Here is a 114782-nt window from a genome sequence, read left to right on the forward strand (position 1 = left end):
TTCTTTGATGAGTTGGTTTTGATATAGGTGATTGTGTGTTGATAAATCTTGACTCCGACTCTCATTAATTATTTCCAGATTCCTCAAGCAATGAATAAATTTGGAAAGATATCGACCATTTCCGCATTAGTTCATTGTGGAAAAGGTAATGAACATTATTCATATTATGATTTAAACTGACCTACATGATCAATCATCGTTTAGCGTTATATTGATTTCTGTTTGTACAGCATTATCGGTATGCCAGAACAGAAATTCACCGTGATCTATCATAGTGGTCTAACATACCTTTCTTGCAGTCTACATTATTCAATTGTTTTCTGTGTAAAATGAATCGGTCAAGATGTCATTGAGATGTTGAGGGAAATAGTGCAAAATGAAATCAGCATATATTTTCTAAACTCTCTGTCAAAACGTCTTTGTTTATTGTAAATGAAACGTCAATTACTTGTTTGCACATCTTGAACGGAAAGTGAAGTATCATATGTGATAACGCTTTACAGTGAGAGCACATCCGGATATTGTCCTGCTTTTCTGACTACGTCTTTTGAACTGTGAGCCATCGAAATTACCTGAAATTATTTGTTAGGATGTTGTGAGATCGCAAATCTATCTGTAATCAGAAACGAAACAATTACATATTTCAACTGCTCTTTAAACGAGAAAACATTTTGTTTCAGTGAAATTATCAATCAAAATTCTAACGTCCTCCTTCTGTAAAATTCATCGCATTAGGTGACATATTGATCAGTTCAGCTGTTTCTCTAAAATGGATCACAACTGGAACGTTGGTGGAATATGAAGTTGCCGGGGGTATGTTAAACCTTATTTTATTTCAGTTGACTGTTTGCACACCTGAATTTATCAATTTTGTTCCGGAACTCAGGAAACCTAATTTCCATTTTACGTCAGTTCTTAAATCCCAACCGTTGTAGCTACTCTGACGTGGTTGTCGTGCTTGCCTATTCGCTGAAATAATTTTTATTCAGAATCGATGAATTTTGATGATCCAACAAAATGATCTGCTAGCTGACATTAAACAGACTAGTATAAGACCGTAGAATGTGAAACTATACATCACAAGTGGTCTACTAAAATCTCTCCATGAAAAGCATCAACTGTGATTTGAAAATAAATTTCACTTTCCATTTCTCGTTCGATTGAACTCGAAAATGTATTTTCTATCTGAGAACAATTGACTTTCTTGAAACACTCTGCAAATAGTCAACGTGAGTTCGCAATGTAATTCTCTGCCTTGCATATTTTGAAGCGGTAAACAAGACGTATTCTAACCATGAATGTCTTATACGGGAACAAAATGCGACTTTTGATACGCTTCGCTAAACTTAGTTGCAGGAGAGTGTGTGCATTTCTGGATGTAAACAGTCAATGAAGTTCACTGAATTTTCCTGGAAATACTCATCGTTCTACATTCAACGTTGTCTCATTCAGTTCCAACATGTTGTGAAATGCGAATGACGTTGAAAGTGGACTGAATTTCGCACTGCTCACTGTGATGAGAAAACTTCGGTGAATGAAATGGCCAATTTACTGAGACATAAACATGTTGTAATTGAGTTATGGTTGCGTGTTTTGTAATTCACTTATCTTTTGTCTCATATCTTGCAATGCAATCACCTCATTCATTTCAATCTAGATTGTCCCAAATACAAGTCGCATAAAGAATGTGAAGATGCATCAACAAAAGATAGTGTGTGTCTGTGGTGTGATAAAGTGAGCATGTGCATTAGCAGCGATGATGAGGATACTCATGACTTCAAAGTAAAGGGTTGCCGGAATGAAGTAAGTCATTAGTAGACTTCACAGGTTGTTTTCAATATCATCATATTGCACATTGTAAATGTGATTATATGGAAGAACTTTTTATTGTAACAAGTAAATACTGAGTTGTATTCTCCCCTCAGTGCATTATTCAAAACATTGTCAATGATGAAAATACTTATTCAGATATGAGCACAATGCTTTAGTTCTATGTAAACATTCGACGGGGAATAGAAGCTCTGTTTCACTCTCATACTTTGAAACATGTTGCTTTTCAGCTCACACGATTTGTAGTGAGTAACGATGTTCAACATAGAACCAGATATCTTCGTGAACTGTCGAGTAATACCGATGAAACAAGTTTGAGTGATGAAGCGTAATCTGTTGAAAATTTGCTAGTGTGTCTGGACAATTATTACAAGTTTTATTTTCCCATTGATGAAGACCGAAACACCTACTTCTGATTCTTTGTTGAGAAATATGTATCCTGTGTGTGCTTCAATAATAAAGCTGTCAGTTGTGAGTTTGTTGATCATAATCCAGACTACGATAAGGTGTGACATTCACGAAACAAAAATTATCACACATATATATTTCGTCAGTTTGTTGTAGGAGAATGTGTACTTATCACATTTCTGTCGATTTGGAAGCAGATATTCTACATCGTTATTCATTATTCACACTGTGCAAATGTAAACTGCGAAACTATTTCTGACATTATGTATAATGAATGATGAATTATTTGATACCGAGTAACATTGCCACTGTTTTTTCTTTCACAGGGTAGCTTGAATGTCAGCGATCCAAGTGAACCCACACCTAACAAGCAAGAAGAAACCAATGAAGAAGACATTGAAGCTGAATCGGAAAACGATTTGAAGAAAACTACTGAAAAACATGAACCACATGTGGTAGATACTTCATATTCATTATCATTGCCGTTGTTCTGTTCTTCAGACGGTCTAAATTGTCAGTGTTTCGAGTGAACCAACACTTAACAAACAAAGAGAAACAAATCAATTATTCAAAGGAGGTGATTTGGGAAAGGTATCAAAGACAATTACTAAAACAATTCAATCTCATTCTGTAAATATTTCATATTTTGTAATGATTTTACTGTTTTGATTTCTTTTCAGAATGGAACTGCAGAAACGACAGAAGACAAACAAGGAAGAAAGTCCCGCAATCTCTTGTATTTTATAATACCTATAGCTGTCTCTTTTGTTGTTGTATGCATTGGTTGTGTCATAGGCATATGGTTACACAGAAGACAGAAAAACAATCCATGATTCCCATAAACATCGTGTCAATTTTTTTCCCTATGCCGTCTTCATTGTTTTCATTTTGGCTTTCTACTAAACACACTTGCTATTTTGTTAATCACTTGAATAAATAAGAATGTTTTTCACGGAAATGCATATCATTCTCTTCAATGTTTACGTAATTACTGGTATCATTTTCTTGGTAGATTAAAAATATGGTTTTTGATATTCATGTGATTGTTCTCATTCAGTTACATCTGATTACTTTAACAACAGTTGACAACATTGACCTTGTGAATTACCAGTATCAAGTATATGTGATTATGTGTCAGTTGAAATGAACAATAGTTTTGTTGTGAATGTCCATTTTGTGGACATCTGAATAATGGAAAATATCATTCAAAACTGACGACGTTCTTCGTTTAAGCCGAACTGTCGGAATATCACATCAAAAGGTAGTAAGACTACTCAATCCTTAGTCACTGAATTATTTATTGTTTAATGAAAGCTGGATGACAGGCTGTTGGTAAATAGGTGTTATGACTTTTCAATATGAATTAATACCACAGTACCGTTGATATTGAAGTAGGAATGAAGAAAGATGTAGATTGAATGAACTAATTACAGTTCTGTAGAAGCGTTCGTTAACAAGATAACATATTTGAAACACATACACAGTGAAGTTTTCGCCTTATTGTACTATGACCAAACCGTCATATGCGAACTGGTAAGTGAATGGTTTTCACAGAACGGGAATACATCTAATGCCTCAGATTTTGACATAAAATGCATAAGCAAAAGCTATATTAGCACCATAAACTTTGACATCAGGAGTATATATACCGCCATCAAAACCCTTAAGCCGAATGCGAGCTCTGGTGTTGATGATATACCATCAATTCTATATAAAATGTCGGGGCCGGATATACATACGTTATTGCTCAAAATATACACACTATCATTAGAGGTGGGTACATATCCTGAAGCCTGGAAGGTAACGTATGTTCTTCCCAAACACAAATCAGGACCGAGAAACCTGGTCGGAAACTACAGACCTATAAATATCACGCCAGTTATTTCGCGCATAATGGAAAAAGTGATACAAAGTCAACTATCAGATCACCTACTTAAGGAAGAACTAATAGACCCAACACAACATGGTTTCATTAGAACAAGATCATGTAGTACGTGTCTGATAGACTTCTTTAACGAGGTTACTCGCATACGTGACCAGAAAAAGCTAGTGATTATTCTTTATTTCGATATAAAGAAAGCCGTTGACAAAGTACCCCATAATCTTCTAATCAACAGACTCCAGTCAGTTGGAACAATAAACCCCTATTGCAATGGATTAAGTCTTTCCTCACAAACAGATACCAAGTAACCAAGCTTAACTCTACAACAACTACACCTTGATCAGTAACCAGTGGTGTTGTGCAGGATAGTGTCTTGGGTCCATTGCTGTTTATAATCTATATCAACAATATATGTAAGTGCTTTACCACAGGTAAGACCTACCTTTACGCTCGTGACTTAAAAGTCACCTATAAAACTGACATTGGTGATGTACGTAGTACTATGCAAACGATCCAAAATGAACTCAACAAAGTAGACGACTGGGGCAAACGCTGGGGGCTAGAGCTCAACACAGAGAAATGCGGTTGGCTATGTATTGGAAACACGTCACTTAAACTAAAACTAGCACTTAACAAAAGCCCACTGCTCAGACTGACATTAGTAACTGACCTTGGGGTACATTACTCCGACAGTCTGAACTTCTCTGAACATATCTCAACTAAAGCATTTCAAATGCGGAGATTGCTTGGCTTCATCCTTCGTAATTTCTTTCAAAACGAAACTAAAATCATCCTGTATAAAGCCTGCGTAAGACCCATCGTCGAATACTGCTCGTTCTTATTTTCCAACCTACGCCTATCTGATATACTTAAAGTAGAAGAAATACAGCGAGACTTCACTCGCAAAAAAATACTTAAGAACGACCAACTCACTGACTACAAATTCAAATGGCATATCTTAGGACTAGAACCCCTCTGAAAAAGAATGCTTAGATCTAACTTAATTCTTTATTTCAAACTCCTTAAAAACCTTACTTATTCCACATGTAATATAGTTCTATACCAAGACTCACATGGATACAACCTTCGAGACAAAGTATCCACAGTCAAAAATGAAAAACACAGATCAAAAACACGTGAAAACTTCTTCTTTATCAAGTACGCATTGATGTGGAACAGTCTGCCTTCTGAAGTACGCATGGCAGACAAATTACATACGTTTACAAGACTCATTGATCAAGCCCTCACCTGCATAGATCTGGTGCAAACGAACACATCCACGTCCCACACAGACATCATAGGCTCTCTACATATATATATACTGAATCGCATTATTTCCCTACCTTGTAGTTGTATTAGATACTTTCCCCTCCCTAATTCTTTCCAATTGAAGTAGACAGGCAACTCACTGGACCTATCAATACTCGGTCGCTAAACGACGCTTATAAATACCCTAAAACATCAGAAGAAACGCACAATCGACTGCCTACTGCCAGTGGTCGTACAACCACAGGACCTGTCACCCGTCAACCGGTTAGCATAGAACAAAATAACCTCAGCGCGAATTTAGTGTGAGTTACTTCTTGTCTATTCTTTATCAGCTTTTTACTCATCTGTACACTATTTTGCCATGCCATTAATATTATTTCACCACTCATTATCTTACCTTATCTGTAACTAATATAAATCTCCACTTTTCCGCCTTCTATGGTAAAGAAATATCCTACACTATACCCTTCCTATTGCCTTTACTCTGACTCGTAACCTACACTTTACTATATAGTCAATAAAAACATTACATCGAAGCCTTACCCACAGTCCATAATTTGTAACTGTCTGATAAGCTTGTAACATGGTACTTATAGAAATTGTGTTTTCCAACAGGATGTGAAACACAGAGCATTGTGTGAGGTATGATATATATCCAGAGAATAAGCGTAAATGAGCCGAACATCACAAAAGGAGGGAGGGTGGAGTTACTAACCAGCAAGCACTGATGGTGTGGGCGATGATTTCAATCCACCCGTGTTTGTGGGGCAGAACATTTTGTTTGTATCAGGCTCTTTATGGATGAGAACAAGTCAATAGATCTGTGATATTGAGATCGTTCTCCTACACTCACCTTTCAGACTCATGTTTCTAATTTTTGTGTTTCTAATTTTTCTACTAACACAACCTCTAACATGCTACCTCGGACGTTTACATGAAAACTGTGTGGCAGGCATCGGATGATGAAAAACAACAGACTGTAAAGGATATGGTTGCTATTTTACTCGACACTCTACTCTCTATAGGAACTCTCTGTTCTTCCTCATACCAACCTTGACTTCCCTCCTTCATTGGAACCTACTCCACCTTGATAAATATCACAACTCATTGTTCTTTATTACTGCCTTCTCTCCTCTGGAGCCATTTCACATTTCACTCTTGCAACATGAACTAGTATCAATTTAATCTAATAATTCATCATACCTCCATCTGCACCACTAATAAATGTTAAGCATTGGTTATCGTTCATATCCAAATGCCTTGCTGCTCCTCGGTTTCTTTTCCTTTTTTTCTCTTCAGAATCTTGCTCTGAGGGTGAAGCTATGTAACTTCTGACATCTGGAACAAGCTCGACGAACGCGCTTTCCCAAGGTCATAGTTCGAACCAGGCGCTCCACAAGCCTACTTTATAACAACTATAAAATTAAAAGGCTGCATTACATAAATACTTAGCACGACCGAAACCCCAATACACTTTTTGTCCAGATTGGATCTGGTATGTAACGTGGACGCCATGTCCCTTTGGAAACTATTCTTATGAAAACACATTATATCTGAACGAATGAACTGCTATCAACTTTTATAGATTATAATTACTAAACAAGCTTGCTTGGGATGCATACTGTGAACCAGTATATGTTGTAAATTGTAGATCATGCCTGTAAAAATGACGTTTACCTGCTATTGCAGAAATACATTATTATTATTATTAATATTATTATTATTATTATTGATATTTTTATATCTAAGTAGGGATGATTTGAAAAAAAATCGCTGAAAAAGTCTTTAAACATTGTGAGTGCTTACTGTCTATAAAAGAATATGATTTTATCTATTTACTCATTTAATTCTGACATCCATCAGATTCATCAAGTGAACGATAACGTGTCATCACCGGACTATCTTAACTTGAACAGATTTTCCACTAACCACTAGATGACTGCTATTTAAGGTTTTTCCCGTAGTTGATATCTTCTAACATTCCGTCACTCAACTTCATTACATTTTTACAATTCTGGTGAATTATCTAGCATTTCTCAATCTTTAGAAGCAAAGATGGATAGCACCTAGCAGTGCAATCGAGGACACTAGTGTCCTCCTACTTGAGACTCGTGTATGCATGAGAAACAAAAGTGGGCCTGATACACTTCCCTGGATGACGACACTAGTTATTGATCTAGGTAATGAGAGACAGTCGTTGTATTTTACCATTTGTTTACGTCCCTATAAGAATGAAACAAACCATGAATAGATTGGGTTGTTGATTCCGAAGGACCGTAGTTTGGCTAGTAGCCGTTTCTGTGCAACCTTATCAAAGCTTTCTTAAAGTCTAAAAATATGACTGATACAAGGAGTCCATTGTCTCTTTTCAGAGTTTTTTCATTCATGTAGTCCACTAGGCATGTATCACATGATCTGGACCTAAGAAATCCATGTTGGGAGACCGAGATGAGATTATTAGTAATTACATGTGGGACTAACGCCGCCTTCACTACTTTCTCCATCACTCTAGACACCACTGAAGTTATGTTTATGGGTCGGTAATTTTCAACATTTGCTTCAGGTCTCTCTCTCTCTTCCTTCCTATACTATATCCTTATATACAACCTTTCTTTATATACTACCACCACTAAATTAATTACTTCTATGAATCCGGTGTTTTTTTCGCTTGAAAAAGCAACACTCACCTAACAATTTTCGGAATCATTTATCATCGAAATCGTGATTACATATGAGAACCATACATTATTGACTTCATTTGCGATATTCGACATTTTGTATGATAACACTAGTTCACGTAATATTTCTATTTACCCGTTTTTGCTGTTCAACTTGATCTTCACAGCATTCTGCCGATAGGTTTTCTACTTTCCACTGATGCTATATACTACTTATATGGACAGGCAAAAGTAGTATACAACATAGCAGTATGCTTTTGCGTGCCTTGTTTCTCATGTTTTCCGTTACTAACTTAGGTTAATTAGAAAGATAGATATTCTGCTCCAACATGGAAGTTATTGAAAACCCTTCTATACATGATATTGAACATGCAATCTCTGAGGCTTAAGTTGTAAACTATGAAAATAAACCAGTATATCATAATTCATTGTTTCGTGTCTTCAAATATCAGTCTGCATGATGATGTTATACACATAGTTATCTTGGTGGTTCATGAAATGGAAGAACACTTTTACGTTTATGCTTTATAAAAATGAAATCTACACTGACTAAACAATATAATATTTTCTTATTCATTCATTGATTGGTTTGATATCATCAACAAAATGTTGACTAGTAGTTCGGATCATTGAAAATTGTTTCATTGAAAAAAAGATATTGGTTGATATTCTGTTAATTATTTCCTTTTAAAAATCCTAAACCTAAATTGATCTGGTTCAAACTGCTTGTAGACTTCAATATAATGGAGTTTTACAAATCGATGTGGAAGAGAACATAAAAGGGTTTAAGGCGGCATATCTGATTAGCGTACTTTTGAAAACAGGCGATTCGATCTGCCATGAAGAAACGCAGTTTATTACAGAGTAATAATAAAATTGAAGTTTAGTTTAAGCCACCTCTGGTAGACATTGACTACAATCATTCATCTGTATGCTACGGTATGAACGACTAAGATGTAAGATTATCGAAGATAATTAGCAGGAAGATCGAAAAATAATTTTGCTCTAGCTCACATTTGCTGATCGGAATTATATGAAGCATAGATAGTGGAGATAATTTATACATCACTCGAACAAATGTCCCCTAGCCTTTTGGTCGAATGCGTCGACAACTTCACTTGGAAGTCTGATCAGCCCTAATGGTTTCGTGTCTGACGATATCTCAGCACGTCACCTATGGCGAAAACGAGATATCCGTCTATCAATTAAAGGACGAGTATACTGTGCAGCAGTTCGCTCTGTTCTACTTTACAGCTCTGAAACATGGCCATTAAGAGTAGAAGATACTCGTAGGTTACTAGTATTTGACCACAGATGCCTTAGAAATATTGCCCGCATCTGCTGGGATAACCGGGTAAGTAATAGTGAAGTTAGACGCAGAGTATATGGGAATGATGGTAAATTAGTTGATGAGGTAATGAATCTTTATCGACTGAGATGGTTGGGCCACTTGTTACGTAAGCCTGAACAATGATTACCACGACCCGCTATGCTGACTAGTATTAGGGATGGTTGGAAGAGAGTTATGGGCTGCCAAATCAAAACTTAGCATCAGTGTTTGAAGTCACTAACTTCTAGTCTGAGCCATGTTGGCAGATGCAGACTACCTGGTTGGGGTCCGCGTGACTATCGTAACCAATGGTTGGAGACTCTAGGTGACATGGCTAAGAATCGATCACAATGGCGTAGGTGTATACACTCTTTATCTTCCCTGAAAATAATAGATTAAAATTGCTTCATATCTTTCTTCCTTCCTATACTATATCCTTATATACAACCTTTCTTTATATACTACCACCACTAAATTAATTACTTCTATCAATCCGGTGTTCATCTTGTTGTGCTAACGAGGTATGGCAACTTGGACCGATGCATATACGTGCCTGGTCCTACGTTGTAGCTGACTGACTGAGTGATTGGCATGCCGTCATCTTCGTAGATTGTTTCACTCACATCAGACTTCTTGCTGCCAGTGGCTCGGATGAGTTGGAAGAGCTTCCGGCAGTTACCAGTTGCAGCTGCTGCTTCCATCTCATTAGCACGCTCCGACCACCAGGCTTCTCGGTCCTTACGCAAGCTTTGCCCAATTTCATTACGTAACAGCCTTCGTTTGTGGTCAAACTCACGGTCACCCGGAGTAGACCGACGGGCTTCCATCAGTTGTAAGGAGCCAGAGGAAACCCAGTGCTTGTAAGCGGGACATTTCGCGAAGCCGCAAGCGGCTTTACTCGCCATTTTCATGGCGTCGTGAAGATGCAACCAATGCTCATCTATACTTTTCGGTGGGATGGTAACTAGCCTAGAAGCTAGCTCCGCTCGATACTTACTTGGACCGATGCATATATGTGCCTGGTCCTACGTTGTCGCTGACTGACTGACTGAGTTTTTTGGTCAAAAGCGTTACAAATCAGCTACAGAAACCTCAAATAACCTCCTTTAAGAAAAGCACCGATATCAAACAAAATAATGATAAAATTTATGGTAGTTGACATAAATTCTTATTCAATAAAATATATTCTGAAAATACTAATATTTACAGAATTCACATCCGTTTACAGGCATGATCAAATTGATAAACATAACAATACTTTATGTAGAGATTAAACATGAAATATGAGAAAGTTTTATGTTTGCTACTTCAGTAATTGATAAGTAGTTTATATATGGCATATATCACGGAAAGCCAATGCAACTCCAGAAAACATTTTATTATTTTTCTTAAGTGGATAGCCTGTTGATTTATGAACTCGTTTCTTTAAAGTTATTTCCAGTGCCAGAGCAAGCTATTGATAAATATCTACAACTAGAGAAACTGAGATTAAAGCAGAGAGCACGGGACAACAAAACAACAAGCAGTGATCAGTGGAGTTCAAAACCAAGTCTGTTGTGAGATAGGAACTCACTGAAGACAATTGGTGAACGGATGCTCAACTTCATGGATCAGTTGAAGTTAGACATTAACACCGTTGGATGCCAGCTCAGTGGTCTATCGGTTAAAGGATTCGGCTCGAGACTAGTAGGTCCTGGGTTCAAATCTCGCGAGAGCGGGTTCGTGGATGCGCACTGCTGAGGAGTCCTATAATAAGAAGAAACGGCCGTCCAGTGTTTCCAGGTTTTCCATGGTGGTCTAGCTTCCATTGACTCACGCTTTCAACTATGAAAAATAATGATTGCCAAAATATGCCGGTCAGGTTCAACACTATTCATGTTAGATATTATTCAAACGTGTTAGAGTTGCTAGTGACATTGTTAATGTAAAATGATAGCAAGTAAGTGGTTAAACATTTATGGCTCCTATAATCTCACTTGTGGAGTGAGATACACTTACAGGCGCTAGAACATTGACTGCGTTTTGAAAGCAGCAGTATGAATCAACGCAGCGAAAAAATTATGGAACAGATTTCATCGTATGGATAGATTGCGGATAGATTATTCCAGAGTGTAGAAAATTTACAGGTAGAGTAATTGATATAGAGAGAAGATATAGAATATGTTGGTTTCGCTAAAGACAAGCAATTACGAATGTAGTAATGTGAAGTTTCTGCATATTCAATCGCCTCGTTGGATATAAAGGACAGTTTGTTAAATATTTCGAAGAAGAAGATAAGATGTAGTTTGAGTCATATCTACCATAAAAAGTCGAGTTCAAGATTATTACACCTAGAATTCTAAGTCAAGGTACAATCAGTTCCAAGAGAATGAAATGTTAATCGTCTCTGTACATTCCAGTCCTAATTTATCCTCAATGCGCGCTACAAAGAATTGAAGGAGTATTGAAGGAGTGGTTGAATAAAAACTTTGCACATTAAAATACGTGATTCGTTGTTATAAAGGTTCCGAAATATGCAGCTTTTAAGGCGTTGAGACTTGAAAGTCTGTTCCATTATCTGTTCATTGAACGACAAGTCACAGGAGTATTTCAGTATCAAGTCTACCTGCATGTGTAACCTATATAACAATTCACCATTTTTGGTAACATGGATGTTGAATGATGTATGACAGAAGCTCATCCATCCACATTTAGCTGTATTAGGCTACAACTGCCATTTTGAGCACCACTGCGCTACCTTTTTAGGCTTCTTGCTGATGCAATTTTGAATATTGCTCAGCTCATCTGGAGAAAAGAAATACCCTACATTAAGATCATTTGCTTACAAAAGAGGCTTAAACACACACAAACACTCACAAATCTCACTGCTAAAAAGTAAAAGGAGCATAGAGCCTAAGACACTGCTACACATTACACCACTTTGACAGGGACAGCGTTCGACAATGAAAAGTGAATTTTCGAAATTTGATGTCGGTTGCTGAGAAAGTAATCAAACAAACCAAACAAAGGCTTAAGGTCCCATAAGATGCGAGTCTACCTAAGAGAAGTTGGTTTTTGACCATGTCAAAGGCTTTAGAAATGTCTACGTATAACACTAATAATAGATATACTTGTCTACGGAAAGAATAGACTAAATGTAAGGAGTCAAACTTATATGTTATATGAGATCGACTTTTGAGAAATTTATGTTGCGTATCACTGATAAATTTTTCAGTAAGTAAATAGTTGGTTAGTCACTGATAATGTTTTCCATAATCCTAGAGATAACTGCAGTATTATTCATCGATATATAGTTGTTCATGACAGCCTTATCTCCAGAATTGTTACGTACGTGGTATTCCAATGGTAAGGATAAGAGCATGATTCCGTAGAGAGAGTAAACAGCTTAAAGAGAAGAAAGTGGAATATCTGGACCACCATATTTGTAGAGAAATGATGAAATCCTGTCTGCTCCGTGACCTTTCGAAATCTTGAGGTTATTTAAGGCCTTACTAATTTTCAGACATATGAAGGAGATAGATTTATTTGAGTTACCAGTCATGCATATAACTTTAGAAACAGAGCCATTTATGGATTCTTTGTCTTTAATACTGACAATGTCTGCTATAGTTTTAGGGTCATATATAAAACTATTATTATGCAGGATGCTGGTATATATAATCCGTAAGGTTTACTAATCCTTTAGCCCACAAGTGACTCCAATTAAGAGCGAATATAGCTTAATTGCTTATGGATAGTGTCTTATTCACTTCTAATATTATCGAAACTTTTTGATTCTGAGTTAGAACTGAGTGTAAAGTCAGAAACTGAGTCAGGTGTGCTATACGTCCACTCCCACCATTATCTGATTCAAAAGGATTTGCAGAACATGGGGTAAAGGGTATAGCAGAATGGTTATTATATGAAGAAAAAGGACTTTTCCTAGCTCGGTTATTTCTCAGTCGACTTTTTTTTCTCTAAGGGTTAATTTATAGTTATCTAAGTAGGTATAAATATTTTTTGATATAATCTCAATTGTTTCATATGTTTTTTTATGGCATTTATGGACGTTGTTATTGTTATTACTCATTTCTTCGCTATTAATAAAATTATCAGTAGCTTGAAACAATAAAGCAAAACATCACATATAAATACATGGTCCAATGTTATAAGAATGTTCATATTAACTCAGATGTACTATCAAGATGTCATGTTGAACTTCAGATGAAAAATGATTTTAAGGGGAATCATTACAATCACATTCATCACAGTGAATTAAGTATTGAGGCAAAGCTGGCGGCAATTCCTTTATTATCATACACCGAATCAGGATCAGTTTGGCCAGCTATCAATCCATATTTCCTACCTGATAAGTTGAAAATTATTGTTAAATGTACGAAAAATAGCTATTGTTATGATAAAGATACATTGAGACAAACGTCTAATTGAAGGTCTACACTGGTTGCATCCGAGGAGAAAGGATAGTCATTACAAATGACTCTACTTTCTCATTACACAATACACTTTTACTTCGTGTATTGGTTCCTATGGGTATTTATTCTACTCTCTCTCTCTTTTTCATTGTTAATATTCATTTCGAGTTGTTTTTGAATGCAGTTTTCAATGCAAGACATACTTTTTAGAGTTGATATTGAAGTAAACAAATTCCAAGTTGAACCCAAACTAAACCGTATATTGACAAATGGTGATTTTTAAGTTGAAATTTAAATGTGCCATCCATTATTCTAATTACTTTAAAATCATTCCTCCAGCCAATTGTTTTGCAAAGATCATATTGCAAATCATTGGATAAGATGACATTCAATATTAAAAATTGCGAATACATATTGCGATCGTGGAGATAAGATCTGTTGGTCATAAGGTTGTTGTTGATGAAATTTTATTCTCTGAGACGATTTCTTGATAAGTTTCTTCCTCAAGATGGTTTCTTCTATTATCTGCGCGACGAGGGCTCAACTTACCGATTGTAGTTCAGGTAATGTACTCCACCTAAGTCATCATACCTCCTGATTCAATGTTCATCTGTGTTGCTCAGTACGATCGTTCCACAGTTAATACATTTATTCACATTGCTACATCAAACTATGATATTTCCATACATATTCCGGTGAATTTATCCTATCACTAAGTATCTATGGATATAATTATAATGCTTATAAAGCTTCATCAGGTATGTGGGAAACCCGACTTTTTCAATAAAGCTGTAAGGAGGAGACGTTTGACTTGAACAGTCGTCCCTCATTAGAATGGTCAGAGTGTTTTCCTAGGTAATTCGATATTATCGATCGCGGCCTCTCGTAAAACTGATCTTTGTCGTCGATGCTATCATTCACGGGTGTGTACTTTCGGTTGATTTGTTAAGACCACATATTTTATTCTAGCTTCAGAACATGTCAGTTTACCTATTCATCTTGAGTCACGTTTTGACCATGTTAATTTTTCACTTATGAACTCGGACTGTTTTAATATGAGCGTATAACACATGATTGAAGTGATTTGGCTCACCTGCCATCTCCAATGTGCGTCATTTTTTGTGCCTTCTTCATTTCTCTTCATCCCTCTGATTTCCTGTCGAGATCACTAACTGTACAAAATATATATGCTCAAAAATCCATTCACGCATTTGACTTAATTAATTCCCTTATTAACCAACGCGGATTAAGTCATGTATTACATGCGATGATAGACAGGATGTATGTTTTGACAACAATCATTCATGTGACCTAATTGGAATCGGATCATGGCCCCATAGGTGCATAGCATCGTATAATATTCATTGTGATTTGCTTGAAATTTGTTTTGATAGATGAGTCAATTATTCAGGCTCCATAAGATTCTCATCCCATAAGTGCTATGCGTGCTTCTGTCGACAGCATTAGAGAAACTTTATGAGTTTGTAGAACGTTTTCTTCATTAAGACCATAGTACACTAGAATCTATCCCGAAACAAACCTATTCTAATCGAACTGTTTTCAATGAGCTTTTCTAATATCGAGCAACACCAAGTTGTGTTTTCTGAATTCCATAATTGTTGACCCATCTCCAACACTGTCCGGGGATTATATGTACCAACATTGATTATTTGTTGCTCTGATCGTTAGGAGAGGAATCAGTCATGTGACTTTCGAAGCATCTCAACTTTCACCAATAAGCATCAGGTTTCATGTGAAGGAATAACATTCAAATTTCAGGTCGGAGATGGAATGGTATAATTCGTTTAATCTGATTATCAACTTTAGGTAGGTTCTTTTCTACATAGTTGGATTTCTGGCTTATGTCATACTCCCCACTTTCACCCTGCTATTTTGTTGGAAACCAAACAATTTATAAAGAGCTTAAGTAAAATATGGTCAACATAGCTTCGTGTAACCTTAATCTTCTGCAATATGAATGCAACTTCACGAAGAAATCGATTTCAATTATGTTGAAAAAGGAAAACAATTTTCAATATCAATTATGTTGAAATTCATTAAACGTCAATTAATTTTGATTGCTCTCATTCAACGATGATGTTCAACTTTATTCAATAATAAATGGAAAGAAGAATTTGGTCAATAGTCAAATGTGTACATCCAGAATATTAGGTGAGGATGAGTTTATTCGTCACAGCAATGGACATTAAATAATACACAGATAGTGATGTGGCTTATATTATCAGGATTCTTCACCACAGTCTCATGGACCGATATAAACAAAATGTAAAAATTAATCAAGTCTCAAGGAATCGTGTATAATAATGAAAGTTACATAGGTTGATTAACTGAGGACGCAAAAACTGAAGTATGGTATACAAAAACTATCGTTAAACTCATTTCAAATTAGATGGTAAGTATGAATAGGGTTTATTCTTAGCTGAAGAAATGTATTCAGTGAATTGAAAGGCAAAAGATTTGTTTTGACTTCACTTGTGGTGTGGTCTACTTATATCTATATAAGTAGTATATGGTGCGGGTCAGACATAGAATGTATTTTGGCAGAAGACCGATGAGGAAAGAACTGGAATGAAGCGCAATCGTCTGGAAAATGCATGAACAATGGAATAAGAGAAGAAACAGTGAAGATTGAAACAATTGGTTGTTAATTTGCAAATTGACTGTTCATTGTTTGGTTATCAGAATTTACCGAGATAGTCTGTAATGTTTGTTAAAATACATTCGATTGTCCCCAACAAGTGTTCTGTTCACTACAACTTCATTTTAAGAAATGTACTCATCTTTTGTAAAAAAAGAATTTCACCAATGTTTGTTTCGCGCGTGTGTGTGTGTGTAGGTGGTTATCAGTCGTATGAATAGCTTACTAGAAGATAGTGAAATTTTTGTATTCCAAGATTCATATTATGCTAACTATGCCACGAAGAAAACAGAAAGTACCCGGTTTTTGAATAATGAGATGAAATGACGTGACAGCCGAAAACACAGTATAATGATTGCTACTTCAGTAAACAATTGAGGTCAACAGAAATATGTTTGCTGATTAGACTCTCTGTCAATTTTTAATTAGAATATAAAAAAAATAACAAAATTTCTATTTTATAAAATTTAAAAAAATAATGTAACGTAAATGATAGAACTTGGTGTTCTGTTGTATTGAATTCAATCTGGTTAAAACTTGGATAGAAATCACAATACTTTGAAATGTATTCCTGAATGCATACAACATATAGGTCTGTGATGTTTTGATGAAGGGATGACTCGTTTGTACTTGATGACTGCCTGTTTTTCGAATTCCGATTATAATAAGTTTGTTCGTGCTCACCTAGTTGTATTCTGTCTGATTTGCGTTATTTCAAGGATTCCTAGCCTGAACAGTAATTCAACAACCTCTATTTATCCCATGATCTTTGAATCGTTAGGAGAATTGTAGAAAATCGTTCAAATGGAATAAATCTTCTCGTTGAAAAATGTCATTTCCAAGCGTATACAACCTGTTTCATAGTTGAACTGCTCGAGACAGTTTCTCATAATGCCGATTTATGCAAAATAATCATCCACTTGATTAGTATTGAGAATTTGGAGGAGAAAATAGTGAGTAGCATTTACACACTGTCAAATGAAATGTTTTATTATATCCATGGTGAAATGAATGGTTTTATCGGTCGTCTGTAGATGGTTAGTGCGAATGTCAACTGTCAACCTAGCTTGTCTTTTTTATTGAGTTGAATTCCATCACAATCACTTTCAGTTATTTCAGTTTCGAAAGCAGAGACCAACCTTCAATTCAGCAATTGATAATTCCGTCAATGTGAATGTATTAATTTTACGAATTTAAAGTGGATCAGTTAATATTATGAAATGAATGCACACCTCGGTTTCATTGACAATCGTAAAAACGAATTCCATAAAACACTGATCTACAAAATAGATTCTACATGACAAAAGGAGGCTAAGATTTTACGATGTGCTAAATGGTTATATGAACTGGTTCATCATCTAATGATAAGCTATTTATAATTTCTACTGCTGAATTTTTGAAAGTAACTCAATGCTGAAGATCACTTTGTATCAATCTTTCTTACTCGATTCGGCTTGAGAAAAAGAGTAACTATAATGATTTACATATAAGATTTATGACCTCATCAATTGATTTACCATTACTACCTAATACCCTGTGTCTAATCTCACTATTACTTACCCGATGATTTTAGCAGATGCGAGCAATATTTTTCTAAGAAATTTGTGGTCATATACTAGTGACTTGCGAGTATCTTCTACTCTTAATGCCCATGATACGTACATAGTGAATTTGTTAAGTCAGTGTTTATAATAATAACAGTGTAGTATAAAAACGAATTTGCATAAAGAAAAAAAAAACAAATATCATAGCAGAATAATACGAATTCATTCATGATGCAGGTTCCTCTTGGCTACCAACAAATGAAGGTCAGTAGTATTATTTATTATTAGGAGAAAACAAGTCTGCAAGCTTTTAATTAGAAATGTTACAATGTATTGAGATTAGTTGGATGAAAGATATAAGACTTTTCACAATTGACTTTACGAGGCAACTTCAAATAGAAAAGCAATAGATACCTGTAAAAATTGGAATAACCATCTGGTCTTAGTAAACAGGCCTTCGACGGAACACATCTATCACGTAATAACTAGACGATTCTCAATGAATCTAAATTGCATAAATTAATAAACTAAAGACATGAAAACTTGATGATTGTATATGGAAACGACTACTACACTTAATTGAAATCAGAAAGTGAATACTTACAGGGTTTATTCAAAGATGATGCAAGAAATCCTATGAGTTGACAGTTAGAAAATTTGTTTTTCATTTCATTTTGTTTTTTTAGAAATGTAGTGATCTTTTGTAAAAAATAAGAATGTCACTCTTCTTTGTTCTGTGTGTGCACAAATGATTGTCAATCAAATAAGTAACTTATTATTTCATTCTAATTAAAAATGCATATTATGCCACTTATTCAGTTTAAAGAATAATGAATATTATAATATTCAATGAATCAGGTTGGTATGAGATGATAGACGTCAACAAAGTACAATCGTTGATAGACGATTAAGTTCTATTTGCAAATATGTTTGTTAAGTCAAATACAGTCAAATACATTACTGTTTGTTTGTGAAATTTTTTTCATCAATTTAGTATCAGTAATATCAATCAACGTTAAATGACATTCAATCTGTATACCTTTCATAGCTAAAAAGAATTTTGCATTATGCTAATTAGTTACCATTGTTTGTATGATCTTATTAATTTAAATAACTATTATGACCATATGGAATCTTTCAATGAGATACGATCAACTATCCGAAAAAAAGTCTATATAAACAAGATCATTGCTAATGATACTTAATATTACGTATTGACTAAGAATATGAGGTAAATAACATTGATTGTACAGTAAACATTATTGAATAGGTTATTATGAATGTTAAATTTCATTTCAATGAGTTAACATTGATTCATTCTTATAAACCATTTTAGATCTACATTTGCATTAGCACAGTTATTATGGCCCTTATCGACCATCATCTTATTTTCAACATTTTCTGACTGTAATAACATTTCTAAAAAACTTGATTCATCGATTTATGAAAAAGTAATTTTTGAAAGTGATACTTATGAATATGTAAGTAATTGATCAGGTTCCATTACATAGATTTAGTCATATTATAGTTCTTATTACCGGATGATTCGTTTAAATCAAACGTTTCCAAATGTTTCTCGGATGTTTGAAAAATTATCTTCAAATAACGTGAGTTAATTACACTTTGCTAAGAACGTACTTATCTTTATGTTTAACATATTTCTAGTCAATTATTCCAAAATTGAAGTTCAAATTTCATGGCACTGAAATTAGTAAATTTGATATATTCCCTGAAGGTAAGAGAATCATATTTGCTATTGAGTTTTGTTTATTCACACATCATTCCAGTAAATTAAAGTTGTTGTCATATCATCAGTAAATTAGTTTAATGCTTCTTTCAACATTCAGAACAGCTCGATCGAAAGCATTCGATCAGCACTAAGAAGGACCTGACATGCATGAGATTGATCACCATCCAGTGATCGATCAATTGTAATTACATCTCAGTCCTACAGGAGGTTGGTCGCTGCCCGAATAGCTCAAACGTAACGTCTCTGACTGTGAAGCTGAGTGACGCGGGATCGAATCCGCCAGGGAGCATCAGTTCCCTCAGGATTACAGGTACACCCCGCTGACGAGTGCCAAGTAGCACGAAACCCGGGTCCAGGGTTTCCTGTTGACCACCTCCAACCACCATCTTACCTTAGTTGTAAACATTTCAGCAAACGAATGGCAGTTCATGTAATTTTATTTATAGTCTCTAGTTAATTTCAATGCGTTTCATTCATTTACTGCAGATTATCAATCATATTGCATAATTTAGGTTATATTGATTTATACGGAAAAAAGCATATAGGAAAAATTGGATTTTACGTAGATAGAAGTAAGAAGATTAAATGTGAATTTTCCAATAAGAGTGAGTTCTTCTTCTTCTATTATTCAATGATATTTCATCTAGTGTTTTTATTTTTCACATTTATTTTTCATGAATGATTCTTTATTTAACCTGATTATTACATGAGAGCCGATCAGTACACAATGAATATTGTGTTTGTGTTAGTTGTTTAAATTTGATGCGTTCACAACACTTATTCATTAGTGTCATGTGAGAATTTTAAAATGAAAAACAGCAATTCACTTCAAAATAAACATCAATTGATTGAGTAGAAATAATTAGTCGAATGATATAACTGGTAAAGAATAGATTGCCTACCCTACACTCCATTTCAACTAAAATGAAACAGATATCTCATCAATACGACACATCGTGGTAGATTTAGAAATCGAAATGATCATAGGCACAACAATAAACGATGCTGTTCAAGAAATCAGTTTGGATTATTGAAGAATATGAATTATGAAATCCGAATTTCTTCTGTCACTTACTTCCTTCTTAAAAGTTTAATGTCTCTTGGTTACTGTGTGTCTATCATTTGATGTTTACCCTTTTCCTGATTATCACATTCATATGATCATGGAGTTGAGACTCATGCCTCACCACAAACATCCAATCGACGAACGACTATGAACACTCCGCTGATACAACATGATTGATTTAAATAGAACACCTTGAACATGAAAACGAAGTTGCTTCTTTTTCTTCAGTTAATTTAGGAGCATTTAGTTCAATTGAGAGAACACTGTTGCATTTTAATAACAGAATTTCAGAAAACTATTTTATATGCGTATTATGCGATAGATATTAACGGTCTCTTGATTAACTAAAAGCTTTGAAAAACCAATGTTTCTAAAATAAAATATTCTACTCAGTTGAATGAATTGAAACGCTTGTCATATCACTGAAATAATAATAAGAATTCTTGATACCACCGTTCATCTAAATCTCGAAAAGAAGATGGTTAGTTGTGTTCAAACTCATTTTGCGTTATCATGAATGTTCATCGCAGACACGGATATACATTATGCGGATACATCAACACATCTTTTTACTTTCATTATTTTAGAGAAACAATTCGCTATCAGATGGTCATTTTTCGTAGAAGTTGAAGGTTCACGTAAGCGAACAGTAAAATGATTGTTCGTTCACACATGAATAATCACCATTCACACTATCATTCGTTGTAACTATCCACACATTATCCATTCATTTCGCGTAATTCAATTCTTCTCAAAAACTGACAAAAGTCGGATAAAGATGGTGGAACTATACATACACAGCACTGATTATTTGAACACATTGATTGTGACTTGGAGAAAAGATTATATAAACTAGGAAAGAGTAGATTTGACGAGTAATAAACTTATAATCATGGATAAATGGAGTCATATTCTCATTTCACTTATGGATAAACGAATGCAGATATTCATCTACGTCGACATGCCTGGAAGAAACATGATGAGAAGTCTGGTGTAAAATTATTACATTTGTGTCTATCAAAATCTATTTGTGGATGCATCACATTCGTCCTATCATTCACTCATCACACAGTTATTCCTGCATATCAAACTTTCTGAGATATCGTGAAGACAAAATGTATTAAACTATTTCTTTCCCATGATTAACAAACATTTTGGTTAGAGTCATTTGATCAACTTACATACCAATATGTTACATAACCAAATAACTCCTAGAATTCTATTTGTAAACAAACATTCCACAGCTCATGTCGCTTGATTCTAGAGTTGGCTGTATAAGGTATAAAAATAAAATATTGCGCCAATGTAAATACCTCTTCAACTATCAGATCCAATTATAAGCTTTATGAATTATTGTTTCAATGTGAAAATGAAGGTGTAATTCAGCCTCAGAAACTAATCATTTGATATTCATTGTGAACAATGCATACTTGCTTCATTTACACGACGTTCATTGGATTATAGCTGTTAGTAATTGAACCAATGAAAACATTTGAAATGACAGGTAGATATCTTCGGAAATCTCATAACATTGAGGGTAGGCACATACATTATCACATCTCACAATTACATACTTATCATAAATACTTAAAAAAAAATTCTAAAATTCCATAATTATCTATTCACAGTTGTTGAAGCCAAGGCAACTTTTCTGATAAAAAAGAATGGGAAAATATCATTTTATTATGACGACGTAAGTATCCCATGGCAATGAAAATATTGTCTTGTGTCAAATAATCCAGATTATTCCATCATTTTGTGCCTATTGATATTGTCAAATGCATCAAGAAACATTGAACAAGATAGAAAAAAATCAACGTCTTCTAATATGTAAACAGATTATGTGACGCTATTATTATACCTTTCACGGAGGACAACTCACCGACTCGTTTGAAGTAAAGACCGGTGTTAGGCAAATTTGCTTACTCTCAACGTTTCTCTTTCTCTTGGTGATCGACTGGATCATGAAGACGTCAACAACTGGAGGGAAGCACGGGATACAGTGGATAGGTAGGATGCAGCTTAACGATCTAGACTTCGCAGACGATCTGGCTCTTCTATCACAAACGCAACAACAAATGCAGGAGAAAACGACCAGTGTAGCAGCAGCTTCAGCAGCAGTAGGTCTCAATATAAACAAAGGGAAAAGCAAGACTCTCCGATACAATACAATATGCACCAATCCAATTACACTTGACGGAGAAGCTTTGGAGGATGTGGAAACCTTTACATATCTGGGCAGCATCATTGATGAACACGGTGGATCAGATGCAGATGTGAGGGCGCGGATCGGCAAAGCAAGAGCAGCATTCTTACAACTGAAAAACATCTGGAGCTCAAAACAATTGTCAACCAGCACCAAGGTTAGAATTTTCAATACAAATGTCAAGACAGTTCTACTGTATGGGGCGGAGACGTGGAGAACTACGAAAGCCATTATCCAGAAGATACAGGTGTTTATTAACATTTGTCTACGCAAGATACTTCGGATCTGTTGACCAGACACTATTAGCAACAAGTTACTGTGTGGGACAACAAACCAGATTCCAGCGGAGGAAGAAATCAGGAAGAAGCGCTGGAAGTGGATTGGGCACACTTTGAGGAAATCACCCAATTGTGTCACAAGACAAGCCCTCACATGGAATCCTGAAGGTCAAAGGAGAAGAGGAAGACCAAAGAACACATTACGACGAGAAATAGAGACAGACCTGAGAAGAATGAACAAGAACTGGAAAGAACTAGAAAAGAAGGCACAGGACAGAGTGGGTTGGAGAAAGCTGGTCGGCGGCCTATGCTCCATTGGGAGTAACAGGCGAAAGTAAGTATTATTATACCTTTATTGACACACTTTATTTTAGCACACTTGTTAATCAGGGAATAGAAGTGATATGACATCAAAGGAAATTCCGATGTCTTCACACCGACTAAGAGCTACCAGTACACGTCAGAGAACTGTACGAGAACAGTCATATCCTATCAAGCCTTATTACATCTTCTAATGATCAAATGTTTCTAAAATACACTGTTAAGTATAATTTAAGTGATTCTACTGTGAAATCCTGATGGTATACACGATAGAAAGAGATCACCGGTTTGCAATATGCAAAACAATTATATGAATATCTTCACCATCTGAAAATGCACTTTCAGAAATTCTACTGCAGAATTTTCGAAGGTTACTCGATGATGAAAATATTAATCACTTCACAATGTGTAGTTATTCGATTATCAATCTTTGTATTTTCACTGATTTGTAATAAAATGGTTGTTGATTAGCTAGGAAGAGATTAACGAGATGAACGATTTCTTTTTATTTTTGGACTGAATCGGTTTCGATTGTTTCGAGGTAATCGGGACATAATTTGGAATAAATTCCTTCAACAATTGAATAGTTCTGGATGGAAGTGAGCGCATTAACACAATTCCACCATATGACAACAAATTCACGCGCAACAACATTGCAGTTAACTACAGTCACATTACTATCAACAGATGTAAATATTCATCTCACAATGTATCACCTCATTTTATGTTACATAAATATTTTGTTCATTTAACTTCAATGTGGTTGACAGGTGTAGTGAGTCAGAACACCTTTGAAGACTAGATAGAGCATATTTCCAAGTGTGATCCACTGTCATCGTGTAAGATAATCTGGGATAGAACACATTAATTCCGTGGTTAGTTGGTTTTGATGTAGATGATTGTATGTTAATGGATCCTGACTGCGATTTCCATTTCTTTTTTCCAGATTCCCCATGCAATTAATAAATATAAAAAGAGCTCGACATTCTCCGGAAAGATTCAGTGTGGAGGAGGTAACGAACATTATTCATATTATGATTTACACTGACCTACATGATCGATCAACTTTTCGCCTTATATTGCTTTCTATTTGTACACGATCATCACTACGTCAACACAGAAATTTACTGTGATCTATCATAGTGACCTAACATGCTTTTCTTGCAGTCCACATTTTTATCGATTGTTTCGTGTGTAAAATAAATTAGTCGAGATGTCATTGAAGTGTTGAGGGAAATTGTGCGAAATGAAATCCACCCACATTTCGTAAACTCACTGTGCGAACGTTGCTGTTTATTGAGAGTTTAACATCGCTTATTTGTTTACACATCTTGAAGAGAAACCGGACTATCACATAAGATAAAAATTTACAAAGAAAACTCATCATGATAATGTTCAGTGTTTCTGACTGAGTCTTTTGAGCTGTGGACCACTGAAATTACTTGAAATTATTTTGTGAGAATTTTCTTTGATCGCCTTTGTATCTGTAATCAGAAACGAAACAGTTTCTTATTTCAATCGCTTCTTGAACGAGCAAACGATATGTCTCACTAAAAAAAATATCAATCTAAATTTGAAGTGTCTACCTTTTACAATTCATCACATTAGATGAAAAATTGATCAATGCAGATGTTCCTGAGAAATGGATCAAAACTGGAACGTTGGTGGAGTATGAAATTTCTGGAGGTATGTTAAATCGTATTTTATCCGAGTTGACCGTTTTCACATCTAAAAATTCATCAATTTTGTCTCGTAACATTGGAAAGCACACATATAATTTCAATGAGTCCTTGAATGATTTCTAGAAATCGGTCTCAACTGATGTCACAATAAACGTTGATTAGCCGTTGATTTATAAAATAATGAAGAAAACACTTGTAACTACTTAAGGTGTCTTCATCTTAAACAAAATTTCACGAAACGATGGTTATCATAATTTCAGTCAATAATTCGATTGTGCATTGACGTGGAAGTCTGCATTGCTTGCTAACTTGTTATATATATATATATATATGATACTGAATCGCTCTGAGTTATTGAAATCGAAATAACACTCCTGAAAATTGTTATTACCTTGAAAACATTAGCTTTACTTCTGCAACCTCAAATTCATCCTGCTCATCCATCAAAATGAAAGTGTAGACAAGTCACATGTTTCTTATTTGGATTTATCATAGGCAGCAGATATTTGTGAATTATCAAGAATTCTAACGATTTTTTATGGTATGATAGCTTTCTTTCCTCGAATAAGTACATTTTGAATAAACACAAACACTTTTCAATTCATCATGTGTATAACCATTGAAATAGCATTTCGACAGCTGAGATAATCATTTCATAATCTGAAGTTCAGATCGACCCCGATTCTTTTCGAAATAAATATCATTTATTATCGATGAATTTTCGTTATCCAACGAAAATGATTTACTAACTGACAACACACAAACAAGAATATGGTCACAAAGTGTTGAAACCTCTCATCACAAGTGGTCTACTGAAATCTCTCTATGAAAAGCATCAACGGTGACTTGAAAATGAATGTTCCTTTTCCTTTGTTGTTCCATTGAATTAACGTTTCTGAAACTGTAATTCCTATTTGAGAACAGCCGACTTTCTTTAACCAATTTGTAAATACACAGAAATAGTTTGCAATGTAATTCTCGAGCTTGCATATTTGGCAGCGGTAAACAAGACAAATTTTAACCATCAATCTCTTATCATGAAACGAAATGTGACTTCTATCTACCACCTTGCAAACATTGACTGAAGTTCACCGAATTCGCCCGCCAAGACTCATCGTTCTACATTCAACGATGTTTTATTAAATTTCATTCATGTTGTCGTGAAATGTGAATGACATTGAAAATGGACTGAATTTCGCACTGCTGAATGTGATGACAAATTTCTGGTTAATGGAATGATCACTTTACTCCGAAATCACCATGATGTCATTGAGTTTTAGCTGCGCGTCTTGTAATTTACTTATTTTTTGTTTAATAACTTAAAACGCAATCAACTCATTGCTTTCACTGTAGATTGTACCAGACCCAAGTCGTTTGCAGTATGTGAAGGAGCAATGACACCGGATACATCGTGTTTTTGGTGTGACAAAGCGAAGATGTGGATTAACGGTAATGATGACGATACTTCTGAGTTAAAATACAATGGTTGCCTGATTGAAGTAAGTAATCGGTGAACTTCACAGGTTGTTTCCAATATTAACACATTGTAAAACTGTTCACTCGGAAGAGAAGAATAATTTAATGTTACGAATAAGTGGTGTTTGTATTGTTTCTTCAGTACATAAATCAGAGCATTGTTTATGTTTAAGATGTTTTATCAGATATGAGTACAATACTTTATTTACATGTGTATATTCTACACGGAATAGAAGCGTTGTTAAACTCCAATGCCTAGAAACATGTTATTTTCCAGCTCAAAGAATTCCTAGTGATCTACAATGTCCAAAATGAAACCATATATGAACGTGAACCTTTATGAAATATCGACGATACCAGTTTGAATAATGAGGCGTTATTCGTTGAAAATTGTGTAGCAAACGCTCGTAGTCTCCTATTGTTGAAGTTCAGAACAAATATCTTTGATTGCTTGTTGCAAAATATGTATCCTGTGTGAGCTACATTGTTAGAGCTGTCAGCTTTGAATCAGTCGATTATTACTTATATTGTGATAAGATAAGATATGCTGGAAACAAATTTCATCACACAAATATAGGTCGTCAGTGAGATGCAGAATGATGTGTACTTATCACATCGACTGTCGACTTGGTAGTAAATATTGTAACTTGTTATTCATTGATGACAATGAAAGTCATGTTACATGTTTGTTGAATTGAATTGTGTCATCAATCCTGACAACCGTCTATTGTGAATGATGAAATATTTGGATTATTATTTGATATTGAGTAAAATTGCCACTGTTTTCGTTCCTATTCAGTATAGCTTGAATGTCGACGATTCAAGTGAACTAACACTTACCAAACAAAAAGAAACTGATTTAGAAAAGAAATTGAGAAAAACTACTGAAAACAATGAATCTCATTCGGTAAATATTTCATATTGAGTAATAATTGTACTGTTTTGATTTCTTTTCAGAATCAAACTGCAGAAACGAAAGGAAAGCCCCGCAATCTGTTGTATATTATCATACCTATAGCTATCTCTTTTGTTGTTTTATCCATTGGTTGTGTCATAGGCATGTGGTTGTATAGAAAACATAAAATCAATCCATGATACTCACAAACATCTTATTACATATTTTCATTATGTTGATTCTGTTATTTTCATTTTAGCTTAGTAATAAACACAATTTCTATTTAGCTGATCATTTCCACAAATTGGAGGTTGTTTCATGGAACTGCTAACCACTTTCATGATTGTTCACATAGTGATTGATGCAATTTTGTTAATAAAACATAAAAATGTGATTTTCCCATTTCATTTGATTGTTTTCATTCAATAAAATCTGATGGGTTTTACAACAAGTAACAACATTGAACTTGTGAATTAACAGCATCGTGTACATGTGTCTACGTGACAATTATTATGAACAATGCGTTCATTGTGAATGTTCATTTTGTTGAAGACTTACTACTGTAACATATAATTTGAAATTGACTGAGTCCATTGTTTTAAACTGAACCGTTGAAATACCACCAAGACAATCCATCACAAGACAAGCCCTCACATGGAATCCTAAAATTCAAAGGAGAATAGGAAGACCAAAAAACACATTACGTCAAGAAATAGAGACAGACATGAGTAGAATGAACAAAAAGTGGATAGAACTAGAAAAGAAGGCCAAGAACAGAGTGAGTTGGAGAAAGCTGTTCGGCGGGCTATGCTCATTGGGAGTTACAGGCGTATGTAAGTTGAAATAGTAAATCACTCGTTAATAAGACAACTCAATGCTTCGTTGTTTGATTATTCACTGTTCAATGAAAGATAAATGATATACTCTTGTTAACTAGGTGTGATGTCAGTTGAATATGAAATAATATTACAGTTCCGTTGATATACAAGTCGGAATAAAAGAAAGGTGTAGATTGAATGACTTAGTAACCATTCTACAGTGACGTTGCTAAACAAGATGACAGATTTTAAAAAAACAAACAAACCAACGTTTTGCCTCATTGGTTGATCACCTTTTTGTACAATACTTGACATATCTAACTATTCCGGCGTTAATAATTTATATATCACTCGGACAAATGTTCTCTAGTTTTATGATCGAAAAAGCGTTACTATTCAGTTACAGAGTTAATGAATAACTTCTTTTCAGATTAGCACCAATATGTTCAGATTAACTCAGATGTACTATCGAAATGTTTTGTTCATATTCAGATGCGAAATAATCTCAATTAAAATCATCGCAGTTTAATTAATTATAGAACAAAATATGTAAGCGAACAGTATTGTTTTCAATTAGATCGTCATTAGGCTTTACTCTAATATACATGAATATTTATATGAAAATCCTTTAGACCAATCACAAGGCTATTTGAGTCAATAATAATCACAATGAAATAGAATACGTTACCAAGCATAATAATAGTTAAAAGTACAAGTTGATAGTGGGAAGACAAGTGTACTGATAGTAGTAAGAATAGTAAATTACGATAACAAAAGTCATAGCAATAATTAAACATTGAGAATTAAGAGGTCAAACGTGGGTAAATAGACTTACCATGGTGATCACAAAACATTAAAATCATTACGTAATAAGAAGTATGTAAGTAAATAGATAGTGAAGAATACAAACGGAAAGAGGTAGAAAATTACAAACAAACAAAAAATGATAAACAAAATAAAATTTTTACAAATAATAATAATGTCATTTATTAAGTTATGTCCGGCCATGGAAGGGATAGGGGGGTTACGAATTTCTTCTGTACACATAAATTGGGATGGAATGTACGAATTCCTATGGCTTCTGCTATATGAAGTAGACGGGAGCGAACTCCGTTGGGAAACGATGGAGGTATACGATAGATCACTTGAAATGATTTCAATTTATCAACAATATGACCACTATCAATTAGATGTGCCAAGAGAGAACTGAGTATTGTTTTTATTTGGCCCTGTCCAAACCATGCTGGTAGATGTTCACTCATTCGTTGGTTAAGTTGCCTAGTAGTACGCCCGATATAGCTATCTCCACAGGAGAAGCTGAACTTATAAATGCACATGGAGGAGGCCAACTCAGGTAATTTATCCTTCGTTTGAGTAGACATCACTGGTCGACTCGAGAAAGTCAATGCGAGATAGGCTGCGTAGAAAGTTCTACCAATTACTTTTGTTAACCTATCTTTCAGAGTTTCACTAGCTGAATCCCCGTTGAATGGTAATTTCATGTATAGAGGCTTCTTACGAACAGTTGAAATCTCCGATTTCTTCCTTGTATCATACATGTACTTTTTGATGAACGCAGCAGGGTAGCCTATCTCAGTCAGTGAGTTATAGATAAATTGCAGTTCCTGACTTAAGGTATCAACAGAACAGATCTTATTTGCTCTACTAGTGAAGCATCTAACCAAGTTTCTCTTATATTGGATAGGTGTAAAGCTATAGAGGTGAGTGTATTGGCAGGCAGATGGTCTTTTTCTATGCACACTTCTACTTAACGAGCCATCACTTCTCCTGCTTAGTGTAACGTCAAGGAAATTCAGCTTCATGTCACACTCGCCTTCATCAGTGAAGCTAATCGCTGGATGTACATTGTTGAACTGTTCTAGTAGTTCATCCTTACTGGTGTTCTGATCCACGACAATGAATGTATCGTCGATGTAGCGGCAGTATAGATCGAGCTTCTTAATAGCCTCCTTAATTCATAATAGTAAATTGAAGATTCAGGCATAGTTGTCAGAAGTTCCTTTATCAGTATACACCATACCAATATCTGTTTGGCAAGTTATCGTTCCATATTTCTTGCCTGATAAGTTGAAAATCATTGTCAAATGGATCGAAGATATCTTAAGTTATAATCTAGATACATGTACATTGTAAATTTACTGAACTAAATATGTTTGAAAAGAAATGTTAAGATGGCTTAGATTTCAAAATGTCGGATAATAAGTCACTATCTTTCAGATAACTTCAATGATTAAGTGTCTTTGGATAGACAATAGTGGAGCATTGAAATTCCCAGGGGATTATCAAAATGACAAATTAAAATCAATACTACTTTCGTGTAAACTTATTTATAAACTTTCGACGCATCCATATGCGTCCTTACAACGTAAAACATACACCTGACGCTAATTTATTTCAAACGGCGACTAAATAAATAAATGATGATGATCAAAGGGATAATTTTACTGACAATTGAATACGTCTCAAGAAGCACTAAATCGTTAGATACATAACAGTGCACATATTTTTTTCTTCAACAAGACACACCTTTAATGATGATTAGTTATCTAAAAACAGATTTAAGTCATGTTATTCTCCATGTTGAAAATTCAAACTCAAAAAATTGTAGGCTGACATTTAAGAATCAAAGAGAAGCAAATTATAAATAAATAAAATGGACTTCGCAAAAAAAATGAAAAGAAAATCAAATTATATTGCAACCAAATCAATATTATTTTGTCGGCTAAAAGTATACTACTTATATCATGATTAAGTAGTCCAAAATTGTATCCGAAAAAAGAAAGAAATTAAGCATTCCCAAGTGCGGAAAAAGAACGTAGGAATGTGTTAAACTTGCCTGTCAACATTTAAATAAGCTAAAAAACTGACAATGATAAACTGTCACTACTAACAACAACATCAACAACAGTATCATGGAAAAACGCTGACAAATATCAGAATAAATGAGAAGAAACAAGGCAAAAATAACCAAAGAAATCAAATTAAAACAAAACATAAAAGCATCAAGAAAAATGGTTCTTCTAGTTTCAATATTTAAATAAACATAATCACTAAACGTAACACATTCAAAGAAATGCTCATTGGGAGATTAATTATTTATCAGGAGAAACATCATGGATAAATAAAAGTCAGCGAAATCGTCTCTTTTCTACTTCAGAAGAGTTTGATCTTGTTGGAATAGAAAAACCGAAGACTGAAAAACCAACGAAGATAAGCAGTGTAAACGCGTTTAACAAAAAGAAAAAATGGGGTTTTGGTGGAATGGGATAATGATGAGTGATTTCATATCTATGAGGTTTACAGTAAGGATAGAAAGAAAGGTTGTTGCAAAATGCCAATTAAAAAAAATATATTCCATTCACTGTAATGTATTCTATGATGAAATCTTTGAAGACTGTTCATTATCAGAAGTTATTGAATTCGTTGAAGATACTCTACTGCTACCGCTGTTACAACTGTTTGCTGACTCTTGACGTTTAACAGCTAATTGACGTTCTATTTCAGCTAAAGCAGGTGGAAGAAGATTGACAGCATTTATACCATGACAAAATACACGAGCTGGTCGAACTAATAAACCATGACCAGGACGACATGTGAAATAACGTCGCCCAGCAACACATCCATCATGACGTCCACGTGGTTTACGTAATTCAATACCAAGCCAAATACCTTCAGCAAATGTAATTGGACCAATATACCGAACAATACCTATAAATGAAAGAGAATAAAAAGTTAAACTTAATTTAGAAGTCGCGGAAAAAAACTCTTGATGAGGTCAAATGAGTGGAAGAGGAATCTGGCAGAACAGAAATTAAAGCATAAACATGTTCAAATAAGCATACGCTTACATTATGATCATTATTATTGCTATTAGTTTTAACAAACAATCATTAGTAAAATGGGGTACCAAAATATGAATGCGCTACAGAAGGTTTGTGTAAGGGGCTGAGACATTGCCCGAGTGCCAAAACCAAAGCAGGTGATTGTCTTAAGGAACCCTACTACTGCGCACTAAACCTAGGGATATAATGGACGTTGGGAAATGTAGTTTCATGGTATCCGGTGACGAACAATAGGTTCATACACCTTTTCTTCCCTCAGGATCCTGGAGCCCATGTAAAACATTCGTTTGGAATTACCGTTTACCAACTCCTCATGGTAAATCTTTGGAATACACAAACGCGATTTAGACGCCGGATATTCGTTATTACTCCTTTCCATTTCGTAAACAACACACCCGACAGGAGAAAGCAGTGATTAAAACTTACCTGACAGTCGCCATATGAGAGGATTTCAAGAGAGAGAGTGGACGCTCTCCATTTTCATCCTTACCACGGCATTATCCGTGTGATTTAAGGACAGCATGTGATTATATCGCTCTTGTGCTTGGTATATCACTTCATTCAGACACATTTTAGAAATAAATAAGCATTATATCAACTTACCAATTTCTCCAGCACATAAAACTTGCATTCCTTCAGTTAAATAAAACACTGGTTCTTCGAATGACTCAGCTGGTACACGTCCAACAGCTTTCAATGCATTGACTAATTCTGTCGGTAGAGGTGGTCGACCAATTACAGCACGTCCAATCATTGGTGATGTGGTACTAGACCATGGTGTACGACGACAACACCATGATCTACCTGCTACTCCATCAACTTGCTCCGAATGAAATGATGTAGTCATCGTTGTTGAATTATCCGATAGTTTAGTTAAGTTTGGTGTGTTCGGTCGTGCAGGCAATTTCTGTATACGGCTAATGGGTGCAAATATTCCATGACCAACAGCACAATCAAAATAACGTATCCCATTGATAGAACCATTATTCTTGCCAACAGCTTGTTCTAATTCAATACCATACCAGATACCTGGAGCAAATTGAGTTTGTCCAATAAAACGTAAAACACCTCTACGTTGACCAGCTACTAGCACACGATCTCCAATTTGAAAATGATGATTTCGACTGATATCCGGTGAACGAATTCGCAATCCTAAGATAATGATAAGAATTAATGGAAGAATTGAAGCAAATTATCAACCTTAATTAAAACTTGAGAAACTGGGGAAACAAACTGAAACGTTGTATTGTTTCGACTTGTACAGTTGTAGTACGTACCACGATAATAACTGCTTAAATGATGTGTACATCTTTGATAATCCAATAGGAGAACTATCACAACCATCATCGAAAAAGTACAAGTATTTATAAACAACTGTCTACGCAAGACACCGAATGTCCGTTGGCCAGATAACATCAGTAAAAGCCTACTATTGGAGAGAACAAGCCAACTTCGGACAGAGGAGGAAATTCAGAAAAGATGCTGGAAGTGGTTAGGACACAAAACATTGAGGATATCGTCAAGCAACATCACGAGACAAGCGCTAACTTAGAACCCTGAAGATAAACGAAAAAGAGGGAGGTAAAAGAACACACTACGTCGGGAATTGGAAGCAAACAGGAAAAGGATTAATAGCAACTGGAAAGGATTGCACAAGACAGAGTTAGATGGATAATTCTGGTGAGCGGACAATGCTCCTCCATGAAGGGTAGGGTAACATGTGAAAGTAAGTAGGTAAGTAAATGTAACAAAAGTGTTATAATAGAACACATTCACTTCAAGAAACAGATTATACATATCGTGAATTGATTAGAATCGTTCGACTTCAACTCAAGAGGTTTGGGACTTCCCAGGAGACTTGACTGTTCTGGAATTCATCCTCAGTTAATCAGTGACTGTGCGCTGCCGAGGAGTTCGTCACTAAGACGGCCATCCAGTACTTCTAGGTCTACTACTGGACGGTTTATGATTTCAGTATCATCCAAAGCTTTCCACAACCATATATTGATATATTGGAGTTAATCAAGTTTCATGGAATTATCAATAAGATATTTTGTGTAATTTATATGTTTAAAGCAATCCGTTCCTTTGATAAATTTTGATAGTGTAAAAAGAAGACGAAGTGTATATGAACTATGTGATGAGATTCATTTAGTATTGTTTGTTTGAATCTTCTCATCGATGTGTTAGGACTGCAACCGGTCAGTCTCTAATCGGCATATGTGCATAATGTGCGTATTGCCTCGATATAGCCTTAATTCACAAGCATAGTAAGTAGAGATGGGTAGTGGCTAGCAGTGGCACAAGCAAGTGACTATCAGGACTCAGTGGTTGAGTGAATAACGCGATGGCGTTTGAAACGAGGGTACTGAGTTTGAATCCCAGAGTAAACATCAACTCTGAGATGCAGGTACATCCAGCTGACGAGTCCCAAATAGAACGAAACGCGCGTCCTGGATTCCACTGCTAACCACTATCCATCTCTGCTTACTAGAATAACATTAGGGTCATGTCGATTTTTTTGTCCCCCTTAATCAATAAATTTTCATCCCATTTTCCAATTTTTTTTCAATCCGTTTCGTCCAATGAAATCCCTAGTTCTAAATGCGTTATAATTAGTTATGTAATTCTTGAAATTCGTATAAAAGCTCTGTACTTATCGATATAGATAATTTTCTTCACAATATGGACGTCAGTAACGTGCAGATTAGAGGCTCTGTTGTTCCTCACGTCACAGAAACGGATAATGTATTTTTGAATACATTGTATCTGGTAGCGTTTCCATCACTGGAAGCGTTAAAAAGCGCCATTAGAACTTATGAAATAGCAACGTACTGCCATTATGCGGTGAGAGATTCTCATTTCCATGGAGATCGGAAGCCGTATATTAAATTTGTATGTTGGAGAAAGAGCTATAAAACACCAAGCGGTCCTTCGCAGCCGATTAGACGAAGGAGGTAATTTGATTAGTGTTATTATATTGTTCATTGAGGACTTCAATGGACACACAATATCTGGCCTTCATCTTTTGTAAGTTTCTTGAAGGTTCTTGGACTGTTGTTCGTGGGAATGTGCATCACAATCACGAGTGCAATTCCCTGAGGCACGACTGTAACACATGGATGCGCCGATTAACAGCGGCGGAATTGGAAACAGTGAAGCCACTGGCATATCAGCATTCAATGTGATACACAACGCGTACCAATCCTATGGGGAACGTCTCACTGCTCAAGATGTTTTCAATATGCGTCACAAAGTGTTCTCACAGGCCAACCTTCCTGGTGCATATTTATACTATTAACTGTAGGTGATTACGGTAAATTGAAAAATCACATCACGTCACTTGGTGGCCGTTGTGATTATCATAGCAGATCATAGTCTGTTGTACTTCTTCTTCGCTACAGCAGACGAGATTAATCTGTGCAATATGTTGTTGGTTTTGATGGGACATACAAAACCAAGAATGAAAACATGTTCCTGTATCACGTTGTGGCTCTGGATATGAATTTTATGGCAATACCTGTTTGTATTGCATTTATAAGTCGCGAAACATCGACATTGCTGTCCAGTTTCCTCTCGTTCTTCCGCCAAATGAGTAACAATAGAGAGGTTATCGGTATTGTTACTGATGATTCACCTGCTATAGCTGCTGCCATAACGCAGGTGTATCCCAATTCACACCACCTTTTGTGCCGCGTGCACCTGCTTCGAAATGTCATCAAGAGGGTAAGCTTTCCTTTCTTTAGAATTAACCCATTCATCGTATTCGTGGAGGCTACGATCTGATCTTCTTCAAATGTTCTACCGTCTTATGCTAACAAGAAATGTGGAAAGGTAAATCGAAATATGCTTTACAATGTATTGTAGCTTCCAACGGTATGTGTCATTTATCGAAGCAGCAGACGGGAATTTCTACCAATATTTGAGAGATCACTTATTGTCGAAAAAGCACAAGTGGTCAAACGCTTTTAGACCAGCTGCGATGCTTCTAGATCAAAGCAATACAAATTTCGTTGAGACGACCCATCGAATTTTAAAGTTGCATAAGCTGAACAGAAAAACACCCGTGTTCAGATCGATATTTAGTGTTCTGCTTCGCACTGGATATTGGATAGAAGCTAGAGTTCAAAAGTACTCATCTTAATGCCGTAGCAGAGCTGTGCTGTGTCGCGAGCCACAACTACGTCGTCTTCAGGAAACACTTACACCTGCTGCATGTCAACTGCACTTGCGTGTTCCTGTTACTGACTTCGTACTGTCGGAGGGGTTCTTCAAGGCCGTTGATACTACAGGAACTTACACAGTCTCCAGAAATCCTATTAGTTGTTCCTGTATCTTTTATGTAAAACACAGAGTCGTATGTCGTCACATCTTGACATACTGTTCGCACGCGAACGTCGAAGTTCACAGAGAAAGCATTGGTGACAGATGGCTGCATTCCAACAGCTACGTAACCAGAGTAACGATTGACAATGAGTTACAGGTACAAGTCGGGCAGACAAACGTCCTAACATCGATTCACTACTTATGTCGGCATATGTTCGCTGAACAGCTTACCGCTCTACTTAACTATGCTCATCAGTTGCTTTACGACGGATTCTCTACTACCATCACAATGCCCATCGTCCGACATACCACAGGCACCAACCGTCAACAGAACGTAGATTTGGATGTTACCTTAAATGATAACGAGATTGAAGTAATATCTATGAACTCAGAAGAGTTTACGGACCGAGACAATGAAGTAGACGAACGTGCGCACAATGACCGACTGTGTGATATTTGCCATCTACGTCAGCCGCCCAGTGAAATAGCTGATGGAAGTGCTTGGATTTTTTGTCCATGCAATGCTATGTTTCATTCGTTCTGTGCCTACGACCCATCAGAATTATCACCTGGGTTCAACTGTCCCATGTGCGGCGCTGTCACGGACTCATAGTGGAGTCATTGATCAGGACCTGTGTAGAGACCGAGTAAAGGCCCTTTTCAGGGCCACCCAAAATTTGATTTAAATTTTGTTTGAATTTCTTGTTTCCATTTTAAGGAGGAGTCATGATACTATCAATAATTCATTTTACATTCACATGATTTGGTTAATAGGTACAGTAGAGAAATGTAGTAAGATCAGTTCACTAGTACAACAAGATAATTTCTATTGCTAAGGTCAAGTGAACAGACACTGATCAGCCATCACAATTCCATAGTAATGAAGCTGTAGATTAATAATGATCATCGCTCACTTTATTACTTTGCCAACAGCGTTTCACATTTTTCAAATTTAAGGTTTCAGTAAACGATTCCGTACAGAAAACGACGTCATATAATGAAGGCTTACATGTTTAAAAAGTCATTAATAATAAAAACAATAATAATAATGGAACATACGAAATGTAATAAGAATGTTTCTTATGAGATTTATCACTGCATTGCAAAAATTCGAATGTAAAAATGTCAATTCTTACACCCAATAAAAGAACTTTATTCTAGTTCGATTTGAACTAATCAAATTACAAAGCTGCACCATTTACAACCAATTAAAAAAAAATTATTACAGGTGACAAAATGTTTGTTCATTCGCACTTGAGCACACACTTTCAAAGACAAATTCACCAATCACCAATTGCTAAATTTTTTTCACATCCTTCATTTTCGAAAAAAAGGGTGGTAGGGAATAATACAAGCCGTGATTCTAATGTCAACCCTGCTTACTATGTGATGAGATATTAGCGATATACATTTGCAACAATCTGATCATACATATACTTGTTAAGAACGTTTATATATAAAAATAAAAGGTCAACTACACTGATGATGGGGGTTAAGAATAGACAAGGATAATAATAATAATAGTGTGAAAACAAGTTGAAACCTAATCACTATGGTTAATAAGCCAATATTACCAGGGTAGGTTTAAGGTGGGAACAAACTGTTTTTGAGTACAAAAAGGGGGTTTGCATCTTCGGTATGGCTAAGGCTTCAATAAACTTTAATATACGCTCTTTTACACTTTCATACAACACTACAAAAGCTGAGTTAAAATCAATCTTATGACCTGTTTCGATTATGTTTGGCAACAGACGATGGTGGCTGTTTATCCTCTACTCTTATCGGGTCATTTGATTCTATTTGTTTCTGTAAATGTTCACACACCCTAATTTTCAGACCACGATTGCTCCTCCCTATGTATGTGTGACCACACACACATTTAAATTGGTAAATACAGTGGGATGTGACACAATCATTTTTATGTCTTTTAGGTTTTGAATGAAGCATGGACCTCGTTCTTTCTTTGATAATGACTTTAACTGCACAATATGTTTTGTTGATGACTGATTTAGGCCTTTGTTTCAATATAAGGCTATTTGAATCACCTCTAAATGGTAAGGTGATGCAGACAGGCTTTTCTTCCATCAAGGCTACAGTAGGTCTCACTGTGCCATGCACTGTCAATTGACTCACTCTTTCAACTATGGAAATTACTAGAATGTGTTCAATAAAATATTCTAATTAGTTTTATTAAATGAATCATTTTCATAAGAAGAACAAGTGAAAAGAAAAGTATTTGGGTGTATATCATACTGATTCACTATTAAATTATTTATGTAGTGACAATGATGATCCCAGAAACACACAAACAGACATAGAAATATACATCAATTGTAAACTATACTAAATGAGGCGGTTATTACCAAAAATCATATAAAATATTTATGACCGAAGCAGGTTGTTTGATTAAGGGGCCATACCCGGAAACATTGGCTTGAAGGTCTAATCCACAAGGCAGTGGAGCAACCAGATACAGTCTCATGGTAGCCAGTGGCCAAAAATAAGTTCACGCGCCATTTAAAATATTTATGACCGAAGCAGGTTGTTTGATTAAGGGGCCACACCCGGAAACATTGGCTTGAAGGTCTAATCCACAAGGCAGTGGAGCAACCAGATACAGTCTCATGGTAGCCAGTGGCCAAAAATAAGTTCACGCGCCATTTGTTCGTTCAAGATTCTGGAACCTATGTGAATGTTGTCAAGTGCTATTCACTCTTTTGATGTCTGTCTCCAATTCTTGGCGTATTATGTACTATGATATTCCTATTTTCGCTTTACCATGTGGATTCCAAGTTGGGGTTTGCTATTACTCACAAGTAGTAGTACAGTAAAAAACATTTTACTGCGATTCGATTAACTCAGATGTAACAACCTTTTAGTAGTATGTATCATGGGTATCTATCAATTTATAGATCCATACTAAATTGAAACAGCTATGAAAGACCTAGTTTGCAATGGTTAATATGAGAATAAAACCAGTATACGTTGTGGACTATCTTCAGAATGAATTCTGTCATCGGAACTTTATTATTCAATCAGCTTCCAGGTCAAAAAGAAATTACGAAAAGACGTTGGAAGTGGTTAGGAAATACACTGTGGAAATCACCAAACTGCATCACGAGGCAGGCGCTAACTTGAAATGGTGAACGGGAAAGGAAAGGGAAAACCAAGGAACACACTAGGCCGGGAATTGAAACAAATGAATGGCAACAGGAAACAACTGCAAAAGATTGCTCAGAACAGATTTCGATGAGAAATTCTAGTGGGCGGCCAACGCTCTTCCATGAGGGGTAACAGGTGAAAATATATTCAACAACTTAATGGTTAAATCTGCAGTATATTCACCTTCGCGATTTTCAATGGTCACACCTTATAATGTCATTATTAGTACAATACACTAGCGACTAGGATCGATATCGAATTTCCAGAATTCTAATAAGGAGCCGTGTTCAATGGAGTTCAATCATGTTTAGTATGAGGAAATTATCACCAGAAGACAATGGAAGAGGGTCATGTATCACTATGAATTGATAGAACGAAAAGTTGTACACCATAGAATATCGGTTTAGTGGTCTATAGGTTAAGCATAGGTATGCCAGACCGAAGATCCTCGGGCCCGACTTCCAGCTGTGGTTGTGGATGCGCATTACTAAGTAGTTTCATATGAGGAAAAATTGCCCAACAAGCTTTCTATGGTTGTCAATAGTTGTTGTGATTTTTAATTATATCTAACTAATGATGCATAAACTTCAATTCTCATTAACTTTTCACTTACCAGTATCAATTTTCGCTGTAACATGTGAAAAACTACTAGGTGATTGTAAAGTTGACGGTGGTGTAGGTGTACGACTTAATTGTGATGATACAGTTGTCGAATGTTTATGCTGATTTCTTAGTGAACTGTCTGTTGACACCGGTATTGATGTTATTGTTGTTGAACTAATTGCATAACTGGATCGTGATGATGGTAAACGTTTTTTAGGTGTGTTGTTACCACTTGTACTACCATTACTAATACTACTACTGCTACTACCAGCATTTTCTTCTTTTAAATTACTCAATTTTTTGGACGTAGTCGATATATTCGATGAATTACTAGAACGTCTATTACTAATAGTGGTATTAGTAGACGAAGTAACTGGATGCCAATTTTGTTTACCATCAATATTTACAGTTTTATAAACTCGTCCAATTGGAGCAAATATACCATGTTGGTTTGCACAAGAGAAATATTGTATCTGTGTATAATGAATTGAAGAAGGAAAAAGAAGTTTAGAATTAAACAAAATACGGAACTACGTAATTTGATTGAAATTATGAACCAATTCTAAATTAGACCACTATTGAAAAACTAGAAGCATTGGTCAGTCAGAAAGCTACAACGTAGGACCAGGCACATTTATGCATCGGTCCAAGTTGTCATACATCGTTTGTGCAACAAGATGAACACCGGATTCATAAAAGTAGTTAATTTAGTGGGTGTAGTATATAAAAGATAGGTTGTATATAAGGATATAGTACAGGAAGAAGTACAGATGGGAAGCAGTTTTATTCTCACAATTTAAGGGAAATCATAGAGTGTATACACCTGATCGATTCTATGCCATGTCATACAGAGTCTCCAACCATTGGTTACGATAATCATGCGGACCCCAACCAAGTGGTCCGCATCTACCAACATCGCTCAGACTAGAATTCAGTGAATTCATGCTCTGATGCCGCCACTAACTCTCTTCCAACCATTGCCAATACTAGTCAGCATTGAACGTCGTGGTAATCGGTGTTCAGACATACGTAACACGTGGCCCAACCATCTCAGTCGATGAAGATTCATCACCACATCAACTGATTTACCATCATTTCCTAATACCCTGAGTCTAACCTCACTATTTCTTACCCGGTGATCCCAATATATGCGAGTGATATTTCTAAGACATCTGTGGTGAAATACTAGTAACTTGTGAGTATCTTCTACTCTTAATGGTCATGTTTCACAGCCGTAAAGTAGAACAGAACGAACTGATGCGCAGTATACTCGTCCCTTAATTGATAGACGGATATCTCGTCTTCGCCATAGGTGACGTAAGTTGGCAAAAGCCAAACGAGCTTTTTGAATCCGTGCTGAGAATTCGCCAGACACCAACCCATTAGGGCTGATCAGACTTCCAAGATAAGTGAAGTTGTCCACGCGTTCGACTACTTCACTTCCTATCCTTAGTTGAGGTGTTGACGCAGGCCAGTCCTGGAGTAACAATTTACATTTTGATGGGGAGAAACGCATCCCAAACATCCTGGCATTATTACTCAGTTCTAACAGAAGACTCTGCATTTTGTCAGCGTCTTCACAAAACAGGACTATGTCATCTATGTCATCGATCCCGTGTCACCCAGCTCCACAGTCAGAGACGTTACCACTGAGCTATCCGGGCTGCGACCAACCTCCTGTAGGACTGAGATGTAATCACAATTGATTGATCACTGGGTGGTGATCAATGTAATGCGTGTCAAGTCCTTCTTCAATCAATCCTTCCTTCAATCAATTGTAAATTCGATTGTCCCCACCTGTGTTTTCGTTCTACCAAATTCTAATCTTCTGAATTCTTCATGTCCGTATCCTTTTTCTCTTTCCAAGTTTATGTCACCGTATTATACTCCTTCAATAACTTCTTCAAACCCTTATCTTTCACATAATACTTATACTCTTACTACTTCTACCAATATGGGATTGTAGTATCAGTTGTTATGTTAAGCCCATATACTTCATTCTAGTTACTGGCCAAGCCAATTCACCTATACATTGAGTCATCTTTTGATCTTGTTAATCGATTCGCTTATTAACCTTGACTACCTTGTTATATGAGCGCATGTGTATGTACCCTTCGTATCCTATTCATCATATGTCTGTCATTCATTTTTATCTGACTATAAATATTGAGTAATGCTTGCTCATAATGAGTTGGCTTCCCAGCCATCTCCAATACGCATCATTTTCGCTTTGCTCTCTAGTTGGCTTCCCAGCCATCTCCACTATGCGTCATCTTTGCTTTGCTCGCTTACACTTGCTCATGTGCCCACAGCTTTCTGGTCTGCATCGATTATCAATAAAAATGTTGTTGCCGCTTCCTTTCGCCTTCTGATTTTATACACCGTTAAGATTGGTATAATAACGGTTATCGAAATGAACTATTATCGAAGCACGGCACTACATAACTGGCGAGCCCGACATACGAACGCGCAGCGAAATCGATAACTTCAACGCCACTACAGGATTTGAATCGACAACTTCATCTCTGTGCTAATGTGGTATGGCAACTCGAACTGATGTACGTATGTACGAAGTTCTATGTTGTAACTGACTGACTGTGTTTTCGTTCACTACAGCAGTATTCAATTTTCAAAAATATTTTGATGGGCTTTTTTTCTATAATAAAAACCAGGTGAACATTCATTTAGTATTGTTTGTTTTGTGGCTATCAGGACTCAGTGGCCGAGTGGATAACGCGATGGCGTTTGAAGCGAAAGCTACTGGGTTCGAGTCCCAGAGTAAACATCAACTCTGAGATGCAGGTACATCCAGCTGACGAGTCCCAAATAGGATGGAAAGCGCGTCCTGGATTCCACTGCTAGCCACTATCAATCTTTGCTTACAGGTGAACATTGTAGTGTTCTGGTTAATTCGATTTCTGTAAGCAATAAGTCAATGAATATCATCTGTAGCTATGGAAAATCATATTGAATAGGCTTGATTGACTATAGCGACAGATAGACGTAACAAAATTAACTTAGCAACAAGAAAATAATAACAACCTAAAGGTCGGACATAACAAAATGGAAACATTTTTTTGTTATTTAATACAAGAAAAGAAGACCAAAATACTCACTCCTGCTACACTACCATTATTTCGCCCAACTGGTTCATCTAACTCTACACCAACCCATATACCAGAACCAAATGAAACTGATCCACAGTAACGTAATTTACCGATTCTACCAGAAACACCTGTTGTCAGCTGTGGCTGATTCTTACCACTGGTCTGCATCGCTGAGGATGATGATGGTACGGAATTGCCAGGTGCAATACAAACACGATCGCCTAAAGCTAAACCCATCGATTGTAGGGTAACTTTTGCAGACACAGTAAATTTCTTTGATTGACTTGTTGTAGGACTTTTCACATCATTATTGATATTATTATTATTTAGTGGTTGTTGAATATTGGTTGGTGAACGTTTAGTACGAGGTGATAAGAAACCAGATTCAGCTGTGTGTGTGTGGATCACAATGAAATATTATAAAAAATAAATAGGTAACATGATATCTTATTTCAAATAAATATTGTCAATCGTTTTACAATGAGAAACAAAATTTACATAAACAGATTACAGAATGACTGGGATATACTAGAGTATTATAGGAGAACAATCCAGTGCAGCCTGGTAGTTCTTTAGTTGTCTTTTCCGAATCTTGAAAACAAAGTAGGACGATAACGATTCCTCAAGCCTCACAGTGAATATGGAAATTTTATATCAGGTGCACAGATAATAATTTCCAGACTGCGTTGTGTACTTCTTAAGCTAGGAGAAATTATAGTTCATTAAATCGTGGTGAGCTGAGGATGTAAGATCCCTAGAGTTCACTTGGTAAAAGCCTAATTTTTCTAATTCTGTTTTAAACATTTGAATCTCTTGCTTTTGCCCTAAAACGCCCTAGTAAGGTGGAGAGTGGGGAGAGTCTGTTCTCCCTCTCGAAACACTCTCATATGGCCACGCGTATATAGCCCCTGCCAGGTAAGTCCTACTCACTGCCTTCTCGTGGCGAAGATGTTGTTTACTAAAGTGAGAGGACAAAAAGAGAAACTCCAGCGCTTTACCCGGGTTGGTGGACGCGGAGGGTCTCACCTGATGGACTTGAAAAACCCTGATTCCAAACCAATGGTGCACATTAGCTCCAATATCCTGAGGGAACAAATGACTTATGAACCAATCATTGGTCATCGGCTACCATAGGACTGCATTTCCTTACGTTTCTCCACTTCCTTGGTGATCAGACCTTTAGTTCAAAGGCTCCGGTTGTGGCCTTAAACTTCTTGAACTGAAAGAATTCTTTCGGGTCGCACTTTTTTGTTTCTCCAATTACCATTGTTTTTTCACTACCATACACTAATTTGTGGTCCTTATTGTTGCTTTTTCCTTTAAACGCATCTTACACGCTATATCTCTTCTCATTCTCATTGTTATTGTGTGGCTCTCTCTAGTTAGCTGGGCTGAGACTCATCGGAATAGTTAGCTGATCTAGCCATCGTGTCAATGAGTCTTCGTTTCGTTCGCAGATTAGGAAACTCATCGCTTCAAACATAACATAGTGTCAAAACAATTTTTAACAGACCGTCCACTCTTAATAACATAAGATAACCTCTCTGAAATACGAGCAGAAGTGTATTTATGTGCCTTTTCAGTTAGTCAAAATCAGGAAAAAGTCGAGTAACGTCCTAGTCAATTCGATTTCTCTATCTGTTCCTTTCTTAGCTTTTCAAACTATCAGATCATAGATTATACGAATATTCATTTTGTGAAGCATGAGATACTTCGGAAATATCCACGTTTGAGTATAACAAGTGATACTACTGTCATCCAAAATGGTAATTAATCATCAAAGATATATAAGCCACATTTTCACAACCAAAATAAAAACAGCGTTCACAAAACAAATCAAGAGCATCTCTTAAAGTTTGTTTTGAGAGTACAAGGAAGTATGTTAACATAAAAGTGAATAGTAAGCCTGTTAGATACACCTTACGACATTATAGTGATTCCCAACAACAGGTGGTGCCTACTAGGATAGTTCACAATGATCCACGAAACTTTCACTCTTTATCTTGCTCCCGATATGTGTTTGTTTTTTTCAACAGTATTCTCTAGGTTTACTCTCACTTTTTATCATCGTTACAACACTTCCAAAATTTCATTCTAATATGTTATAGTAATGTTGGTTTAATACATATGTCATAAGCTTTATATTAATGATCCTCGTTTGTCCGAGATTTCAATAGAACTCACTAAATAGATAATACTTTACGATAATATAATACTATCAAGTCTCCAAGACTGTTGAAGTGGTAGCTTAGAGATTGACACATTGATATTTGAAACAAAAGAAATTGGATTACGAATTGTGTCAACGTCAATACTACGAAGTACGCACGTTTAGATGATAAGTGCCAAGAAAGACAAAAGCAACGTCCTGGCTCCCTACTGAAATCCATAATCTATCTATACTAAGAGAAAACTTATAACAAAATGATTGTATCGAGGTGACGTGAACAAGATACATAAATATATACCAGTGAAAAGAGATTGGAACTCAATCTTGAATTTAAGCCATTACAAATAATTATGTGTACGCAGAAGGTTATGTAAAGATTTCCTATAATTTGACAATAATATCAACAAGAAAACTACCGAAGACTTGTCATAGCTAGACAACTATTGGATTGTAGTTTCATACATAACAGTACAGTGTGTATCCTCACAATCTCCACGCGAAATACAAAATAAGATATTCAGATTACAAAAAGAGAGTTCAAAAGAAACCATATTCAACATTCAACTTAGTATTGTTTGTTTGAATCTTCCCATTGATGTTTAGGATTGCAACTGGTCAGTCTCTTATTGGCATATGTGTATACTGTGCGTATTGCCTCGATATAGCCTTAATTTACAAGCATTATGAGCAAAGATGGATAGTGGCTAGCAGTGGAATCCAGGACGAAACGCGCGTCGTGTACAATTTCCTCTTCGAGGGTGTGAGAGAGAGATGAGATGACAATTGGATTACATTACATTTCCAAATGTTTCTTATTATATTAAGACAAAATACTTACCAACTAACCAATCAACTCCATTGTATGTAGACTGTTGCGAATGAGAATTCTCAGTTGGTAAACTTTGATTATTCACATAATCATTAGTAATATGTTCATTTCGATATTCAGTTGAATAATCATTTGAAGTGGTTTGAATGATTTTCTTTTCAATGTCAATATCATCCTAAAACAATAATAATAGCAAGGAGAATATGAATAATCTTAGATATTGTGTAGCCCACAAATACCCTGGTACAGCCGAGAATGGGGAGAGTCCGTTCCCACTCTCCAAATGCTCTCACATGGCCACGTATATATAGCCTCTGCCAGGGAAGTCCTACTCACTGCTTTGTCGTGGCGGGGGTGTTGTCTACGAAACTGGTAGAACGAAAAGTGAATGTCCGGCGCTTTACCCGTGTTGATGGACACGGAAAGTTCATCTACGGGATTTGGAAAACCCTGATTGCAAACCAATGGTGCACATGAGATCCAGGATCCAGAAGTCATTAATGATGTATGAATCAATCGTTGGTCACCGGCTACAAAGAGAATGCATCTCTTTACGATGCTCCACTGCCTTCTGGATCAGACCTTTAGGTCAAAGGCTCAGGGTGTGGCTCCCTAAGAAAACAACCTGCTTCGGTTTGGGCACTCGGGCAGTATCGTAGCCCTTACACAAATCAAATGAGATTTGCGCGGCGCATATGTATCTGGTGTTTCCTTGTACCAATATTAATGTGTTTAAATAAATAAATAGATATTATATAGACAATAATTGAAATGTTTCATTGTTGAACGTTATTTTATGAATAATACTTCGATGGTTAATGCTCTCTGGTGTTAATGGAGGTGATAACAAAGTCAAATACGGTCAAATCAAGACAAAGAATCAATTCATAACGTTTGAGATTTGAACACATAACAACAATAATATGATACAAAGTCATTTACAATGGTATAATGCTATCCAATTTTCACCTTCCTATTCATCATGAATTTTCATTGGCCTCTATTAGGGATACCAGATCCCCAATAATCAAATGGTAAACCTCTTATTTTTGTTGAGAATTTCTCATTTTCCAGTCAAAACGCACATCTTCACCTTCCGATTGTATTTCCCACTTGAAAGGACCTTAAATGACATTAGTTTTTTTCTCTCTTTTAATACGCTATTTTCTGACGTTTCCCAAGGATATTTTCATACTGTATTTATACGCTTGGAGCATCGTTGATAAACAAGGGGGATCGGATGCAGATGTAAAGGCGAGGATTGGCAAAGCAAGGGCAGCATTTCTACAATTGAAGAACATATGGAACTCAAAACAACTCTCAACCAACTTCAAGGTCAGAATCTTTAATACGAACGTCAAGACAGTCCTACTGTATGGAGCTGAAACGTGGAGAACTACTACGGCCATCATTAGGAAGGTACAAGTATTTATGAACAGTTGTCTACGCAAAATACTCAACATCCACTGGCCGGATACTATCAGCAACAGCGTTTTATGGGAGAGGACAAACTAGCTTCCAGCTGAAGAGGAAATTAGGAAAAGACATTGGAAGTGGATCGGACATACATTGAGGAAATCACCAATGTGCATCACGACTCAATCCCTAACTTGGAATCCGGAAGGGAAGCGGAAAAGAGGAAGGCCAAAGAACACACTACGCTGGGAAATAGAAGCCGATATGAAAAGGATGAATAGCAACTGGAAAGAACTGGAAAGGAAGGCTCAGGACAGAGTTGGATGGAGAATGCTGGTGAGCGGCCTATGCTCCTCCACAAGGGGTAACAAGCGTAAGGAAGTATTTATACGCTTGAGTTGTGTGCTTATTTGTTCGTGTGTCCGGGTCGCTTTTGGAATATACATTTCCCTCGATTGAATCAAGTCTTCACCCTCTAGTTAACAGGGTTGAGGGGTAGTTGAATAATTTGGCTTCTCCTGTTGTTGCGTTGCTGACCTTCGTTCCGTTTGCCAGTTTTAGGTCACATCATAATCTCTTCAAAACGTAGCATCTTCACATACCTACCTTTTCATTTTATCTTTTTGAACAATGTGTGCAATGTTTAATACTTCTCATTATCATTGATAATAAATTATTTCGATCTGTCTTGGAATTCAGTCAGTCAGTCACAACGCAGAACTTCGTACGTTCGTACATCAGTTCAAGTTGTCATACCACATTAGCACAGAGATGTAGTTGTCGATTCAAATCCCATAGTGGTAAAAGTAGTAAGAGTATAAGCATTAATCAGAAAGATTAGGGTTTGAAGATGTTATTGAAGGAGTATATCACAGTGAAATAAATTTTTAAAAAGTATAGGGACATGAAGAATTCAGATTCGAATTTGATAGAATACAAAGAGGGAATGCACCTTCGCCATTGCAAACGATTTTGAGCCATGTCATTCAAGGTCTCTAACCATCGATTGCTATCATCTCGCGAATCCCAACCAGATAATCTACACCTACCAACATGGCTCAGTCCACTTGTCAGTGACTTCATGGATTTGTGCCGGTCTGGCCGCCTCTAGCTTTCTTCCAACCTACTCCTATACCATGAAACATTGCACGTCAGGGCAGTCGGTAGTTGGGCATACGTAACACGTGTCTTGGAATTCAGCTTCTTTTATTCATCTTAATGTCTCAAGTTCACTACAATAAACGTAAGCTAATACGATACATCTTATTTCAAGTTCGAAGTTATTGATTACTGAATGATAAGTGTTCAATCTATCAAATGGTTACCTCACAAGATAACACTTTATATCTTATTTATTTACAATGAGCCAAGTGTATTTTACACCACATTTTTTAATTAGCTCATATAGGTAAAGGACGAACATAATATGACTAGTCTGTATAAGTCAACATTATAATGTACATAAAAGATCATGAGCCTCATATTCTGACTTCAGAAGAAAGAGATAAACTTCAATCTAACAATTCAGTCTTAATTGATTGGTAGGTAGGAAACGTGAACGTGTCATATATATACCGACTTACAGTTTGTTGTGGAGATGTTGGACGAAGTAATTCAGCCAATAAATCTCGTAGTGTACACAAAGGCTCTGGAAGTTGACCTGAAGGCGGTAGACATTCTGAAATAATAATAATTGATATGGTAAGTTTCTAAAATTTCCACATCGCAGATTAAAACAACATACATCAGCAAACAATATTGTTTTATATTAGATCCTCACCAGACTTTAATCAAATATACAGTGGCTCCTTCAGTCAGACGTAGTTAATAAAGCCGGTAGGCCCTTCTGGATAAAAGGCTTACATTGAGAAACGAAACAACTATAAAGGTTCAATAGTTGTTTTTGTAAATTTTTCTTGTCTTTGGTTTTACTACCTGTCTAAAGCATGTTGACCATCGGTTTTAGTGACGAGATTGAACCCAAAAACGGAACTAGTAGGAATACGACAAATCACTTCAATTGACCTATTTCTGTCTATACATGATCGTTATCGATGAAGTGTGATATAAGAGAACTATGCATTGTTTTGACGAAACCTTTTCTCAGCCACGAAGGAAAGTGTTCACTAATTCATTGGCTCAGTTATCTGGTTGAGTGCTGAATATAGCTTTCTTTACAGGAGCAGATGAATTCGTAGATATACATAAGCCACTGGAACATATCAGTTAGATAAGTTATTCACTATCCAATCAATAAAGTTTTCAGTATTACATTTAATGTTTTGATGATTATATCAAGATCTCATCTAGGGCATTATTTCTGACAGTACGGAAAAACATGAGTAATAATTTAAGTTGAACAGTAAAGAGTTCGTATAAAAAGGCAAATTCATCAATGAAGTTGTGCAATCTTAGACATAAGTAGCTGAATTATGTACTTTCCGAAACAATTCAAGCTAATATCATTATTCTTCTATGGTTGACATTACTAACCGTCAGTGGGCACAGTTACAAGAGTTCCAAATTATTATGCAAAACCTGTGTCAAATCACCATGTTTTCCTTCTCAGCTAAGATCAATTCATTGAGATACACCCCTATTTAAAAAGTGAATGTTAGGCAACTGGAAAACATCTAGTCACATGCACCAATTCCTCTCAAGATTGTATCTACACCATACTAGCCAGTAGTAAATAGCGAAAACCATGGATCTAGAGTTCTCTGCCGATTACTTCTAACCAGATAAACATGAAATCACTTAGACTAATAGCTAAATAGCATACTGATAAAACACTAGACAAATATAATATTGACTGTTATTAAGTAATTCATCAATTTCAGTGAGTTATCCTTTAAAAATATCCCATCAAATGATAGTATTAGCAAAGATGAACGAAAGCTAGCAATGGAATTCACGACGTGTTTCGTCCTATTTACGACTCGTCAGCTGTACCTACGTACCAGCGTTGATGTGCACTCAAATAATAATCATAATAATCAAATTTGTACAAATAAAGAAAATCACAATCATCTCACCATATGGTGTACGTCCATAACCATCTTTTGCATCTTTAGCATCATATCGTTGTCCAGTTTTTGTAACAGAAAAATCAGCTGCTTGTATTAATATACGTGCAGTACCTAATGATAATTGACTAGCAGCTAAATGTAACGGTGTTGAATGATCAATTAAACATGTTCTAGCTGATATACATGCACCACGATTAATCAATAAATCAGCTAATAATGGACAATCAAAATAAGCTGCATAATGTAACGGTGTCATATCAGTCCATTTACAACGAGCTTCAAGATTAGCACCTTCATCTAATAAATAATTAGCAATACTTCCAAAAGGAAATAAATAAATAAATAAAATTAGAGGTAAACAAGAGAAAAAAACTACAAAGAAAAAGATAATATGATACTAAGATGGTGGTCGGAGGTGGTCAACAGGAAAACCTAGACCCGAGTTTCATGCTACTTGACACTCGTCAGAAAGGTCTATCTGTAATCTTGAGGGAACTGGTGCTCCCTGACCGATTTGATCCAGTGTCACCCAGCTTCACAGTCAGAGACGTTACCACTGAGCTATTCGGGCCGCGACCGTCAGTCAGTCAGCTACACCGTAGGACCAGGCACATATATGCATCGGTCCAAGTTGCCATACCTCGTTAGCACAACAAGATGAACACTGGATTCATAGAAGCAATTAATTTAGTGGTGGTAATATATAAATGAAAAGTTGTATATAAGGATATAATACAGGAAGAAAAACAGATATGAAGCAAATTTGAATCTTAAGGTTTAAGGGAAGATAAAGAGTGTATACACCTACAACATTGTGATCGATTCTGAGCCATGTCACCTAGAGTCTCCAACCATTGGTTACGATAGTCAAGCGGACTCCAACCAAATAGTCTGCATCTGCCAACATGGCTCTGACTGGAAGTTAGTGACTTCGAGCACTGATGTCACGTTTTGGTTTGACCGCCCCTAACTCTCTTGCAACCATCCCCTACACTAGTCAGCATAGGGGCCACGACCGATCTCCTGTATGAGTGAAATATAATCATAATTGATTGATCATTACCCAGTGATCAACCAATGATATGACACTATCTGAATTACACGAATACATAGCTCCATGGCTCGAATCGAGATACCATCACAAAAACTGGGGGTCTTAGTTTCAATCCCGAGGGTACTCACTGTCAAGAAGTCACACACCAAAACGAAACAGATACCCAGTGTTCCCTACATTTTAATCCAAAGTCCACTAAGACTAATCTGTGACAAATAATATTTATGAATTAAGCTAATCCTCAAAACAACTATTCGATTAGAATATAATATTTGCGGATAATGAATGACATAATCATTCCATTAGTAACATAAACAAGATTTACCTATCTTTTCAATGGCAAACAAAAACTTACCGACACGAAGCTTGTTCATCGCCTAATGCACCGGATTTTGCAGTAAAATGTAATAAAGTCATATCACTTAGACCGTCACGATCATCAACATGAGCACCACGTCTAAATATCTATTGATGGAAATAAACAAAATTGTGTAGAGATATATACGAATGTGAGTGTGTGTGTGTATGGAAGAGAGAAATAATCACCATACCATAACAGCTGACGGTAGGAATGAACAATTAAAAAGACATGAGATGTGACATTGTATCAAATGCTCAAACCTACTATCCAAAGATCAAATTCATAATTCAGTCATTGCATACGTTGCACCTAGTATGTTTCGTTCAAATCATATCATGACTAATATCAAACGACCATTCAACCGAATACATTGTCTCTGAGGTTTATTATCACAGACTAACATACTGATGATAGTCAAGTTAAATTTATTTCCTATATTGGGATTATTCAAAAACAAGTTTGAGATTACTTATTATTTATTTGAACACATAAGTATTGGTACAAGGAAGCACCAGATACATATGTGCCACAAAAAATTGTCATTTTATTTAATTGTGTGAAGGTTATGATACTGCCCGGGTGCCCAAACTGAAGCGCATGGTTTTCTTAAGAGGCCATACCTCAAGCCTTCGACCTAAAGATCTGATCCACAAGGCAGTGGAGCATCGTAAGGAGATGCAGTCCCATGATAGCCAGTGACCAACGATTGGTTCATACGCCATTCGTTCCGTCGGTATATTGTAGTCAATGTGCACCATTGGTTTAGAATTAGGGTTTTGCAACTCTCCTAGATGGATCCTCCATATCCACTAACCTGTTTAAAGAGCCGGACATTCGCTTTTTGTGCTCTCAATTTCGTCAACAACTGCCACGAGAGGGCAGTGAGTAGGACTTCCCTGGTAGATGCTGTATAGGCGTGGTCGTGTGAGAGCATTTCGGGAGAGAGGACGAGCATCCCCACTCTCGGCTGTACCAGGGCATTTGCGGGCTGCAGTTTGAGATTAAATAGTTGGGAATCGAATTGTCTCAACCACCACTTAAACATGACTATACAGTCTGCATTGTAACGTATACTCAACCGACATTGGTCAGCATACCGAGATAAGGATCCCTCCGCTTCTTGTAGTTTATACGGTAAAATAATGATAACAACAATAATTTGTATAAATGGGATAGAAATTATGCCGGGTAGACCTCAGGTTAATTAAGTGGTTCTGTCAAAAGATCAAAAATCTTGTACGTGATAATCACTGCAATAATACTTTTCAAATTCATATTTACTCAATGGTTTTCCTTACTATTTGATTGGTTATTCTCACTCTCAGTTTGCAATTTGCCCAAAGACCAGGTTTGGCTGCTAATACATATAAGAGTTATTCTACTTGAAATTTAATATATAAACAATCACGCTTTTCTGATTACCAGATTACTCTCTTTCATAGTGTTCGTTATTATTGTTATGATGTTATGTCGCAAACTCTTAACCATGTACACAATAATATAAGTGACTTTCAGTCACGGAGTCAGTCATAAGTAATGAGAAATCTGGACATTATGCCAAACTGCTAGTGTGAGAGTCAATGATACTACCCAGCCGCCTGTTTCAAAATAAATGGAGCTAGAGTCCGAAAAAAATAGGGAAATCTGAACATGAGAAGAACCCTTAGTCAGAGAAACTTATATTAACTAAGAAAAATATATATTGAACACGAATTATCTCGCTTATATTTTTGGACCGCCGACTAAGCGATTCCTGCGTTAAAAATAAAGTACTGGGTAAGGATGGGGAACGAACTGATGGGGTGGCAAAATTTCATCACCTAAGGTGGTTAAGACATGTGTCAGGTATGGTCAACCATCCCCTACCTCAACAGGCCATGTTGTGTGGTATAGGAATAGACTAGAAGGAAGCTAGAAACGACGAAAGCAAGACATATATGAAGACACCGACTATCGAAATGAGCTATTTAAGTAGATGGAGACTGCCGAGCTGGGTTCCGCGAGGTTATTGTAACCACTGGTTAGAGGCTTTGAATGACATAGCTCAAAATCATTTGCAATGGTGCAAATGTATTCAATCTATGGCTTCTAAATTCAATTTTTTTATTTCACTAATATTTTGAATCGTATGTTCGAAACCCACCATTTTCTGTAACTACCGATACTGTTCTTACATCCGTTACTCTGGAATTCGGCCTGATAACTTGAAGTGATGTTCGTATGTATAAGGTCTACGTTATAAATGACTGACTGATTGACTGAAAGACAAATTTTATAGTCACCTAAATACAACGAACAAAATTTGTAAATCAAGAAAACAGCAATCAATTTATTAACTTCACGTGTTTCCCCCAACCAATCAACAATATCCATTAGTGAAACATACCTCTTCAACTATTGTAATTAATTGTAACTGTGCATAAGGTGTCCATTGACGTAAAATAGCAAATAATTGTGATATAGTTAAATTAGTTGATGTCACTGATTCTTGACAATCTTCACACCACCATGGACCAACAGGCATTCGCATAACCCATGATCTTGATTCTTCTTCATCATCATGAATCATTTCTTCAGGTAGATGATGATTATCATTATCATTATTTACAGGTGATCCAGTCAATGGATCATATTCTTTTGACATTTCTTCATCCATAACACGACAATTCTACAACAATTAAAGTAAACAAAGATAGGAATAAAAAAATAATATTGAATGAAATCCAATGAGAATTATGAGGAGTTTATGAAGGTTGATGAATCCTACTAGAAACCAGAAACATTGTAAAGCTCTCTTATTCTAAGATGGAAGTCTACATTTATGTAAATTTACAACCACATCAGGAACTGAAACCAACACCAGAAACGAAGGATTACATTTTAGGCCACACAATAAAGCATTTCGTTCCCGACAATAACTCAGAAATGGGATGTCGATGTATGTTATTGTGTTTGTATGTATGACTTTTTTTTCATAGAAATTACAAATAGAACATACTAAAAGACTTTCATGAAAATAAATCGATCTAATAACAGGTCGTGATATGAATAGATCAATGATAACAAACTCTGACTGCGACACTGAAAGATTTGAACACGAAGGAAGGGATCAGCTATTCATCTAAGCTTGTAGATATACCGTGTTGATGAATGCGAACTAACACGAAATCTATGACCATGATTTTTTGTCGACTGGTTTTAATGGCAGGGTAGAACCCTGAAAGTTTCATACAAAGATCAGGCACAAATCACAAAAGACTGATTGATTAGATTTAAACCGATTAATGTTAGTGGACAAACTTAAACGATGATAGATTATTCGGTAAAAGCATACTTAAGGGATGAACCAGTCAGCATCAAGTAAATCACCTTTGGGGTTTTGTGCAAAATGTTTAGAATTAGAGTGAAAAACCATTTTTTGCAACCATAGAGTAAAGATGATAGTGTTAGATGTATCAAATGCTTAATTCTATCCTTTTAGATTATACAGAATAGATGAACCCAAAACTGTCCCTAAGTTCAAAACTTTGATCCTCAAACAAACCTAAACCTGGTGGTACAAGATTTTATGAATAAACTAATCATATGGTCTCCTAAATTCTTCATCTATATACGATTTTTACGTTTTGACTTATGTTAGTTAGTGATGAAAATCCTAACCCTAAATTCGGAACATCAGCCTTAACAAGGAACAATGTGAAGATATTGAAACATTTGTTTGAGAACTTTTAAGAGTTCGAGAATATATGGGCAATCTATATCTATCTTTTACATCTAGAACTTGAACTGTGTACATAGTGAGCACTCGAACGCTTGAAACCTTCAGGCCACAAGTTGGAAGACAGAAAATCACTGAGAAGAAATCTTATTCCAATCAGTCGAATATGGTACAAAACAAAATCATCATTACAATTATGCAATACTTATGCAGTGGTTTTTAGTATTTGTCCGATCGGGAAGAGATGATAGTGGTTAGCAGTGGATTTCAGGATGCAAGTTCCGTCCTATCTAAGACTCATCAGCTGGATGTACCTGCACCCGGGAACTCAAACTCCGCTTCAAACGCCATCGGGTTATTCATTTAGCTACAATGGGATGAGGTTTAATTCACGGGATCGAGGCACATCTAGCTAACGAGTCCTAGATTCCACTGGTAGCCACCATCCATTTCTGCAGATAATAACTATTCGTGAATTATCTTATTCATTCGTTTACACTCAACTAAATACACAATTATAATTCTAACATGACACTGTCAATAGTGCATATACATCACCATCTTGAAACATCGACTTCGGCGCCTTGGATATGTCTAAAAAATGTCAGATGAAAGACTTTTACTTCATGTACGAATTTCTGACGCTAGAACTTGGTGGAAAAAGTGGATAGATGAAAAAAAGTTGTATAAGACTAAAACCGACCAGTCAATCCCAATTCTTTATTTAAGGTGCTAGAAATTATGCGAATTGGTGATTTCATACTTTACCAGAAATAGGAAAGAAAGCAGTCCACTATAGTCTACATAGAAGGTGATGAAGACTCTCTTAACTAATGTACATTCATCATGGTCATATCTCTATATTGAACAGTATGCTTGTTCACATTTTGCAAAAGTAATTCCTATCCTTCCTATACTTCGTTAAAACATTATAGCTTTGTTTGTTTCGTGCAAACTTTCATGGTGCCTGATTATGTGCAATAAACTAATAGTTAAAAAGTAGTCGTACCACAGCAGCTAATTACTGGTGCGCAGTAATGACACGATGGAGCAACGTAAGGAGATGCAGTCCCATGGTAGCCAGTGACAAACGATTGGTTCATACGCCATTCGTTCCTTCAGGATACTGGAACCCATGTGCACCAATGGTTTAGAATGAGGGTTTTCCAACTCCCCCTAGATGAATCCTCTATATCCACTAACCTGATTAAAGAGCCGGACATTCGTTTTTCCTCCTCTCAATTTCATCAACAACATCCTCACCTCGAGAAGGCAGAGAGTAGGACATCCCTGACAGTGATTATATACATGTGCTCATGATAGAGCACTTCGAGAGAGAGAGATGACTCTCTCCACCCTCGGCTGTATCAAGGCATTTAGGGGCTAAGTTAAAGTAAAATATATGCGTCAATTGTTAGTATTTAAGATCAAGTAGATTAAAGTTAATAAATCAAACTTATTTTTCTAAGAAATACAATCAGATTTTCATGACAATTATACTATCTAAAGTTAATATATAAATGACTCTACTGATTGAATATCTGAAATATAAGATCAGTGGCTTAATCGCATTTACCTACAAAATACTCTTCTAAGCTTTTTAATATTATTTCATACTTTTTATTAGGAGGCGAGGTAGTTAAAATGAGATCATGCATAAACTAGGTTTCAGATCAATTAGTACTCATTGGGAAGAATTACCTATAATCGTAAAGGGAATGATATTTCCTATAGGACTCAAACCTGCGTCACCGACATAGTTTAAAATGTTGCCACTATAGTGCCCGGGTTGTGACTAAATTCCTGCAGAATCGGGATATTTACAGTTGATTGACCACCGCATCACCGATATTATTATTATTATTATCATTATTAGTGGCTTTATTCAATATTATATTTTTGATGCGATATAAAATTCGCAGCACAAAGTATTTCACAGAGTTTCTGTTTCTTATTTCTTGATTGACATCAATGGTTAATTTTGAGTGATCACCAGTTAGATATGAGCAGTTCACAAATCGACATTTGAATAATGGATATTCTTTTCGATGCATATTGTCAGCAACCACAATGTTTGTAATTGGGCTCTTTTGTAACTTGTACAGCGAAAGGTCGTAAACTTTTTATAAACTCACCTGAATAAGTTATGCAACTAATAGGATTAATGATATGTTAAAACAAACAAGGAAACAGATAACTTATTAAAATATCCAGACGGCAGGAACAGGTAACCCAGATATTCAAGCAGGCCGCCTGTAAACATGGAGCGGTGTTTTTGAATACTTTTTTCAGGTATATATATATAAACTAACACTCACTTCACAAAATGGTATTTCACTTGCTGGATGTACAACTGGTTGACTACGACGAGGTTTATAAAAGAATCTATTGAATTCTTCATCTGATGAATTGATTCCAGCATTATTATTGAAACCATTCCCATGATACCTATGATATGCATTCTTAACACCTTTTCTTAATAATGACGATGATGATGAACGAGCAACTGTACGTGGTGAAGGAGCACAACTGGTCGATAAGCCAGTAAGACGATTTTGACACTCAAGCTAAAGTGAAAATTACAAACAAAATAGATTACGAGTAATGTTAATGATAAGAATGATAATAACTGTAGGCCGACAATGAAGTAGGCAATCAGATTGAATTATGGTTTGTTGTATTGTGATGGCTGATAGGAAAATGCTCATTAACATATATTAATGGGTTTGCGTCTACAGTTCGGTGACATTTATTTAACTAAATGAACGTTCTAATATAGTCTACAACCCAATGGAAAATGTTACGACAGAGGTAGTGAAGTATGGAGTAATCTTTTGCACAGATGCCAAGATTATTCTACTAACAACGTTTGTGGTGTACCCAAAGAGTTAACAGACTCGACAGTGATATAGTATAAAACATCGGAAGATTCATAAAGGGATAACAGAAAAGATATGGCTTGAAGTTGATAATATTTAAATGGATAAGGAATTAACACTATAAACTCTCAAATGTCCCTTGTTTCTTTAGTAACATTTTATAATAGTCAAGTATTGTATTCATGTCGAGACCATAAAATTTAATTGGGACATGGTGTTTGTAGAGAGTGTTAAAGTCTGAAATGTCTTTACATGATCATTCGCATGATCCATTAAACTGATGAACAAATAAAACGAACTTCGCTAATAGGATTTCAGTAATCACCTCCCAATGGACTCGTGATGTATCCTGATTACGTCGACAGATATAAGTAGTATGTAACACTAATCAGAAATGAAATAACTAGCAGTAGAAGTTTGTGAAGATTGAACTAGAGAGAAGAGAGAAGGAAAATGAAAACAATCAAGTTAACAACAAGAACCAAAGAACAATGAAGACACAATTCAAAGATGTGTAAATGATGTATTGGATGTATGATGTTTACATCCGGTTTGAGCAACTGAATAGTATTACTATCACTCACACGTATATTGTACCTTAAAGACAAAACACGAACATGTACCTAGTGGAATTACTAATACAACTTCACAAATCAAGACATTTCGTTACAGTTTCAAAGAGACTTACTTTGAAACTGGTGTAATAATTCGGCTTTCAATTAATAAGTAGGCTGTAGTTTAAAATACTATTACACTCATTCTCCAAATTGGAAAAACCGAGTAATAAAAATGATAACCTTACTATGTAATAAAAGCACAAAAGTGTGTCGCATACATCCAAAACTTGATCTCAGATGTAATAACACTGAAACTAGTGGGCACTGGACAGCTGTTGTTTCATTACAGTACAAAACATATCAACAGTGTACATATATGACCATAGCTATCGAATCTTGTCGATCCAAATCTGGCGTTGGACACATGCTAATAAAATAACATATACTTATCATGACCACATGTTTACAATCACTGTCAGGGATATCCTACTCTCTGCCTTCTCGAGGCGGGGATGTTGTTCACTAATTTGAGAGGACAAAAAGCGAAGGTCCGCCTCTTTAACCAGTTTGGTGGTTATGAAGGATCCATCTAGGTGACTTAGAAAACCCTGATTCCAAACCAATTATACACATTGGCTCCAGTATCCTGAGGGAACGAATGGCGTATGAACCAATCGTTGGTCACTGGCTACCATAGGACTGCATCTCCTTACATTGCTCCACTGTGGATTAGACCTCTAAATCAAAGGCTTAGAGTGTGGTAGCCTCCTAAGAAAACCACATGCATCGGTTTGAGCACCCGGGTAGTATTCCACAACTCACACAAATAAAATCACGAAGTGTGACGCCATATATATTTAGTGTCTCCTTGTACTAATGTCTATGTGTTGAAATGTAAATTAATAAATTAATAAACATAATAACAAAGCTTGCACACACACACACATATACATTCATACACTACTATGATGAATACTACTAAAAACCATTGAGAACATTAAAGTGATGATTTTCTTTTTCCCAATATACATATATATTATTAAAATGGTATTACAGACAAAATATTCATCATTTAATGATGTAATCAAAATGACACATGTTACATCATAGTAATGTAACAACAATAATAAAGACAAAAGGGTGGGAGTGATGAAATTTTGTATTATCCATAGGAATTGCCTTTACAAAAAAGTAAGATTATGAGACATATTAGATTAGTTTTAGTAAAACCTTTATCTTTTTTGTTTGTTTGTTTGTTTGTTTGCTTCCTTTCTTCCTATCATGTTCATTGATTACTTTTCTTTTAGTGATGCTTTTAGTTTTGGCATTCTGGGTATGTTTTTTTTTCTTTTTTTTGGGAAAAAAATATTTTTTTTTATTCTTGAATTAATTTTAATTTTTCACCAGTACTCAATTGAAGATTGGAACCATGATGTAAAAAAAATTCATATTTTCCATAAGCATTTAATAAATCTGTAATAAGGATAACCTAAAAGGGTTTGAGAAAAGGTAAATGATGGAAAAGTTATTTACAATAGTAAAGAATAAGTTATGGCTAACAGTTTATTTATCTATTTATTTATTTAAACATATAAATATTGGTACAAGGGGGGCACCAGATATGTAAGGGCCACACAAAAAATTGTCATTTCATTAAATTGTGTGAGGGTTATGATACTTACTGCCCAGGTGCCCAGACCAGAGCATGTGGTTTTCTTAGGGGGCCACACCCCGACCTTTCGACCTAAAGATCTGATCTACAAGGCAGAGGAACATTGTGTGGAGATGCAGTCCAATAGTAGCCGGTGATCGACAATTGATTCATACGCCATTCGTCCCCACAGGATGGCGAAGGTGCATCTGCTCATTGTGTTCTACTAAATTCTAATCTCCTGAATTCTTCATGTCCCTGTCATTTTTCTCTTTCCAAATTTATTTCACTGGATTATACTCTTTCAATAACATCTTCAACCCCTAATCTTTCGGATTACTGCTAATACTCTTACTACTTCTACCACTATGGGATTCGAATCAACAACTGCATCTCTATGCTAATGTGGTATGGCAAGTCGAACTCATGTACGTACGTACAAAGTTCTACGTTGTGACTGACTTCCCTCAGGATACTGGAGCTCATGTGCACCATTGGTTTGGAATCAGGGTTTCGGGATATGGATCCTCCATATCCACTAACCTGTATGAAGAGCCAGACATGCATTTTGTCCTCTCAATTTCGTAAACAACATCCTCGCCACGAGAAGGCAGTGAGTAGGACTTAGCTGGCAGAGGCTGTATACGCGTGGCCATGTGAGAGCATTTCCAGAGGGAGGGCGGACTCTCTCCACTCTCGGCCGTACTAAAGTACTTGGGATGCCATGTCTAGCAGTAGAACCTAAGATGTGCGTTTCGGACTGCTTAAGAAATGTCTATACATTTTAGTGCTCATAACTTTATTAGGACTCCAGTCCATTGAGATGGTAGAGAAGATTTGTAGCTCAGGTGGGTGATTTTGATGATGTCGTTCAGAAGGACGATGAAAGCTCCACGACCAAGCCATCCAGCTCAAAGAACAAACCAACATCAAAAACTCCAGTCCATTATCTTCCGGTTTAAATGCTCAACATGTTTCATCTACTTAGCTACTGAAACCACTGAGTGAATAACATATTTAATGAATATGATATTTATATCATAATTAATTAGTGTTTGATTTATCCAGTTATTGGTGTTCTCGAGTGAATTTTGATCAGTCCTTGTGTTTGAATCCCAATTTTGACATTAATACTACGATCCAGATAACTCCATGAAATCGACGAAACAGGGCAATAAGCACGTCTCAGTTTCCACAACTAGCTATAACCTATTGATTACACAAACCAGTTGAATAGGTCACTTTCCGAAAAGTTAACACTTGACTATAAGATCTAACCTAGCCACATTGCATAAGTTCATCGACTTAATATGTGTGCATTTGACATGTCAGATTATGTGTTAGCATTTCTTCACAGATTTTCGTCCCATCTTTTCGTTAATTCTCCATCGCTTTGAATTATGAACAAATTGTTTTATTTCTGGATTCATATCATTTTCACTTTTCTGTTTTATACAGAATTAATTCATGCACATTAGGTGGTAGGGAGTCAGGATGAAGGCCTGAAAGTAGGTAACGGGCTAGTTGACTGTCATCAGAAGAGCTCATCTGTAGACTCGGCAAAACTGATGGCCCCTGTAAGATTCAAACTGGCATCGAACAGCTTTGCAGTATGACACGTTACTACCAAGCTGTTAGGACCCAATTAACTTACCTTAGCATTGAGATATTTACAACGGATCGATTACTAAATAGTGCTCAAAATCATATTTGTATGGTTCATTAGTGTTGACTGAATTTTACAGATCAAGTTGCAATACAGTTACTAGTCAAGCTGACACAATTAGCACAAAATGGCTAGAAAAACATCATATTATCTGATTGCTTTTTTCACTTACCTGTCCAAACGCATGCACCAATGATGCAGCGAAATAGAAATTCGCATTTCCTGTACCCGGTTGCAACCAGATGTAATGAAATAATGGACTAAGAATCAATGCAGTCAACAAACAACACGACGAAATAAATAACATTCGGGTTTCTGTACAAGAAAAAGATATAAACAAAGAGGCAGAAAGTGACGAAAACAGAAAATGATAAATGTGTCTGAAGATAATACAGATTGAGATGTTAGATGGTTGTCAGTGGGAAACTCTATTTTACTTAGGTTATCACTAAGATGTAGCTGAGGGATTCAATTCCTTAACATTGCCTTTCAATGCCGTCTTCAGTCAAATAACTTTGACCCTTCGATCATGGGAAACAGTTTATCTACTCAACCATAACTTTTGACAACAGACGTACAGATGCACCAACATAGCGGAAGAAGATAAGTCACTCGTGTTTAACTTTTGAGGTCACGGCCTGTAAGAGGGATCATGACGCCATAGAAAGTGTTGTTGAATCTATTATACGTACTGAACCCAATCCTTCTACCTTTCATTCCGTTAGAGTCCTGATTGAGGACCTAGAATATACAGAATGACATTTCACGTTAACCACTTTACAAGTGAGTGACAATTGACGAACTAACGTCGTTCCAAATAGCCCAATTGTTTGATTATAACCTTATGGTAATCCACATTAAACTACTTTTTCATAATACAAGAATTCATATTATCACAGCTGGTCACATTTATATTGACAAGTAGCCGGGCTTGCCTATCGTGATGAACCAATCGAGCTATACTGGCTGGAACAATCGTTCCTCAAGGTCCTACCATCAAAGCTTGAAGTCACTAACTTCTAGTCTGAGCCATGTTGGTAGGTGCAGACTACATGGTTGGGGTCTGCGTGATCATCGTAACCAATGGTTGGAGACTCTAGGTGATATGGCTCAGAATCGATCACAATGGCGTAGGTGTATACACTCTTTATCTTCCCTTAAACCATGAGATTAAAATTGCTTCAAAACTTTCTTCCTTCCTATACTATATCCTTAAATGCTACCTTTCTTTTACATATTACCACCACTAAATTCACTACTTCTATGAATCCAGTGTTCATCTTGTTGTGGTAACAATGTATGGCAACTTGGACCGATGCATATGTGTGCCTGGTCCTACGTTGTAGCTGACTGACTGACTACGTAATCTAAAACATAATTGGGTACGCCACACTTAATAAAAATTGAATATGTTTTAGTAAATTTCAGCGTTGAATGAGAAACTCACGTTTTAAAAGATGACTCCACATTGGTAGAATAGATATTAAGAGGCCAAGTTCTCCAATATTATGATATGGTTGTAATACATTGATAATAAATGATATTACAAGGCATATATATAACGGATTACGACTGATTAGCATAAATAGAAATGTAAAGAATAGGAGCATGTGAACAACAATGACGAAAATTGGTTTCAGATAAAATCAAATAGTTTTAATAAATGGTAAGCAAAGATGGATAGTGGCTCGCAGTGGAATCCAGGACGCGCTTTCCGTCCTATTTGGGACTCGTCAGCTGGATGTACCTGCATCTCAGAGTTTATGTTCACTCTGGGACTCGAACCCTTTCGCCTTACTGGGTTCGCGCGTCCTAAATTCCACTGCTAGCCACTATCCATCGTTGCTTACCATGCTTGTGAATAAAGGCTATATCGAGGCAATACGCACAGTATGCACATATGCCAATTAAAGACTGACCAGTTGCAGTCCTAAAACATCAATGGGAAGATTCAAACAAACAATACTAAGTGAGTTTTACTAAATAATAATTCAATTTGACAGTAGTATATTTTGATCATAAGCTGTCAAACGAACTCATGAGCACATAATGTTAAAAACAGAAGAAAAACGGCTTTCCACTATCTCTATTTAGTATTTTAGTGCCCGGAATAGGAGTAAGACGTCAAAAGAAAGAATAACACTCAAGGAACATCTAGAAAAGAGAGACCAGAACAAATTTGATTGAAGAGTTCTAGTCAGTAGCATATGCTCCACGAGGAGTAACAGGTTATATGTAGAGCTTTGATTCATGCTATGCCGCGTACTACTAGACTACTTGAATGATCGAAACCGCAACGTCGCAACAGAGAAGACAGAAGACTAGTAAGTAGGAATGCTATTCTCCAAAACAGTGTCAAATATCGTCCAGAAATCTCATGTTTTTATAGTTTTTTGGCTGAAAGTATATCATCATTTTGGACAGCAAATAGGTACATATAGGGTCATTCTTATTCATCCAATAGGGAGGCTACATGTCGACATCCTAGAATGTCCCCCTAGTGGTGATTGGATGGAATGTCTTCGGCTCTTTCTGGGCTTCCTGGAGTTCGCCAATGAGCCATCCTTACACAGGTCAAACTAAATAGATGAAATGATAAGTCATTTAGCCACTGCTTTCTGTTAAGAGAAAATTTTGAGACTGAACTCCAAATAAATGACGAAATTAAACCTACAGCATTATCTTTTTATCTATCATAATGACTAACTATCGACTATACATGGACCATTCATTATTTTTGTATTCATCAACTTTATTGAAGCAACAAGAAAGTGATCCATTAGCTCATTGATTAAGTTGCCTAAAATGGCTACCACTCTACATGGTTGCGAAACTAGTTACATGATATATTTAGCTCGGACAATCAAGTTTCTATCTATGCTTCCACTTCATTATTATTAGTATTTGATTCCTTCATCAAAATGTCCTGTCAGTGATTTCCAACTTGAAATGATGATGGAATTTCTGATAACTTGTGATAAAACACAACTATTTCACATTTTTCACATTAGATCAGGAAGAGATAGATTTGAAACCTATACAGAGGTGAGCTTCCTTTTTATGCATAACGTAAATTAGTTTGCGACGTCTATACTCAATGATATTCTGGAATGTTAAGTTATGGTTTTTTAAGAACGCTTTTAAAATAGACTAATTTAAAATCAGTTATTGGGCAAGTCAACTGCAGATAAGATGCCCTGTTACACATACAAGGTTACAGGAACTCCGTATGACCTTTAGTATCGGTAACTATGGCAAGCCCATATAACTTATTCTAGCTTCTGGACAGACCAATTTGCCCATTCTTCTCGAGTCACGTTTTGACATTGTTAATTATTCACTTATCAAACTTGACTGTTTTCATATGTGTGTACACATCTCATTCATCATATGTCTGTAGCTTATTTTTGTGTGACTATAAATATCGATTAACGCTTGGTTAAATGGAGTTGCCTCACACGCCTTCTCCACTGCACGTCATTTCGCTCCACTCTCTTCTATTCACTTCGACTCTCTGATTGTCTGTCCAGAACAATGATTGCAGAAAATATACATATTCGGAATCCTTTTCCGTATTTGACTTATTTTTAATTCCGTTATTCACGAGATGTATATTTCGAAAGCGGTCATTCATACAATCTAATTGGAGTAAGATTTCGGGCCACAACCCCTCTCGAAATGCTATCATATGGCCATTAACAAAGAAGTCTTACTTACTTGTTTGAGAAATCTAGAGAACGAAAAGCAGACGTCCAGTGATTCAACCCGGTTCATGGGTACAGGGGATTCATATTCGGGAGTTGGAAAAACCTGATTCAAAACCGATGGTGTACATAGGCTCCTAAATCATGAGGGAACAAAGGGCGCAAGAACCTATTGATGGTCACTGGTTAACGTTGGACCGTATCTCCTGACGTCGCTCTAATGTCTTGTGGATTAAGGGTCTCTAGGTCAAAGGCTTGAAGAATGGCCATTAAAGAGAACCACTCATTGCAGTTTGGACAACCGGATGGTATCACAGGCTGCACACAAAGTGAACGATAACTATTTTATTTAGCGTATATATATTTTGGAGCTCCTTTGTACCGATGTTTATTGTTCGATTGAACAAATAGTAAATAAAAAGACAAACCCTTGGAGGGTAACTCAGTGAAATCAAGGCCAAGTGCACAGGTCAAGACTTCAAGAACTTGGATTCGATCCACCGGGTGTTGTGAACGCCTACTATTGAGGAATCACAAACTGGAAATAACAGCTTTCTAATGCTATACAGTTTCAACAGTTGTCAATATAATTAGAGTTTATCTTTCATAGTTGAAATCATGAGTCAATTGAAGCTAGACCACCATGGAAAAGCTGAAAGCACTGGACGACCATTTTGTCCTATAATAGGACTCCTCAGCAGTGCGTATTTACGATCCCGCCTCGCGAGATTCAAACCCAGGACCTACCAGTTTCATGACTCATGATTTCAATTATGAAAAATACTGAAATCTCCACAAAACCCCTTCTGATTAGAATTTATTTACTAATAAAAAGCAACGATTAGTTAATGGGTCGAAATAGGAAAACTATTTTATAAAATCATAAAAATAAGATATTACAGATTCAATTACTAATATTATTGTTATTTAAAAAACAAAATAAAAATTCACTTACTTAAATTTAATTGTCAAGCCAACTACTATAGTGAAAATAAGTAGTTGAAAAACCCATGTGAAAAATTCACTGAAATGATCAAACATTTCAACAAACATATACCAAAAGATACCCATTTGAGGTGTACAATCAGTTATAGTGATACTGAAAAGAAAATGGATTATATGAGAGAACAATGAATTTTCAATAATAATAATAAATATGACTTAAAAAGTAAATACAAATTCATTATGACGGACGGTGTCCGATAAATATTACTGACGCATAAACATTCTAGATGCAAACCCCTCAAGATTATCTTGAGTGTTGGTTGGAGTTATTAGACCGATTGTCTGATCTTAGTTGCCCGAACCGTTGAACGATATTTCATTGTAAAGAACCTGATAAGGATACATGAAACGCCTTACTACTATCACACCACTATACAGTCAGCAGTACAATTTCAACCTCGAACATTAAGTTGCTGCTTTTTGCCTTACTGTTCTCCAAATGACCTATCTGGAATTGTACAACCTAAAAGAATATGTGTTCTCGGCAATATAATTCAATTGAGTAATCATGAGGGGCAAGCACGACCACCACTTCAAGTTAGCAGCTACAATTGGGATACCTACGGTGCTGTCGAACAAAAATTATGATATGTAAAACAATCTAATTTTGACTTTTCATCTCATCATATCAGTGATACGTATGTCGACAGAAATAAGTAGTATGTAATACCAATCGGATGTGGAATGTCTGTCAAAAGAAGGTTGAGATGATTGAACTGCAGATAACAAGGGAGAGAAACATAAAGAAATCGACAAGTGAAAGAATCATGAAGGGTGTAAAAGACAATTGAAGGAAGATTTGTAAATGAAGTATTTAATGTATGGTTTTCACATTTTACGAAAGAACTCTGTAAATTGGTTATCTCCATTTGAGTTCTTGTTCACTATGGCATTATTAACAATGAATGTAGGATAAAAGATATTCAAAAGCCTGCATTTGTTTACTGAACTACATATAAAGAAGTTAAGAACGAAACACTTAGCTAGTGTATGACATGTCTGGTACTTGAACGCTCACTAATAATTTTCTAACTGATTACCAACCCCGTAGAACTCAGTCAGTCACAACGTAGAACTTCGTACGTACGTACATCAGTTCGAGTTGCCATACCACATTAGCATAGAGATGCAGTTGTTAATTCAAATCCCATAGTGGTAGAAGTAGTAAGAGTATAAGCAGTAATCGGAAAGATTAGGGGTTGAAGATGTTATTGAAGGAGTATAATGCAGTAAAATAAATTTGAAAAGAGAAAAAAGATAGAGACATGAAGAATTCAGATGATTAGAATTCAGTAGAACACAAAAAGTGGATGCACCTTCCCCATTGTAAACGATTTTGACCCAAGTCCCCGTAGAACTATCAGGCCTGAGCCCTAAATTGAAAATAGAGACCGGAAGTATCAAAAGAAGTTTAACTTCAAACGTTAGTTTGGGGTACAGAAAACAAGGATATCCACAAGTTCATATGTCATCTTGATATTGTAGGAGCTTCTAAAGATATATTAAAATTAGTACTAAGATCGTTAATTATTCATTTAGGGTATACAAATCGTTTTCTAAAACTCTCTACGAAGTTTCCATATAATACTGACTACTAGAAATATTTTCACACTTTTCCTGATCTATGAGAGAATTCTCGAGGGCTCCGAACAGTATATATAACAAATATGATAAGAAAAAAGTATCATGAGAATATCTATGATCAGAATGTTGGGGATGTTAAATCCCCAGAACTTACTTGGTAAACGGCCTAATTTTGTAATTCGCGCCAAAAGCGCTCCTTTCATCTTCGATTCGTATTTCTAACTTCGAAATATCTTAAACGTTATTGGTCCGTTGTATCTTTTTAGTGTGCTATTATGTAACGCTTTCCAAGGACAACTTTATACTGTATAAATACGTTTGATTTCTTTTTATTGTGATTGCTTGTACTTTGGCTGCTTACAGAATATATTTTCCCCTACTTTGTCTTGGACTTCTCACTCTAGTTAACGGGGCCTGAGACAACAGATTAGATTATTCTATCGTGTCACTATGTCATAAAACTTCGTTCTTTTACCGAGGAAATCATAATTACCATCAAAAATATCATAGAAGAAATTATATAAAATTCAAAACTCACGTATTCCAATAAACTGATGTTAAAAAACTCCAATCATGATTTTGTATAATATAACTAATCCATAATAAAATTGAAATACTTCCAATGAAAGTAACCAATGGTAAAAGGAGATTAGATAAACGAGAAATTATCCCTTTCGATGGATTAGGATACTGCTGTTAACAATAAAGAATATATACATACATATATGAATACAATGAATAATGTAATGTACAAAAGAGGTTTTCTTTTCCACAAACAATTTACTTAAAGGGAGCACATACAAAAAAATGTGATCATTCAAGATGTACAGAATTTTAAAAGGAAAATAAACAGTAACTTTCTCATACTTACACAAGTATACTGTGTAGAATTGTAATGGTAATGTGATACACTTGACTAAGTAATATATACATGCCCCCAAATGCCTTGGTACGGCCGAGAGAGGGGAGTCTGCTCTCTCTCTCCAAATGCACTCATATGGCCACGCGTATATAGACTCTGCCTGCCAGGGAAGTCCTAGTCACTGCCTTCTCGTGGCATTACTGTTGTTTACGAAAGTGAGAGGACGAAAAGCGAATGTCTGGCGCTTTAACCGGGTTAGTGGGCACGGCGAGTCCACCTAGGAGAGTTGGAAAACCCTGATTCTAAACCAATGGTGCACATGAGCTCCAGTATCCTGAGGGAACAAATGGCGTATGAATCAATTGTTGGTCACCGGCTTCCATGGGATCGAATCTTCTTACGATGCTCCTCTGCCTTGTAGATCAGATCTTAAGGTCAAAGGCTCCGGGTGTGGCCCCCTAAGAAAACAACCTGCTTCGGTTTGGGCACCTGGGCAGTTTCACAACCCTCACACAAATCCACCGATATCCATCTTCGATGGTAATGCTCATTGAAGTGCGGAGCTGACACACTGAACACTTCTCATAGAAGCACCGTGTAGCTAGTCTTCCGTAGTTGTCCCTGGGGCTCTGCAGTCACACTTCCATGTCACCAAGACGACCCACTGACACAATATCCTTAGCAGGTTCCTTAAGTAGAAATATCCCTACTTATTTTATTTTATTTATTTATTATTAGCTTTATCCAATATTATACTTTTGGGGCAATATAAAATTCTCAGCACAAATTATTTCACAGAGTTTCTGTTTCTTATTTCTTGGTCGATATCAACGGTTAATATTGAGTGATCACCAGTTAGATATGAGCAGTTCACAAATCGACATTTGTATAATGGATATTCTTTTCGATGCATATTGCCAGCAACCACGATGTCTGTGATTGGGCTCTTTTGTAACTTGTACAGCGAAAGGTCGTAAACTTTTCATAAACTCAACTGAATAAGTTATGCAAGTAATAGGATTAATGATATGTTAAAACAAACAAGGAAACAGATAACTTGTTGAAATATCCAGACAGCAGGAACAGGTAGCCCAGATTACCAAACAGGCCATCCTTATTTATGCGGGCTACTAAGAAGTGACAATCGGCCTAATACCTCTAACCAACACCCAAGACCGTCTTGTTCACGATTAAATATCTCAGTGGGTTTTACTATTTTCTATTAAACATGCGAACTTGACTACATAAAATGAAATAAGACAACTAATTGTTAGAAACGGAAGAATTCTCTTCACTTCTTTTCTAGATACTCCTACTTATTTCATACGTTTAACAACAAGTAATATGTATGGAAAGAGTAATGATAAGTCTGGTCTAATGCTGAACAAGAATAAACTTGTAAGATAGAAAATTAATACATAAAAAAGTTAACAAAGAATATAATAAGTAATTTCTCAATATCACACTAATTCTCAACAATTAAACTGTAAAGTGTTTAAACGTAAGATAGTTATAGATAATCGACAGGAAGCCAACGTAAGACCAAAGTTTTGTGCTAGTTCATTATTTAGCATACCTGTATTCTTGAGGAAACTAATACCCCCTAGCGGATGCGAAAACCTGGTTGTCAGCTCTTATAATGAAACAAAACCTTTCAGCTTTTCGGTTTGCAACTAACCTGTTTCCTGTTCACTACCTCTGACAAATTAATAATTCAATATACCACTGGGGCGTAACATTTTATCTCCAGAGAAAAAATGTTTACAAATGTAAATCCCTCAAAAAATCTGAGATTTGTAGGTTAGTGGATGACCTATTAGTGTTTGAAAATAAAGATACTGGGTTCGAGCCCCTATTTGAACATTAGCACTGGATGCAGATACACCCGTTTGAAGAGTCCCAAACAGGACGAAGCGCCCGTGTTGAATGACACTGACAGTCTTCATTCATCTATTCTACTCTAAAAACGGGGTGAAATATTATTTCAAGCGAAATTGAAATACATGGGATAAAACTAGGAAACAGGATGAAAACATCGACTAAACTATACAGAAATGTACAAAGTTTCATACTGGTAATAATTGAAATTCGGTTCGTTTTGTGAAGGATTCAATCTGAAACCTTACAGAACTATTATCACAGTCCAAAGTATTCGGAAATTACCATTATTTTAAACAAAAGAATGAGATAAATGAATATCTTACAATGTAAGCGGCAGCTAAAACTGGAAACATTAAATATCCTGGATATATACGAATGTAACATCCAACAGCGCAAAGCGCAGCAGCCAATAACAGATGACCTAAACAAAAATTTAAAAAGAAATATTCGCGGTTAATCATTAACTCGTAATGGTTAAATAAAAACATGGCATCTATCCATGAAGTCACTAATTGCTCATTTAAGCAATATTATCAAGTGTAAACTTGTGTGGGTGATGCTTATGGTTATAGTCATGTTTTATGATTGGGAATATTGGATGACAACTTAAAGCCAGTTGAACAAACCCCAGTTGCAATCACGAAGAGGTAGCTTATTGTTTAAAGAGTTTGATTTTCAGCAACTAAGTCTCATGTTCAAACATGGCTTTGACTAATTCAGTTTGGGCAATCAGGTATTATCACTTGGCCTAACACTAAACATATGTCACTCGAAGCCAAAGCACACGAGTATATGCCTGGAAAATGACAATCACCTTGTCTCTCTTGCTCCGTTTAAATTTGCCAAAGGATCTGATCGTATGATGATGAGGTTTGCAATCATTATTTATAGACCCAAATGTTGAGGTAAGGATAATTCAAGTCATTTCATTTGTTGTTTCTACTTTATTCTCGGACCGATACCTCATCAAAATACCAAAGAACGATCTCAGCAACCGAGAGAACTACAGAGGCAACACACTACCATCAGTACAAGGGAAACTGAACGCCCAATTTCGAGATAAATATGTTGGCTTTCGAAAAGATCGGTCATGTAGCGACAAAACCGCAACACTATAGATCATTGTTGGTATCAATACCAAGCTTGGAGATGATAGTTTCAAATAAATTGAGCAGTGGGTACAGAGTTAATGATAAACATATTTTTGTAGGAAAATTGTATTTGTGACATTTCGTGACTTAATGTAAGCCACTTCTTCAGAGCAAATAAATAACCGACATTAGATTAACATAAGTTTTAAAAAAACAATCAACTGAATCGAACTCATCGCTACATTAATTCCCTTGACTATGAGAAAGCGATGGATAGAATCGATGGTAGAAAATTGTGTAAACTCACACGACATTATGGTGTGTCCAAGATCATCGTCACCATCATACGGAGCTTCCATGGGACTGAGTTGATACACAGTTCACAGATGCATTCTAAGTAAAGAATAGTGTCAGATAATGTTCCCTACTCTCGCCTTTTCTTTCTTCTGATGGTTGACTGGATTATGAACACACCCACATCTCAGGGAATTCATTTTACTCATTTATTTAAACACATAAATATTGGTACAAGGAAGCACCAAATACATATGCGCCACACAAAATTCATTTGATTTGTGTGAGGGCTGTGATACTGCCCAGGTCTCCAAACTGAAGCAGGTGGTTTCCCTAATGGGCCACACCCGCAGCCTTTCACCTAAAGATCTGATTCACAAGGCAGTGGAGCATCGTGAGGAGATGCAGTCCCGTGGTAGCCAGTGACCAACAATTGGTTCATACGCCATTTGTTCCATCAGGATACTGGAGCTCATGTGCACCATTGGTTTAGAATCAGGGTTTTTCAACTCCACTAGGTGGACTCGCCGTATCCACCAGGGAATGCATACAATACAGTGGACAGTTCGGATACAGTCACACAACTTTGACATTGCGGATGACCTAACTATTTTATAGCGTATAGAGCAAAAAATGTAGTCGAGGGCAGTGAGTGCGCGGAAATCCTCAAACTACATCACAAGGCAAACCTTAACTTGAAGTTTTCAAGCAAATAGAAAAACTGTGGAGACTAAAGAACACCAGTGGTTTGAAATCATGGTTCCTCAACTGCCCTGGATGGGTTCTCCATATCCACCAGTTCGATTGAAGCGCCAGATATTCATTTATCGTCCTGTAAATTTCGTGAACAACTCCCTGCCGCGAGAAGGCAGTGGGTAGGACCTCCCTGGAAGTGGTTGTATACAAATGGCCATATGAGGGCATTTTGAGAGGGAGAGTTGACTCTCCCCTATCTCGGCCGTACCAGAACATTTGGGGGCTGAGGTAATAGCAACATACCGACACATCTTTGCCACACTCTACATTGACGATTGCTGTTACTAAAGTACTATGCAAAAAACGTTACGGCTGAACTTGCTCAACTAGAGAGTAATTGAAGTAATAATTCAGACTTCAGTGACTTATGGCTCCTTGATTATTATATAACTATAGTGAAATCGTTCGTTATACATAATAATTTCAACCAAAGCGGATTTTAGTGAACTAACGAAAACATTACAAAGAACTTATTAAAACGACTCCAGTTAATTTGTCACAAATAATCAATGGTTAAACTGATCACTGGTTTGGATGTGAAGTTGCATCTATCAATGCCGTATATCATCAAAGATGCCATTCGGAAAGTTACGAATGTAAGAAACGGATACTAGGCTGAAGAGATTGTTGTTTATTCTACAACAGTTCCTACTAGTAATTCGGTAAGCAAACAATAGTGAGTATCAGTATCAATGAAGTATCACATGAAATTTATGTCCGAATGAATAGGAGCGATTCTATTGTTAGACCCTTACTTATCGAATGACGATGCTTACATTACTCAAACCGATGCCATTAAGTACTAACTACTTAGCGTTTACTTGCTAAATTGGTTCGTTCATTTTCCCAACAAACGACAAGGACATACAAATAGGTAGCTTATTCGACTGAAGACATGAAATTCAACGTTGTCAATCAAAAGGTTTTGTGGTAGTAATTTTGCAAAAGAATTTCTGACCATATTACCCATAGAAATAAAAACTAACAACTGATTCACACAACTACTAAAATATCTAACTATAACTGTAATGTGAACTAATGGTGGGGATTGGTTTCCTCGAAGGATGTTCAATGGATGTATAATAGTTGAGTTTATAACTGACATCACTATCCATTCCTGATAACACGTGGAAAACAAGAAATAGGCACTTTGAGTCACCGTATCCAGATGAAAAATATGGCACTTAATACAAGAAATCATAATAAACCCATCACTACGTGAAAGCACTTTCAACGGAATCAGAAGAAATGACAATGAAACTAACCTCTACAGACAGACAGATTGATCCATAGAAAGACAATATTGTACACAACAGATGTCGACTGAGCAGCTGAAATCAGTATCGAGTACGGATTAAGAGCGTACCTGTGAGTATTAACAAGTTCAACAAAAATCAGATTTACAAACGTTAATAAGGTATTGCCTTTTGGTGAAGCATAAAACAGAATATAAGTGTTTCCTGATCATCCAATAAAGAGAACGCTTGGCGGTATACAATATTTATATTAAATAAACAATTGTATTGCAATTAATTGATTCAAGAAAATAAAATCCACTGGGATTCATTAAAATTACGAGTCAATAAAAAGGACAGCACAGATAACACATATTTCAACCGTCTTAGTTGGTGAGGATTCCCCATCCCACCAACTAACCATTTTTTGGATGGTAGGTACTTTAGAACTAATTGCCATCTACCAGTCAACCTTTCTATCATAGTAGGATTTAGAGGAACGTGGATTTTGACTAATACAACTCGATTGGGACAACGCAACAGACAAACTAAAGACCATCTAAGCTGGACCACTATTGGAAACCTGCAAGCACTGAACAGCCGTATCGCAACGGTATGGGACTCTCAAGAGGTGTGCACCCAGAGTCCTGCACGCGGGACCTGAAATCAAGAACTGCAGCTTCACGCGCTAGCGCTTAGCCTCTAGACCATCGAGCCAACATCCAACAGTTAATGTCTAACTTCAGTAGATCCATGAACTGAAGTAAACCAAGAAAGTAGAAACAATCATCTACTAACTGCACTTACAAAACGCCTTAAAAGTAGCGAATGATACCTTCACAGTCTTAGATAAGGGCTTTTTTACAAATATCAAGTTCCCAAAGTCTACCTACAAACTCTTGATATCGTGCAGTTTATCATGACATCATTAACAACAATGCGCTCACATTCCCCAGTCTGCGTAAAGGCCTACGAATCCAGTTTTCACAACATACTATGAAGATCGATGAAGCAGCCTTGTTCATTATTTACTGATGACATACTAAAATGTCAAAACTGCTGCTAGTAAAATTAAATTGATTTGACACAAAATAGTGAACAGTTTAATGTACTCCATACTAGGTTTGCTTAATAAACAACGAAACGTTAGGTCAGCATTAAAAGCCTAGTTAGTATAAATGGGAAATATCGTTTTACCAGTAGTCGGTCACAACGGAGGAAACGGTTAACTCATGATGTCAATGTTACTGAACAACATGAGAGAAATCTTGACCACTTAGACCCATAATAGGTCAATATTTCCATAGGTTTTAATATTTATCAAGGCAAACACGCTTACCATATCACTGAAAGTGCCTGAAACTTCTGGAGATCTATTTCTTTCAATAAAAGGTGTTTTGATGAATCGTGTACGGAAGACTTGTTACGATGTTGAATCGAGAGAAAATAATTAAACGTCGACCCACAAAATATGAACAAGGAAATCAGCAAGATGAATTCAAGAGCCTAGGACAGTAAATAATCAACTTAACTACGAACCAAATGATAATAAGTCGCATCTCCATTCGTCAGCTTCAATAAGTAAGACCACATTAATAGCAACAAAGGAGGCTATCAATCCAAATTCGATTTTAATCTATTCTAACCTGATGTACTACATCACCCTCATAGGCAGAAATCCCATGGTTTTGTAAATATATCCCTTCATTGACTGGGCCAATTAAATATTTTATTTCGAACATACCAGAGTCCCACTGATCTAATGATGAATATGTGAGACTATCTAAAACGTTTTTCGAAGCATATTTTTTGACCAAATTTCTAAGGATTAGTCCAAAAACCATAGACAACAAACAATCCCAGGTCATTTGCGAAACCAGCTGTTAGGTCGCAAGTGAACTCACATGAATTAGATAAACAATTTTATAACTAACAGATTACCAATGTTTTGTAGTATACAAGCTGACATACAAAAACAAATGAAAATACAAAAAATACAACTTTCATAAATGATTAGATTACATGATGATTCATCAATCAGACTTGGCACACAATTTGAATTTTTGCTATATTTCTGTTGGGCATGGTCGAAAAGTCATGTCATTGATTCTCGCTTATGTGTTACATGTTGTCGCGGGTTTTTAATGTCGTTTTTTATCGGCTAATCAAAATATTTTTCCGTCACATGTTAATTTTTGTAATATTTATGCGTGTTACATGGCGTTTATTGCAGTCTATTGGTTGCCTGACGTATTTGGAGCTGACAACCTGAATGAATGTTTAGTCGGCCTTATTTGGTAATTTGTAACAATGCAAACTCAGGTAAGTGAAATTCATCACTTATCGAGTCAAAAATTGGACTGAAACTATAGTTTCAAGCAAAAACAAGCTGTAAAATAATTTGCACATGACTCGCCTCCCCTATTATGGTAGTGATGAACATGGGTGTTGGTAGTTGTTTATAAACTGTAATTGAAGCAATTGAGAGTCAAACTATTCCTGAATCTTGTAATGGTTATAATAATCATTCCATGCGACGTTTCTAATGCGAGTTTGTTTTTCTATTGCAGGGCAACAAAGAGTAAACACACTGGAAAAGGATGAAGAAGCTCTACGCGATCTGAACGAGCAGAACAATGAATAAAACTATTTTGTAGTAAGTTTCCCCTTTTGTACTCGAACCTTGTCTTTCAGTTTCAAAATATATCTGTTGTGCTAGTACACTGTGTTCTAACTTCAACGGCACTTACCGATTCTGACTGTAGTGTTGTTGTTTCAGATAGCTCGTGCTTCCAAGTAAACGTCAATATATAACGTGCTACATTACGATATGAACTATTAATATACAGTCGTAAACAGTTCTATCCATGATAAGTATCACCGTTGTCATCTGGACTGATATATTATTACGTAATGTGAGGAAGAAAAAGTATGTAAGTCTTCAAAACAGGTACAAAACATAAGCCTGAGAATTACCGACCCATTAGCCTAACTAGTGTGGTTGTTAAAATCTTAGAAAAGATTATTCGGAAGGAGCTGTTTAAGTATCTCGATGAAAACCGGATCCTCTCGGAGAAGCAGCATGGTTTTAGAACAGGTTACTCTTGTCTCACTAATTTATTAGTCGCTCGTGAAAGTTGGTGCGCTCTTAAGGACCAAAAGTTACCTGTAGACGTAGCTTACACCGATGTCAGCAAAGCTTTCGACAAAGTTCCGCACAACCGGCTGTTATATAAGCTAAGGAATGTCGGGATTGGAGGCAATCTATTGATGTGGATAAAAGACTTCCTAGTTGGGCGTCAACAAAGAGTACGGGTGAACTCCAAGTTGTCTAGCTGGGAAACTGTGCTTCGTGGAGCCCCCCAGGGTACAGTTTTGAGGCCAGTGTTATTCCTCCTGTACGCAAATGACCTCAATCGTCTGCTATCGTCATCGGTCTTGCTCTATGCTGACGATGTCAAGATATGGAGAGCGATACAAAGTAACAATGATAGCTTAGAACTCTAAAACGACCTGGAGAAATTATCTGAATGGTCCCAAACCTGGCATTTGCCGATAAATACTTCCAAGTGTATTGTGATGCATATTGGCCACCAGGGTACGGATACATACACGATGAATAACACTGAGTTACCTATTGTCCAGGCACACAATGACTTAGGAGTCATCGTTAGTCAAGACCTAAAGACTACTGCACACTGTGGTGCAATAGCCGCCAAAGGTTTTGGAACTTTATGGTCCATACGCAGGGCTTTTAAGCATCTCGACGCTAAAACGTTTCTGACTTTGTATACAGTGATCGTATGTCCTAAACTTGAGTACTGCATACAAACAGCTAGCCCCTGCCTAAAAAAGACAGTGAACTCTTGGAAAGGGTTCAGAGAACAGCAACTAGGCTGATTCCCGGAATAGCGAAGCTCCCGTATGGTACTAGACTGACCAAGCTAAACCTATTCTCGCTGTCATATCGAAGAATCAGAGACGACTTGATTACAGTTTTCGAATTGCTTAATGACAAATTTGCACCTGATATGCCCTCATTTTTCTTGTCTTCCAAAATTGAAAATCTACGAGGACACCAAAAAAGTTCACAAGCCCAGAACGAATAACTTGTCAGCTGAATACCGACTTTCCCATCGAATCATCAACGAGTGGAATTCATTACCTCAGCACGTGGTTGAGGCTCCATCTATCGACTCCTTCAAAAGAAAGTTGGATCAGCTGATAGACCATCATTGCCAGGACTAAATTAGGCCATCAAGCCTCCCGTCCTTTCCAAACTGAAACTGAAAAATTGGCGTTGATAGATTTTTCTGCCCGCTTTCTGGATTTATACAGGAATTGTGTAGAACATTACTGTAAGTGCCACTTAAGTTAGCCAAATACTCTTCTTAAGTAAAGCGATTCGTGTTTGTTATGAGCATGGTAACTAAAACATGTCGTAGATAATACTATTTTACGATGTCTCGTATAGGGTTAAAATATAAATTTCTGTTAACAGAATCCGAAATCACTGACTAAATCATAAACAAAGTGTTAATGCATGTTGACGAGTAATCGCTAAATAGTGGTTACCAGTTATTTCATTATTGTATGTAAACAGTGAACTGCAAACAGTATTATGAACGTTGTAATTGGATTTTTCTCAAATTTCATATAACTAATTAAAGTTTGTGAGTCCCTTCATTTGGTGCCTGAAGTTTGTTTGTTAATACCGAATAACTAGATGAAATTGTAGGAAGGTTAGAAAATGAGGAGCACTGTTTACAGCAAGTAAAACACTTACAGGTACATCCTATCAATTGCTATTTCATTTACTTATGGAATTTGATACTGATAACGAAGTTTAATCTTTTCTTTCACGATTGATTTGTTGTTTTTCAGAATTGCATTGAGCAAGCTATCCATACATTTTGTTATACAACTTATGACTTCTGTCAACTAATTGAAAGGCTCAAATCTTTGTAATAATCAAGTCTGTGCAGGTGGACAACTTGACGAATTTCTTAATATGGAAGTTTATGCGGAGAAACAATCCACACATTGACGATAACTGTGTTTTGTATTGACTACTACCGCGTTTATTCATCTAATAAGTTATCTAAATATAATATAAATATAACAACTGTAGTTTTTCGCACTTTAAATCTTTTTAGTATGTGTATAGTCCAGTTCGGTACTAATACTACTTTCATAATAGACGTTGTCCGATAACGGTAAATTTATCGTTTGATTGCCTAGTCTGTAAGATCTTACGTGAAAATCGCATCACTATCTACACTGACCCATCGTATCGCGACAAATAACAATACTTAGTACTTCTGAAGAACACATTTATGCTTGGGATATAATAATATATTTAATGTGAATATAAATAAGTTAAACATAGTGAGCGCGTCTGCAACACTGAGTCATGCCATTCGATTGAATGAATATCTCCACGTTCACCACTTCCGACCTTCTCCAAGTGTTACATCTTTTTAGTTATTATATGCTTGACTCCGGAGACCATGTGATTAGGAAACAATGCCACTCCAATTATTCATCCGAATATACTGATCGTAAATAGGACTGCAGGAAGAGAAATGGCAGTCTTACCTAGTTATTGATTTTTAAGTGATAATTGTCTACTTTTTTCTCGACCACCATAGCGAAGTGTTCACCATACTTCTCAACTATCTGTTGTTTATGGATTTTCTGGCTTCTTTGAATTCGTATATACTCTTCACTCCGTCTGGGTAATGATGTTGTTGTATTATAATGGAAGTTATGCGTGTTATTTAACTTCCATCGGCTGCATGGTCTAAGTATGTGATGAGCTAATTAGTTTATTTATTTCGTAGTTGATTAAGCTTACCTGTAAGAGTTGGTCTTTTTACATATGTCAGTAGTATATGACGACAAGGATATCGACAAGTCATAAATGTTCGACAATTGCACTCGCAAGTGCCTGCATCTAGTTCATAACACCACAAAACTGTATTTAAATCGCATGTCCTTCAGCAGTTTACTTTCGCCGTGAATGTTATGCGTACGGGTGGTCTGAAAAGGGATGTAATTATGCATCCATACTTTTTGGAACTCCTTAAACACACCATCGAATTCAATCCAGTTTCCAAAACGCCTGCTCAGTATTATGCGTTGAAACGCCTCACTTAAGTCGACCGAAATGTCTCTGGAACATAAATCACTACAAACATTACTCGTTATTTACTAAAAAAAAGCAGCTATCTCATGCGATAATACTTCAGTAACTGAAGTAAGGACTAAACATTTAGGAATTACGGGTTACTCGTCACATCGTCTTAATTCTCGCAGAAAACAACGATTCACACAAATTCAGAGTATCTTTTACTGATAATTTATACTGAATACGCAGTTTCGTGGACCCGTACAAATTTTAAACAAGGAGAGTGAGATTCAGTAGGGTAATTGGTATCCCAGGTCAAGTTACGAAGCAACAAAAGAGCCAAATTGTACAGTACAAAACAGAGTAAGCTAAATAAACGTTTTTGGCATTGATTTTGCGGATTCACTACAGCCAAAAACGACGCAAATACGAGAAAACCTGATATTCGTGCAACCCAGAGGACAACCAACCGACCCTTAACAAATCAAATACGGAATGACCGCCTCGTGTCAGGCCGTTCAAGGTCGCAAAAAGGAAACGGCGGGCAGGTTTGAAAACGCACTGACTTATTTACCTTGCCTGCTTTTCATACGTTTCGTACTTCGGCTTTTACTATTAGAAGATCTTCTGTTGGTGCGTATCTGAAATGGTTCAAATGATTGTAAGGTTCTGGACGGAATAGAAGAAGCTTTCGCTAGACGGGATTCCGTATTTAGTAGCAGTGAATCATCTATGCTACCAAGTAGGAACCTAGGTATATTAACTAGGAAAGAGGAAAAAGAGCGTCAACGTTTTAGCGTTTTTATAGTGAGTTGGTTTTAGCGAGGAAAAAGAACAAATTGGCAAATCATAGTAAAATACTGTCATTAGTCCATTAGAGTATGTCACATTTTCTCCCAAACGACTCCCTGGAAGTCTCTTGAACTGGCTCAGCCGGTAGCGAATTCCAGAATTTTATTACACTCAGGGATTGAAAGTTGTGTCTACAGTGTGTTCAGCTATGTTTTATCTCCAGTTTCTAAGTGTAAACCTAAGTTTTGTGTTGTGACTAACCTTAAAAAGGTGTCCAAGGAGATGCTCAGAAGCGCCAAGGATGCTGTAAGTCACTAGAAGGTCACCTCTAAAGCGACCATACTTTACGGGGTAATAGTTCAGTGATTAAAGGCACTCTGCATAAGACGAATCTGAAATGATTTTTTGGCTTGCCGTTTCATACGTTTCAGAATGTTCTTATCGTTTTGAAACGATAGAGGAGATTCTATGTTTCCGTACTGTATATCGAGACAAATAAAACTGTCGAAGATTAGGTGGATTGTTCTCTCGTCATACTGACAGAAAATACGCTTAAGACTTCAGATCGTAGGTTATCAACACTCCTAAATGTTCTACGACTTGGAGTACCTTTTCAGGAGAGTTGTGGTTGTAATCGTCAACATGTCTCAGATGGACCACTTTACACTTTGAAGTGTTTAAAGTGAATCCCTTGTCATCTGCTCAACTTTGAAGATGAGTCAGATCCCTCTGAAGCGTCAGTTTATTTTCTCCGTCGCATGGATGAATGGAGTTAACCCTGACCATAAAATATCACTTTTTTAGGTGTGATGTGAAGACGACTTAATACCTAGTCGTTTGAGCTTATAGATAAGATATATATGGTCGACTCTATCGACAGCTTTTGAGAAGTACAAGTTTGAACATTTCCTATCCATAAAGATAATTCAAAGTAATCAATGTGGTCGACAATTCAACCTCTTCGCCGTCGAAGATGGTCTACGGTGTGAAAGACACAAGAGTTGATTTCAAAAGATTTTACAAGCGTTGTTATAAGCGGGCTTCACCGCAGTCGTGAAAAGAATGATGCCTTTCTAGATGAAGACCTCAAGCTTCTAACTTCGATGGAATGATCACGTCTGCTCAGTATCAAGATTTGTCGCCTGAGGAATAAATCTTAAGCCTGATCAAATATTGCATGAATAAACCGCCAATCAGAACACCGACTTATACGACCTCGGCAACATGCCAAACCAGTAAAGCGTTAAGCAGTACGAACAGTCTACAGTCGATTTCAAGTCCACTTTAATTCACACCACCTCACCTTGCCCGTTTGAGTTCACAACGCAATCTCAAACCTACTGTATGAATCGTGTGCTTCAGACACACTCAGTTCAGATACGGGCGAATCAAACCACATCATAGGCAGCAAACATGATGGTGGGGAGTTAACTTCAATCCACCCATGTATGTAGATCAGAAAAAGTTAAATTACGGCTTCTTATGTCAAGTGAGATGTCACGAACCCACGGTATTGATGCGAACATGTTTATGCAAAATACCTCTTTACATTGTGTTTAGAACGCTGAATTGGTTCGACTTTTTACCGATTAATCCTATTACAAGCAAACTAGATAGTTGTCTAGAAACGAAGACCACTCCATACCCTTTAAAATCTAAAAACAGAAAAAGAGTGTTCAAATAGCATTCAAAAAAGGGAGAAAGCCATTTTTATCGAAATACCGTTTTCAGCGCTTTACTTTCTGATAACACATATTCTCATACTTCTATCTGAACTACCTTCATTTATACAGATTCTTATCCACTCATACCCTGTTTACACTTATTTTTCTTTAACACATTAGTATTGAGGATGCAACGGATGTTCTAGTTTTACAACTAGCTACCAGTAGCACCTTCTATATTCGATCGTTCCCAGTCAGATAGGAATCAGAAGTCAGACGAGAAGAGGCAGGAAAGATATATTTGATTCGTTACCAATATATCGAGAGGCATTTGCACTCAGCTGACTATGGAAACGTAGGAACTGTGTCACACGCCGAGTTGCAACGTGATCTGGTACGGATGCATGACCGAAAGCCTTCAGCTAAACAAGTCCACTTAAACAACGTGGTCAGCATCCAATGTCGAACACTTAATGAGCTATTGATTTTGGGGAATTATTTACAGCTACAGTATGCTCTTACCTAATAAGTACTTCAGTAACAGAAAAATAGACTGAATGGTTATACCTTAACTATTCCTCCATGAATACTGTGTGCTCTGCTTTTCGTACTTCCTTTTTCTTACACCTTTTTCAGCCCTCTGGAGATATCTCACCGAAAACAGATATGGGACGGGTGACTTCGTCCTACACCGTTATTAAAGCCTCGGATATTCCAGAGGGATATAAGGTCGAAGCTTCTAAAAGCTCCCAACTTCGCATGTATCTATTCTCGACCATCAGCTGTATGTTGCAATGCTACCCTCATAAAAGGCGCCAAGTGTGATATTGACATGTTTCTCACGAAATCCATTTACATTCATATCTTATAAAATATTAACTCAGCTGAGTAATTTTCTACAGTGAAAATTGTAACTTCTGTAGCAATTTGATCTTGCCTTTACACCGGCATGCCTCATGTAACAAACTGTTATTCGAGAATAATTAATAATTATTATTATAAGCGTAATATAAAAATAACAATTATACAAGATCAAGCTGAAAGTGAGTGTTAATGTGAGAGACAGTAAATAATAAATTGGAAATGACTAAGAAGAATAAATAGTATAATCATAGTTAATACGTTAGATGGAATTTTCTAATATAAGGAATATGAATATGCACAGAAATAAGTTGACGAATAGACGTTCAATAGGAATATGTGTTATTATAATTCACGAAAAATTGATAACGGTTCCCATTTGTTTATTCCTCGTTAAGACATGAAGGAATCAAATAGATTGCTCTCAAACAGTTAGAAACTTGGGAACGAAATGACAAAATCAAAGATATAAGTAGGTGTCGAGAAACCGGAAAACATGACGATTTCATGATAATCTGCTACATTATATGTCCTTACTTCAGTAAAATTTATTAAATTGAGAAAGTTGTATGAAACCACTGAATATTGACAAATGCTGATGTTTACCTGAAATCGTTTCTACAGGTCATTTGGATCATAAAATTATTATAACTTGTTACTAATAAGTTGCAAAGGTAGAGTAACTGATTGAAAAAATTCCATAAGTATATGATGACTAGACAAGCAAGAGATCAACAATTGTACTTTGATCAATAAACATAAATATCTCTGTCCTGCAAGATGTCAATTGTGGTTTCAATGACGTGACAGTTCATTTTCACACTGCGAAATTGAGTGATATGAGTTTGGATCACACGAGGATTACAAGATTCTACAAGATTGAAAGTACACAATACACATTTGAACCGACTACCACAAAACAATACTTCACAGCTTTCTGCCAACAGCCTACAAACGCTGAGCATTGTCTAACTCAAATAAAAAATCTTTCTAAGAAAAGCAAACATCAATGAATTTGAAATTGCCGAAGAATGGCATACCTAATGTGCCATTTGAATTTTCAACCGAGGATGCTTACTTATGAACAATTTCATTTCTATTCGTTTGAAAAATGAAGATAAATTTCGACATACAATGATATGTCAAAATGAATTCTACCTCACGTAAACTTTGATAACAATCACTGAACGATGATATCCAATCTCAATCAACATTCAGTGAAATCATATATTCAGTCAACAGTAATATGTGCTTATTCAGAATATTGGGTGAGGATGAGTTTATCCGTCACAATGATCGGTATAAAACGATACACAGAACGTGGTGTAGACTACGTCATCGGGATGATTCAACACAGACTCATAGACCGATATACACAGGAAGTAACAACTAGTCGAGTCTCAAACAATCGGAATTAATAATGGGCTTTCCATAGATTGAAAAACTAAGGATGTGAAAACTAGATGATTGTATGAGAAAACGATCACCTAACTCATTTGATATGAGATGGTGAATAACTACAGTGTGTATTCATAGCTGAAGCACGAGCCTTTATGAATTGATAGCCAACAGATTTGTTATCACTTCACTTTGTTTTTAGAAAAGTAGTCATCTTTTGTGAAGTGAGAATTTCACTCATCTTTGTTCTGTGTAAGTTGGTGATAGTCAATGCCATAAACGACTAATTATTTATTGGAAAGCGATATTTTTATTCTAACTAAGATTCATGTCGTGCCAACTATTCAGGATGGAGGATGAAGAATTCCATAATATTTAATTAATGAGGTGACATGAGGTGACAGAAGACAGCAAAGTATGATCAGTGATATTTGTATAACTATATGAGGTCAACAGCGGTATGTTTTTTGAGTAAACACCCAAATAAATAACGTCAAGGTTAAAAAGAGTATTAAATATCACCTTGAAAATTGTATAGGATGTTACAGGAATGATAGAACTTGGTGTTCTGTTATATTCAAAGTGGTTATTCGGACGGACTTACGGATTTTTGAAATCTTATTCCTAAATGCACACAATTTAAAGGCCTCTGCATCGTTGAGCGAATTGGAGAAAATCAATCGAACGATATACATCTAACAGTTGTAAAGTGTTTGCCAGTGTGTGCAATCATTTTCGTACCTGTGTTTTGCAATGTAGTTTCTCATTAGATAGATTCATGCAAGATAATTGTCCACCTAATGAATATTAGGGAGATGGATGCGAAATTAATGAGTGGTATTTACAAGTCGTCGAATGAAATAGGTTGCTAAAATGACAGTTACATGAATTGTTGGATTGGCTATCTGTGGATGATGGGAGTGACTATCATCTGCCAACTATGTTCGCCCTTGTTCTTGAGTCGAATTACATCAGGTCCAGTTACAGTTATTACAGTTTGCAACGTAGGGATCGGTCTTCAGTTCAACGGTTGGTAATTCCACTAATATGAACATAATTACTTACCAACCTAAACTGGATCAGTTGACATTGTGAAATGAATGGAAAGTTTGGTTTCATTCACAGGCGTGAACACAAATTGAGCGGAATGCTGGTATACAAATTAGATTTTACACGACAGAAGTAGGCCAGCAATTTGTGATGTGCTGAAAGATTATATAAACAGGTTCTTCGTATGAAGATACACTGATCAAGACTTCATTGCAGAATTTTCAAATAAGTTATATATAGCGACCACGCCTGCAAGGCCGAGCCGTGCCACCCAATTGAATTTCGTTGAATTCCTTTTTCTCGCCTTCACCATGGTTGATTTTCTTTAGGCGTTAAATGTTGAATGTCTATTTTCGTAGTTGTCTTATACTCAGCTTTGAAGAATGTGTGATACTTCCTAGTAATGAGAGCAGTAAAAGGTTATAAGTAAGTGGTCACTTCATGAGTTGATTTCTATAACGATTCAGAATGACTGATACGATTAGCCTTATAGTAAGAGATCCAATTTGTTGCAGACAGGAAAATTCATGTAGGTGCTGCAGGAAGAGATCTAAGAATTATTCGTCATCTCGTTTCTTAAACAATATTTTTAATTAGTTTTTCACATGTAACAATAGACGATGCGTAGATTATTTTCCAGTTTGACAAACATTCAAAGTATCTACACTTGACCATACATTTATTTGAATCGTCGACTTTTGGAACCCTAATTTTGTTTCACAGCGCTGAACCGCTTGTTTGAACTTTTGTAACTGCTATTTACAATTCAAACCACAAAGTAAAATAACTTTTCTATTATTTATAGGACTTGTTACAATAATCTCAGTTACGTAAATTAAAGCCTGATGGGTTTAGTGATTAAAAACAGTACTTCTAAAATTCAGTCAATTGTGATTATTACACATCGAAGAACATCAAAAATACAATTTTGACAGCAATAAACATTATGTATTTCGTTGTCAGTATAGGGTTGTTGAGTTTCATTAAAATCATGAACCGATCAACGTTAATATACTACTGAAAACCTTAAGGCACTAGACAGTCGTTTCATTTTTGTGTAGGGCTCCTCTGAAGTGCACATTCACGACTCTGAAGGTCCTGGATTAAATTTACGTTTGTTGCATAAAATGACCTCTTGCTGATTTAGAACTTTCAACGGTGATATTACCATTCACTAAATATTTTGATTTCTTCAGATTTTTATGAGTCACTGTACTGTCCTATGTAATGAGTTTCTCTCACTTCAAAAGAACCATACAAATATGACCACGTTGTTATAAATCGTGATAGAATTGAAGATTTTATATTACTATCCTGTCTTAGGAAAACAGTATTAGGTGGGAAAAAAGTGTCAGGTAGCTTATTTAGTTTTTTTCAAATGAAAAACATTTCGAGCAGTTGCTATCTGCTTTTAGCAATAAGCAAATCAGTGTTCTAACAAAGATATAAGGCATTTATTACAACGTGAACATTTTAAATTTGGTTGCGATTAAAATTCTATGTTTAGAGCTAATATTTTTGGTCGAGCTTATCAAAATTTTACGACATAAAGTTTATTTCTGCTTTTTGGTCAGTATAATTAGAGTCAGGCATATAAAACTGTCGCATGCTGTCCCATTACTGTTGTTGTCGTAATTCAATGAGAAGGATGCTTCCAGCATAAATAAGTGTAAAAATAAATTCACAAGATTCATACTATCAATGTTACTGTAACATACGTATTTAAGTCTCGAAAATCATCAAACTGTATCACGAGGCAAGTGCTAACTTCTAAGAATATCACAAATGATATTGTAAGTAACGTTGCTTATTACTTGTCGTATGGTGATCAATCTAATAACCAAACAAATGATGTGCATAAAGTCCTTTGTGGGAGAATTGAATTTGGTTGAGGGAATACTAATCATAATAATCACGACAATGATAATTATGACAATACTGTCAATGTTATTCCACCACAAGTGTTTCGAGGAAATGACGGCATCGTTATGGCTTCAAATCACAGAGTGTTATTATTGTGACCACCACTAGAAACATCCAAGCACTGGGTGACCGTTTCTTTCTTCTATGTGACTACTCTATAGCTCACATTGACAACCGTAACTCTAACGCTACAATGCTCAACTTTCTTTTCGGTTCCATGTATGAACGCTTAACTGTTCACAAAATTACTACTGATTGCTTTACAATGATCACTAAAAATACAAGAAACTTGTATATTTTTAGGTGCTTATGAACGTTTATTGAGAACTTGAAATTTTACTTTCGAATCATTATTTATTGGTGACAACTCCTGATTAATCCCATGGTACTCTACCAGTTGGTTGAAATTTGAATTTAACTGTGCAGTTGCGATGAATTTACTCATCATTAAGCAGCGTCTCCTCAGGTATTATCATTTAATACGATGTTTAACCGGTATAAGAAGCACATTAGGCTCAATAGTTTAGTGTTTACTGAGCCGAAAAGGAATCAGAACACGAGCTTGTGAATTGACAAAAGATATCTATTACCATCAAGAAGGATGCCTCGATGTTTCCAAGTTCTTCAGGTTGCACGTTCTCTGTACTTATACTAACTAGCATTTTGTAAGAGGATGTTATCAGAAAGGTTAGTAGAATAAACGGACAACTACTCTATAGTCACTGCTTTCATATTGTTTCCAACAGAAATACTGGCATACAGAAAGTTGACAAGTAACACTGAAACAGTTTGATATGCACCCTGGTAGTCCTGCATATACCATAACGAATTGAAAGAACACAACTAGACGTATTGTATTTAGGATCAAAACCAAGCAAGGAGCAATAGTGGACGAAAAAGATCGCCACTTGTGGAAAAGCTTCTGACACTTAAGAAAGAGAATCAATGACCACAAGTAAGCAGTATTTGCAGAGACACGGGCCACAATAGTCTGGATGAATTCTCTGCTAGACATCAGACGATACTGCCGATTGGATGCATATCGAAGGACGGTTTTTCAACATCTGACAATTCACGATTGTTCGCTGTGCGACATGTATATGGGCACATTTTCAATCACCAATATTTGAGCCCTGCCGAAGATTTCGTTTCCTCAACACGGAAGTGTCCATTATGGCGAACAGGTTCAATATTAAATAAAGCAGCATAATCATATAGCCAGAAATTCCATCGGCAGTAGTGGATAGTTCATCCAACTTGTTAAGATAGACTGGAAATATTGAGGTCATCTGAACAAACGTCAACACTTTTATGATCAACGACTAAACTAAGAATCGTTTCATGATATGGCTGGAGAGCTACTCAGACGTAATGGAGGGTAGTCGTATTTGAATAGAGCTCAAAAATTGGCAATCGTTACGAAATCTAATGAAAGTCTATCCTGAAGAACCTGAAGATAGACGTACTCTAAATCAGCTTCAGAAAATACTTTGGAACAATGAACTTGACTTGACTTCTTCAGCTTCAACTGTGATATGTGTTTACCTCAACAAACAGCAATTCAAAATTAAAGACTGAAATCCTATCCTTCAATAACAGTTAACACAAACAGCCACGAAATGTTTAATAAAAGTATCGGAATCTTCTTTGAAAGCTAATTAAGGCAAGTGTAGTTAGTGCAGTTTTAAAAACAAAGCTTTGAATAAATTAGATGACTGTATACTGCCTCCATCAACAACGAAATTGTGGAATAAACCAAAAAAGGTATTTATTCGCTGTTATATGCGGGACGTAAATTTTTAAAATTGTAATGAAAAATCAAATATGGTCATTGAAACCTCCAATATTACTCAGATCTAACAACGTGGTTTAATATAATCATTAGCGAAATGAAAAGTAGTTCAAAATACTAACATGATCTACCAGTTTGGTCACAATTCAAGGATTCACTATCACGAAGAAGACATGATTTCCGAGAACAAAGCTTGCCTCCTGACACATCAACTCAGCAATGCAAGTTCAGCCAGCTGACAAGTCTCAAATGTGATGAAGCCACGCGTGGCCTGGAATCTACTGCTGGCCACCATCCATCTCCGCTTATATTATTCGTAATTTATTATCAATATCGAGTCAACTAGCACACGATGCACATACAACATGAAAAGACTGGTCAGTTGAGAGCTTTCAACATCAACGAGAACATTTGAACAACCAATGCAAATGAATATTCGTAAAACCTTTTCTCATAATTCCATCAGAATAAGACGAATTATCTGCCACGTATTGTACAATAAAATGATCAATCAATAAAGCAAAACTTCAGGGTGTTTGGTTTTCAAATATGTCATCTTGTTTGGCAATGCTTCTGCTGAATCGTTACCAGTTCATTCAATCTACACCTTTCTTTATTCCTACTTGAGTATCAACGGATCTGCAGTATTATTTCATATTCATTAGTCATAACACCTAATTAACAACAGTCTGTCATCCAACTTTCATTTACCAATAAATAAATAAGTAACGAAGGATTGGGTTGTCTTATTTACTACTGATTAGGTATTCCGACAGTTCAGCTTGAACAAAGAATGTCGTCAGTTTCGAATATTTTCCAGTAGTTAGACGTCCACAAAATGGATATTCAAAACAAAACTATTGTTCATTGCTATCGCCACATAATCACGTGCATACGATGCCGTTAATTCACAAGTTCAATAATGAAAACTGTTGCGAAAGTAATCAGATTTCATTGAATGAGAACAATCACATGAATATTAAAAACCATATTTTGTATTCTACCAACAAAATGATATCAGTAATTACATGAGCAATCATGAATATTGTAAGTGGTTCCATGAAATAACCTCCAATTCATGGAAATGATTAACAAAATAGAAAGTATCAGCATGATGAAAACAGATGATAAGACGATTCTAAGACTTAAAAATCATTTTCCTTTCTTCTGTACAACCATAGGAATAAGATACAGCCTGAGCCTATAACAATAAAAGATACAACTATCGGTGTTACAATATACAAGAGAAATAATGGCATGATAGTGTGAACGTATTGAAGTAATTTCCTTTGTTCATTGTCTTCTGCAGTTTCTGTAGTCAAATTCTGGAAGAAATGAAATAGTGCAATAATTACCAAATATCAAATATTTACCAAATGAGACTCATTGTTTTGAATAGCTTTCCTTACCTGATTTTTTAAATCAGTTTCCACAATTTCTTTAGGGATTTCTTTTTGTTTGTTAAATGTTGAATCTCTCGAAACACTGACATTTGAGATCATCTGAAGAAAAGAACAACGACAATGATAATAAATACCAAATATGTACCAAATAAGATTCAGTTGTTTTAGTAGTAATCATCGACTCATTTCTTAAATCAGTTTCCGTGATTGCTTGAGTGTTAACTTCTTGTTTGATAAGGGTTGGTTTACTCAAAACACTGACATTTGAGATCGTCTGAAGAAGAGAATAACGGCAATGATAATAAATATGAAATGTATACCAAATGAGGTCCACTTTTTTCAGTAGTTTTCTTCGAATCATTCCCCAAGTCAGCTTCAGTGAGTTCTTCATTTGTTTTTTCTTGTTTGTTAAGTGTTGATTCACTCGGAGCGTCTACATTCAAGTTATTCTGAAGAGTAATAAAACAGTGGCAATATTACTAAATATCAGATAATTCATCATTCATTATATACAGTTGTCAGTACTGATAACAGAATTGAATCCAACAAATAGTTGCATAATTTACATTTGCACAATATGATCAATGAATAATGATATAGAATATCTGCTACCGATTTGACGGTCAATGCGATAAGTACACATATCCAAAAAAACTGACGACTTATGTATGTGTAATGAAATTCGTTTCCTGGAAGTCACAGCTTATCACTAACTTAGTTATAATCAACAAAATCACAACTGACAGCTTTATTATTGCAGCCCACACAGGATGCATATTTCTTAACAAGCAATCGGGCCCCCAAATGCCCTGGTACGGCCGAGAGTGGGGAGAGTCAGCTCTCCCTCTCCAAATGCTCTCACACGGCCAAGCGTATATAGCCTCTACCAGCGAAGTACTACTCACTGCTTTCTCGTGGCACCGATGTTGTTCAAGAAAATGAGAGGACGAAGAGCGAATGTCCGGCACTTTAACCGGGCTGATGGACACGAAACGTTCACCCAGGGGAGTTGGAAAACACTGATTCCAAACCAATGGTGCTCATGGGCTCCAGTATCCTGAAGGAACGAATGGCGTATGAATCAACCATTGGTCACTGGCTATCATGGGACTGCATCTTCTTACGATGCTCTATTGCCTTGTGAATCAGATCTTTAGGTCAAAGGCTGCGGGTGTGGCCCATTAGGGAAACCACCTGCTTCAGTTTGAGTATCTGGGCAGCATCCCAGCCCTCACACAAATCAAATAAGATTTGTGTGGCGCATATGTATCTGGTGCTTCCTTGTACCAATATTTATGTGTTTAAATAATAATAATAACACCAGCGATCGGAGACACTTGTTCTGAACTTCAACAATGGGAGACTACGAACTTGTACTAATTATCCAAACGTGCTATACAATTTTCAACAGAATACCGTTTAGCATTCAAACTGGTTTCATCGTTATTTCTCGATAGTTCACGCACATATCTGGTCTTATTTTGAACATCGTAGATCACTACATAATTTATGAGCTGAAAAACAACATGTTTTTAGGTATTGGAGTTTAACAACGTTTCTATTCCGTGTTAAATGTCCAAATGCAAACAAAACATTGTACTCGAATCTGATGAAATATTGTAAACGTATACAATGCTTTGATTTATGTGCTGAAGGAGCAATACAAATCAACACATATTCGTAACAATAAAAAGGTCTTCTCTTTCGAATAAAAAGTTTTACAATATAGAATGTGGTTATATTGGAAACATGTGAAGTTTACTAATTGCTTACTTTAACCCGACAACCATTTAATTTGAAATCACGAATATCGTTATCATTGCTGGTAACGCACATATGGGCACTTTCACACCAAATACACATTTCATTCGACGACTTTGCGTCCTGACATTCTTCGATTGAGTTGCGTTTTGGACAATCTTCAGTTTGAAGAATGAAATGATTACATTTCAAGTTATCGAACAAAAGATAAGTGAACTACAAAACACGTAACAATAACTCAATGATATAATGGTGATTTCAGAGTTGAGTGACTATTTCTTTCACTAGGAATTTGCCATCCACTTTCAATGTCAATCACATTTCACGACAACATGTTGGAATTGAATAAAAGTACATTGAATGTCAAGCTATGAGTTTCAAAGGAAAACTTTGATGGATTTTATTGAGAATCAACTGTCAGAGATGTACAAACTATGTTATTACTACGTTCAGCAAAACGTACTGAATTTAATTTTTGTGGGTTGACGAATTTTGTTTCACGATATCAGTTCTATGATTGAAATATGTCTTGCATGCCGCTTCCACATATGCAAAGTGGAGAATGACGTTGCGAACTCAAGCTTAATATTTGGAAACTGATGCAAGAACGTTAAATGTTCTCAGGTAATTAATACATTTTTTATTATGCTAATTGTATCGGACAAAAAAGGAAGAATAAGACTGTTCATTAAATCATCTTAAGCGTTTTTATTAAAGAAATTTCAGTCACCCTAGTGTGATGGAAGGTTTCAAACTATGTGGCCACATTCTAGTCTGTGCGTTCTCAGTTGGCATATCAGATCAGTCGGTCTAATAAACATCGATAGTAAATATTATTTCATTCAATGAACATTGAAGTCATTGTGAACATTAGATTATGGGATGATTCACTTAGTTGTCGAAATGTTATTCAATAGTCTGACACGTGATGAACTGAAAAGCGTTGATTCTTGCTCATTGTGCATAATCATAAGGACGGAAACAATTTCATAACATGAAAATCATCATTATTTTTGAGACTATACAAATATCTACTGACTAGGATGGATGGAAATCTGGACACACAACTTGTATATACCTTCAGCTCATTGGATGAGTAGGATTAAGTGAAGATTTTGGAAACTAGGCTACTGTTGGAAAGGTAGTCACAATTTCATGGAGTGCTCCAGCAATTCTAATACTTTGGCAAAATTCGACATCACACACACCAAATAAAAAAACAGTGGACACTTCCAAGTCAATGCGCAATCAACTAACGGACTTGTATCATCACATCCATTGTTTTGTGACATCTTTCTTAAGTGAATTTCATCAAGGCGATGACTTTTGTAGTTGTTCAAATGGTGTGCCTAATCATTTTAAATACTCAACAGCAAATTCACGTATAGTGTAGCGTCGATTGAGACTGATTTCTCATCGTCATCAAATAGCTGACTGAAACTACACATGAATGTTTAATTTTATGAGACAAAAGTGCCGTATCCTAGTGTGAAACTAGCGAACTTTGATTAAATAAGCTTGAACATACCACCGAGAAATTCATACTCCACCAAAGTTCCATTTCTTATCCATCTTCCAGGAACAAATACACTGATCCTTCTGTTATCTAATGTGATGAGATGTACAAAGTAGACACTTGAAATTTCGATTTATATTTTGTGCAAAACAAGGTGTTAGCTCGATTAAGGAGCATTCAAAATAAGGAAGTGTTTAATTGCTGATTACGGATAAAAAAGAGTTTAAACAACATCCCCCACAAAATATGTTTTAAATCAATTCTTGTTTCGAAAGTGATTATTGTTCAACCGGTAAATGGAAAACTTTGACGTTAAATTTCTAATTTCGTTCATGAGGGTGCCACTGCGAAATCTTCAGAAAAAGATGTTTACATCGTTACAAATTTTTTCACAACTGGTCAAAATTGAGATTAACTGTGAAAGAATCAATAATGCATTTCAACCGATCATCTTATGCCTCTTGATCAAATATTGCATGCATTTTCCCATATTCAATCATAAAACACCGCGTTCGACCTGATCACTTACACTAAATGCTTATCTTGAATATCAGCTCCATGTCAATGTACCATGGTAATTGAGCACTGTGTAAAACTACTATCAGTTCCGCTTAACAAAATACACTTCCTTTGGTATTGAGTAGTGATATGACTGAGAATTGCAAGTTTGAATGGACGAAGATGAACAAATGAGTGGTTTTTATCGTCCGCCTAATACCATCGTTCATATCTCCATGACTGGATAAGTCGGTCGTAAAACATGCAAAAAACGTCTCCAAATATCCATCTGCGATGAAGATATTCACAAAACTCAAATATACTACTCGGTATATCAGGGTAGTTAAGCGTCAGCAGACATGAGTTGCAAAATTCATTGTTGTTAGATTTCAGCACAGAAAACTGAAAAAACACCAATAAGATTTCATCAAAACAACTCAAATGGTTTGGTGAAAGTAAAAAAGATGACGAATATAGAAATGTAGACACAGATAGTTTGGTTTCAGCTCACACAATTTCAATGTTCCATAGTTCGAAACACTGAGGATTTTGAGGATGAGTTTCCACTGTCATTCTTTATCACACGTGTTCGTACAATTTGGCTTCGAAATGTGTAAACACCCAATCGATGTTGAACTTTCAATAAACAGTAGAGTTCGAAAAGTGAGTTTGCGAAAAGTATTCCGATTATAATTCTCAAAATTTTTCCAAACACTTTAATGACAATACGATCAACTTCTTTCACACACGAAACAACTTATTCATGTGAACTGTGAACAGTATATTTCTGTGTTGACATACTCTGGTTTCCACACGGAATCTCACCACGGAAGGTTAATTGCCGTTGCATTTCCTTGATTCCCTTAGAAATCTGAAAAAAGTAATGAAAGTCTGAGTCGAGAGCTGTCAACACCCAACCACCTATATCAAAATCAACGAACTATTGAAGTAATGTGTCGCCATTCAAATTATCTTACTCAAAGACGACTGATCACACACATTAGACATACTGATCTCTTCAGTTCTTTTACAACTACGCTACATCTTGTCTACAAAGAAATTCCGAATCACTTTAGTCGTCAACTTCAGTGAAGTTAGACAAACAATCTATCTACCATGGAATGAATTGATACATTGTGAGATGAAAATCCACTGCAGTGGAAGGAATGTGATTGTGGATGACGGCAATTTTTCTGCACGTAAATTTGTTGTCGTGTGAAGGCAATGCGTTACTGTGCTCACTTCCACCCATTACCGTTCAGTTTCCAAGAGAATTCTTCTCACATTTTTTTCTGATAACTTTGAAACAATCGGAATGGATCCAGTTCAGCAAACATAAAGTCTTTTATCTTACAAACTATTTCTGTGTATCCAATATTTATTGTATTGCAAATAGATGGATTAATAAATGCTTAAATTTGAACAACTAAACACCGAGAAACAATCGATATTTTAACAATTAATCTTTCAGAACATTCAATATTGTACTTTCGAAACAGCTGGTTATCAGAAGACGTGATGAAGCTTGACGGAATACAACTGTTCCCAACGCGAAGACATCCGAATTTCTTCGGATATCATGTGTCACTAAGGGATTATTATTAATGTTATATAGTCTGTGTGCATATGAAGAAATTTTGATGTTCTTCTATCGTTTTCAATGCACCTTGATGTATTCGACAATGTTTATGTACATGGAATAAGAGAATAATCTGAAGTTATTGAAACGAAAATATATTCTCATTCAATTGTGCAACTTACGCCTTCATAATAGAATAATATTTTCCCATTCGAATGTATAAGAGTAGTTACAATGAACGTAAGACCTGTAAGCAGAAGACAATGGATATTTAGAATTTGAGGTAATGATGAAGAGAGTGTTATAGTCAGATGTGAGACTGCATGTGCCTACTCACAAAGCGATCAAACTTCAGTAGATAATAACTGTGTCATCTCAAATGCTTTCATAAGTTGAATTCGTAATAGGTATAATCTGGTGACCGTCGTACAAACGAAACCAGCATGTATTCTTAAAAACGAATGTCAGGTACATAGTTTTCAAGGCTCTATTATACCCTCTTTTTCACATTGAAATTATAAATCATCAAACCCTTAATTAGATCTGATAGTTGAAAATGTATTCATATTGGCGGATTATTTTCGATAATTACCAATGAAACAATCGACCCTACACACACATGATACAAACTGTGGAGTGTTTGTTTACAAATAACAGTTGGTCGTTTATTTGTCTAGGCAAAACACTGATGTATCAGTGTTTGTTAATAATAGAAAATGAATAGCTTCAGATCAATCGTCTTAATGATTTCTTAATTTGAATGAATAATATTTACGACTGACAGTGTGGTGAGTAACACACATCTGCTTGTTTTTAATGGCCGACTTCTAATGAAGTTCCATTTTAGTCGTTCAATGAGGATGAACCTCTGTATTCGTGTATTCACAAGTAAAATGAGATAATGACTTATTTCTGTTAATTGCCCGTCAAATCTAACATGTTCCAGTTGATGTCAACTGTTCTTCAGGTTTCAAGCATAATGTTCAAACGATCAGTGGATTTCGAATTTTATTCCTTCATAACTTTTCATGATAGTTTCACTTTATTACTTCTGTTAGTTTTCCAAATAAATCCAATTACTCAAACGGAACAGAAAAAGTGAGTGTATATACAATGAATCATGGTGTAAGCGTTAATATTTCACATGAGATCAAACAATCATTTTACTGTTTGCTTACGTGTATTTTTATCTGATGTATGAAAAGACCATTTGACAGCTAAGGATTCATCTAAAATAATGAACATAAAAAACGTTATGTCTATAAGTCTTCATGATGAATATCCGCCTCCTTGAATTAGCATACATTTCAACGTTGAATGAATTGAAAAACGAATTATCATCTTCCTTTCAAAATTTAAGTGTACTGACCCAAACGATTGCGAGTTTCAAGAATCCTCATTGTTATTACGTTTATACGATTATAGTTTCAATCCATACAAGTGAGAAGAATATTATACTTCTGAAATGTTAGTTTTAAAAGCTTTCGTCTAACTAAGAGATCATTAATATCTGTCCGACAACGCACATGAAAAATCATTTTCAGAAATTCCGTCAGTCCAATAAAAAGGTGTTCTTTTAATTAAACTAATGATTATGAACTCAAGACAGTTCTACTGTATGAGGCGGAGACGTGGAGAACTACGAAAGCTATTATCCAGAAGATACAAGTGTTTATTAACGGCTGTCTACATGGAGTCCTGAAGGCCAAAAAACACATTACGCCGAGAAATAGAGACAGACATAAGAAGAATGAACAAAAAATGGATAGAACTAGAAAAGAATGCCCAGGACAGAGTGGGTTGAAGAATGCTGGTCGGCGGCTTATGCTCCATTGGGAGTAACAAGCGTAAGGAAAAAAATGATTGTGAACAAATGCTACTCCAATGTTAGTAATTAAATAACTGAACAAAATGAATGAATTAGATTTTGATGTTCCAAGGTTTCTGGCTCGCATCAATCATGTTATACCAGCACAATGTTCATGGTTATTCGTTGATTGGCTGTTTTAGGAATGGTATTAGTTCAAACCTCATAATCATACGAATACGACAACCAAGATAGTGCTGAATATTCAACGATCTATAGTCAGCGACTAAGAGACATTAAAACTTTAAGAACTTAGTAAGAGACAGAAAATATTTGGAAGACATTAGGCATAATTGATAGTTCATTAGCTTCAATAATCTAAATTGATTTCTTGCATGACGTCGTTTATTGTTGTACCTGTGATGGATTCGATTAATCGAATCTGCCAAGAAATGTCAAACTGATGAGATATCTGTTTTATGTTCGTTCAAACAGACTTGAATGTAGATGATTTCTTTTTAAGCAATTACATCATTCAACTTATTATTTCTACTCAATCAATTTATGTTTCTTTTGAAGTGAATCGCTGTCTTATCTAACACTTTCACTTGACAGCAATGAATACATGCTGTGAACATGTTTTAAGGCGTGAAATCATAGAAACAAAACAATCATTGTGTACAGGTCAGCTCTCGTGAAATAATCAAGTTAAATACTGAATCACTCATGTAAAATAGAAGCAACAAATAAAAACCAAACAAATTATCACTGAATAATAGAACTCACTGTCACTCCAAACCTCAGAATCAACCTCAAAATTGCCTGTTACATAAGTGTCAAATGCTCCTAAATTCTTTTCACCGTACATTTCTAATACACCTGTGTTTATCGAATGAAAACATGCGATTTGATTGATAATCTAAAATTACTCAATGAAATGCATTGAAATTAACTGGAGACTAAAATGAATTGAATGAACCGCAATAAGATTGCTGCAATGTGTAAGATATCAATAGAAGTTTTGAATATTAGAGAAAGGAAAAGAGTGATTTAGTAATGAAAGTAAAGCAACTTCGATTCATGGTATGAAGCGTGAATAAGCAAATCTCAGTAACTATTTTACTTTGAAAAACATCACTCTCTTACCTCCAGTATGTACTTTGAATGTAGTGACATCATTGCCGAAAAATTTAAACGTGAATTGTGGAGCAATTTCCTGAAAATTTGCAGAAATATACGGGTTGGTACCTCCATCACAGAATTTAATCAACTCACCTTAATAGTATAGAATCCCACAAATCTCTTACTAACAATGGGAGAGGATTGATTAAGGAGAATTGCCTCTGAATAATAATAATAGTGAGACTGAGTATGTTTATTGGAACCAGATTAATTACTTACATATCTGTACCAATCACCTTCAAGCACCGGTTTTCTTTCTTTCTTCAAATCGATTAGTTCACATGAGTGTTGACAATCGAGGTATTTGAAAGTTAAGTTGACAACCAAGTAGAGTGATATCAACTGGACAGATGAAAATATAGATCTGAAATAGTTCAAAGAACAAATCATTGTTATCTCATTGAATCGAATTGGAATTCATATAATACACTCATTCACCTTAATTGTACAGTCAACACTCACCTCATCTTATTTAAAACGTTACTAATTTTTGTTAGAACTTATTGAGTTTATATAGAGTTTTTAACAGTAGCTTATTGTTTTCTGATTGGATGATTTGAATTGACCATTGAAACGACCACATTTATAACAAATCATAGTCGTAGATGAATCCATCGTTATGCAATATTCTTGTAGCTATTGAGGCATATGTGCTGACATTTATCCGGCCTTGGTTGATATTCCTGACCCCTGTCGATAAAAAATATTTTGGATGAGATTTGACTAGCAATACCTAAGAATAAGTGGTTGATTTATTTGTATTTCAGAATGTGTGCACACGTTTTCATGAACAAACATTTAGTTACTTGTTACAATTTATGGCTTGATTGTCAATGGTGCATTGTTTTGATTTGATTGTTTATAATCAAAGTATTTTCACAGTTGAAATCATGGGTCATTTAAAGCTAGACCACCATCGAAAACTTGGAAGAACTGGACGGCCGTTTCGTCCTATTGTGGTGAACGGTCGCTCACATTATTATTAACTCTTACTACTATTAGTGATAATAGCAATATATTCAGGTAATTATGCAGCTTATTCAATGGGGCATGGTAAGAATTCAAATGAATGTCTGCTCGATCAGTCCTATCCATGGAAATACTGTCTACTGGGATAGTGAGCCAGTCTCGTGAGATATGTCTACACTAGTGTCGACTGAAACTTGATGTTTTCCACATGAATAGGTTAAGTAAACATTTCAAGTTTAAAGAACATTTTAACCAGTATTAACGGAATCGTTTTGAGTATGAATTGAGTTCATGTCCAGTAATGAATAGTATAACGATTATTATATTGAATTTCTCTTATTCCGAAAACTGCTATGTTGTATCTTCTCATTAGAGAAACATTGATGATATAGTCCTCTTGACTTCCAAAGAATCTCAGCACTCACAATGAGGCATCATGATTCTTCTAATTTAAGATCTTGCATTACTCGTAAAGCTGAATTATTGTGGTGTAAATGATATTTTCTGGTCAGCGGTTTTTTAACGAAGTTGATTTTCAAGGGATGAAGTTCATGACCGTATTCTTAACCCTTCTACATTGTCCGAGCTTTGGACCTGCAGTAACCAAAGAATGGCTACAGGCAAAGTGGTCGCAGTATCTTGACAAACTGAATATAATTCATAGGCGGAATATTATTATATAGCTTTAAATCAGTCAGCTGTATTGTTTCACACTTATTTAACACTTATCATTTATTACCATATATTAGATTCCGTTTATTAAAAAACCGTCTGATCTAAGTAGTAGACTAACGAATGTTGATCGATTATAGTAAACTGCATGACACTTTCAGTCATTATAACTTCATGTAAATAACTACGAAACAAGACTTCCGCAAGATTATGAAACCACTTAACGTTGGTGTGCTGCAAGATACCTGCAATAATATTTATGCGTCCGCAGTGTTCTGCTCGATAACACAACACCACAAACCAAATAAGACAACATTGAAACGTTCATATTCATTTATGAGTGGCGTCGAAAGGGGCTTTCATTTGTATCTTGACTCTCGGTCCACACACATTCCTCGTCTAGAAGATTACGTTTTCAGATGATCATTCGGTATATGACAAATCGATCCTAACGACATATCTCGGTGCATAATGTCTCTTTAATCGTCAAGGTTTCATAGTTGAGTGCATCGCCTCCACGAAAATAGTGTTGCTTAATTCACTAAAGTAAGTATTTGGTTGTGACATGCTAAAATGGTTTTGCACATTCAGCAATAACTGATCTCATACACATTGATTAAATGTGGCATCCGACAAATAGATGATTGACGTATTAGTTTGTACACTGAAGAAATATTTGTTAGGTTAATGAATATTCCCGTCAATGCTTTTGTTAAACATCTGACTGTATAATAGGTGAAAATTTTTTCACGTCATTACGATTATATTCTAGGTGCAGCTGACGGTTGAACGAAGAATTTCAACAACCTCGTGAAAAATTACAATGAAGTAATCAACACATGAAATTAAATGAGTTTGGACGCATTTTCGTTTCAATACTAGTTATCCACGTTATGCATCTACGACCATTTCAAGCTGATTCCGACTATTGGTTAAAGCTTCGGAAAGTTATAGAAATTGAGAGTATAGTACTGAAATAGTAATGTGAATGAGAAGCGAAAAGTTTAGTACAGCAAAGGCACAATTCGCATATGAGCTGAATTATACTGCAAATTAAATTTCTAGTAATCCTATTCTGAGCATACTATACATCAACTGAGTGCGATTGAAAATTTAAGGTAAAAGTGGAGTCGTTGACAGTGTTATTTACTGACTGCTGCAATACGGCTCCTAAATACATGACTGCTGCTCCGTTCTCATGGATGAGGCAAAATCGTCATTCCATCAAAGCGAGTACAAAGTTTTTAACAATGTGTTATCCGAAACTCAAGAGAGACACAAAGTCCATTGTTACCTTGTATCTATAGAGAATCGTGCATCTGTTGCTTGATCAATAGATGCAAAATAATTGACTGTCCATTTAAAAACGCCCAAGTGATGCGGTGATCATAGATATACACACAGATCAATTTATTTCATCTGTTTATATACATTCATAACGGGGATTACATGTTTTTATTTTCGCCATACGTTTCAAGGTGACAGCATAGCGAATATTCAAGAAATTTTTCTAAGGAGCGAATATAGATATCAAATAGAGATAATTGTATGAACTTGAAAGTTCTATTATTAACAAAATGGAAAAATCTGAAAAATCAAAAGTTCGTCAGAAACACTTTGATTTTGACGCAGATGGCCACACTACAAAAGTGTTCCAAGGGTTTCACTACGAAGATTATGCAACAAAGAAATATATGCCACCGTCATTCTTCATCAGACGTGATAATACAATCTCGCTACAAGATATGTACACACCTAATTGACTTTGAATTTTCAATAAACAGTTACGTTTTGACAGTGAGTTTTCGAAAAATATACCGATTATAATTCTCACAATTTTCATCAACACTTTAATGAAAATTCCACCAGTTTATTTTACACACGAAACAACTGATAACTTCAGAATGTGAGAAAGACATACTCGATCACCCTAATAGATCACAGTTTATATCTATGTTCATGTGAGGAAAGTAATATAACACTGACAGATGATTGTTTTTGTAGATCAGTGTAAATCAGAATAAATAGTACAATTATTGCCTTTTCTATCATAGAGAATTTTATCGTTAAAGATCGACATCATATGGTGAAGTGGTGTTGATGTACAAACTTCCATTTCTCAAGAGAATTCTTCCCAAAATCTGTCCTCATTACCTTGAGACAATCAAAATCGATCCAGTTGAACACACATGAAATCTGTCTTCTCACCAACTCTTTCCAGTTATCCAACATCTATTTTAATTCAAATGATTGAAATACTGAACATTGATAATCAAATAACTACACAACGTGAACTGACTACTATTTTCATCACTGAGGTGCTTTTGAAACTTCTGTAGTGAACGTCTTGAACAATGTATCTTCATACGACGAACCTGTTTATATAATCTTTCAGCACATCACAAATTGCTGGCCTACTTCTGTCGTGTAAAATCTAATTTGTAAACCAGCATTCCGCTCAATTTGTGTTCACGCCTGTAAATGAAACCAAACTTTCCATTCATTTCACAATGTCAACTGATCCAGTTTAGGTTGGTAAGTAATTATGTTCATATTAGTGGAATTACCAACCGTTGAACTGAAGACCGATCCCTACGTTGCAAACTGTAATAACTGTAACTGGACCTGATGTAATTCGACTCAAGAACAAAGGCGAACATAGTTGGCAGATGATAGTCACTCCCATCATCCACAGATAGCCAATCCAACAATTCATGTAACTGTCATTTTAGCAACCTATTTCATTCGACAACTTGTAAATACCACTCATTAATTTCGCATCCATCTCCCTAATATTCATTAGGTGGACAATTATCTTACATGAATCTATCTAATGAGAAACTACATTGCAAAACACAGGTACGAAAATGATTGCACACACTGGCAAACACTTTACAACTGTTAGATGTATATCGTTCGATTGATTTTCTCCAATTCGCCTAACGATGCAGAGGCCTTTAAATTGTGTGCATTTAGGAATAAGATTTCAAAAATCCGTAAGTCCGTCCGAATAACCACTTTGAATATAACAGAACACCAAGTTCTATCATTCCTGTAACATCCTATACAATTTTCAAGGTGATATTTAATACTCTTTTTAACCTTGACGTTATTTATTTGGGTGTTTACTCAAAAAACATACCGCTGTTGACCTCATATAGTTATACAAATATCACTGATCATACTTTGCTGTCTTCTGTCACCTCATGTCACCTCATTAATTAAATATTATGGAATTCTTCATCATCCATCCTGAATAGCTGGCACGACATGAATCTTAGTTAGAATAAAAATATCGCTTTCCAATAAATAATTAGTCGTTTATGGCATTGACTATCACCAACTTACACAGAACAAAGATGAGTGAAATTCTCACTTCACAAAAGGAGATGACTATTTTTCTAAAAACAAAGTGAAGTGATAACAAATCTTTTGGCTATCAATTCATAAAGGCTCATGCTTCAGCTATGAATACACACTGTAGTTATTCACCATCTCATATCAAATGAGTTATGTTGTCATTTTCTCATACAATCATCTAGATTTTACATCCTTAGTTTTTCAATCTATGGAAAGCCCATTATTAATTCCGATTGTTTGAGACTCGACTAGCTGTTTCTTCCTGTGTGTATCGGTCTACGAGACTGTGTTGAATCATCCCGATGACGTAGTCTACACCACGTTCTGTGTATCGTTTTGTACCGATCATTGTGACGGATAAACTCATCCTCACCCAATATTCTGATTAAGCACATATTACTGTTGACTGAATATATGATTTCACTGAATGTTGATTGAGATTGGATATCATCGTTCAATGATTGCAACCAAAGTTTACGTGATGTTCAATGAATTCTGACATGTCATTTGATATGGTTGTCCTTCTGTCCATCGCATTCGGCAGCTTAGTTATATGAGATTGAACATTTCTGAAACCATGCTGTTGTGGTGAAGAGAAGCTTGTCGACAGTATGTAATTCTGTAGACCATCGTATAATAAGGACTCTATAATCTCTGAAGGTTCACAGAGAAATGCTACCGGTCGGTGGCTTGAAGACTCGCTGTATGGTAATCCTTCCAGCATACGATTGTTGTACTCGATGTCAGTAGTGGGCTTCTTGCGGGTAAATCCGTCTATACACCTCAAGATGATAGACAATCTTAATGAGCATCACACAGATTCATTAAAATTAATAAACTCATGGTTGTGCACTTGATGTGACTCCAATCAAGATTGTAAGTGTGAGGCAATTCCGTCCTCCATCCCCTGTTTGTCTGTTATCTCGAAAAAAGATAACAAGGATATTGACAGCTCCCGCTCCGCAAATTGAGAGGATATCCGTGCATCAGATATTCCTATCAGATGAGTATCATTGACATTACCGAGTTCGCACTGCTCATAGATTTTGTTTGAAAAACTCACTGTGTTTACATATGAGCAGTTTATGCTTTCAATTTGAAACTATTAAGCTTGCCCGTTCAATAGCCAATCTCAATCAACATTCAGTGAAATCATATATTCAGTCAACAGTAATATGTGCTTAATCAGAATATTGGGTGAGGATGAGTTTATCCGTCACAATGATCGGTACAAAACGATACACAGAACGTGGTGTAGACTACGTCATCGGGATGATTCAACACAGTCTCGTAGACCGATACACACAGGAAGAAACAGCTAGTCGAGTCTCAAACAATCGGAATTAATAATGGGCTTTCCATAGATTGAAAAACTAAGGATGTAAAATCTAGATGATTGTATGAGAAAATGACAACATAACTCATTTGATATGAGATGGTGAATAACTACAGTGTGTATTCATAGCTGAAGCATGAGCCTTTATGAATTGATAGCCAAAAGATTTGTTATCACTTCACTTTGTTTTTAGAAAAATAGTCATCTCCTTTTGTGAAGTGAGAATTTCACTCATCTTTGTTCTGTGTAAGTTGGTGATAGTCAATGCCATAAACGACTAATTATTTATTGGAAAGCGATATTTTTATTCTAACTAAGATTCATGTCGTGCCAGCTATTCAGGATGGATGATGAAGAATTCCATAATATTTAATTAATGAGGTGACATGAGGTGACAGAAGACAGCAAAGTATGATCAGTGATATTTGTATAACTATATGAGGTCAACAGCGGTATGTTTTTTGAGTAAACACCCAAATAAATAACGTCAAGGTTAAAAAGAGTATTAAATATCACCTTGAAAATTGTATAGGATGTTACAGGAATGATAGAACTTGGTGTTCTGTTATATTCAAAGTGGTTATTCGGACGGACTTACGGATTTTTGAAATCTTATTCCTAAATGCACACAATTTAAAGGCCTCTGCATCGTTAGGCGAATTGGAGAAAATCAATCGAACGATATACATCTAACAGTTGTAAAGTGTTTGCCAGTGTGTGCAATCATTTTCGTACCTGTGTTTTGCAATGTAGTTTCTCATTAGATAGATTCATGCAAGATAATTGTCCACCTAATGAATATTAGGGAGATGGATGCGAAATTAATGAGTGGTATTTACAAGTCGTCGAATGAAATAGGTTGCTAAAATGACAGTTACATGAATTGTTGGATTGGCTATCTGTGGATGATGGGAGTGACTATCATCTGCCAACTATGTTCGCCCTTGTTCTTGAGTCGAATTACATCAGGTCCAGTTACAGTTATTACAGTTTGCAACATAGGGATCGGTCTTCAGTTCAACGGTTGGTAATTCCACTAATATGAACATAATTACTTACCAACCTAAACTGGATCAGTTGACATTGTGAAATGAATGGAAAGTTTGGTTTCATTTACAGGCGTGAACACAAATTGAGCGGAATGCTGGTTTACAAATTAGATTTTACACGACAGAAGTAGGCCAGCAATTTGTGATGTGCTGAAAGATTATATAAACAGGTTCGTCGTATGAAGATACATTGTTCAAGACGTTCACTACAGAAGTTTCAAAAGCACCTCAGTGATGAAAATAGTAGTCAGTTCACGTTGTGTAGTTATTTGATTATCAATGTTCAGTATTTCAATCATTTGAATTAAAATAGATGTTGGATAACTGGAAAGAGTTGGTGAGAAGACAGATTTCATGTGTGTTCAACTGGATCGATTTTGATTGTCTCAAGGTAATGAGGACAGATTTTGGGAAGAATTCTCTTGAGAAATGGAAGTTTGTACATCAACACCACTTCACCATATGATGTCGATCTTTAACGATAAAATTCTCTATGATAGAAAAGGCAATAATTGTACTATTTATTCTGATTTACACTGATCTACAAAAACAATCATCTGTCAGTGTTATATTACTTTCCTCACATGAACATAGATATAAACTGTGATCTATTAGGGTGATCGAGTATGTCTTTCTCACATTCTGAAGTTATCAGTTGTTTCGTGTGTAAAATAAACTGGTGGAATTTTCATTAAAGTGTTGATGAAAATTGTGAGAATTATAATCGGTATATTTTTCGAAAACTCACTGTCAAAACGTAACTGTTTATTGAAAATTCAAAGTCAATTAGGTGTGTACATATCTTGTAGCGAGATTGTATTATCACGTCTGATGAAGAATGACGGTGGCATATATTTCTTTGTTGCATAATCTTCGTAGTGAAACCCTTGGAACACTTTTGTAGTGTGTTAAACTGCCTGAAAATTGAAGTTTCTGTGTTTATCATCCAGTTTTTCCTGCCTTTATTTACATATTTGTTATGCATATCTACTGTGTCTATATGACGTTGTTTATATTATCTTTTTATGGTTGTTATTCTTTCAGTGTAGAAAAAGATTTGTTTGTATAAGAGAAGTTTCAAATCGTCCGACTTCAAATGAAACTGATTACATCCGTTGGCAAAACAGATTATTACCAATGGAAGATAAGCATTTTCGTAGATTTGTGATAAGAAAATAGAAAGACGATCTCTGTACATTTCGGTGAACACTGCATCAGTTGACGTGTCTTCCATAGACAGCCAATTATTTTACATCTAGGATCAAGAAACAGATGCACGGATCTTTAAAGATACTAGGTGACAATGATCTTCGCGCTTCCCTTACGTGAAGAAAAACAAAATGCTAAATGACTTGTATTTACTAGCTGATTTCCATCAAAATCAACACGCTTACTGCGAACGTTCCATTGAGATGGGAGGAGCCATCGCCAATCCGTTTCCATGAATTCGGTGTTGGCTAAAACTCAGTGTAATCCACATGAATCTAGGTTATCAGAGTTTTTCTAGCCGACGAAGATTCCGTTCAATTATGCCTCTCACGATTACTCTGCTCAACATCACATGGTAGATAGACGTCCTCTAGCCCATGCATAACCATAAAGATTGAATCAATGTGGTTTAATCTTATCAAAACAGGGATTTGAAAAAACTGGTGACTTTAAGTATTATAATGATTTCTAGAGACCACTAGGTGTCTTCTTTTAACATTGGCATGTGGAGGAACGCAGTAATCAGGTCTTGTGGATATTTTCGAGCTCTTGACAAACAAACAGTAAGTGACAGACATCCATGAGACTTCAAGAACGTGACATCTTTACCAATATAGATAGGTGCGGAATTGGAAAGGGATCATTGAAATTGCTAGTGTACGAGGTACGTACTCCAAGCATCATACCAGTTTCGGTGAAGATTGCTGCGATCCACGACTCTTCGCCATCGGAATCATAAATGACGATGATAAGATTTCTGAGATTATCAAATTATTATATACGATTTATCTCGAAGTGTTTGGTGATTTTAATCCATTCTAGCCTGATATATTTCATCACCCCTATAGGCAGAAATCCCATGGTTGACTGGGCCAATTACATGTTTTATTTCGAACATACCAAAGTCCCACTGATCTAATGATGAATATGTGAGACTATCTGAAACGTTTTTCGATGCATATTTCTTGACCCAATTTGTAAGGATTAGTCAAAAGACCACAGACAACAAACAATCCCAAGTCATTTTTGAAACCTTCGTGAGTTAACCTTTTTTTCCATTGTGACCAAATATCGGTTAAACAATATTTACAATTTATACTGGCTTGTCTTCTAATGCTGGCTAAATGTTTCGTTGTTTGTAACGTTAAACTGCTCACCATTTTGTGTCAAATCAATTAACATTTCGATTTTTAGTTTCACTAGCAGCAGTTTTGACATTCTAGTATGTCATCGGTAAACAAGGCTATCGCATTGATCTCCATATTATGTTGTGAAAACTGTATTCGTAGGTCTTTATGCAGACTGGGAAATCTGAGCACATTGTTGTTAACGATGATAATGATAAAGTGAACGATTTCAAGAGTTTGTAAGTAGACTTTGGGAACTCGATATTTGTAAGTAAGCCCTTATCTAAAACTGTGAAGGTATCATTCGCTCCTTTTAAGGCGTTTTGTTACTGCGGTCGAAAGAAGATTGTTGCGGATTACTTGTTGTACTTCAGTTTATTGATCTACTGAAGTTAGACAAAAATCACTGGATGTCTGCCCGATGGTCTACAGGCTAAGCGCTAGCGCTCGAGGCCGCAGTTCTTGATTTCCGGTCCCGCGCGCAGGATTCTTAATTCGCATTAAATTTCAAATACTTGTAATCATCACATTAACATCGTGACAGAATCAGTGATTAAACAGTTGAAAATGCATTCAAATTTTGATGCTTTTGAGGATTACGTAGAAATGTTCTAAACATGGACTATGACCAAGGAATTTTTTGAGGATATTAATATTCTATCTCATCTCCTTAGATTTATCGGAAAAGAAGTCTACTGCTTATTAAAGCCTTCGACATTCCAAGATAATCTTATTTCAATTTGATATAAAAATCTGAATTAACTTCTTTCAGACCATGTAAAGTGTATCAATTTTGAATACTGTGATTGAAAGAAATTTCACAAAATTATTCGTCAAAACATAAAAAATCCTACTAAAAACTACGTCATACTAATCAATTGAACTTTCAAAGCTACGTAGACAAAACTTCACCGATTTATTCTGAAACAGGACACAAAGATGAGAATAAGTTTGTTTCAACGTTTGTCCTGATGTAAATTTCACAAATGAAATACATGTGCATTTGAAATGCCAGATGCTTCGGATGCGCTGAAATAGGACACAGACAGAATGTTACCAAAACTCTTATACAAAATTATTCAAGTAATAATAATTCATTCAGTGGCGATATTATTGTGCGAAATATTTCCACAGATCAATTAAATTTGTGCACGATTTCGAATAGCAGTAAACTGTCATATAACAGTCTGGACTTCAATGACACTCATAATCATTGTGAGAAAAAGGTTTTTTAATCGTACTTCTCATATTATTGTACCAGATATGGTTTGTGCTAATGATTCACATGTTTCTGATGAGAGCATGTTGAATGAATGAAATCATAATCCGAAATTTGATGCAGATTTGATAGATGACGATTTTTTCAATAACCTATTATCCTGCAATGAAATCGGTAATAAGGTTTAGGAAAATATTCCAGAAGAATGAAATTCTCATACTGTTATATCAAATTTTATTTGTTCTCATGACGCATCTGTTTCTTGTGCGAGACATCTTCAATGCTAAGCACGAGTCACGAATAAGCTCGATTATGAGTAGAATTCGGATGATTTCATATCAAATATTGTTTATACTTATCACGAGTTCACTTCTAATGAATTCTCAAATCAAAGTGAGAAACATATTTTAGATGGAGACACATTAATCACAATTTCGAGATATGAAGGTCAAACAATATTTAGTGGGACAGGATAGCGTTGGAAATTTATGGAAATTTATTTCAGAACACAACCGAGATGTTAATCTTACACAATTTTATCAGTTCGATGAGTCCGTTTCAAGTTCAGTTGTTAATTCTAATACCAGTAAGCATATTTTAGATCACACAGAGTCTCTGTCCAGTACAGTGTCTGACAGAAATACAATGAACCTGAAGAGAAGACATTGAATTTATTACAGAAATTTTGACTCTCAATTAAGTTGTGGCGGCTGTGTTGTTTAGATCAAGTAATCATTCGTTTGTAATTGATGACTGCCTGATTTCGAATTCCGATTACAATAAGATGGTCTTGACTAACCTAGTTGTGTTTGGTCTAAATTATGACATTCCTTGTTTGAATTCCTTGTTTGAATAATAATTCGAATAATTTTACTCATCGCAGTTTGACCACACAGTTATTTGAAGTGAATGAAGAATAGGTTACACTTGTTGTGGATACTTAGATGAAAAGAGTTATCTAATAAGTTTTCGCTAAACTTTTGGTGGTTTATTACCTATTTTATGAGTCTGTTGTTATGCTGTGTTACCATCCAACATTGCGGAAGAGCTAGTCTAACCTTTGCAAATCTGTTAAATCTCCTCTTTTGAAGACGTTCCTTTTAACAATTTCGTTGGTTGAAGAATATAGCTAGTAAGTGAACGAGGTACAACGTACCTGCTGAACTGGAGTGGTATTGTCCTTGTAGTGGTATTGTCCTTGTAGTGGTATTGGTTCCTGAAAGCACGATTCTCGGAGTTGAACATTTAATGATTGAGAAGAATAAAATTTATCATATAACACTTGCTGGAGGTTGCCAAGAACAATTGATAAATATATCATGGCTCAGACTTGCAAGCGTGGTCATGTGTTTAAAAATCCCTATTCATATCGAAATATGTTATTCCATTTCCAGCTCAAATGTGTCTGTGGAATTATGTCCTTGTTCGTTAATAATACTGCTATAATGATAAACCCAACCCTAAAACTGTAAATTAGTCATGACATGACTACGCAATCTATGAGATCTTACGTAGTAGTCCCATCATTGTCAATGCTGGCTTGTCACATCGTAACAATCAACCATATAACGTCCAGTGCTTTTAAAGAACACATTTGGGCTAAAGACAGAATGATATATTTAATGTAATTAAAGACTAGTTTTACAAAACGACTACGTCTGCGAGGCTCAACCATGCCATTTGATTGAATATTGAATGAATGTTCCCGCGTTCTCCATTGTGAATCATCTCTTCGTGGTAATTATTGAGTATAAATTATTTTAGTGATTATATGCTCCAGTCAAAGGTAGTGTGGTTACAGTCCGGTTTCACCCCAACACTTTACCTCTGCTATCATTGTTTTTAAGTCAAATAGAATACGATTTTAACGCCACACATTTAATCATTTCGTAATCGAAATCTTCAGTTTCTTTAAAATCTGACAGAATAATCAATAGGAAGTCGGTAGCTACTGATCGGGATACAGACATTATAATTTTGACATCTTTGGTTTAATTTTTAACATTCGGAAAATTTGAATTTAGGTGAGGATTATTGAGGAATTAAACAATTTCTGGACATCATATTGCTGATCGTCATTATCGAACGAATCAGTGTAGCACGTGATAGGTATTCCACCTAAGATCTCATAGATTAGGATTTTACATCATGAGAAATCGAGGAATTCGCCTTGACGATTTCCATACAACGTATTAAAAGCTGGTTGTTGTCGATATATACAATTTCGCCAACATGTGTGCATAAATTATGGAATTAACTCGTGTTGATGAATAAAGGAATTAAATAAGCTAAATACGAGAATTATCTGGAATACATATATTTCATACAATCATTGTCCATATTGATGATCAAAGAAGAGAAATGATGCATGGTGGAAAATTCATGTGACCCAACTAGACTTAACCAAATGCAAATCGATATTCATAGTTAGGACAAAAATACGTTACTGACATGTGATGAGTAAGATGAGAAATGCGTACACATGCGCTTACACAAAAACAGTGAAGGTTGATAAGTGAATAATTAACAGTGTCAAAATGTGACTTGAGAAGAATGAATAGGCTAGCCTGTCCAGAAGCTATAATAGGCTATGTATATTTGACAAAGCATGTGATACTATGTAATCTTTCCTGCATTATGTAGGTCTAAGTGCAATTATGGGCTTAGTCCTTCCAACCACAACCAGTATGGCAGTGTAGAATCTTTACTAAATATCTCTGTCTCAAAATCATAATTTTTGATCCACCACTAAGTGGTAAAGAGATACAAACCATTGCCTTCGCAGCATAATCCGAAGGTATTTTAGTATTAACTGACTTTTACTCCTCTTTATGAATTTTAGATAGTAACTGTTTGATATCAGTGTTTCAGTTAAAGGTTTAGCATTCTCCCTCAACATATCTGTAGTACATATTCGTTGAGTCCTATTGAAGAAGCCCTTTACCAAACCTTGTTTGTTGATACATCAGAGTAAATGAATGCCGAAAAGTTCATAAATGAGTGTATCTATTTAAACAAATATTTCGAAGAATATGATTATGCAATAGCTTGATAAGATATCTTTGGGAGAAATTGAAATGAAGATAAAAGATCAATAAATACTATAAACAAAACACATCCACCTCTCTTTTAATTAAATGAAATATACCTTATTGAGTCCACTTCGTATTACTTGTTT

The 114782-nt window shown here is 35.9% G+C and overlaps 4 protein-coding genes and 1 non-coding gene across 6 annotated transcripts; 2 read left to right on the plus strand and 3 right to left on the minus strand.

Moving 5' to 3' along the window:
• Positions 1–13531: 13531 nt before the first annotated feature.
• Smp_020660 (hypothetical protein) lies at positions 13532–13825 on the plus strand (the record flags this gene model as incomplete). Its single annotated transcript, XM_018790503.1, has 1 exon — positions 13532–13825. The coding sequence occupies one exon, from the start codon at positions 13532–13534 to the stop codon at positions 13823–13825; it is 294 nt and encodes a 97-aa protein (XP_018646233.1).
• Positions 13826–30949: 17124 nt separating this feature from the next.
• Smp_133390 (restin-like) lies at positions 30950–77209 on the minus strand. The gene is made up of 21 exons (XM_018790504.1): positions 77052–77209; positions 76954–77018; positions 76847–76918; positions 76647–76813; positions 75338–75438; positions 72255–72352; positions 69727–69881; positions 67555–67698; positions 64343–64467; positions 63068–63210; positions 58461–58709; positions 54811–55092; positions 52419–52528; positions 51016–51326; positions 49564–49658; positions 46574–46739; positions 43575–43954; positions 40751–40931; positions 40469–40597; positions 32971–33519; positions 30950–32233 (listed from the first exon to the last, which is right to left on the minus strand). Exons 1-21 carry the CDS (start codon positions 77173–77175, stop codon positions 31899–31901), a joined length of 3981 nt encoding a protein of 1326 aa, XP_018646234.1. The 5' UTR covers positions 77176–77209; the 3' UTR covers positions 30950–31898.
• Smp_tRNA_01567_Pseudo_TTG.1.1 lies at positions 43172–43243 on the plus strand. Its single transcript has one exon. It is a non-coding gene (tRNA).
• A 3431-nt stretch (positions 77210–80640) lies between the features above and the next one.
• Positions 80641–81762, minus strand: Smp_118570 (hypothetical protein). Its single transcript, XM_018790505.1, has 3 exons — positions 81165–81762; positions 80976–81126; positions 80641–80878 (listed from the first exon to the last, which is right to left on the minus strand). The coding sequence occupies exons 1-3, from the start codon at positions 81226–81228 to the stop codon at positions 80824–80826; spliced, it is 270 nt and encodes an 89-aa protein (XP_018646235.1). The 5' UTR covers positions 81229–81762; the 3' UTR covers positions 80641–80823.
• A 10129-nt stretch (positions 81763–91891) lies between these two features.
• Smp_133400.1 (hypothetical protein) lies at positions 91892–100816 on the minus strand (the record flags this gene model as incomplete). 2 transcript variants are annotated; one of them, XM_018790506.1, is made up of 12 exons in its annotated part: positions 100757–100816; positions 100628–100697; positions 100268–100360; positions 98853–98903; positions 97857–97921; positions 96897–96966; positions 95610–95687; positions 94094–94239; positions 92641–92769; positions 92466–92594; positions 92327–92419; positions 91892–92242 (listed from the first exon to the last, which is right to left on the minus strand). In XM_018790506.1, exons 3-12 carry the CDS (start codon positions 100347–100349, stop codon positions 92063–92065), a joined length of 1023 nt encoding a protein of 340 aa, XP_018646237.1. In that variant the 5' UTR covers positions 100350–100360; positions 100628–100697; positions 100757–100816. The 2 variants fall into 2 exon arrangements, with proteins under 2 accessions (XP_018646237.1, XP_018646236.1); XM_018790507.1 differs by lacking the exons at positions 96897–96966; positions 97857–97921; positions 98853–98903; ... (1 more) ...; positions 100628–100697; positions 100757–100816 and having other exon boundaries at positions 92063–92242; positions 95610–95844.
• Positions 100817–114782: the final 13966 nt, after the last annotated feature.

This window comes from Schistosoma mansoni (assembly GCF_000237925.1).
Source record: "Schistosoma mansoni, WGS project CABG00000000 data, supercontig 0080, strain Puerto Rico, whole genome shotgun sequence".
NCBI classification, from domain to species: Eukaryota; Metazoa; Platyhelminthes; class Trematoda; order Strigeidida; family Schistosomatidae; genus Schistosoma; species Schistosoma mansoni.

What these genes read in the sequence shown, in the direction of transcription:
- Smp_133390 (XM_018790504.1), bottom strand. Translation starts at nt 77,175, where the DNA reads ATGACCTGGGATTGTTTGTTGTCTATGGTTTTTGGACTAATCCTTAGA. An exon ending in GTGGAGTCATCTTTTAAAAC is followed by an intron (nt 63,211 to 64,342) that starts GTGAGTTTCTCA and finishes TTTCTTGTACAG; the next exon opens with AAACCCGAATGTTATTTATT. An exon ending in TTATGGACGTACACCATATG is followed by an intron (nt 49,659 to 51,015) that starts GTGAGATGATTG and finishes TTATTATTTCAG; the next exon opens with AATGTCTACCGCCTTCAGGT.
- Smp_118570 (XM_018790505.1), bottom strand. Translation starts at nt 81,228, where the DNA reads ATGACTTGTCGATATCCTTGTCGTCATATACTACTGACATATGTAAAA. An exon ending in AAAAAGACCAACTCTTACAG is followed by an intron (nt 81,127 to 81,164) that starts GTAAGCTTAATC and finishes TAAACTAATTAG; the next exon opens with CTCATCACATACTTAGACCA. An exon ending in AAACAACAGATAGTTGAGAA is followed by an intron (nt 80,879 to 80,975) that starts GTATGGTGAACA and finishes CTCTTCCTGCAG; the next exon opens with TCCTATTTACGATCAGTATA.